The sequence below is a fragment of the Colias eurytheme genome, chromosome 29 (genome assembly GCF_061535395.1).
Source record: "Colias eurytheme isolate Ceu_HAF_F1 chromosome 29, ilColEury1 Martin Lab GWU primary, whole genome shotgun sequence".
NCBI lineage: Eukaryota > Metazoa > Arthropoda > Insecta > Lepidoptera > Pieridae > Colias > Colias eurytheme.
The window spans coordinates 3,741,638-3,885,816 of record NC_143008.1 but is presented as its reverse complement, the minus strand read 5'-3'; the positions used below and the strand labels follow the sequence as shown (position 1 = coordinate 3,885,816).

General features: G+C 34.7%; 4 protein-coding genes and 1 pseudogene across 4 annotated transcripts; 4 read left to right on the top strand and 1 right to left on the bottom strand.

Moving 5' to 3' along the window:
• Window positions 1–1,379: 1,379 nt before the first annotated feature.
• On the top strand, window positions 1,380–3,047 carry LOC149896175 (uncharacterized; the record flags this gene model as incomplete). The annotated part of the gene is made up of 5 exons (XM_090118411.1): window positions 1,380–1,499; window positions 1,590–1,699; window positions 1,971–2,211; window positions 2,389–2,529; window positions 2,868–3,047. Coding segments are annotated over 5 exons (786 nt in total), but the record flags the coding sequence as incomplete, so codon positions are not given.
• Window positions 3,048–47,603: 44,556 nt separating this feature from the next.
• On the top strand, window positions 47,604–57,797 carry LOC149896174 (uncharacterized). The gene is made up of 8 exons (XM_090117967.1): window positions 47,604–48,296; window positions 48,692–48,724; window positions 49,107–49,232; window positions 51,064–51,274; window positions 55,691–55,798; window positions 56,164–56,311; window positions 56,804–56,993; window positions 57,655–57,797. Exons 1-8 carry the CDS (start codon window positions 48,261–48,263, stop codon window positions 57,775–57,777), a joined length of 975 nt encoding a protein of 324 aa, XP_089974093.1. The 5' UTR covers window positions 47,604–48,260; the 3' UTR covers window positions 57,778–57,797.
• Window positions 57,798–61,049: 3,252 nt separating this feature from the next.
• LOC149896172 (stAR-related lipid transfer protein 7, mitochondrial-like) lies at window positions 61,050–104,666 on the bottom strand. Its single transcript, XM_090117935.1, has 10 exons — window positions 104,235–104,666; window positions 103,088–103,203; window positions 102,227–102,348; window positions 98,693–98,859; window positions 97,956–98,117; window positions 97,156–97,275; window positions 86,617–86,781; window positions 84,740–84,823; window positions 84,057–84,263; window positions 61,050–61,436 (listed from the first exon to the last, which is right to left on the bottom strand). Exons 1-10 carry the CDS (start codon window positions 104,487–104,489, stop codon window positions 61,338–61,340), a joined length of 1,497 nt encoding a protein of 498 aa, XP_089974061.1. The 5' UTR covers window positions 104,490–104,666; the 3' UTR covers window positions 61,050–61,337.
• Window positions 92,283–93,074, top strand: LOC149896173 (uncharacterized; annotated as a pseudogene).
• A 1,938-nt stretch (window positions 104,667–106,604) lies between the features above and the next one.
• Window positions 106,605–129,959, top strand: eRF1 (eukaryotic release factor 1). Its single transcript, XM_090117754.1, has 9 exons — window positions 106,605–107,050; window positions 109,554–109,729; window positions 110,193–110,431; window positions 111,306–111,536; window positions 116,007–116,162; window positions 117,030–117,130; window positions 117,933–118,026; window positions 118,953–119,100; window positions 128,827–129,959. The coding sequence occupies exons 1-9, from the start codon at window positions 106,968–106,970 to the stop codon at window positions 128,910–128,912; spliced, it is 1,314 nt and encodes a 437-aa protein (XP_089973880.1). The 5' UTR covers window positions 106,605–106,967; the 3' UTR covers window positions 128,913–129,959.
• Window positions 129,960–144,179: the final 14,220 nt, after the last annotated feature.

Below are 144,179 nucleotides of genomic sequence, written 5' to 3'. Positions count from 1 at the left end.
ATTTTTTTTCACAAAATTCTTTTCAAATGTAAATCTGCTAACATGAGGTTGATTAGTTTCAGTGCAATATTACAGATAAGCTTTGTATAAATCGGTAAGTGATCGATAGACTGGTTCTATGAAGAGTTTACATATTCTTGCGTAAGATTGCGGAGATGGCAAGTTCGGCAAACTAATAAAAAATTTGTTTAAAATTGAAAGTTTCGTTTCTACTTCTGCTCTTGGAGTCTTGGTTTTTGCATCATGGTTTGATGTCATACCAAAATCACTCTTTTTAGCCCATGCTTGAACAGTGAACGATCCCAGTGACACCAGTGTTACAGTAACAAGTAAAAACTCACTACATAAAAAAAAGAAAGGGGGGAAAAAGCCTATTAATTAAATTATTCCATCTATGTAATAATAATAATAACATGTCTGTATTGTACTTTCAAGAAATAGCTCTGTTCAATTGTTGCATGCTGTGTTAACCTTTAATTATTTTATTTAAGCGTGATAAAAAGTTATTTTGGCTATGGAAGTATGGTTGCGACTTCATCTGCGGTTGAAAGCGAGTTCAATGACTTAAAACACCGAACATTGGCACATGAGAGGCGCCCTATGAGAATTGATAAATTTGTAACAACACATCTGACATCGTTTTCCGGACGCACAAAATTGGTCATGGCGGAAAAACATACGCTGCAGCGTTCGAACACTGGAAATTTCAAACAGCGTGCCTCTCATACAAACATCTGAAACAGAATCTCGAGTGGAAATTGACAATGTGTTGTCCGCTGAAAAAAATCACCACCAATATCACCAGACCAAACGGAGGAAAATTCACTACAGGAAAGTCACATAGTTGAATCTGACACCGACAAAGATTATGCTCTTGACAAGAACAATAAAAATGACCCGAAAAAACCGAAAAGAGTGTACTTAGATGCGTGACCTGAGTTGAAAGTGGCAAAATCCAATAAAAAACGGAAAACTGGCATCGAAGTCATTCAAAATGGAACTCTGTGTCCGTCAATCCAGAATGCGGCTTTGATACAATCATCCATATTCTTGCTGGTGCATCTAGCAACGAAAAATTTTACGATGCTATTCAAAAATCAAAATCGCAAATATTCGAATTCGTGAAACTTTTTTCAGAAAGGGGTTGCCATCCTGAAGTATATAAGCAACGTGCAAATATCTTGGGCCAAGTATCGTGCTTCGTTCATGATGGTAGCGCCCCTGGAGTTTCAACCATTGATGCGCTGTCAAACATCACTATTTTATGTGATCTCATTTTTCATGAAGAGCCTAGCCTAGAGGAACGGAGAGTGTGCGAAGTATGCAATACGGTTCTCACGAGGCAACTAGTTAGTAGTAACCGTTTCATTGGACACTAACATCAAATTCGAAAAGCGACTACTGTGTCAAAATTACTACTGTGTGAAAAAGTAAATAATATCCACACTTCTGAACAAAAGAAGAGGAAACGTTCTGCAAATTGGGATTCGTTGGAAAAGGTACGCTTATTTTATTGTTCGTAATTCGTAAATAAAAATAGGTACTGGATCCCTACTACAATTTAATATTTTCTTGTGATTTTTTCCCAGAATTTACTACGGAGTTGTGTCGCCGAGTTTGTGGACGTTATAGAAAATAAAAATACCGACACAAATACGAATAAAGCCAAAAACGCTGCTTGGAAGAAAATAACAGAACGGTATGTATTACAACAACAATTTATATTCTGTTATCTAGGCAATGAATAGTGATTGCTATGTGTTATAAGCAGAAACGAGTCATCGATACAGCAGTCTGAGCGCTGAACTGGGTGTGCAAAATGAACAGAACATAATTGCAAACTGCAATGAATGAAAAGTTTATAACTGTGTTTATTCTTTATTGGCTGATAAGCTTCCTTCACAATAGGGAATGTATAAATAAGCCTATGTGTGTACAATGAAATATTTTAATCACCTGTTTTATTTCAGATTTAATGAACTTAACAACAAGCCTCGTACTATTATAGAAATAAAACAGCAGTGGCAGATAGCGAAATCAGATGCAAAACAAAAGTTTTCAATTTATAAAAATGCACGTAGCGAAACTGGAGGTGGACCGAAACCGCCTAGCCCAGACCCTGTAACTATTCAAATGATTGACATGATACCTAAAGAGTTTGAAGTAGACTTTAATCACTTTGATAGTGATGCAATCATAGTGGAGTTACAAGTATGTAACAATTAACATTACAGTTGCTTATGTGATACTAACCATAATTTTATTTTAGTTGCACTTATTACTTGTGGATAACTTTTTTATATGTAATGATTTGTTTGTAAATTGAAACTTAACATATTTTTAATAAAAGGTTGCACAATCACATAATTAATGTGTATTCGATTGCAGGACAATAATAAAGGTGCATGTGAAGCACCCATCCTTGAAACTGGAGACAGTGTTCCGGGCTGCAGTAAGATAAACAATCAAACCCCCCAACAATCAATCAACAACATCAAGAGAACAGTAAAGAGAAAGTTTCCATCTGTGGTAAGTACTTTGAGCTTTTCTTTCTATGAAATGTAATATAAGATCTACTAGATTTCCGCCCGCGGCTTCGCCCGCGTTTTCAAAGGAAAACCCGCATAGTTCCCGTTCCCGTGGAATTTCCGGGATAAAACCTATCCTATGTGTTATTCTGATGTATAAGCTATATTGTGGTAAAGTTTCATTCAAATCCATTCAGTAGTTTTTACGTGAAAGAGTAACAAACATCCATACAAACTTTCGCCTTTATAATATTAGTAGGATGATAAAATAAAATTCAGTGTAACTACTGCATTTTATCTTGACTTTCAATGAATTCAGACTTGTTTAATTTTTTTCAGGTTAATGAATCTACAAAACAAAGAAACCAAGCGCTGATACAATGTGTGGAAGAAGAACACAAATTAAAGATAGAGCAGATGAGGGAGTCCCACGAATGGGCTAGACAAGAACACGAATTAAAATTAAAAAATTTGGAATTAGAAAATTTAATATTAAAAAATAAATTAAATTAAAAAAAATGAGTGATGAATAAATCTGTTTATTATTTAAATCTTAACATATTATTATGTAATAGGTATTGAGATCAAAAATATGAGTTGATGAATAATTGTCTCGCAGCCTCACCTCTTGCATCACCTCGACCCCTTGTATCTTGAGGTTGATCATTGACAGAAGGATTTCCTAACTCTATTAAATCAACGTTTTCACCCATTTTGATTGCAATATTATGTAATACAGCTAGTATGCTACTATAATGCTACTATAAAGAGTTTCACGTTTTCTAATGACACACTAAATCCATGCAGTAGACAACGGAATCTTTGCTTCCACACACCAAAACACCTTTCCACCGTGTTTCTTGTGTGTATGTGAGCCTTGTTGTAGCCCTCTTCCTTGGGGTTAGTAGGATTTTGTACAGGTGTAAACAAATAATTTGTTAAGCCATAAACGGCATCACCCAATAAACGGCCATGGAATTCTCCATTTTCAAACCTTTGCTTAATCCGGCTTTCTCTGAAAATTCGGGCATCATGCGTACTGCCCCTCCAATGTGCAACAATATCCCGAATTACCAGTCTTGAATCACAAACTACTTGCACGTTTAGTGAGTAGTATCCTTTTCTATTTATATAGTACTGTGCGCTCTCCCCACCATTTTTTTTAATTTTTATATGTGTGCAATCTATTGCACCTACCACATATTCTTCGGAATCCTGCTATAACTTCTTCCTCTTCTTCCAAAGTTCGTGGCATGTAAATAAATAGCGCTGCTTTCCTAGCTAGAGCGGTCGCAACTCTACGGCATATATTCGTGATAGACTGCTGACTCATGCCGTGAATGTCTGCAGCATCATCTTGTACTTCTTGTCGCGCCCATGTCCTCAATGCTGTACAGACTTGAAGCTCTGCACAGAAGCCACCCTTGGTGGCATGTTCAATATCGTCTCGAATTAAATCAATGACTTCTTTCGCGTAAGCTTTACAAAAGCGATATTTATATTTAAATTCATCTTCATCCAAGGAAAAGGGATCATACCTAGGTTTATGTTTTTTTTTTCTTCTTCGTCCAGTTGATCAAAAATATTGAAATAATTTAGATAATCCATAACTAAAACGCCACACTTTTATAGGTTACACAATGGTTAAACAAGATCTCGCGATTGAATAAGGGTTGCACAAGCTGGCATACGAATTACACAGCCTGTATAACAACTGTATAGCAGGGAAGTGTCAAAAAGCGTTTATTAGTAACGTTTCTGTTATAACCTTGTTATACACAGTGCATAAATGTTTATTAGTAAGGCAGTCTTTTAAAAGTTATTACAACTCGCATAGACCCTTTCGCAAGCGCTCAGAGCAGGTAGCTGACCTTATTCGGAGAATAAAAGTTTATTGTGTGAGTAAGAACATCGTGCTCAGCGGGGACTCGGGACGAGGTAAGAGCGTTTAGTCTGTGTTTGTCAGTCTACTGCAACTACTGTGTATTTCGTGAACGCGCGTCGTTACCCTTTCTTGTTATACGTTATTGTTGACTGTTTTTGTTATTACTCGATTGTTAATTGTTTGTTGGACTGTTATTTGTTACTCGTAATGCCGCGAGGAGGCTTCGAATATTCTAGTTCAGAAATTGCGGATATTCACTTTATTTACGGTTTTTGTAACGGCAGCGCACATGCTGCTGTGCAAGAGTATGCAAGACGATTTCCAGAAAGACGCACGCCTCACAGACGTACATTTATTAATGTACACAACCGATTAGCTGAACTAGGTATACGCCAACCACCAGTGGAAGTCCCTGCACGTTTGCGAGACGACAGACTCGACAAACATGAGGCAGTCATGAATGCAATAGAGAGAGCCCACGCTTAAGCGTACGGAGAATCAGCGTACGGCTACAAATACCTAAAAGCACCATGTGGCTAATATTAAAATTAAACGGATTACATCCATACCATTTCAGGAGGGTACAAGACTTACTAGAAGTTGACAATCGTACACGATCTGTATTTTGTGCATGGTTTTTGAGAAAAACAAGGCAAGATCCGTAGTTTTATCAAAGAATACTATGGACTGATTAAGCCAAATTTACACACACGGGGATAACAAATTACCGTAATCTCCACGTATGGGCTGAAGAAAATCCGCATGTTGTTCGGCCATCAACTTTTCAACACGAGTTTGCGGTGAATGTCTGGGCAGGTATGATAGACCTCATCGAGCCGTTTATTATGCCACACACCTTAAATGGTGAAAGATTTCTGCAATTTTTGCAAAATGAATTTACTTCTGCCTTAGAAGAATTGCCGTTACGGTATCGCCGCCACATGTGGCTTCGGCTGGATGGAGCACCAGCTCATTTTGCAAGAAACGTTTGGCGGTTTTTAGAGAGACATCCACGATGGGTGGGTCGTGGTGGCCCCGTGACCTGGCCCCCACGGTCGCCGGACTTGACCCCACTGGATTTTTTCCTTTGGGGTCATATGAAACAGCAAGTTTATTTCGATACAGTAAATACTAGAGACGAACTAATCGCTAGGATTGAATACACAGCACATGCGATTCGCCAGGATCCGTGTATGCTCAGAAAGGCAACAAAACAAGTGGCTGTTAGATCCACAATGTGTTTAATACGGGGTGGTGGTCACTTTGAGCAGTTCATGTAAATTGTAATTCCTTGTTAACCTTATTATTAAAAACAATCATGAAACTTAAATTTTCGTTTCATTTATCTTCTTCGCTATACTTAATTTCTCAGTGCGCTTTCGAAGGGGTCTATGCGAGCTGTAATAACTTTTAAAATACTTGACCAAAGAATATACTACCACAGTATTACCATATTTCCTACAGTAGTGCGACGAATGTACTTGTGCAGAGAAACGGAGGGGAACTGGCGGGGGTCGGGCGACGCGGGCCGCGTAAGGCAAACACGCTTAGTTTGCCTTACCTAGCGCGAAAGGACGACGCAGTCGTATTTTTTTTGTGTACTAATTTTATTATACATAGGTACTTACATATTCTATTATGGCGTCACAAACTGTTCCGTTTACGGATGTAAATCTACATTGAAATCCCAGAAGGAAACAATATTTCAGAAAGATTGTATTAATTGTATCTGTTGAATTAAAATCAAAGCTATGTACATATATGTTGTCCTCATTATTTTCTAATCAGATTGTACATCCCAATGCGAATGCATTACTTAGTTAAATGTTATAATATTATACAATTAAGAACATCCAAAAATAAAGTGTCCACGTAAATATAATAAATAAATATCTGTAATTATATATTTATGAACAAATAATTACATCAGATTTAATAATCGCAATTATTTTGAATGTACATATGAATAAATGATTTCATCATAATATTAATAATCACAATTGTTTTATTTCCCATTTGTTGCAACCCTAGCGTATTTTCGTGTGGCAGCGTAAGTACTTACGCTGGCGGCGGCATCGCGCGACATCAAAGGCGATTCCTTACTGTAGGAAATAATATTGTAATACTGTGATACTACTCTCTAATGAGAGAAGAAATGCATCTCTATAGTAAAAAAAGCAACCACAGCCAATACACCTACGCGACGCTAGCGTTATTGCGGAATAGCAATAAAACCAAAACGCGCGGGAACTTTCAAACGTTATGGCCAGCTAGTTTTTTTACATCAATTTATAAGAATGGTTCACGATCATATTATACTACAGTAAAGGGCAATCATGTAGTGCCGTGCAACCGTCCAGTTTCAAAAATATTTGTACACGACCTTAAGTTCATAAAGTCGACACATAAATTATTTTGGAAACATTGTCACGGCTACATGATTGCCTTTGACTCTAGTATAATATGATCGTAAACCATTCTTATAAATTGATTAAATTAAATATATAATGTTCCTTATTATTGCCTATATTAATATTCACATTGTTATTAGGGAAGTCATTAAAACAATAATATTAGTAGTTTATTTATTCTTTAATATTTTCATTTTGCGTTCAAAACTTTTCTCTTTTTCTTCGTCATCCATAGGCTCTATTAACTAAAACACAATATCTTTTAATTAGAATAAAAAATGTGCTAATTTTTAAATGATTTTCATTTAATTCTAAATGATATATACATTTATTTAAGAAAAGAAAATTTACACATTCTAGAGCTTTAAGGATATTAATTTTAAGTTGTTGCTTATAGGCATTTGTTTTCATGAAATCATTAATTATATTTTCGTTTCCACACACCTCACCATATCTTTATTAACATAATTTAATGAATCATGACTTGAGTCATACTCCTTGAAACTTGTGAACATGTGTATGGTTTCTATATTTTGGGACAAAAATGCCTTTCGGCAATCTAGGCAGTCATTGTGTTTTATTCTTTTAAATATGATACCACACACATCCACAAGCTTGACTTTCAGATGTCTCTTGCTCAACTGCCTCAACTGCATCAGATAATAAATTTGCAATCTCTTCATTGTCGTCAAATTTAAAGGAAGACGAGCTTGGTTCACACGAAGAAGGGATGGTTGCCGTTAAAAAAATTGTTAAATTATTCGCAATTATTGCAGAGTCGTCTTCACAGTTCCTGTTTTGGCCAGCATGTTTTAAATTGGATATTATAGCAGTTTTGATTCCTGCTATAAATTGACTAATCGTTGGATTATTATTGGATCCTATATCTGATGCAGCCGAAACAGTTTTCTAAGGGATCTTGATTTAGGCGACGTGTGGAAAGACTCTTAATGCCTATAGCCTGCAAATTATTCCACAATCTCTCTATTGCATTTATCGAATGAATCCACCCTTCTTGGGATGGAGGGTTCGATTTACTCCCTATATATTGCATATTTGCAATAAACATTTTCATTTTTTTAAATAAATCTAAATCTAAGTCCGCTTCGTTAAATTAGTGGAGTATTTTTTTCCTCTCCTCAAGTCCGGGTTGTCTGCGTTGAAAGCATCAAACAGCTCGTCAAATTTTTGCACAAAAGTGGCTGTCGCATTGGCTTCAGCTGGAAGTTCAACTGAAATATACAAATAATATAACATTTGTTTTCGGCCAAATTACAGAAGACCACAGCAATAACGTACATTTTTACAGAAAGTGCGAGTAACAGATACTAGGCTCGAAACAAAAATCCTTTTACCCCATTGGTTGAAACACAACAGAATTTTTACAGGGCAAACAATACTCAAGAAATGCTTCTGGTGTTTCAAGCGTCCACCTTGCAACAAACATATAGGGGCTCATATTGGGGAATGGCCATAATAAATATACATTTTGTGTGAGAATGATGACAAAATCCTCATTTCTCTTATTTTTTTATCAGCAAATCAGATGCGTATTTTAGTTTTTCTTGTGTGCCTTTGTAATTATGGTGAGCAATAAAGCTTATCTATTAATATTGATACTAGGCAACCAAAGTTGACATTATTATAAGATACTCACTTTGAGCAATTTTCATTAACATGCCACTTGTAACCGAGTGGCTAAAAACTTGTGCTGCTAGCTTCACCCGCATTTGTTGCTGGCAATTAGGATGCAAATGATGATCTGTTAGCTGAGGAGCATATACGAAATTCGGATTGTTCTTGTCCAGGTTATAAAATGCTTCAATATGACTCCATTTTACAGTGCCTAAAAAAGTAAGTTTAATTTAGAGATACTGTACTGCTATTAATTATAATAAGTAAGGTCTATTTATTAAGACGTAACAGTTTTGTGGAACAACTTTATGTATAATTGCAAGTTGCACAAGGTGGTAGAGTACTTCCTTCTATTATGTAGAACTGTATATCTAACAAAACAAAACTATAGTTATATGTGTACCTTTTATAGGCTTTTCGTTGCATTGAACATCTGTAGTTATTTCAATATCATGCTTCATAAGCAGATTTCTTGTGCACTTTAAAAGATGTGGCGGATCAAATATGGTTACAATTTCTTGTACACATAAATTAAAAAATGGAGAAGTTGATGTTGCGCCTAAGGTCTTCAGAGCTTTTACATTAATGGTAGATAAATCACAGACGGTGCAAACTACATTCATATTTGCTGCAATGCATTGTGTAATAATCTGAAATAATTAAAAAATAGTGAGATACAAAGATATTTTTAAACAGTGTAAATTTCACAGAGTACAAATATTTTATTTACCTCTTTAATAATGACTGTCATCCTGTCTGCCCTCAAAATATTTGAAAAATAAAATGCGATGGGTTGCTTCCACTTTTTTCTCAACCCACTGAGCATAAATTCGAGTGCCTTAGAAGCAATATCTTGACTCCTACCGTGGTTGCCATGGTCTTGGAATCCTTGAATTTCATCCAGTTTTTCATTATAAAATAAGTGTTTTCTTATAGACATTTCGTCAAATGACAAATATAATATGCAAAGATTATCTTCTGAATCCTGTTTTTGGCTCATTTTTTCTAAGGAGGTAAATACCTCATGTTTGTTTATGCCTGGTTTTAGAGGTATTTTGTTCAGCAGTTGATTTAAAACTGTTTGAGATGGCAATGCAAATATTCTCCTTAGAAGCCTGTAACAGGCTGGGGACTTTTTATAAATGATCAAAGCCTGAATTTTTTGATTTAGGGAATATCTTCTCCCTTTTGGTTTCTTGGGACAATTTTGTAATTGGCTTTGTAGTAAAGTTATAAAGGAATTGCTGAATATTTAGTCCACATAATTCTTGAACCTGTTGACTTTCCAACACCCTCTTTAAACTCCCTTTCTTATTCTTCATTTTGTTGCGTAATCGCACCTCACGCATTTTATTTCTGCATATTTTGTACAACTTCTTTTTTCTGGGTGACATTTCGTTTACTTTTGAAACACCGAGAGTCGCTAAGATTTTGGTCTGGCGTTTTTTAGTCGATTTTGAATTATTGCAAGTTGCCACACTGATATTTTCAGGAATTGGTGCATTCTGAAAATATTAAAATTCAATATGAATTGTTATTTTATTTCTAAAAATGTTTTATTTTAATAGTTTGAATTTCGGGTCATTAAGCTATTTTTTTCTTCTTACAAACAAGCACACGCCCCGCTTGGTAGTACACATATTATTATGTAATGTTAATAATGTTATAAGCTACGGTATAAGTAGCTACGCCCGAACCTTTAAAAGCTATTTGAAGAACATTGAATCACTACAACTAAGAATATTAAAACAAATAGTATCTCCTAAGATAAAAAAATTATGTAAAAATAGTAATGAAAATCTCTTTCACCATTGTAAAGTTTTGCCAGTAGAATCTTTGTTCCATTACACAATATTAAAAGAACAATTCTTTAATTTTGACTTGCAGAAAAAACTTGATAACGTAATCATTACCCGCCAACAAACTAACCAACGCTTAATCATTCCAAAAATAATTAACATTTATGGTAAAAGAACAACTCGTTATTTAGTTCCTCAATTATTAAATAATCTTGATTTGAACCTAAAAAAAAGCATAAATAATAATAATGTTAAATCTAAATTAAAATTGCATTTTGTAAACAACCTGTATATTGTATAATGTGGTATAATTGTCTTTAACTTGTCGCGAGCACACGAGCGCGCTGTGCATCGTATATTTTGTCGTGGATAGATTGCTTTGCATGCCGGACAAATCTTTGTGGTTTTTGGCATGTTCAATTATGTAAAATGTATTTGTTATTGATAAATAAATAAATAAATAATAAAATGTATGGTAAACATATGATAATGATGATGATAATAGAAGGGTTCCTGTAATAACAGTATAGAGGGCAAAGAGCTATTGTTGTGTTAACTAGCAGATAATTTATTAAATATCCTTAAATTCAGTTTAGCACAATTTTAAAAAGGAACATTTAAAAAAAAATACTAAGTAACATGAATATTTAGAGTACTTTCTCTGCAAGTCTGCTATTTAAATTCCAGACCCTATAGTTAGTGCTCTATTCAGACTGTTAATAAATATTAAAATAAAAGTCTTAAATTAATTGCCTGCATAGGGCTAATGGATTCAAAACAAGACCTATTGCTTATTTTGAAAAATATTTTACTGAGGAAGCATATGATCTGATAGTATCACAAACAAATTTGTATGCTCATCAACAAAACTTCAGATGGTGGACGCCCATTGATACAAACGAACTAAAGGCTTTTTTAGGTATACTCATTATCATGGGTTACCATATTCTACCAAGCATTGATCTGTATTGGTCATCAGATCCAGGTTTTCGAGTGGAAGAAATAGCTGCAACAATGCCTCTCAGAAGGTTCAAAAATATTATGCGTTGTCTACATATTAATGACAACTCGTTGACCCCAGAGAAGTCTAGCCCAGATTACGACAAACTATACAAGATCCGACCCCTTATAAACATTATCAATAACGGTTGCCAAATCAACGCTAAAAACTCATCGTCACAGAGCATCGACGAGTCCATGGTCCTTTTCAAAGGCAGAAGTATCTTGAAACAATACATGCCTTTGAAACCGATCAAACGAGGCTACAAAGTCTGGTGTCGTTGTGACAGTGCGACTGGATACCTATATGAGTTTGATGTATATACCGGCAAGACCAATGATTCAGTTGAAGAAGGATTAGGAACAAAGATTGTAAAAAAGTTGTCTGAGAAATTAATACAACTAGAGGTCAAGAACGTTCACTTGACATTTGATATTTTTTTCTGTGACTATAAACTACTAGATTACCTACACAAAAACGGAATTTATGCGACGGGAACAGTGCGCAGTCACCGGGCGGAAATGCCTCTAATTATCAAAAATAAGACAAAGCTGAAACTGCCAAAAGGACACTTCAAATGGAGAATACAAGAAAACGTCGCATTTGTAGTTTGGCAGGACAGTGAAGAAGTGCTTCTTATGAGTAACGCTTTCCACCCTAAAGTTGCTCGAACACATGTAACACGAACTGAGAAAGATGGCTCAAAAAAGAATGTACCTTGCCCACTTGTTGTTAAAGAATACAATAAGCGAATGGGTGGCGTTGATTATTTTGATCAGCTGAAAGGGACGTATTCAGTGGGCAGGCGAAGTAAGAGATGGTTGCTACGACTTTTCTATTTCAATTTTTTTATGTTTGATAGATGTTCTGGGAGAAACAGCTCAACATTTGTTTGATGCACTGAACTCTGCCCTAGAAGAAAGATGTCTTGATTGGAAATATATGGTAGGGTTCGCAGCTGACACTACCAATGTTATGTTTGGGGAACATGCAGGGATTGTCGCTAAAATGAGAGACTTGAACCCACACTGTTTGTATGTAAAATGCGTCTGTCATTCTGTGGCATTGGCAATCAGCCACGCATGTAAATTACTGCCCCTCGATCCCGACGCAAACATGTTAAAATGCATGTCTGATAAAATTTTGTATAAGGATATAAAAAAATAAAGAAAATTATGTATAATAATGAAATATTGTTTTATTTTATCTCTATTTTATCATGTTACTAAGTAAGGTAGATTTGTGATAGTTTTTGACCAAGGCTGTGGTAGATTTTGGTAGTTTTTTAAAGTTACAGAAGTAGATTTACAAATTAAAATGTGGTCACGCTGTATAAACTATATCGCTGTTTCTGTAATTCTCGAACTCGACAAAATTCTAAATGCTGTGTACAAATCTTTAATTGAATACAAGATCGACAACAGCTATAGAGCACCGATCAACAACACATTTTGAAATGAATGAAATATCTGACGACTCTTCTTCTCCTAAATCAATAAGGAGAAATTTAGAATTTAATTAAATTTCATTATATTGTTATTCCAAATCTTGTCACTTGCATCCAGTTTTATATTTTTATGTGCCTGAGTTTTTATTTCTATGTCTAATATAAATATTAGCTTATATTAATTTCTAAATCTTATTTCTAGATCTATTATTATTGTTTTATTACTATTTCAATTTATTTTATTTTACTAAATCCTAGATTAATGTTATTATAAATCAATTTCTAAATCGTAAATTGTTGTTTTATTTCAATTATTTAATTTTATTACTAAATAATAATAAATAAATTAATACAACCACCAAACAATAGAAAATAGACGTTTGGACGACAAAAATCCTTCAGGGCCGGCATCGTCCTGATCTAACCAACCCCGTCGTTGATAAAATAGCATCGAACGCATGGTTGAAACGAGGTGAACTGTTTCCCGAAACAGAAGGATTTATGTTGGCTATCCAAGACCAGGTAATTGACAAAAAAACATATAGAAAATACATCATACGTGATAGTAGTAGTAGCGATCACTGCCGACACTGTCATAAACAACCTGAAACAATCCAGCACATAACATGCGCATGTTCATCCATCACACAAACAGACTATAAACACAGACACGAGCAGGTAGCAGCTTTAAAATAAAATAAAAATAAAATTGATTTATTTCAGGAGTATTTCCCATACAAGAACACAACTTCAGATAAAAAAAACAATACAAACAAACCAACCAACAAAAATACTTTATTGTGCACCACAGAGAAAAGTACAAATAAGGACACAATACATTAATTAATAAAAGAGCAAAATTAAAAATAAGCTTTACTACACCAGACACTTGCATAAAAACACAAACTAATTCCTTTAGTTACACTTACAGAATATAATCTATTTCATGTCTACGCTCTATCAACTCCTCACGATATCAATAATCCTCACTCTTTTGCAATGATAAAACCTAACGTTGCGTTTGACAATCTAAGCGAGTGTAAAGTGATAACGAGCAAATCGTATTACACACATACGTAACTCCGTAATATTGAGTCCAGTGTTTCAAACCCCACGTGTGAAGTGTCTATCCTTACAGAGTATATTCATGAACTCCCCACTAATTGTGACTATAAGTTAATTTTAGGTAGTATAGATATATGGCAGAAAATTACTGATAATAGATGGGTGTATGTACAATCAGATATTTCTAAGTTAACAATGAATTGTGATGATATTATTAACGATTATGATATAGTTGGATCCGGTATTCTGAGTTTTATCAGGAGTTAGAGAAAAAAATGAAGGAAATTATATCGGCAGATCGAAGAGGGTGTGATGCCCCGAAATCTGATACTATTGACAAAGAATCAGTAGAATTAAATGCAGTAGAAAAACCCAGTAGTCCAGAGATATAATTATGATCTCCGAAGTTTATATAATTATGATAATTTTACGGAATTTTAAAAGCATTTAGTGCCCAAAAAGCATTTCGTAAACTTATTGTAATTCACGCCTTCTAGTGAGTTTGAACTTAAACTCCGCGGAGAAGTAATACCACGGGGAACCCGAGCTGATGAGGTTAGGGCTTGCCTGAACAGCTCTTTATTTGTGGCGTGATAAACAATCGGTGCATTTGACTATAAACATGCGAGTGAGAACTGGAGATAACCCGGATGATAGTCAATTTTCTGATACATTATTAAAGATTGGTGAAGGTACCTATCCTCAACTACACCAAGGAAAACTTATTCTGACGCCTGAATTATGTTGTATAGTGCAATCTCAACCACATCTTATATCGTCGGTTTACGGTGACGTAACAAATATATTAAATAGGGACAATTCTTGGCTATGCAAAAGATCTATTTTAACTCCTGGCAATGACCACGTCGGTTTACGGTGACAAACAAATACTTAAACAAATATATTAAATAGGGACAATTCTTGGCTATGCGAAAGATCTATTTTAACTCCTCGCAATGACCAGGCATCTGAGATTAATAACAAAATACTGTCGAATATACAGGGGGAAAGCAAAGTTTATAGATCAATAAATAGAATGGTCGATGAACAAGAAGCAACTAATTACCCGACAGAATTTTTTCAATTCTTTAAATATGCCCGGACTTCCTTCTCGCGAAATTTGTTTAAAAATTGGCATTCCGATTATTCTACTCCGAAATTTACGACCACCACAACTATGCAATGGAACTCGACTAAAAGTAACCCAGTTGCAACAAAATATAATTATATATTATTTTTATTATTATATCAAAATATTATTATTATTCTTGTACTAATTATGTATCCACTTATGTTTCCAAATATGCAAAATACTTTTCTATGTTTCCTCTTAACTCTTCTTCTCTCCTCTTTAATTCTTGCTCACTATATCTGTCTACATAGAGTTGCTTGGAAGAAATCGCTCATGAGCGATAAAGCCGCTCTTTGTACATATATATATTTTAAGTTTGTTTATATATAATAAGTTAATTTAGTCATAAGTTATCTCAACCATGTAACAAACTGTATTTCTGTGTATGTACAATAAAGAGTATTCATTCATTCATTCATTCATATAATCGAGGCTCAAATTTTAGCAGGTTGCGGTGCAGGAGAAACCGTCTTTATCCCCAGAATACCCTTAATACCAAATAATTTTCCATTCCAATTTAAAAGGACGCAATTCTCAATATCGGTGTGTTATGCAATGACAATTAATAAGGCTCATGGGCAGACTTTTCATGTTGCCGGAGTAGATCTCGGTGTCAGTTGTTTCTCGCATGGTCAGTTATACGTTGCTCTTTCCCGTCTTAGCAGTTCTAGAAATCTTTATGTTCACGTGCCGGACGGGTCAACTTTCAATATAGTTTACCCGGAAGCTTAGCGCTAAAGTATTTTGGTTCTATAGGTACTTAATCCTCATGTGAACGTGATCTAAATAATATTACCAATACATTTTAACTTAATAACACACAAGGAGTTACACGCTGACGGAGTCGCGGGCACAGCTATCTATACTTTTCTGCCGGAAGTCACTATTCTACGCGGACGAAGTCGCGGGCAAAAGCTAGTCTTATATATAAACGTATGGTGGCGGACGGTGACTCGAGTACATATAAATTTTTTTTTAATATTAAAAGATACTTGCTGGAAGGAACAGAAGTTGATTAATTTTTACAACAAATGCCTTTTACCCGAAATAGTCGAGCCCTGGAAATCGCGGTACATTACGATATAAGGCCTGATGCAATACTTCCCTACAACAAAGGTAAAAAAAGGAATTGACGTTGCGGATCAACTAAGTAATTATAACACGCCTGTAAGAAAAACTGTAATCTGCTACAAGAAAATTGCAACTGATGTGCTGGCTATATCAATGGTAAACGCTATGATAATTTATAATGAGTTACATCCTCAAAAAAAGAAAAGTATTCTGTTATCTGCAAGTGAGGCCATTGTCAAGAAACTGTTGCAAATCGAACCTGTTCACGAGGTGTGTTGGATCGCGCGATCCACCTCACCATGGACCCATCTCAGAAAGTCGCCGTCTGATATCGCTTTTTAAAGAATTTAAATGTTTATGGGATCCCAAAGTTAATTACACCAAGGTGTTAGAGATGATGCTTGGCGTCAAATTTCTCGTGAAATGGGAATTAGGTCGATCGAGAACCTAAAGAAAAATACTCTGAGTACAGTTGAGTCCCAGATTCCAAGCGATTTTTGTAAATTTTTTCACCCTAAACCGTCGTTTTCTTTTTTGTGATTTTTTGCGCAAACATTTAAACCAAACGTCTTAGCGTAAGGGATGTGATAGATCTGCGCGGGAAATTCGGGATCGTTAGTCGTAATTCGTATTTCGTGTTTAAAATAATTAGTTAAAGTTATTAAAGCAGTGGTTGTATAAATCCGTAAAATAATGCATTTAAGTAGTTGCAAGATTTTCTAATGTTTCGTAGATCCTTTACCACGGCTAGTCAGGCGTTCTGCAATTTTATGATAAGATGAATAACATCAGCAAAATAAAATTATATCTAATCGATGAAAAAAAAAATCGAGGACCAACATAAAACCGTACCAGTCAACATTCCCAGGCTTTAAGGAACTTTAAAAGTTCATCAAGTATTTTCGAGCTGCTATGGTAAATAAAATTTAGGGACTTAAGTTGTTTCTGTGAGCCTGGTGATCCGGAAGGGAGAGGATTCTGTGTGTCTAGATCCAAAGGCCTACGATATCGGAGCGTCCTGTGTTGCTGAAATAATTGGACCGAATGCTTCCATTCCTGACTTGACGAATGATGAGACTTTGTCGAACAATAATTCAATTTCAAAAGAAATAATTGATTTCATGACATTGAATGCTAATATGCTGCTAGAAGTCAGTCTATGAACTCCCAAAAAGACAACGACCATTCAATCCGCCGATGCAAAACCTGTTCGAAACTGGTTGAAGCAGGAAACGTCGTAAAATAAGCACTTGCCACCTTCAAATCCACGCTAAAAAGGAATCCATCACAGCCTCTTCAGCGAGAGGATTATTGCCATCTATACGGAAAATTATTAGGAAATAAGTTGGGAAAATTATTTGAAAATAATAAATTGCATTTGATGCACGACATTGACGGCCTGTATTTACGATACGGTATCAATTTTTTTCTGGTTCAACCATAAGGTGGCGCATATTAAAAGACCATTTGGATAATGAAAGTGTTTTGAAATCTTTATCGGAAACGAGATGGGAAGCACACGCTAAAGCGACATTAGCTATTTCACAGACATATAATAAAATTATAGATGCATTACAAGTCATTTCTGTGGATGACATGCAAAAAGGAGAAACCAGAAGAGAAGCAGCTAATTTGTCAAATAAACTACAAGAATTGGAGTTCGTACTCATATTGGTCATGTGGGACGAAATTTTGCAAACCTTCCGGAAAGTCAGCAAGGTATTACAAGACCCAGAAGTTACTCTAGAGACTGGCGCTAATCTCTACAAATCACTCGTGAATTTTTTTGAAAAATTGCGGTGCTTCTTTGATTTTTTAGAAGCCCGCGCAAAAGAAAAGCTACCAGATGTGGAATAATAAATAAAAGTGTTATTTTATATAGCTATTTGACCCATCTTGTAGGTACCTACTACGAGAAAATAATTTGGTATGGTACTGACCTGGGGCCTTAGACAAAGTAACAATTAAAAAACGATAACGAAGTTAGAAAAGGCAAAAATGTATGGGATTGACATACGCCGCGTTAGATCACGTGGTCTATCTAATGTCAATCCCATACATTTTTCCTTTTCTAACTTCGTTATCGTTTTTTAATTGTTACTTTGTCTACAGGGCCTGGTTCTGTTTCGGTGAATAGTGGTAATCCACCATCTCCGTTTTCTGTGCTTCTTTTGAATTGTTCATTTTTTCTTTACGGCGTAACTATAAATTGCTAAAGAGCAAAGTTGTTGAATAAAATTGAACATAATCTGTGGTTTGTTATATGGCAATGTAATAGATGAGACAAAAAGTTTTCTCTCTCACTCTTCTCGCTAAAGTAAAACTGTCATGGTGGAATTGTATCTTTGTTACTGCGCATAAACGTGTAAAGCGCGTGACACACGGTGAAGATACTATAAGATTTTATCTTAAGATACTGTTATATTTTATATTACAGTATCTTAAGGTATCCGGTATCAGCGTTCTGACCATCATTTTTATTTTTGTCATTGCGTACTAAGACCCCTGTAGAACCGCCATCCTGTTACAAATGACCCACAAAATTTCGGATACCGGATACCTTAAGATACTGTAATATAAAATATAACAGTATCTTAAGATAAAATCTTATAGTATCTTCACCGTGTGTGACGCGCTTAATATTAAAAATATACCAAGAATATGTTGTTGGTTGATTAATATACTTAATGATTTGAATATTTCTAATGTGTCTCCAGTAACAATATTATGTGACAATCAGTCAGCCATTATGGTAGCTAATACTAATAATGTAAAAAGACTTAAACATACAGATATAAAACATCATTATATAAGAGAGTTAATATTGCGTGGAATAATAAATGTAAAATATGGATCTACCAATGAACAAGTGGCAGACATGTACAGAAAGCCATTCAAAAAAGAGTTGTTGTTAAAAATTTGTTGAAAAATGTGGTATTGTGTAATAACCATATACATTATACATATTGTATCATTAATGCTATGCATAAAAAATTGTTAATTGTATACTAATACTGTGTACTAGTTTTAAGGTAATATGGTAGTTATATATTATGTTATTGTGTTGTCCCATTTATTACATTGAGGTAGGGTGTTGAATATGATGGAACATAATCTGTGGTTTGTTATATAGCAATGTAATAGATGAGACAAAAAGTTTTCTCTCTCACTCTTATCGCTTAAGTAAAACTGTCATGGTGGAATTGTATCTTTGCTACTGCGCATAAACGTGTAATATTAAAACTATATCAAGAATATTGCATATCTTAATTTTAATCCAAATTCCTTCAGGCTATGGGCCCATATGATGATCAGATTGGATTAAAGTAAACGCAAGAAGTTATACTGAAAAAAAGCATCAACTTGAATCAACGTGTCTCGACCACGTGCTTTGAGGTTGAAATTGTCAGGAAGGAAATTACTCGTCGGTTGGAACGAGGCAGGGAGAAGTGAACTCGGTCAGATACAATGGATTCATTATAACACGGACAGGGAGCAATAAAATTGGAAGGCTCCAAGAATTGGATTACATGGCGCTTTCAAACTACGGTCTTGCTGCGAGGCCAGGGCTTGTGACATAGTGAACGGCACTACAATAAAACCCGAAAATGTTGCCGAACGTACTCGGTGGGTAACTTTCGATGCAAAAGCCCAGACAATACTGGTTACACGAATGTCAGAAGATGTCATGGTACATATTTTATCATGTGAAACCTCGGCTGAGATGTGGAGAAAACTACTAAGTGTATATGAACAAAAATCGGAGACAAGCATTCATACACTGAGAGGAAAAATTTAGGCGTAATTAAAAGCAACGTCGTTAAATGGCGTTATTATCAAATTTTATCAATTCCTATGTATTTTAAATGAAAACTACGAAATAATTTTATTTCAAGTACAGTTTATTAATTTCGTAATATAATACCAATAAACGGATTTTATTAAAATATGTCGAAATTAATATGTTTTACTTGGGATTGCAGGATTTTACATGTATTAATAAAGATTTCTCGAATTTGTAGGTAATTTACTAATATCAAGAGGTACAGATTAGTTATGATTATAAAAGAGTTTTACTAAAGTGACCAATTACAATAAACTATAATATCTAATATGGCATTTCTTATTTCTATAAATCGTGAACTTTTAATTAGAACGAGTTTTATTTTTCCCTCAAGAAGTAAACTATTATTTGTCATTACAGTTATGGCTATTAGTGTTTATATGTATATGAAATCAGCAATCAAAATTACCCATCTCGCAACTCGCAAACATACTTTGTCTTTACTTAGGCCCTTCGCTCATGGAGCTACTCAAAAAGAACTAGTCACAAACTCAAATTACTAACGAGTTGCCTGAGCGTCACAGCCCATACATGTTCTATGGAGATTCGCACACGACGCGACTAGTTACTAACTGGTGAGTAACGCGTTAGCAACCAATCACGCGCGACGCGTCGTGCCGGTCTCCACGCTACTGGTTTCCCGAGTTTCTTTGTTTTTTATGATAAAAATGAACGAGCAAACATTGACAAGTGACTGAAACCTTATAACTTGAGTAGCGTTGTATGCGAGATACAATTTGTAACTGGTTTGTAATCGTAATTACTGATTAGTTCAGTCATTTTTGAGTAGCTCCATGAGCGAAGGGCCTTACAGTAGCAGAAAAAGCTTGACAATCGGTTACAATCTTTAACGCTATATTAATCAGATGCACTCTAAATTTCTCTAGCGCTTTTACAATAGCCAATACTTCTAATTCATAACTACTATATCTTGATTCAGCATCCGTCGTTTTTCCACTTGCATAATATAAAGGATGAAATTTGCAGTCGTTACAATCTTTCTGCATTAATATCATACCCTAAACGAGATGCATCTGTGTGCAACTCGGTCTCTGCACCATGACGATACAATTTTAAAACAGGCTCACACACTAATGCAGCTTTTGATTATTCAATAGAGCATAGATCAGGTAAAAATATGCCACATGTTGATGCGCTTAGTAGACATTCCTTACCGGAAGTATTGTATGTTTGTGAAAATGACGATGGGTTGATTGCGCGATTGAGAAGTTCACAAGACAAAGATGAATGTCTTAAACAAATTATAGATGCCGCATCGCGCAATGAAGCCAACGGATATTTATTAAAAAACCAACTATTGTACAAAAGTGTAAATGGTGAGCCATTAGTAGTTGTACCGAAGAGTATGGAAGTGCAGGTAAGTAACAGAGCACACGAGCGAGGACACTTTGGTGTTACCAAAACCGAAGCTATTGTGCTTTATATCGCATATGTAAGAAGCTGCCTCGAGTATAATTGTACTATATGGGACCCCTACGAACATAAATATATTTTAAAGCTCGAAAAAGTCCCAAAGAAATTTTGCAGATTCATTTATAAAAATATGTACGGATTAGTTCCATACATTTATACCTCCTTTTTGTTTTATGGCGTGACAGACTATGTCACTGGAGTCGCGACGCAAATATTATATTATGTTAATACATATGTACCAACTGTTACACGGGGGCGTGGACAACCTAGACGCCCTAGAGCTGATCTGTCTAAATGTTCCGCCTAAGATCATGTACAGCGTGGCGGGTCCTCAGGACGTGGGCCTGCGACGCCTTCGCGATTTGTTCGCCGTCCAGTCGGGAGGGCGAACGAAGAGTGGTAGGAATGCTCCCCTTATACGAGGAATAAAGCTGCTCAATGACATGCTCGCTCACAGCAATGATTGCGATATATTTTGTTTAAGTTTGTGTAAATTTAAAAATATTATTTTGTTCTTTCTTAGTTATAAAAAATGATATAATTTTAGTTAAGTAACTGCCTTGTAATGTTTTGGAATCATGAAATTATAATGTTTTATTTTACATAAACTTTTTGTAAACATATCAGCTGGCATATCTGATGTTTTAAATATTGAATTTTTACTAAATTATTTGCAACTGCTTCTCTAATAACCCGTTCTGTTCTGGTGTATTTGGGTTAGTTTTTTGATGCACTATACCTTCTTTATCCAGGAAACTTTCAAACTCTGTGGAACAAAACTCCCCACCATTGTCAGTTCTTAGTATCTTAATGCTTTTCTCTGTCTGTTTCTCTACTAAAGCTTTGTAAGCCTTGAAGTATTTTAAGGCTTCATTTTTCACTTTTAGAAAATATACAAAGGCCATTCTGCTGTAGTCATCTATGAAAAGGAGAAAATACCTTGACTTTCCTTCTGAAATTGTCTCCATTGGACCGCACACATCCGCGTGCACCACCTCCAACACACTGTCACATCTGAAAGGTTCCAGTTCCAGTTGTGTGTAAATGGCAATCTCGCTAACTTCCCTTCACAACATGTGACACACTGCGACTTGTCAATTTCAGCCTTTTTTTGGAAAGAGACCCCCTCCACAGCGCCATTTTTCATACTGTTCAAATCCTTACTGTTTATATGGCCTAACCGCCTGTGCCGGTTGCTGTTTCTGCTTTTCCTGCTAACAGACAATCCTGTTTTGTGTCTAATCTGTACACTCCATTCACGAGACGCGCTATTGCAACAACCACTTTGTTGTGATTTAATATTTTGCAAATATCTCCTTGGAAAATAACTTGATTTCCATTTCTTATAGGTTCACTCACTGATAAGAGATTTGTAGTAAGTTTAGGAATGCACAAGACGTTTTTAACAGTAATATTGAATTCTGAACCGTCCACCACCGTCGTTATCTGTGTATTTCCAGAACATAGTACCGGTACTGTCGTCTTATTAGCCACAACAATGTTTTTCATAGCATTGTTGTATGACACATCGTGTAAACGTTTTTCATCGGTAATCATATGAACACTGGCACCGTATTTACCTATACTTAAAGTAATTTGGTATATATTACATTGTCTAGATGGAAGAGTGGATTCTGGAACACTCAGAATTTTAACCAACGATGAAATATAAGTCAGTTGAATAAGAGAAAGTTTTCAGTCAATGTGTGGGCAGGAGTAATTGGCAGGACGTTGATCGGGCCTCACTTCTAACCCGAAAATTTAAATGGCGATAATTATTTACATTTTCTTCTAAATGATTTACCGAGGCTGATACAGGAATCTGGTGCCCCGATATTTGAAACAGATCGCGAAATCATTTTTCAGCAAGACGGCTGTCCAGCTCACTGGACGTTAAATGTAAGGGAATATTTAAATAACAGCTTTCCCGATAGCTGGATCGCCAGGGATGGACCAATCCCTTGGCCCGCTCGGTCACCAGATTTGACCCCTTTAGACTTTTTCGTGTGGGCTCGAGCCAAGGAACTGGTGTACACTGAAGTTGAAATAAACACAAGAGAAGACTTAAAAGAGAGAATTAATTCAGCATTTGAAGCAATGAAGGAGCAAATTATGATGAAAGTAACAACAAAAGAAGTGAGAAAACGGGCCCGCACTTGTATAAGAAATAACGGCCAACATTTTGAACACCAACAATAAATAATTCTGTTGAAAATTTGGTTATAATTAATTTGCCCAAACATTCGATTTTTCTCCCTTAAATTGAATTGAAGGTCTTAATTTCAATAATTATTTAGGTATCAAAGTAAATGATACATTAAAATAAAGAGGAATAACTAAGTATATTTTCGAAAAGGTGAACGAAGCAAGCAATCACCCGGTTTTTTAAATGAGGGCAGAAAATGATATTATTCATTCTTTTTTATTTTTTCATAAAGTTCAAACGTTTTAAAAAACATCCTTAAGATACAGAGGGTCAAATCTTATTTTGCGGGATTGCCCACACATTCTTTTGATAAAATAAAATAAATAACAACTTAATTATCATTTAATTTGGCCATAATAGCCGAGAAATGTAAAATAACTGCTATTTTTTGTAAAAAAAGACAAAAAAATTAGTTAAAAAAAACAGTCAGACTTCTTCTAAGACAACCATGGCTTAAAAGGTTCTAAATTGTCTCTACTAGCTTCGCCTTAAAGCTTTGCACCCATCTTCCACATCCTTATGGCTGGTTCACACTTTGATTAGTGTGAGTGCAGGTGATTAGTGCGAGTGCAGGTGTGTAGTGCGAGTAGTGTCCAATTGACTGCGAGTGCAGGTGATTAGTGCGAGTGCAGGTGTGTAGTGCGAGTAGTGTCCAATTGACTGCGAGTGCAGGTGATTAGTGCGAGTGCAGGCACGCTGCGAGTGAGGGGGAAGGGAGGGCGCGCGGGACGTGGCTACTCGCAGTCCACTCGCAAAAAAATAGAACACGCTTCTATTCACTTTACTACACAGCCTACTAAACACTCGCACTAAACAGTCGCTGTCCACACGTAGTACTACTCATCACCTGCACTCGCACTAATCAAAGTGTGAACCAGCCATTAGTTATAATACGTTAACAAAAATTAAAATCAAAACGCTAACGGCTAGTGCGTGCTCTTGACGTGTATGCATACACGTCAAGAGCACGCACTATACTGTGAGCCCGGCGTGAACCCTGCGAATGTGGACTGTTGGGCAATCGGGGCGCGAACCACCCCGCGCTTTGCGGCGCGATTCGCGCCGTGATTCGAGTGCGAGTGCGGATATGCCTTGATAGAGCCATATTTTCTCAGGAAAATATAGACACTATTTTAGACTTTGGTGAAGTTGAAAAATAAGACCACGTAGAGTTGCGCATAATCATCCTCGTTTATACCCTGAAGAATTGCCTTTTGATATAGTGTACCTATGTGGCTTTCATTAAACCGATGACAGACATCGATAGTTGGATCGACAACGGCCATATGTGACGACGATATAGCCGTAACACGTTGCAATAAAAATTTATCGTGAAAAACACTTCACACAACGACTCCACAGATTTTTTTCAGACCTTACTAAAGGAAGAAAATGAAGAGGAAGATAATATGTTTATAAATGGAAAAAATCTGAACTTATCACAAGGATCATCTAAATTGGTTCAAACCATTACAACCACTGAAAATAATAGTATATCAAAGTATATCATTTAAAAGCGGTTACCTATTATATCAATATCATCCCGAGGTACACAGGCAGGCAGTTCAGAAATATAATAATATAAGTCTTAACTGTCGTCAAGCTGTACAGTTTTAAGAACATTTCATTATAAGATAGGGAAGCGTTTTTGAGTAGGCACTGTAATGCTATATTGTTATTGTTAAAGTAGCCGACGATTATTCCGAGAAAACCGGGAGATTTGCGTCCACCCAGTGATATAACTCGAGATGGTGTTGGTCATTTTCCTGCTCATGATGATGGGACTGGAACACGTTGCAAGTTACCGGGGTGTAAAGGAAAATGAAGAAGAAAAAGTGTATATAAAGTGCAAAGTGCATTTATGTCTGACAAAAGACAAAAACTGTTTCTTATGTTTCCATACATAAGTTGGTACCTAAAGTAACAGAAGTTCCTAAGTAAAGTTCCTCAATTTAGAAGTTTGATTTTTAGAAGATATTGTTTGTTTTTATTTTTCGAAGTTTTATTTTTGTTTCTTAGAATTTAAGTTTCATATTTTTATAATAAAAACATTTCAATACAGACAATTTTTAATTAAATTGAAAAATCTCCCATACTTTGCATATTAGCTTAAAATAGATTAAGAATTGAATAATTGATCATTACAAAACGAACAAATATTTTTAATTATGTTTTACAGGAAATATCGTTCTTGTAGTATTCGACGATGGGAAGAACGACAAGCTGAAATTAAATACGCTGCCACGGAATTTGAAAGATCCTCTGAACATGAACTGTATCTACAGACCTGTAGGAGCAGTAGATTTTCGCCCCCTGTTCCCGCTCCTAAAGTTCGAATAACAAACTGATGGACATTTTACGGAGATTTGTTTACGAGGAATGCATTAGAAAGAATATGACGATCGCGTGGGAAGAGAAATTCCCAAAAAACCCATGTATGCAAAAATAAACTAATCGGGTAAAAATGGAAAAAAAACAAATATTGTCAAATATACCCAAGTGACATATCAAATGAAAGGCATGACCTGTCAGTTATAATTTGGCAAATTTTATCAAAATCGGTTCATCCATTTGTTATAATATATAGGGGTAAAAGTAGCAATGAAAAAAACCAACCAAAAAGTCAAGTTCGTGCGTACATAAAATTTTCGGTTTTTATACGATTACTGTTTAATTAAAGCATATTTTATCTTTTACAGGAAATATTAGCGACGACAACATTTTGAACATCTTGGGTATGGAAATGACTCTGATATAGAAGATCTTTTAGAAGAAAACTTCTTGCAAGAGCTCGAACAAGATCAAAAAGAGTTAGCGGAGGCGCAACCGCGTTCCAAGTACTTCGATACAGCCAGTGAGTACTCCCACACCACCAAACAACCAGTAAGGACTTTCACTCAACCAAATGGTCGTGGACAAACCAGGAGCAGAATATGGAGGCAAAAAAGCTACGCCGATAAACCACATGATTTCCCACTACTTCAAGTACATTCCCCAAAAACACCCATGGAATATTTCACAAAATATTTTGACATACAATTTTAAAAATTAGGAGCCGAATGTACCAACAATTACCACATGCGCAAAACGGGTAACATCTTAATGAAATAAGCGCACCCAGCCCGATCCCAGTGGTTCCGGGGCTAAACCAAGAAAACGATATGTTTACTATAAAATATTGTACATAAAATTAAATATTGTATTAAATATTGTACATTCAAACCTTCTACTGAAATAAGAGCGCCAAGTCAATCTACAGATACTGAGGAATACGACACCGAAGCCAGTTTGGAATCTTTTATTATTCCTAAATCAAAGAAGCTTAAAAGAAGTGATGGCGTTGATGTTACTGTTATCAAAGATTTCTTGCAAAGATGCAAGAGTTTTTTGATTGAATTATGCACTCAGCTTAAAAGCAGATTGCCTACAAATGAAAGGATATTTTTCGAATTACATTTCATGGATCCGCAAATAGCTGTTTATGAAAACTTTTCTTCACTTGTAAATGTTACTGAAAGGTTCCCCAACATTGTAACAAACGATACTCAAAAGCAACTAATTGATGAAGAATACCGTCAAATGAAGTATGACCAAGATGTTCAAAATTTGATGTGTGGTAATAGTACCAGTACAGTTAATTGTGAACAATTTTGGAGCAAAGTTAGTAATATTGTAAGCAGCCAAAAATTGCCATAATATAAAAATTTGACCAGTTTTGTAAAATGTTTAATGTGTTTGCCTATATCTAATACTCAGTGTGAACGAATTTTTTTGAACGAAGTATTAACTTGGGAAAAATTCGTTTATGATCATATTAATGATCAAAACTAAATATAGAAACATGTTTACATCAAATCATATTTCTTCAATATTACATGTAAAACAAGGGTTGACTGGCGGTTATACTTCAATTGTTCCGACGACCGACATAATCAAAATAAATTAATTTAGTAATAATGATTATACCATAGATTTAGAATAAACAATTTTGATTAAAAATTGTGTGTTTTATTTGCAATATTTCCATAATAATGAAGTTTGGTAATGAAGCAAACATTTTGGTATAATTGAGTGTTCTATTTAGTATTTTTTAGTAGATTTCAAAGATTCAGTTGGTAGGTTTATAAAATTAAAAACGGTCACACTGAATCTTTTGTTATTCCAAAATCAAAGAAGCTTACAGGAAATGATGGCGTTGATGAAGACGCCGACGCCTTCATCGGTGTCATCGTTGCCTCCTGCATCTCCTATGGGTACGGGTACATTGTCACAAAGAGGACGCAAAAAACCCAACGAGCAGGAACAAAGACAAATATTGATGGAACAAATACATATAAAAAAAACTGAACAGTGCAAAAAGAATTTGATGTTATAGGAAAAAATATTGCCAATAATGTTAATGGCTATGGATGCTGACCAAAGAATTTACACGGAAAAGATAATTAATGACGCTCTTTAGTCTTTATTATGGAACATTAAAACATCTAACATAAATAAATAAATAAATAAATAAATCTAACTTTTGACTCCCGAATTACTACCGAAACTGTTGGCACAACTGTGATGTTTGGAGATAAAGAAGTCAAAGAAATCGAGCGCATACCACTATCCAATAATACTGTTGCGCGAAGAATTGACGAAATGACTGAACGGACAGAAGATGAATTAATTCGGAGATCTGCAACTAGATGAGTAGTATGAGTCTCAAATATTTTTTTTGTTCGTTATATATGGCAAGAAGACGTGCATGAAGATATATTGTTTTGCAAGGCAATTACTCATGGAACGTCTGAGCTTATTTTCAATGTAATTGATTCTCATATAAAAGAAAAAGGTTTTGATTCTCATATAAAAGAAAAAGGTATACAGCGGAAGAACTGCGTCGGTATATGTATTGACGGTGCGCGGGCAATGTGCGGGAAAAATAGCAGTGTAGTTACAAGAATTCTTGAACAAAGTCCCTGTGGACACACTGTAGCCTTCATAGAGAAGCACTGGTTTCCAAAGCATTGCCTGATTATGTCAAAGCATTACTAAATACGGTTGTTAAAATCATAAATAGCCGCGTACCCACCTAGCGCACACGCTTGCGCGGCAGCCTCGCGAGCCAAACGCTCGGCTGGTGTGGACGTACCTCGGCCTGCCTCAGGCGCGCGTTTGCTCGGCCCCGAGCCTTCTGTTGTCGGTAAACTTGACGCGCTCAAAGGTGCCTCAGTGAGCGCTGTGCGTTAGGTGGGGACGGACAATTTTTTCGCCTGCCTGAACAGCGACAGTCCAGACTTAAGAAATTGAAAAAAGTGTTGCACAGATATGAATGACCGAACGCCACATATTCCATTATTTAAAAAAATGAAAGCATTTTTCCAAAATGTAGAATTTGTAGGATGCCGCAGCAAACCACCATCAGTATATAGTTGGATTTGGATGATAAATGTCGTAGGACGGTTATGGCAATTGGCAAAATATAAAACAAGGAAACCAAGTAAGCAGTTTGTGTACCTACAAGAAAGTGACAAGATTCTGTGAAAGTAGTCTGTCGCGGCTAATGACGCGGTCGACCCTGCGCAGGACTCGCTGAACCAAGACATCCTAGATATTTTAGGGGAGGATCCTCTCGATGAAAGTTCTTTCGACGAGGACTTGCATAAAGACATTGCATCAAGATGGACACACATACTTATAAACGGATTAAGCAATAAAGAACTCGTTACTAAAAAAATATTTACCATCACAAAACTAAACACAAATGAAGCTAAATCCCGAAATAAAGGCAGGCTTATCCGAAATTACAATATGGATATATATTATGTCTCGAAACAAAATCAACTTTTCTGGTGCCCAGCTGCCTTATGCCTTAAAATTAGCTTTAACAAAAAACATATGTCCTGAAATTATTAAGCTAATAAGTGATACAGGTAGTCTACCTGTGCGATTACCACCACAGGGAAACTGTTTCTCGTAGGTATTCAGCAATGAATGCACTTTCAAAATAGACTAAAGAAATCATAAAACATAAAGCTGCGTACGGATTTCGCGTAGCCTGGTACGCGTTCCCAGTTTACGCGTATCCGGAACGCCTAGTTCATACCTGCAGCTACGCGTTCACTCCTGGGGTACGCGTACCGCGCAAGCCAACTTGAGCGCGAGCCGATCGTCAGTCGGTTTTTGGTCGCGCGTCAAAGAGAACTCGCGAGGCCGGCTACGCTACATTTGGACGGCAAAATGAATAAACTCGCGTGCTCTTCGAGTTTTAATAATGAAAATATTATCAGATTGATTCAACTTTATGAATTTCACCGGGTCATGTGGGATAGCAGTTATTACACTAAATGATTATCGAAATAACGATTTACGCCAATATGCGTGTCCGCACGCGCGGCGGTCGTGGTTCTCGTGGTGCTGCATGTCTTGGCGGTGGTACTGCTGGTCTTGGTGCTCACAGGCCTTCAGTTTCTGACTCGTAATTGCGTCTTATTTTTACTACATAACAAAATGCTTATTAATATTATTCATAATGAACAAAGTATTTTAAACAATTAATTTATATTTTAGTGTATGTAGTGGATATTTGCATAGTCTGGTCGAGGTCCATGCCATGGAAAGGCCACTGCACGAAAGCAGGAGAAGGGAGCTGCCGCCAGTGAGGACAGTGCCTGAAGGGTAAATTGGACGCCTCTCCCTCCACGAGTAAAAAGCCTCTGATGTGCTCGGCTCCACCACCTTCGGCTCTGTAATTAAACTGTTATTTTTTAAATTTTCAAATGCAATTAGTTATTAACAGTAACAATTAACATCGAATACTTAAATTTGCAGGTATGTTGAATGTGGTGGGAGCGGGCATTCAATTCCGCGAACTGTCGCTCTAAAGAGACCCGCGTAAGTTTTCATTTATTTTATTTGTTACTAAAGTTTTATTTTCTGGGGAAAAAATATTTACAATAACACTGCTCTTTTTGTTGTTACAGAAATAATGACTTTTAAGTTCAAAATGAGCAAAATTATATTTTTAGTTATTGCGATACCGGTACTGATTTTCTTGTTTTCTTAGGATTCCGCCAGTCAGGGCTTCATCTTCATCGTCAGCTGTCAGGGCTCGTCCTTTAAGGGACGACGACATTGCCCAAATTTTGAATAATTATGGTAAGTTAATATTTAAAAATTATGGGCATCATCTATTTACATAGGTAAAACAGACTACAGTATATTATTATTATTTAAACAGGCAGTGAAGAGGATGCTGACAGCGATGTCATTATTAATTTAAATTTTATATTGTGGAGTCAAATAAATGTTTCTTTCTTTCTTTCTTTCTTTCGATGATGAAGATTTAGTTTATCCTATACAGATGCCTAGGAGGGCTGACAGACTTTTTACGTCTGAGGAAGAGACTGAGGTGCCACCGATAAATGCGGACATAGGCTTTGAGTGGCCACCTCAGCCTTCCTCCGGCCTGCAGCCCCAAACTAGTGCCCAGCCCGAGCCCGAACCCAACGCCGAGCCCGAACCTAGCGCCGACCTTGAAGCCATCGCCGAGTCTCACTATAAATTTGACTTTAGTTGGAGAGAGTTTCTAGAATCTCAAATTCCTGCTTTGACTTTTAAAATTACAAAAACAAAAATAAAAAACTTGAGGTCTGTTTACCACAGCGAATAGAGGGCATAAAAAAATGGAGAGTTCCAAGCGATCCGGTTTTGGTACTGTTAATGTGTACAACCCATCCACCTCCTGGTTTCACGAAATGCATTCTTTTCTTGGAGACACTGGCGAGTACAGGGACCTATTTCTATGGAATTGGTGAGTTTAGATTTTTCTTAAATGTTGGTAAAGCATAGTTATGTATTTCAGTTAGACTACAATTCAAATAGTCTAAATAATAGTAGTATAGCGGCGGGTTGAAGCCGAATTAATTACAACGCAAGCATTCAACAAATTATCGGAGATCTTCTTTTTATTAATAGCTCCCACCCAAAAAGCAGGAACTCTGCCAATGTCCAGTATATATGGGAGAGACAGGACTCAAATTTCAGTCAGACAGACGTGTACGGTTTTGACATTTTACATTTGATTATATACTCAGTGAAAAAATTTTGATCAACTTGGAGCGGCTAGAACAAACACGTGACAATATTAGCAATATTGCAAACGCTTTGAAGTCAATTGATAATGCAATTTCTGAAGTTGCACGAAAAATGCCTAATCCATAACTTTCACTTTCACACTTTTAGGTCAATTTTAAGTAATTTTAAATACTAAGTAATGACTTTTATGCACCTTTGGTGACGAATAATCTTTTACTAGAAATTGTTGAATGTACTAATGATTTCGCAATAAATAAAATAACTAACACGGCTGAAGCTTCAAGGAATGCAAGAATCCGCTTTTGGTCTGAAACTAATCTCTCTGAGATGAAAAACTGACTGAAGAAAAGTTGAAGACATGTGAAGTAAATGAATTTGAATTTTACAACAGATATGTAGCTGTATCATTAGATCAAAGTACAGAAATAATCAATGACGAGGCAGGGTACTCCTTCTTGGAATAAAGCTAGAAAAGTAAGACTAACAGCCTCATAAGCGAGAGCCCAGTTTACTTATTATTCTAATAAACATGCTGATTGGGATAAAAGATAATTATCAAGAGGATTTTCACTTATAATACCACAAGAGCTTCAAAATTATCGGGTATTTTCCGATAGGTTCGTTGCAAACAAATGAAGGAGTCAAGTTTTTAGTCAAGGTTAAAAAATCACGAGCGCGAAGCGCGAGTGATTTTTCCTGAAAAACTTGACGACTTTATTTGTTTGCAGGGAACCTTGAGGGAAATGCCAGATAATTTTGAAGCTCATGTGGTATTCCGGGGATTATTTTTCCGTCCCAAATGTCGGCCAATAATTTCACAATTGAATTCAACCTGTCAGTTTGACGTCAACGACCAGAGAAAATATTCAAAAAATTATCAGTATAATACCATGTAGGTTGTACCACGTGACGTCGAATGGTGCAATTCTATTGGTCGATATTTGGGTCGGAAAAATAATCACAGTAATTTCCTTGGGAAGGAAGATACTATCAGAGGCCTTCGCTGTGAAGCAGTCGCAAGAGATTTATATGCAGAGCATTATAGCTGCATGATTTTAGAGTCTGGATTGCTGGTTCGACCAGAATTACCATGGCTTTCTGCAAGTCTAGACGGTACTGCAATGGATAAAGATGGAAATTTTCTTAGAAATATTGAGATTAAGACATTAAAGGAAGGAGCTCGTTTAACTCCAGATGAACTTATAGAAATGAATGCAATTCCTATATTCCTATATGCTTCATATCACAACACACGGGCTGAAAAACTACCAACGTCGGCTACTAAAAAAGCTGATATGCAGCAATGGCTCAAAGATAAGGGTATAGCATTTGAGGAATCTCACCTTAAATTGGAATTATACGACATTATTAAAAAATATAAGGATCAAAACGTGATCTATAAAATCGAAGATTTTATTAAAAGCAAGGGTTTCGATGTGATACGCCTCCCTCCGTATCATCCAGAATTAAATGCCATCGAAAACATTTGGGGCATTTTAAAAAATTTATTGCATCAAATGCAAATGCATGGTTATAAAAAACCTCTAAATATGAAAAATTTTGGGAATATCGATGTGTTTTTAAATTAAATCTTCGATTATTTAAGTAGTCTTAAACTAGAAAATGGCCAAAACGTTGTTCAAAGTAATAGGAAGGTGTGTATAATCGGACTAAGGTGCTGCATTCGTAGTTTGCAATTTTTATATAAAAATTTATCTCCAGCTCAGAATTGATATTCTTACCCTCGTATAAATTGAGTCAGGATCACTTAGAATCGTTTTTTAGTGCAATTCGATCCAAAGGCGGTTTTAATAATAATCCCTCGGCGGTACAGTTTCGAGCCGCGTATAAAAGATTAGTCGTTCATGGAGAACTCAAACACATTGATACAGGAAATTGTACATCTCTCGAAAATATAAACATTTTAACATACACTAACTCGCTTTATGAAAAGTCAATAAATGCTACTTTACCCCTTTTGAAACATTCCACTAGTTTAGAAAGCGAAAGTCCAACTGAAAACGAGTAGTTTAACATTGATACTGATCATGACTACCTTGCCGATCCTTAACGACTTACAGAATTTTCTAAGCAGATAATTATATATATGACGGCGCGCCAATAATTACTGTACTTTTTTTTTTTTTTTTTTTTTTTTTTTATGGTAACACCAACAAAAGAGCGGGCGACTCACTTCCTGGAAGCTCGCCGCCGCCCATGAGCGTTCGCATTGTCAGAGACTTTACGAACGCTTTGTTGGCTTTATAGGAATTTGTAGGCTTTCTTCTTGAAGGTGGCCAAGTCAAAGTGATTAGGAAACACCGAAGCAGGTAACTTATTCCACAACAGCGTGGTTCTCGGTAAGAAGTGTCTCGAGAATCGCACTGTAGACGAGCGCCACGCATCCAGGTGGTGTGGATGGTACTTCAGTTTGTGTCGTGCAGTGCGGTTGTGGAATTGCGCGGATGGTATTAGTCCAAAAAGCTCGTCAGAACACTCTCCATTGTATATCCGATAAAATACGCACAGCGATGCAACATCACGCCGCAGTGCAAGCGGATCCAGCCGATCGGTGAGCTCGGGTCGGTTGACGATTCGAGAGGCTCGACGTTGAAGGCGGTCAAAAGGAAGTAGCTGGTATTGGGGTGCTCCAGCCCAGAGATGAGAACAGTATTCCAGATGTGGCCTAACTTGGGCCTTGTAAAGTTGTAGGCGATGAGCTGGCGTGAAATACTGTCTCGCTCTTGCGAGCACCCCTAGATAAAGTAGTACTAAATAATAATTGTCTAGCATAGTTGATTTCACGTAGTTAAATTGTTTGTTTTGATTGTCAATGTCAAAGTATTATGTTGTGTTGCCAGTAATGAAAATATTGTGAAGTAAGGTTGACACATAGCATGATAAAAATAAGAGCGGGTAGTCCCGAATAGGGTAGTGGGTTGGCACGATGGTGACAGCTGGCATTCTACTGTCAGTTGTGCACAGAGGCGCACGCGTACTAACCTATTGGCTCTTAATCTGTTTCCATCTTGATTGTTACGCAAAATTGTGAAGTACTGTAAACTTTAATAAACTATCTGATCGGCGTTTGAGAAAATAGTGAGTTTATTTCGGTGTTCCCATCACTACTAAACCACCGCTATGTCTGATAACGTAGATCATACCGCCGAGCCTTCCGACGCTCCGTTATATATTTCTGGTTTTATTATAACAAAAGTAGCAAAGATGGTGAAATGTGAAAATTGTTTGATGTCAATGATTAACACTGCCTCTAAAAACAATTACAAATTAATTGTAAAAAAGGATAAAGGCGGTCTGCATTATCCTTCCGCTGATGTAATCGTCGTTTGTGAAATTGCTGAAAAAGTTTTTAGGAACAATCTAACACAATTTGGCAGTAATCTATTTACACAAAATAATCTTTTACTTTTATTAATGAATCAATGTATAGGGAAAGAGTTATTTAAAGAACATGGTATTTCTTACGATCATTCTCCTCTAGATGATCATAGTCATCAAGTTCTTTTAATCAAAGCAATTACCATAAAATACCTTCGAATTCGACATTGTTTCACAATCAATAATAAATCTATTTATATTTTTTTGTATCTACTACATATATACTTCTATACTAATATTATAAAGAGGAAAGGTTTGTAATTATGTAATTATGTATGTATGTATGGTTTTCACGCATAAACTACTGGACCGATTTCAAAAATTCTTTCACCATTTGAAAGCTGCATCTTTACTGAGCAACATAGGCTATATATACTGCATATTGAAAAAAATTAAAGATCCTTACCAAAAATGCAATAATGTAACCCAAGGTGTAAAAAATTCTCAATAAAACTTCTGTCATCGCGTGCGCTGCGGAATCTATTAAAGATAGAACAAAAAAATGTTCTAAGGTATTATAGAATGGATCAATATCTACAAGAAAGTCCGCGATACCATATGTCCATCTTAAGTAGTTATGTTACTACGACAACTTTTTTACGTTTTCAAAGTAAATAGAAGTGCCGACAGTAATCAAACCATAATAATAATATATATACCATATCAATAATCCATATGTCGTGGTCATATCGTAGATTTGATCATTTCATGATATGAGTGGCCATTTCACGAAATGGTCGCATATAGTGAAATGGCCAATTTAGTTTGGCCACATCATGATAAGGTTTGAGCAGATCAATGATAAGAATCGTTTCACGATATGGCCAACTAAACGCGCGGTTTTTTCACGAAATTATCAAAATTATTTGATCATATCGTAAAGTAGTAACATAAATTCTCGAAGAGGCGCTGCAGTCGCTTTGTTTATGTGTGAACATGGCGGCTTTTGGCGAAAATATTGTTTCTCGGAGTAAAAAAATTAATAATTCGATGTTTAAAGATGAAGAAAGTGATAAGTATTTACGACAAAAAGGTTCTCGAGTACTATTCAAATCACGCAAAAACTGAGCATAACGTGAAAAAGCCGTGGAGTTTGGATCGCATTTCACAAGTTAGTATTTACTCTCAAATAACGTAAATTTTATATACTTATTTTATTAAATAATCTATGCCAGCTAACGTATCGCGTTTGTATTTATTACTTATCGCGTTTGTATTCTGCGTTTCTGAATTATGGCATATTAAAGATAATTTTATTTTTTAGGTTATGAAACAAATTAAGGAGTGTAGGGTGACAACGCAAAAGAATTCGAGGGACTATTAAAAAAATATGACATTTTGGAAACTGCGGATGAGGAATATCTTATATTCAAGAAAAAATGCATCGACGATCCTACTATTCGTATTATTGCGATGGAGAAGTATTTTGAAATATTAAATGAAGTTCACAAAACTGTTGGACATGGTGGACGATTAAAAATGATTCAACATATTAAAAATAGGCTTTATATTCCAAGAAAACCCATTGAGCTATTTGTTGAACTGTGCTCTGTTTTATAAGACTGACTTTTTAAATGTTAATTAATTTATTGTACAATTTAAATACTTCAAATTCTTAAAATAATATGGATTTATTTAATATTTTATGGACACCCTATTTATACGATCTGGCCAAACGTGGATGATCAAATCGTGAAACATTGACGATTTAACGATCTGACCAAACTAAATTGGCCATTTCACGATATGCGACCATTTCGTGAAATGGCCACTCATATCATGAAATGATCAAATCTACGATATGACCACGAACCATACACATATATTAATCCTTATCCTATTAAATGATGTTTTATTATAGACTGTTTCAATACCAGCAAAATACTTTATAATGAAAAAAAATGGATATTACATTCAAAAGATATAACGAATTTTTAAAAGTTTCAATCTATACAAAATAGTAGGTATACTGTTCAATACAATGAGCAGGCCGTAGTGCGGGACGGGGTAAAGGTGATTTTCATGTGATTAAAAAAGAAACCTATAGTCCGACCTATAGTAGACTTTTCACTGTCACGATATCGCTACCTTAGTGGGTGATACCGCAGGGCATTGCTAGTTGATTATAAAGACAAATGAAAAATCTCATAACTGGTTTTATTTTATCCTAAAATATAATTTATTTGGTAGGGTGGGTTTATTCAATACACGTAACGAAAATTTGTTGTGTTACGAAAACCCTAATGAACCCAGACCAAATAATTATCAGCACCGATTCAGCGTGAATGTTTGGGGGGGAATAATAAATTCCACGTTACTGGGCCCCATTTTATTAAATAGACTTAATGGTGAAACATATCTAATGTTTCTCACTGAAACGCTGCCAGTGTTGGAATACGAAAGTATACCTCTCGCCTACTTACGAGATATGTATTTTCAACATGACAGCGCACTATTATCGTGAGGTACTACAACATTTAAACACGGTGTATACCGATCGATGGATTGGACTCGGGGACCTTGTGCATGGCCCCCAAGGTTACCGGACATAACACCAATGGACTTTTATTTATGGGGACATATTAAAACAATTGTGTACACTGGTCGCGAAATAAGAACTAAACTAAAAATAAGAACTTTAATGTCTACGAGGAGCTTTTACAGTTATGTAGTTTGAAGGGATTCAAACTACATAACTGTAAAAGCTCCTCGTATGTTATATTTGAAAGTCGCATGGAAAGAAGTAATGGACATCGTGGTATCGACTGTAAACTACATCAGAAAAAATGGGTTGAGACATCGTCAGTGCCAGCAGTTTCTATCAGATATGGAAGCAGATCATAGAGATGTTGTTTTCTATTCTGAAGTGAGATGGTTAAGTAGAGGTGCAGTTTTAAAAAGATTTTTTGATCTCAGAAAAGAAATCAACACTTTCATGAATGAAAAAGGCAAATCTGTTTCAGAGCTAGCAGATACTCAATGGTTAATAGACCTTAGATTTTGACAGATGAAACTCATGAATTAAATACTCTGAATGTAAGGCTTCAAGGTAAGAACAAATCAATATGTGACATGCACACAGATGTTAAGGCATTCCAAATGAAAAACAAACTATTTATAAAACATATTGATGAAAAAAAGTTAGATCATTTTCCGAATTGTATAAAAGCTGTCGAGGAAGCTGGAATAACTTTTCATTGGGAAAATAATAAAATGAGAGATATTTTGATACAAATGCAAACCCAATTCAGTGATAGATTTGATGATTTTGAGAAAGTTTCGAGCAAACTGAAGATTTTTGCAAACGCTTTTTCGTGTAAAATTGAGAATGTACCGAGTCATTTAGGCCCAGCACACATGGTGAAACGCACTGCAACGAATCAAAGTTCAAATTGTTTGGAAAAGAGGCTGATGATAGATTGCCAAATGAACCCTATGTTGGTGTGGTTGGGCAAACAGTTCTGAATCTTCTCAGAATAGTTCTGAGGCAACCAAACCACATTGTCTATTTTGACAATTTTTATACGTCCTTGCCTTTGATGTGCGTATTAGCTAAAGAGGGAATTCACTCCTTGGGAACTATACAAAGAAACCGCTTGGGTAAGTCATGTAAGCTTCCGTCAAAACAGGATGTTATGAAAAAAACAGTAGCCCGAGGTTCATATGATGAATATGTCACAAATTTCGAAGGCGTAGATATAACCACCGTCAGCTGGAAAGATAATAAACAAGTTATATTAGCGTCAACATATGTAGGAGCCGAGCCTGTAGAGAATATTGATAGATTCGATAAAAAAGAGAAACGGCGTATTTCCATTCCATGCCCCAAATTGATCAAAGAATATAATGCTCACTCATTCATGGGCGATTAGCGAACGAGTCGGCTGAGCAAAGGGCTCATAGATTGGAAGTTAGATGAAACCGTTTAGCAACCGAGTCTTCAGTCTGCTCAGCAACGTGAGAATCGGCTAGCGAGCATGTCAGACATCACGGAGACTGCGATCAATGACGGAATGTAATTTTTTAGCTACTATCAATCAATATCAATTAATATGCTGAAATATCATGTGGAGCATGTAAGAAGTTAATTTATCCGAAACAACAGATGTCATTAGTAATTTCCTTTCGGAATAGCTATTAGCCTTGGATAAAATGATCACATGCTCACGTTGCTCAACTAGCATAAAAAAAAGAAAAGTTCCTTCCCAGGCCTATTGGAACAACATGACAGTTATGTCTTTACCTCCTGAACTGGCCGATTTGACGGAGGTAGAACAAAGACTTTTGTCAAGAGTGGTTCCTTTTATAAAAATTTTTAACTTGCAAAATCGATTAAGTCAGAGCTGGTGTCGTGGACAAGTGATTCTGTTTGCGCAAGACGACGTTGAAGTGGCTGAGCAGTTACCGTTACCTTTAAGTGAAGCAGGTATTGTGTTCGTTGTTGAAACACGTGAAAATTTACCAAATCACAGGCAGTTTCAAGTCGATATACCAAAAATTAAATCTGCACTTAATTGGTTACTAAAATACAACCATCGTGACGTAAGGCAGAATTTTACAAATATAATAAATAGTGACTTTTCACAAATAATAGAGGTATCGGAAAATAATCAGACACAAAATGAAGCTGATAATGTACACAGTTTAATTCAAAAGCAGATAACAAGATATTTGAAAACTAATAAAATAATTTAACCAAGAAATGAAAGTTTTAAAAAAACATATATTCAACATGAAAGTTCAGTTTCATAATTTTAGGCAAGCCATCGACAATTTATTTTGTATGTTCTAGTATGTAAGTCTGTTTTAGAAATGCGATATCTGAATGAAATACCTATCTCCTGAAGATCTGCATTTTTGGACTGGTTTAAACCATCAACAATTTAACCAGCTCCTTAATCAAACTCCATCACTACGACGAGCGTCAATGTCACCAAATCTAGATTAAGCAGTCTATTTGTGCAAAATCCGAACGGGTGAACCCAGCACAAGAATTGGTACCACTTTTGGTATATCTGAATCGAGCGTGAATAGAAAAGTTCACGAAGTAAGATAATATTTGCTAGCAGGCTTTGTACCTATTCACATAGGCCTTGATCATATTACGAGGGGTGTAAAGGACGAGTACACGCAGGCGGCAACGGGGCTCCCCGCGCAGCGGCTCCACGTGTATAGGGCGGAGTATCAACGCTGCACGTGGAAGAGAGGCGCACCGCGGTTTCGATAAGGCGCACCGCGGTTTCGCCTATCGCGCTGTACACAGTACGCCACGTGTATTGCGTCTACACGTGGAGGAGGCGTGGCCTAGGCGGCACATGCAAGACAGCCGCCGCCGCTTTTGGATGCCGCCGCCGCTTTGTGCCTCGCCGCCGGGCGGCCGCTTTGAATCTCGCCGCCGGCGACGAATATAAATAGCCCACGTTTTCAAATTGCGTGCAGTTCGAGCAAGTGCTTACTCCAGACCAGTAGTGAATAAGTACTAATAGTGATTAGGTATAAATTATTGTAATAGTGTAAAAAGGGAAAATATATGTATGTATGTCGAAGGAAGGGTTTTTATTTTGACCACGAACCCCAACAAAATTATACAGTCCACAACAAGGGGCGAAATCATACACCGAAACAAAATCCTTCCAAACTACATATTTGGAAATGAAGAGTCTCAAGTAATTTTGATATTCGACGGCACATAAATTATTAAACCATTTCTTTCTGATTGTCTGTGCTGATGGCCATATAGTCGATATTACTGGACCGTACGATGCCACAGTCAGTGATGCTGACATTTTAAAACAAATAATAACAAACCACGGCGAGCCCTTCGAAGATGGCGCTTTTCACTATTTATTGCAAGAAAACGACGTTTTTCTACTTGACCGAGGTTTCCGAGACGCAATAACCATTGCAGAAGAGTGTGGTTATAAAACAGTTGACTACCGAAAAAGCAAATAAATCAAGACTGGTTACGATTTGCAGATGGGTGATTCAAACAATTAATGGAAAATTCAAAAGAGATTTTAAAATATTCAGACATAGGTCTTTTAACAGAGCGTCCCGCAACACATTTCAAGATTTTAAAATCGCTGGAGCGCTGATCAACTGTTTTCAACAACCGTACGCAGATTCAACAACCATTCATGTACTAGCTAGAACACTATTCTTAGACTGCCTATCATTGCGATTTGAATGTCATAAAAATGATCTGCAGTTCGATGAAACGTTCTGTTGCAGAACATAACATTGAAACGTCAGATGCTGAAATGCCGCGGTAAATCGTAGAAGCAAATAATAACATAACAACTGCAGAATGGAAAAAACACTGTGCCCATGTAAAGAACATTGAAAATGAGTATCTGAAGAAAGATGCTTATTTAGATGAACCTTTTATCTTCTTTAGGAAGTGACAGTGAAAGTGAAGTGGCCGAGGATGCTAGTACAACTACAGGAATGCCTGGAACCCAGCCTCTAAATTACACAGATGATTGTCTAACGGATCATAATTATAGCTATAGGTAAACCAGAATCAGTTAGAAATGAAGGTGCAGTTATTCCAGAGGATGTTAAAACTGCATACGAGGATCACAAAGCTAAAGCAAATAAAGCAATACAAAAATATCAAGAAGATGCCTCCCTAGAAAATACTTCATCTGTGAGATACTACTCTATGTTTTGTGGCACTGTATTTATGATTGTGACACAATGCACAGATTAGATACTAGCCCATACTACCTTCATCAAAACATCACTTTACACAGCTTCTGTTCAGACATTTATTCCCACAACACAGGGGATCCTAATGTGGGGACTACTGTATCTCTATTAAGTGCCCGTTATTAAAATATGCAATTTTTTCTGTATTCAAAACTGATTGTACACTGTGTTATGAATCAAATCAAATAAACGATTTATTGATGCGCGTAGGTCCACAATTACTTTAAGCTACTACTACTACTTTTAGTGTTGTAGTTTTTCAAGAAGAATTAAACATCAAATTATGGGTAATCTACATAAGTAACGCTTGCTTACCTTCCTTTTTTTATTACGCCAGGCTAGTCATGATAGTGAAGCGAATGGGAAGAGGAAGCAAACTTATTAAATCTTATCTTTGCATATTTGTATGTGTTGTATATTATAATATATATTTTTTTTCGAGGGTAGGCGTAAAATCGTTAAAACGACTTTCAAGTGTGCTCTAACTTAAAAAGTATTTTAAAAATATTGTCTAGGCATCCTAGGCAGCCTAGCGACAGCGACACAGGGACGGCATCAAGAAACCGGTTACCCGAACGAGCGCCGTCCCCGCGCCCCACTTCTGAGCCGATGCCTCGCTCTCTTCTACCTCGAGCGTCGTACGTGACACACGCCTCCAATAAGCGTGCTATTGTCTTCTTTTATTTTGTACGATTCATTATACTAATTATCAAATATAATTTAAAGAACCTTTAGATGGTTTTCTTTGATACCCCAAGACCCCAGTCTTGCACAAATATATTTACTGGGTAAAACTAGTACCTATAAAATATGTTCTAAAGCCCTAATTTACCTACCGTGTCTTACATCCATTGTGTTTCTCCAAGTTTAAATACGATAAACGCAACAGCTGTTTTTGAAAACTGCACCGCACTTAACAATGGAATCAATTCAGCAGTCAATGATGGATAATATGTCCGAAATGTTTAAAAAAAGATGGCTTATTTTCACTAGCAACTACAAAACGTTTCTGTTTTAGTTGATTTAAGATTTATCTCATTTTTGATCTCTTGTAACTATGTGCCATTAAGATTTGTTATTTTGTACTCAAAACTCTAATAAGTATTATATTTTTCCAAAAATATCTTTAATTTATATCCTGTAGTTTCTAATATAAAGCAATCTCGGATATAATTACATTAAATTTCACTAAAAACATATTTTATATTTGTTCGTCAAAAAGTCGAATGGTTAGCATCTCATGGTATTCTAGTAACGTTAGCTATCTAGGGTTAATTACTGCCGAGAAACTAATCTTGTTTATGAATTCATCAAGCAAAAGCATCAAGAAGGTTTTACGAAAATCGGTGGACCAAGTAACGATTCCAAATTTGGTAAAAGAAAATATAATAGAGGCCGAAATATAATCTTCTTATATATAAAAATGAATCGCAAAATGTGTTGGTAAGCGCATAACTCGAGAACGGCTGAACCGATTTCGATAATTCTTTTTTTATTATATTCCTTGAAGTACGAGGATGGTTTTTATGTAGAGAAAACGTAAATATGTACCACGGGCGAAGCCGGGGCGGACCGCTAGTCTTATATATAAAAATGAATCGCAAAATGTGTTGGTAAGCGCATAACTCGAGAACGGCTGAACCGATTTCGTTAATTCTTTTTTTATTATATTCCTTGAAGTACGAGGATGGTTTTTATGTAGAGAAAACGTAAACATGTACCACGGGCGAAGCCGGGGCGGACCGCTAGTTTAACCTTTTAACCGCCTACGTCGGATTAATCCGACAAATATTTTCGGGCCCATTTCGCCAGAGTCGTATATTTACGACCAAAATATCACTGCTCGTTTAATCAGCTTTTTTATTTAATTACGCTGTATTCTATCAAAAATATGTTTATATTAGGCAAATAGTTAACTAAGTAATCATTTACAGTTTAATACACTTTAGCCTCTTAATTAGGAGTCCTAAAAATAATGTCCAAAGTTAGATGAATTACTAACATTATTTTTAGAAAATTGTATTAATGTACAACGCCCATGACGACAAAATCCGACATGAGGGACGGGACATATGCGATACAAAAATAAACATAAATCAAAATATTTCTCGTTATACTGACTAATTAACTTTAAAACAAATACAGCAATTGTTAATAAAACATTTGTTTACAAATATTTGTGAGTATTTCATTTAATTCCTTTAAAATTAAGTAAATTTACATATGAAATGTCATCGATTCAATTGATGGTTCCCATCCCTAGCCTACATGTTCCGAAACTTACTTTGTTAGTACGCCCTGCGCTACGGTCGGATAAAGACGACCGCTTCTTACGTCATAAACGAGTGCCGACTTCTGGAATTTTCCATCAGTGTTGTGCTTGTGCATGAAGTTTTACGTTCGTATGTCGATAAATTCTCTGGACTGATTTTATTGTGAATAGTTTAAGTAATAAATAATAATTAATAAATCGTTCAAATTTTTAAACACTTTTTGTTTTACTGACTTGCGAAAAATGTCGAATAATTTCGTAAGGTACCTAAGTAGTATTCAAGTAGGTAGGTACCTATATCTCCACCAAGCTAAGTTAACACCTCGCTGGAATGCGGCATGTACCCGTATAATATAATGTTAAAAACAACAAATGCAAAGTAAAATCTAACAAACATTTGTTTACTTTTTTAAAGTCATAGCGAATCCTTTTTTACAGCCCGTACCTACCTAAGCCTCAGTGTGACGTAAACGACGCGAGGTGCAAACTTAGCTTAGTGAGATGTAGTTGTTAGTTAACCACGCTCGCAAATGCAAATGTCGTTATTAAAACGAAATATCGACATCACAAAGTTAAGTATTGCACATCCCTCTTTCTTTTAGGTATTTAATTTTCGATTCACTGTGCCGGGCGCTAGGGACACGCCAACTGTTCTGAAGTCGGGCGGTTAAAAGGTTAATATATAAGCAGATGCGACACACAATATATCGAGTCACTGGAAGGAATAAAACAAAAAGTATTCCGAAAAGAACGAAACAAAAACGATTTCACAGATTGGTTAACAATTATTAAATACGAGCTGATTTTGAAAACTATCAGTGCATAATTTACTGATGAGGCAATTCAACCATTTTGGTTACGACGGGCGGAGAAAAGACACACAATTGAAACAGCGCCGCCTAGCGGCCCCCAGCAGTTATTTGTGAGTGTGAGTTTTTTACATGTGCATAGTCGGCGCAAACGGACGTCTGGCGGGTCTCAGACACAAGTTGATAAAGTTATATAGAATTTATAAAAAAACAATAGAGAAGACGAAGATGATACAGAGCTACTTTTTAAATCTTATGCAAAAAATTAAAAAAAAATGTCTGATCGCTATCAAGCCCTCGAAAAGTTTGAGATAGCCAAAATAATGTTGAAAACTGGTGATGGAAGAAATTCGGAAAATATGGTGATGATAGTAGAGCAACCTCTAAGTTGTGCTGGCTCATGTATAAACGACTCAAACTATATTATTCTCTCTAATTGTCTTTAATTTTTTTTTTGTGCAATTCTATTACATTGCAACTTGCATATGGGAACACAATATTTCCTGAAATAAAACAATTTTATTTTATTTTTTATTTATTATATCTTCACCATGTCCAGCTTCGGAAAGCATCGATTCTTCGTTGGTGGCGGAACCTTTGGGCGCGTCTGTCTGGGACGCGCTTCATGAAAGTGCAAAAAGAATGCCGATAGAGATAGACCAAGCTGATTTCGATATAGAGGGAATTCTTTATGTAATAAAAATAATATGACTTATTCATATTATGTATATTTAATATTTACATCAATTATTATTGTATATTGAAGGATAATGTTTGAAATTAACAAGCCTCCGTTTATCCTGTCCCGGTCTTAAGGCTCTAATGGATTTCTTGGACAACGTGAAAGATTTTCTGCCAGAAATATCCGCAATTTTTCTATCTTCATGTGCATATACTCTTAATATGATATCTGAAAGTGTTGATTTATTTTTAAATTTTTCTTATTGTAAAAGATTGGTTGCCTGGTAGTGATCGCTACCTAGCGATTAGGCTGCCTTTTGCTTATTTTATGTATTGTATGCTTTTATATTTGTGTAGCAATAAAATTAGTTCTTAGTTTTCGTTGTAAATTATAATATGTATGTTAGTCTGTAAGTTATTTATTCTATGGGTCTGTACAATTTATTATCTATTACCTGATTTAAATGTAATAGATAAATAAAATAAAAAAATATATTTTCATTCATTCATTCATTGTTTGAAAAGGAAACTCTTTTTAACAATCTCTTTTAACAATTGATTTTATAATACTTTTCATAATTTATTGCCAGAGGGCCGTCGACCGGGCTCAGTGGCGTGCATTAGAAGAGGCCTTCGTCCAGCAGTGGACGAACAAAGGCTGGTAATGTATGTATTGCCAGCTCTTCTCTGTATAAACTAATTCGTAGCAGTTTTAATAAAAATTACGTTATAGTACGACTAAAAGCAGTTTCAAGAATTTATAAATAAACCTCGGCCTTGTAAATTAAATTATAACAAAAAAAACTCACAGAAAACAAAAAAGAAATATTGATACAACACATGAGGTGCCATCGTTTATCGAAACATTACCTACGTACGCTAGTAAAAACTTTATGGCAAATTTTAATTACACGTGTCATAATGTTTCTAACTCCGTGACGGTTTTTACATTGGATTTATTTTACAGCAAGATTACGTATAAGCGCGAACTGTTATGTCCGTACTCTGTACGCTAACATGCTCACCCTACATCCTTTTCGCTTGTTCTGCATTTCTCAGCATTCCTGGCCTTTTCCATAGCATCCATGTTTAGTCTCTCTCCAAATCCTAATCCCGACGGACGGCTACTAAAACATTCTATTTCGTTTTTTTTTAAAAGCCTTATCCTGAGAGTCTCATAACAGAGCGCAGTGGCTGACGCATAGAAAAATTGGAAACACAAATCCTTCTTCTACTTAAATCCATAGAAATACTGGAAACAATGATTAAACTCGCCAACTCCCTTCCTAATTCAATAGCATAAAAGGCTCAACAACGTTGGACAATGTTTTGCACAAAAACCCAAGTCTTCAAGACCTGAAGAAAATTAATGCCTACATCATCGGGACAGGTCGTGCCCTGCCTGAACAGGTTACTCCAGAAATGGCGCCGAATTTTAATTTCATTGTCCAATGACATCAATTATTGATGTGGAGAGGTCGTTCTCGGCGTACAAATTGATACTGGGTGACACACGTCACAAAGCGCTCGAAAAATTGGAAAAATGCTTAATTGTATATTGGCACAAAAATTATACTTACGAGTAAGAGAATTTCGCTGTTTTCGTACAAACTTATATTAGTATCAGAATTCTGTCCGAAAATTATGAAGCTAATTGAAAATTCAGAAGGTTCAAAGATCAAACTATTCGATTGCACACATTTCGTGGAGTAAATTGGAAGATTTGAAATCCTCCCTTATATAAAATTCAGTATGAAAAAAACTTGAGAGGTGTCAAGGGACACCCGGATGGAACAAATTTCCCTTCTCTATGAGAGAGAGAGAGAGTGAGAGACAGACAGAGATACACGTGCACGCCGCACATCTTTTACAACACAATTTTGAACTTTTGTTACTTTTCGTCTTATTTTTTTTCCGTCTAACCCCATTTCGCAAGGCGCGATAGCATAGGCTACGAATTTCTTAGTTTAGAGATTACTTGATAGTCGTAGATATTTTACAATACAAAATATTTATAATTGATTTATTAAACTGTTACAATCGTAAAACATGAAAACAATTAGCAATAAGTTTTAACAGCGCTCCAACTAGTTTTAACGACGCTTGGAATGTCAATTATTTAAATCAACAGTAGAACGAACCAAACTGTTTCAATGGAAACTTACATAAAAATATTTAAAATATGGCTGGTAAGTTTTTCTTGTCAATGTTAAATTATAATGTAGAAGATAAATTAGTAAAGTGGAAATAATTAAAAGATAATGAAGATATTTTTCTCAGTAAATTGTCAATTCTTCTTTCTTTATATTATGTGATTGTTATTTGTGCCAAATCAAATATATTAATATTATATATCTATGAAATCGTATGTTGTATACTGTACACGATAATATTTTGTTGTCAGTTGGAATTATTAGTAAATTATTAATTTTAGGGCGCTCGCGGACGCTCGCGGCGACGCGACGCCATTATACTTATACAGTGCATATGGCATGTTTTTTGAGACGGGGGTCTCGGATTTTTAAGGCCATAATGCGATCTCGAATCTCAAGTTTTTGGGATAGAATGTGACGCTCCAGTAATGTAATTAATATGACAATCCTTTACTTCTTTACTGGTACAATGTTCATGTATCACATTATGTTAGGGTATAGATCTATGAAGTCAAGGGAATATGAATGATGCTCTAATTGTTTTTAATTTTTATCTTTATTTTGTATACTTCCAGTATATAGTAACTTCCATATGGGAACACATGTCCTGAAATAAAACAATTTTATTTTATTTATTTTTATACATTGTAGTATTTATGTAATTTACATTTTCAGCTAGTGTGTTTATTCCGACCAACGATGGGCAGTAACGGTGATGTTTCTTCTTTTCAACTAGTGAGTATTTTCCCTTTTGATCGACTTAAAGACAACGGACAGGGCCCAATTGAATCAATTTCACAATTTACAAGACAAATTAATATTTTCGCGTATGTTCTCACAAAATTTTCTATTAAAATTTTCAAATTGAATATGATGTTCTTAATACAACCAACTTGACATGCAATAATTATTTTTGCGTGTGTATGTGAGGATCTTTTTAAGCATGTAAAAAATATTAGTAATAACAAGACTAACATTAAAAATATCTAAGGTCACGGTCGAAAATTGTGTACTTTTAACACGATTACCTTTAGGAGGGTGATAATTATGGTCAAATTAATCAGAAATGATGAATAAAATGTCCTTAACGGGAATTAAAAAAATAAAATAATTTCGTTTTTTTTTTCCAGCTTGCCAGACTGTCTTTTCCAACTGTGGAAACTGTAAGTATTCATGAATAAAATAAATATTGACTAATAATGAAATAATAAAAAAGTGCGTGCGCAATGCGCAGAACACATGACAGAGGCGTGTGTGATCGTATTCATACACACACACAGAGTGCGAGAAATAATCAGCCCCCTGCCCCGCACATTTTACTTTAACTTACCTATCAACATCAAAACCTTTTTATTTACCGACCTACGGAGTACGGACGAATCCACACCAAGCCGCAGCCAGCCTCTTCACACTCTCTCTCTCACTCTCTCCCTCTCCTTCGAAAAAAGGCTGCTTCGTGGCGATAATATTATTGTTGCGTTTCATCCGTAAAAAATATACCCTAAAGAAGACCAAATTTTATGTACGTTCACAATTATTCAACAGAAACCATACAACATGCCAAGTACCAAAGAAATAGATCCAAGACAGAGTTATGCAGAGGAGAAATTCGACAATCTTCTGAAGTATACCAGTTTCATGAACGCTCGCCTGAAAGAACCACACAATCCCGTAAGTACAGTTACTATATCGTCTAATCCAAAATAGGGTTAAATTAACCACATCAGTTTCAAAGAAATAGGCTAGGAAAAAATTGCTAATTACCTACACAAAAAGAATATATGAAAGATTCCGTAGCGAGAGGCAGTTATGAGGAACAAGTTGCATACTATGAAGGTGTAGACATATGTGGAAGGACAACAAGCTTGTAACGTTGGCATCTAAGTACGTTGGAGCCGAACCACTAGAATCCGTAAGTAGGTACGACAAAAAATAAAAGCGAAAAATTTCTATCCCCTGGGGGGTGTAGTCCTTATGGACAGTTTTTTGGGCAGATACCGCATAAGAATAAAAAGCAGAAAGTGGTACATTCGCCTATTCTATCAACATGACATGATAGATATGGCGGTTATAAATTCCTGGATAATTTATAAAAAAACAAGTAAGGCAAGGGAAGAAAATTCAATGAGTCTAGCAGACTATAGGTCTGACTTAGCGGAGACATTGTGCAATTATAAAAAACTGCAGAAAATAAGAGAGGGAGACCATCAACCTTTTCTATAAAGAAAGAATTGGAAGCCAAGAAACATCGTGGACCAATGAAACCTGTTTCACCACGTCATGTCAGGACAGATGGAATAGATCATCACGAGAGGAGATGTGCTAACAAAAATCGGTGTAAAATGCCAGGGTGCAAAAGCTTTTCACATACTGAATGTACCAAATGTAAAGTAGCACTATGTCACACAAAAGATCGCAATTGTTTTGCAGCATTTCATTCTTGGTCTTTTTAGTTTCTAAATTTTTTTTTATTTTACTTACGCATTGTAGGGACACACATATGCAATTCGCTGATCGAGCTTTTTGTTTATGTGTGCGTCCACATTGTTTCCCCGACGCTTTCTACATTTATTATAGAATTATTATTCAGTAGTGCATAACGGCTAGCTTAAACAACACATATTGTAAAAAAGGATTAAAAATGATTAAAGTAATGGCTTTATTATTTGGGCAACCTTGGGGGCAGCAGCACTACTCTACATTGGTGACCCCGACGTGATTTTTTTTGTAACAACATGGGTAACTACGCAACACAAGAGAAAACGGGAGGAGTTGCAAACGTGCAAATAGACTCCAGAAGTATAGACGATCACGTCAACACCATGGTCATCGTAATGATAGTATTGGCTGTGATCGTTACGGCCATAGTATTATTGGGCCTGCGTGGTTTTTGCCATCGTCGGATCAGGAGTTGGCTACGTCGCGAGGTGGATAAGGCCAACCAAGGACGAGCGTCCGCGACGCTAGGGCAAGTGACCCAGCCAGCGCCGCCCACTGCGGGATACGCGTAAAATAAATAATATCGTAGTTGTAACATAAGGATAAATTCATATAGTGGCTAGTGAGTGTGTGACCATATCGTAATCTATCTACATATTCCGATCAGTTTTAATTAGGCCAAGCCGTTTAGATGTAAGATTTTTTTATTGTTGTAAAATTAAGAAATATTACGAATTAATATGTGTATTGCATTGTTATCTCATTTTGTATTTTGCGTTAACGTGCAACATTCATGTTTTTTTCAAAATATACATTACTGAAATATAGTTTTCGCTTTTTTTACTGATTTTCGCAATCAAGAAAAACAAAATCCAATTGCTAATGAGAACGACTTTTTCTTAAAGTTATCTCGAACTTTGGTGGTCGGTCAATTCAAACCAATAGCCTCAATTGGAGATTGGTCTTTTGTAACTGTGACCTATTTAACCTTACCCCAGTAAACTTAAAACCAGGACCACATGGCCCAAGCTACGAATGACTAGTCCTTAATTAAATCTTACAGGCAGAACGAAAAGACATCCTTGAAACGGGACAAAAGAAGCTGTTCGCTTTCATAGACACGCACATAAAGGATCTCAAGAGGTTGCTCTTTGCAACGGACATGGCGCTGATGTCGATGGTCTTATTGAAGCTGAACAAGAAGATGGACACGTCAGAAGCGAAAATAAAATCTACGCAAGCGAAGATTCCGTTCGGATTGTACACTAGCCCGGGTAAGATGATTTTCTAATATCGAGATGAATATTGAATACCCTAAAACACAGAAGCGTATATGCTTGGACGGGCATACCGTAGTGAATGGATACGCTTAAGGTAGCCTTTCGAAGCGAGCGTCTATAGCGTCAGTATTTTGCTAATCTACGCGGCCAAAAGTAGAATTTACATACTGTAGATAATGTTGAATAGGATTACTACCTGAGCTAGGTGTCAGTCCCGGGAACAATAACCCGCCCTCCCCGCTCTGCTACCTGCACTAGTCGTGTCATACATTTAGTCGGAATCAGAACGTTCAACTTGTTTGTGTCTGTTCTCGGCGCTCGTACAAAAACATTAAAAGTTAATAAAATAAATTATAAATAAAATATATTAAAAAAACTTAAGAAGTGTTTGTGATGGATCCTGATGAAGCAGGTAATTATGCTGTATTTTATTAAGTTTTTTGTTATTTCCATCATTACAAAGATATAATAATTATTTGAAAGTACCCACATGTTAGGTCGATTTTTCATTGTAAATATTTTATTTCATCATCTATTTGTTGTACTACCAAGTTAGATCCTGCCATAATTCCTTATACAAATGAAAGTTTGAAGCTTTGAATAGTAAAAAATTAAAAAGAACTGCCGCGGATAAGTTATATTTTGATAATTTGGACTTATTTTGAGTAATGTACAAAAAAATTACCACAACTCATAGTACATAGTACTCCAACTCGAGCATCAAAGTATAAAAAGGCTTTTTCTAAGTCAACAAGAGAAAAAACATGTTCACTTACTCCAATACAAGCATTGTCGATGTTTGTCGAAGCCGATCTAACTCGTGGACAATACGAAGTAGTAAGAAATACTAACAAGAAGTTCTTTCCTTGTTATACTCAGCTACAGAAAGCGAAACAAGAATGTGATCCCCCAGAATCATGCAGGTTGACGAGTACTTATGCTGAAACCGATTTACAACCTTTGATTGACCATACAGTTAGGCGTTTATCTATTTTCCTAGAAGAGGTTCCAACAACATTAAAAGTACAAGAACGAGAGAGCTTAAAATTAATTTCTAAATGGGGAATTGACGGCTCACAGTTCAAACAAAAGTTTTTCAAATGATACAGGCTCTGATGCCGACATATTTCAAAGTTTCGTGCCTCTACGATTAGTTTCTGGCTGTGAAGGTGAAAAAATTATATGGGAAAATCCAACACCTTCTTCTCCACGATTTTGCCGCCCAATAAGATTCCGTTTTGTTAAAGAAAATACAGATATAACAGAAGAAGAAATCAACGTCGTGAAAAATTCTGCTAACTCACTTAGCGCCACAGAGGTTAACATGTATGGGAATAAGTACTTGGTCTCTCATGTCTTTGTCATGACAATGGTGGATGGCAAGGTCTGCAACGCGGCCACTGGCACGAAATCTACAAGTCGATGCTACATATGATCTACATACCAAACGAACGATTGAGCATTTGCACTGTTGACCCCACTGACAACACTACACAAGAGTCTCAAAGTAGTCAAACGTCGACCCAAGAAAGATCCCCTTTACAAACGGAAACAAACTTATTTGATGATTCGTCAGAATCCCTAACTAATGTGACGCGGCCACTGGCACGAAATCTACAAGTCGATGCTACATATGATCTACATACCAAACGAACGATCGAGCAGCCTAAGAGAAAACAAGACAATACTACCTTTCGGATAATAATGGAAATGAAGTTATAGTATGTAAGACCATTTTCAAAAATACTTTTTCGGTCTCTGGTAGTAGAATCAGCAGACTATTGAAAAACAAGTCTTCTGTGTTTACACCTCCATTGGATAGACGAGGTCATTCTGCTCCAGCTAATAAAACCCCAGAAAGTAAAATAATAGAAGTAAAAGACTTTATAAGTTGTATTCCTGCTTATGAAGCACATTATTCCATACACAAGTCAACAAACTGAAAATATTTATCGCCGGATTTAAATTTAAGTGTTTTGTATTCCCTTTACACTGAAAAATTTGAAAACCCAGTATCTAAGTTTATGTTTAACAAAGTTTTTAATGAACAATTCAACCTGAGATTCCATCCTCCAGTGACACATCTCCTTCCTGTATATTATATTTTGTAAAAAAATATTGTAAAATGTAAGCATTTGATAATGTACTCTGACCAATGTGGAGGGCAAAATCGCAACATTAAAATGGCTCTTAATCTTTAAAAGCATTCTTATCATCTTAATATAATATATTATCAATCTGGTAATATAATATCAATCTGGTCGGGGCGGCGCGCGGCAAAAGTGTGACACGACTTTGCGTCTGTCATGGGTATCCAATGTTACTAGAGCGTCACTGTCGCGGAGAACGCGGCGTTCGTGGCACTAAAGACGCAGCGTCTGTGACGCTTAGTTCGAAAAGCTACCTTTAAGATTATACATTTTCAAGAATTCGTACATTTTATATACACTGGTCATCAAAAAAATCGACCCACCTGCATTTTTACGGAAAATTGCGGTTTTCTCACAAACTAAAGAAAAAAATTGTTTGGAAACTGAACCGATTAATTCAACATGCATATTTACACGAATATAAACACATAAAATCATTAACATAATAAAAAAAAATGTCAATTTCGAATAAAGTTCAAAATCCTCAATTTTCAGCTTTTTCTTTATTTAATTTCAAATGCAGTTTATTTTGTAATCATGAAACTTATTATCACGATTCCTTCGAATTTATACTCAGTACTTTCTCTTCTTTCTGGAATGATAGCCTGCGTTCACCATTTTAAAGAAATAATCAAGATTTTGATGGTCTCTTGAGGAATTCGTTATCATTCTTCCCTCATGGCGGTTTTCAGGTCTCCTATTGTTGTAGGGGCTGAATTACGAGCTCTAAGCTTTATTTTTTAATTATCCCACATGTGCTCTGTAGGTTTCAAATCGAGACTTTTTGCTAACCAGAGTGTAACTCTAATGCGGACCTCTTCTAAATACTGGATCACGATTCGCTCTACGTGTTTCCGAGCATTATCATGCATAGACTCAAAGTTTTTGCAGATACAGCCGGCATATTACACCATATGATAGTCCAAAACCTCAATAATGTATTGAACAGCATTTAATGAGCATCTTTTTATCGTCAAGCTCCGTGCGCCTTGTCAAAGAAATGCCACTCTAGAACTTTACAGAGCCTCCATCATAATCGACCGTTTCTCCTACCTAGCACTGAACAAATCGTTCATCTGGTCATCGCATGACATAAAGACGTCTATCAGCACCATATAAAGTCATTTGCATCTTGTCACTCAAAAGTACTCACTCCCATTGGCCTATATTCCAGTTTACGTGATTTCGAGTCAATTGAAGTCTGGTTTGTCGATGAGCTGTGGCTGATTGTGGCCATTTTCTGGCTTGTGTGGTCTTAGGTTCTACTCCTTAAGTCTTCTTCTAACAGTTCTGTCATTTATACCCACCTCCTTATCTTCACGCAGGCGTCACTAGAGATCTACACCAGACAGATGTCGATTTTGTAGAGTTGATTTCATTATCTAGGGGTCGTCCCTTTGAGGTGCCGCCCTATTTCTTGCAGATCAATATTTTCATCGATACTGCCCAGTCTCTAGAAACCTTTGGTAAACTCATCGAACTGCAAAACAGCTCAGATTTTAGTTTTTAGCCACAGCAAGTTGACATAACCCCTGTTTTAGTAGAGCCACAGTTTGGGCCCCCTCAGCTACAGTAGTATCCATTATTTTGAGACAAAATTTATCAAAACTACAGCATCAATTATTAAACTTAACGTTATGAATAAGAGATCCCGAAAAAAGTCATTTTTGAACTGGGAACACGGGCATAATTTGTCCCGCCGTAAACCGTCAAATCAACACTGTACAGTATTTCTGTATAAAACTTTGTTAAGAATCATTAAGTGCAGTAAAATTTACGACAAACATAATGATTAGCATGTTATCAGACCCTTACAACAAAATACAACAATATAAGACGACTTATTTGTGAAATAATCGATAAATAGCAAACATAGTGTAGGTGGGTCGATTTTTTTGATGACCAGTGTATATTTTCTAATTACGATACAACATACGATAGCAACAAATCTTCCCACTGCGGCATTTTTTTTATTTTTGTAACTCAAAAGATAATTCTAACATTGTCTCTTTAGATAAATTTATCCAATAATTTCGTAAGTTATAAAACATGGCCTTTATATTAGATCGTTTTTATAATTAGGTGTCGCTGAAAATCAGCTCTGCAATGAAGGCCTATGCTTTTCATTGTAAAATGCTGAGCGGAAATCCTTTTAGCATGTAGGTTGTTAGATTAAGTAGATTGTAAGTGCATAAATTGTTAATTTTTAATATTGCCTACCTGCTAATAAAGAGTTTATTATTATATTTATTATCCACAGAATTCAAATGCCTCGGCACATCATACTACATTGCGTCAGCTCACAACCAGGAAGACGTCCAGATGATACTCTCTAGCGAGAGGAAGCCTCATTGTTACACTTTTAGAGGTGATGTACACTTTTCAACTAAGCTTTTCTATTCGACCTTTAAAAAGTCAAGCAAAATAGGCGCTAGATTTGCGGAAACATACCTGTAACAACATATTTATTTGCTTGCCAAGAGACATTAAATATTTTTTTAATAAAGAGATAAGACCAACTTAAGTTGCCTATCGAATAATCTGGATAACGACTTGAGAAAGAGAATGCGAATCAAACCATGTGCCAATATTATAAGAATAGTTTTAACAAATTATATAACACTGCACTTTAACGATCCAATTGACTGATGTATTTTTCAAAATATATCTCTTCACTGCCTGTCAGAATATGCTGTTCATTTTCCTAATGAGGTTTATGATTATATTTTCCAGGAGCATTCGCTTTCTCCGGCTTCTACCACCGTCACTCAGAGACCACGTATGTTGGCCCACATGCAGAACAGTTCCAGGCGAAGGATCCGAGCCAAGGCTTGTACTGCCATTCCGATGATAACTGGAGCGATGCTCAGTGCATTTATAAGTAAATCTACATCTTACTAGCTTATCACTTACGATATGAACAACAACGACCGATTCTCAGACCTATCGAATAGTTTACTCAATGAATCGGCAGGCTTGCCAGGACACCTTTGTTACTTAGGGTATGAATAATGGATAATAATCGATTCTCAGATCTACTGAATATACATGTAAAATTTTATGTTTAGACGTTTCCTTTGACATAGATTTTAATATGGGGGTGGAATTTATTTATGGACCTTAGAGAGAAGTACTTAATGGTGATAACAAGTTTATTAAACGAAACGTCCGTTCCTTTTAAACAACCAGAACTTCGTTTATAGACTTATACTTGCAAGACCGGGAGTCAAACAAGCAAAAAACATTCGCATTTCATTTGTGATAGTGTATTAATTATATTTTGTATAACCATACGTTGGAACAATTATACAATTTGTTGGTTCACCCGTGATCGAAATATCTGGCCTAATGACAATCGACGTAAATGTTCCAGGATAAACCCTAGAGAGGAGTTTCCAGAGTCCGTAGAATACGAGCCCAAGGTCTCCTACTGGTGTGGCCCGTACCGATACTTTATCCCAGCCACCACAGACATTCGCTGTATCTTCTCCATATTTTCCATGAACTTCATCTTGAGGTTCGGTTACGATGGCGTCACTTATAAGAGCTCCGATTTGTCTTTTGTAAGTATATTTTTTTCTGGACAATATAGCAAAATATAGTCTAGATTTTCAGTTGATAAATTGACATTTAAAGGCCGTATACAAAATGTTGAAATGCAATTTCATTTTTCTCGAAGAAACAATAAAAACTGGACAAAATAAGGTAAGTATGAAACCGTAGATTTTTTAAGACACAGGGAAATATATAGCAAATGTTTTTTCAGCTGTTGAAGGCATGTGCAAACAGATTCCAAGCTGATAGAAGAACTTAAAGTATTAGCGACCTTACAGAATACAATATAACAATTTACATAGACATTAACCCCATTTCACACCCTACCAAACGAGACAAATAGAGAAGACTTCAAATATTATTGTATACTTTTTGGAACGAAGTTAGAAGAAGAAGAAGTAAGAAGGCTAGACAGAAAAAATTAAGACGAAAATTTGTAACAATACTTTTTGCTAGTTGTACGGCGTGCCGAGCTCGTAGAAAGCAAGCCAGTTAATTCAGTAACTTCTTTCAATTCGGTTGTCCCTTGACACCTCTCAAGTTTTATTGTATGGAGTGATTCGTGCCTCACCGTGACTTGTCTGCGGTCCGGACGGAGCACGGCGTTAAAATATCGATGGATATTGTTTCATTTAACCATGTAGTGTGAACCATGCTTAATGCTTTCAGATGTACCAAAACGGACAGGTCTTCTACACGGACGAACCCTGGGCTGGTATGTCGTGTTGGAACTGGGCTTGCAAGTGGCGACACAATCAGAATCAACGGTCTAACGAGTTTTTCGTGAACTAAATAAACATGTTGTACTTGTACTCTTTTTTTATTTATTCCACCAACCACAACATTTGTTACCGAGATTTATTTGCCGATTTAAAAGCTTGATTATAATCAGATAGATACCAATGAAAACCAAGTGATGTACAAATCAAATATTGATAAATTGCTATAAATTCAAAAAAACACATCATCAAAAACATACAGAACTAAACAACCAAAAAAATTATAATTACTCATTATGTTTGGTTGGCAATATCAACTTACCTTATTTAAGGAAAACAGACATCTTAAACAGTCAAAATAAACACATAAATATAACAACAGATTTGTAAAACGATATTTATTCCTGAAAAACCATTAAAAACACTTGAATCCCTTACCTTCAATAGTTGAAACGTTATTAATCGATTTTCATGCTAAAAACCGGTTAATAAAAAATCGATGACGGTAGGTCAAAAAAACACATAAAAAGATAACATTTTTATTCACAACTATTCATATAATTTCGTAACAACTTACAGACCTTTGTACATATTATATAAAGCTATATTTAAATCTAAAACACGTACTCCGTCAAAAATTGCATTCAGAATGAGAACTCAAACATTCTTTTTAGCACGCTATATTAGCTTCACCTGTATGTATGTATGTAACCGACTCCTGACTCGACTTTCAAATTTTATACACTTATCAAGGATCGATGACAATACAATAATTTCATGAGGTTAAGCGTGTTTATTAGGTTTTTTTAGAGATACAGTTAAAATAATAAATATAGATCTTTTTATTATTTTTCTTATTTCAACTGTATCCCGTTGAACCATATTAAAAATAACATCAATATATTTTAAAATTGTATGTATTTGCCTCTATTTCTTATTTTTTTATTTATTAGACACTTGTAATAGACTTATGAGCAGCGGGTAGTTTTAATGAAATATGAACTATTTTATACGTAAGTATGAAATATATCGCAATTAATTTTAAATAGTATTTTAATCTCATTTAATAGTTATGTAAGACAGTCAGACAGTAATATAGTTTTTGTTTCGTGTTTACGAGTTTATAATTCAACAAAGGCCGGCGCGGATATGACGAAGTGCAACGCAGCGCACTTTTCATTATCAAACTATTACCGACGTTGTCCTCATTAAAATAACGTTAAAAAAGCGCAGCGCGCTACCTTTCGCGTGTGACGCTTCGATGTTCCCCGAAATAAATTGCTATTTTATTTTGAACTAGCTTCCGCCCGCGACTCCGTCCGCGCGGATGTCGGTCTTCGCGTGGATGGTTTATTTCTCCATTTTGAGTAACTCTGACAATGACATCTTATAAATATCTATTGGACCCAAATACGGCTAGGCCTATAATAATACGCAACGTGTGTTCGCGGTTCTACAGAACAACGTCTATTGATAAAACTGAAAAATTAAGATTAATTTTTTTTTACGTATTTTTCCAGGATAAAAAGTATCCTATTTTACGCCCAGGATAATAAGGTATAATTATACCAAGTTTCATCGAAATCGAACCGTTAGTTTTTACGTGATGCCTGAACATACAGACAGACAGACAGACAGACAGACAGACAGACAGACAAAAATTTTTTTAATCACATATTTGGGTTTGGTATCGATCCAGTAACACCCCCTGCTATTTATTTTTTCAATATTTTCAATGTACAGAATTGACCCTTCTACAGATTTATTATATGTATAGATTTAATTTTAATGAAGTCAATTTTTAATGAAGTCAATGTCGAAAATAGTTCGACAATTAAAAATGCGCTTCGCCATATCTGCGCCGGACTTAACTATAGTCTTTTCCTGTTTGGAAATTCCTCAATGTTATTTTTGACTAGGTGAGTCGTCGGATATGTTACGGTCTACTTTTTTAAATAAACAGCAGCCAAATAGGTTCATTCGTTTGTTATAAATAAGTTTAACAAAAAGACATTTAATTTATTCCTTCATTATAATGTATAATTATGCTGAGTTAAGCAACTTTTTATTTACATAGTTATCAAGTTTTTTCAAATATTCCACTTGGACTAAGATAATAACTAAAAAAAATTAACGCGAGTCTTTTTTCAAGTGGCAACTCCCGATCCCAGTGAGGACGGATTCTGCCAACGTCAAAATGTTTCAGTTTAAGTAAATACTCATATTAAGAGTCGTGGTTAATCTTCAATAAAGGATTTGACAAATCTATTTTTTAGAGCTACCCTCATTTAGTCCAAAGACATATTGATTATCTGTTTATTAAACTGTTAGTTCAATTAAATATTATAATAATTTAATTGTTATTCTTGTAAGTTATTTACGTCCGTTCATACCGTTATTAGTCATTGTCTTTGGTTTTACTCATAATGTTTTAAAATTTATTTAATTTTAAATTTTGTAGATGAGATGGAATACACTGAATTTAATGTAATTAGCATTGCGACAATTCGCTATATATCACTACATAGTATAAAACAAAGTCGCTTTCTCTGTCCCTATGTTTTTTTAATAGAACGAGTGATTCGAGAGGAAGGTTTGAGTAATTTATTAGGTTTTAATTTAAGCGGGCGAAGTCGCGGGCGGTAAGCTAGTTATACATAAGCATCCATAAAATAGTACACATTTAATACAATATATCTAAGGGCAGATTCGTAGCAATGTTTTAATTATAATTTTCCTTCCATCTATTATACTTCGAATTTTAAATGAAACTGTTTTGAAGAACCTTGAGTTCTAAGTTTATAAAATGGCACCAAACTATTTACGATACAAAAAAACTTCATACCTTTTCAAATAAACTATGAAAAATGCTGACTCAATAGTGCTTACATAAGCACGAATTTGGATTATATACCCTCATATTATTTCCATTCATACCCTTCTATTTTACTATATGTATAAAAAAACTCCGCTGCATATAATATTTTTAGGTATTTTTGTTCATTCTAAAGTTATTATTTTTAATTTCATTGTGATAAACAAAACTACCCTCATATTAAAAAAAATGCTATTTTTTGAGGCAGTTTGTAACCAAAATGAAATTTAAATTACTATGACATTTTGAATGTTATTATTATGCTTTCTTTATTATTATATACCTTTTTTATATACAGACGGAGTTTATAGCTACCCTAATGTCTCAGTCGAGAATCAAACCAACGATCTCTTAATTTAAAACAACCATTTTAACAGTAAATTTATTTAATATTGCCATTAATTTCATTTATTACTAATTAATAACAATAGTATAATCTCCATATTTCGAAACTTCACAAATGTTTACATTTCTTTGTCTACCCTCGAAGTTACTAACCAAAATTTTCATTACTTTTCTAATTTGAAAGTGTAAGAAAAAAAATGTTATCAAGAACATTTTTTATCGGACAAAAAATGCAAATTTTCTTGACATATTTTGATTTATATTACTTACACTTTCAAGCTAATACTCCATACAATCTATAGTTTCACTCGTGCCACTAATTTATGCATATTTGAACCTACCTTTATAACGAATTAATCAATTTGTTGACACTTTACAATAATTAAATAGGACACTGGTTTCAAAGTTATAATTTATACAAAATAATAAAAAGGGTATAAATATCTCCACCAGCTGACGTTATTGCTGTCTCCCTCTTCCTTATTGCTATCTCCTTCTGGCACCGGCGTTTCCTATAATAGAACATTCTTTTATGAAATAATAAAAATAACTACGTTAAAAAAACGCCTTCAAACACGGAAAAGTAACAAATAAAAAAGATTGGATATTATTAATTACTACATATTATTTAGATGTGCTATTACTAATTATGTTTGATGTCGATACCAAAACACAATATTACAATTTTGAGAATATATTATAAGAAATAAAACGCGAGAGGCCGGGTTAAATATTAGTTTGAATGTAATAAGAATGTACTACGATTCTACACAGCTACCGAATTGATGTAAGTAGTTGATAACAAATCGCAGCAAGTCAAAGACTTTTAGCAAAGTGAAGGTAGTTGGGTCGAACGTCGTATAAACAACATCCGAGCCTCTAGGCACAATTCGTACGAATGCGCCACGAGCAAGCAAGTCGGGTCTTCCACGCAGGCCTTCACAGGCCTCGGGGTAACTGTTCGGGGCGACGGCCCCTTTCAGTGGTGGCAACGCCGCCTGCAACTACAGGCGGGGCACTGGGTGGGACCTAATGGTCCGAGGTGTCGAGTCCGGGAGGTGTCCTGCTGCAGTGCGATCGAGCCCGCGTGTATCGCGGGCGATCTGCGAGCTGCAGCAGGGAAGAATGTCCGTGGGTGCTTCACCGCCGCTTAGCGAGGTCGAGCCCGCCGGCAGAGTGCCGGGGGGCGCCCATCAGCCAGCGGCGAAAGCGGTCGTGTCCTAGGAGATTAGGTCACGTGGTAGGCCTCTTATGTCCGGCGGTCGCCGATGGTATGGCGCGATGCCCTGCAAATGCTGGGATCGCGCTCCGTCGGCGCGCGCGAACATAGAGGAACTCAGGCGACGAACGAAGTCGTCCAGGCTCTCCATGCGCAGGTCTCTGGAGATGACCTGATTCCGTACGAAGCGTGGTGCTCCGGAGATGGTGCGGAGCGTTAGCGACTGCTGCGCTCGCAGAGACTTGCGGTCCGTCTCGTTGGTCAGCGCGAACCACGCAGGGGCCGCGTAGGTGAGTCGCGTGCGAACGTACGCCTTGTAGATGCACAGCTTCGTACGGAGAGGCAGGTGAGACGCTAGCATGGGGCGGAGTATGTTCCGCACGGCGCGCGTCTGGGCGACCACGTTTTTCACATGGGGCCGCATCGAGAGGGTCTTGTCTATGGTCACACCGAGGTACTTGGCCTTCGGTGACCACTCGAAGTTCTCGCCCATGAGAGACACCGGGGGTGGCAAAATGCGCGCCCGACCGATGGAAATCGCCTGAGTTTTACCCACGTTGACCTTGAGTCTCCAGTCCTCCAGCCATGAGGGAAGCGCGTCCAGTGCTCGCTGCATCTTAACAGATGCATGTTTGGCGTTCAGCGAGGTGGTGATAAACGCTGCGTCGTCTGCGTACAGCGCCAGAATGGCTCCGCCTGCGACTGGGATGTCGTCCGTATATCTGCTATAGCAGACGGGCGATAGGCAGCTTCCCTGGGGCACACCGCGCCACGAGTCAAAGGAACGCGGCATTTTATAGAATTCGACAGCTAGCATGTTTTGACAGGAAACGGTGACAACTATAATGACAACTATTCATCCACTAAAATATTAAATCAAAAGTTACGTCTAACAATATGTATATCTTCTTTAGATATTTATTTATTCAAAACTACAAACTGATTAAATAATCGATTTAAGGCCTATTCAAACTACAACAGTATAGACTACTAGACTGTTCGCTACCGTACTCGGATCGGTACGCGATTAGAGTCTCTATGCGAGTGCCATCGGGATACCGCTGTCCGCTACCCACGGCGGTAGCGGATACTGCTGCAGTTTGATTAGGCCTTTATTCACTATTAACACAAATGTAACCAGACAATTTCTAAATTTCTAAACTTCGACAAATAGATGCTACATAAGATACTTTCTTTTCCTTAACTAGGAACTGGGATCTACTTCACTAACCACTTTCAATTGAATCAAAATATAAAAACTTTTCTAAAATATTTTTTAAAACTACATCCGTACATAAAAAATCAATAATTCTCACAATCAAAATAGAAAGTCTTGAAAATCGGGCATTTTGTACTGGATAAGGACATGAAAAATAAAATTAATATTAATATTTATCAATTTAAATGTACCAATAACTAGAAAACATTAATTTGATTCTATAAAATGATTACACTTCTCAGTTATTATTTAAACTAAAAAATCGTAAAATGGGGTGAATAGAACAAAATAATTATAATATTATTTCACTACATAGTCGCGGTATAAGCGTTGTATGCGTACCGCGACAAAAATATCAGTATTTGAGCGGATACCGTAAAATTCTGTAACATTGCCTTTATAGCTCAACATTGCCTAAATTAAAAAAAGTTAAATTATTCCCGCTGCGAAATGTTTTTTATTGTCTATGGTATTACTAAAAGCAAGTCGGCAATCTGTATGGCAACATTCGATCATACGTCACTCAAAATTTTATTAAACAAACTGTCAGTGTCAGTTTCATTGTCAGTGCGGATACTCACTTTTTACCGGCTCTCAGGAAAATTTTCATTTTGTGAGTATTTATGCTTTATTTTCTAGCGTAATATGTTATATAGCAAAGAAAATATGCTCTTTTATATATTTTAACTTAATGTAAACCGTTAAATCATGGTCGGCAAAGTTGTGTCAGATTTTCGCAACTTTTTACTCAACATTATCTAGGGATTATACTCATATTCGCAGGCTGCCACATTTAATGTTTTCAACAAACTCTTAATCGACCGTCGTTTTGCTTGTGTAATTGTTTTTTTTTAATTGATCTAAGAACGTTTATAGAAGCTAGAACTATATTTATCATCATCAGAAATTAAGGATGTCGAATGTAATTTTCTTTAAGTCATTTATAATACTTAATAAATGTTATCATATTGTTCGACAGATTTTAAACTTGAGCAACCCACCCAAGAGTAGAAGAAAACCAGGGGCAAGACAGTACTCCGATTATTCGCAGGAGATGGTGAATGTGGCGGTAGATTTAGTCACATGTAAGAGAATATCTTCATACGAGGCGGAGAAGCAATTCGGTATTCCTAGGCGTACTATTCTTAACAAACGTAAGAATCTTCATATAAAATCTGAGGGCCATCCTACAAAATTATCTGCAGAAGAAGAAAAGCATATAGCTGAGGTTGTTAATTTATCAGCAATGTTCGGTTGTCCATTGAGTATGATTGACTTGCGTATTGTTCTGCACGATTATATAATTACACTTCTCTACTAAGCTTTTTCGTGATTTAATAGCAGCATTCTCACGAAATCGTTTAACTTATATATTATTCACTTTTCAGGAAAATGCCGGGTGGAAGAAATGATAAAATTTTACGAATGACAAAAGCAAATGAACACACAAAAAAAACGGATTTGACTAATATTTGGTCTAGACCGCTAGATTTTAACGATCACAATGTCATTTTTAAATACCAACGCCGAAATGAATATGACAATTCCTTCAGATTCATTCAAAGTTATGATCTAACCCCGTTAAAATTAAAAACGTCCAAATTGAAACTGAGTCGTGTCCAGTGAATCTGTATTGCAACGAACAATTACTACATTCAGATGATGAAAATTATGTTACGGCAGAGAACCTCGGTACTTTTTGTTATTCGGATGACAGTGTAAAAGATAAAGATTACATTCCTGATTCAGACGAAAGCTGTTCTGATCAGAGGCGGCTCGTCCTAAGGAGCGCTGGTGCAGTTAACTCCCATAAATAATTATAATAATGTTATACCTGCTCATTCATTTAATAATTAATATCACTATTTAAAATCTATCGTAAAAACTCCAATACTAATATCAATAAAATAAGTACTTTTCAAATAAAATATGTACATCATAACATAAACATGTTCATTTCATAAGTAACGCGCGAAACGGAGCTTACGGAGCGCTCTCGATTACGCTCCTATGAAACAAGATTCAGTACTTTGCCTAAATACGAAATCCAATAAGAGTGACAGAGAAATTTCTTCACAGTCCTGCGCGTGAAATAAAAGATTTACTATGGAAAAATAGCCATTTTCGGAGCGCTGCAAGAAGTTATTGTGGGTTATCCATAAGAGATAGACATATACCATCACGGACTTTTCTGTAGACCTTTTCAATGTGTACTATACTTAGTACATTATTTTGATAAAACTCGTAGGGTTCATGCTTTTTTTTCGATGTGGGTAGGCAGAATAGTATAGACGTTTAATAATTTTATAGTGACTTTCTAAATTGTTTTTAATATAATTGGAGCGTTTTTTTATAATAATAATATATATATCTATTTTAATATTAAAATAGATATATATATTATTATTTTTTATTTTTTAATAACTTTATGCAGTTTTGAGCAAAAATACATCCACTGTCAACAGGGCATTCTAAGGCAACCACTGAAAATCAGTGTATTGCACTGAGTGGCAGGCCTTTTGTGGCATGCATAGATTTCAGTTAGATTTAAGTTTCTTTGTTTTATTTTATTTGTATTTTTTTTATGTATCCACAATAAACATATTTCATTTCATTTCATTTCATTTTTACGTACATGTGCTAAATATACCTGCGTCCTGCACCAACCAGTAACTATTTTCCCATAAAATAAATCATTTCCCACCAATACTTACAATCAAGTTAACCTCTAAGATGGAGTCGATAACTAAGAAGATGGCAGAAATGACCGAAATGTTTAATGTCAAGGTGGATGAGTTCCAGCGTGATTTAAAAAACAGCAATCCCGCAACAAGGATTCCACCTGAGAAGATCGCGTCGGATTTTCATGTTTTTTACCTTTGTCATGTCATCTTTGTCATGCCTCCAGACACAAGTCAATCTTTTGAACCAGCTTTATGACCACCAAGAAATGCGGAGTAGCCGCAAGATGCTCTTAATTCATGGTGTTACAGAGACAAAAGATGAAAATCCTAGTGTATGTGTCTCTAAAATAATAGCGAACCACCTTAATGTAACTAGGCGGTACCTTAATGTAAGGAATCATTGGAACATACTTTTACAGTGGAGCCATAACTGGACAGAGATATTTCACCATTGTACAAAACGATACGCTAAGTCTTTTAGAACTAATTCCAGACGATGAAATGTCGATAATTTTACAACAAGCACCTGCACATAATACAAATGTTGTAGTGATTTTCTAACGAAATAATTTTAATGGCTTAATAGCCAATAATAGTGGAACCCCTTGGCCTACTAGATTCCCGAATCTCATGCCTTGTGATTTCTTCCAATGGGAATTTGTCACAGGCCAAAGTTACAGAATAATCGACGTCGTATAATTGCTTTAGGTCGGCAAAATAGGGCCACTGATGTCTTAAGTATTAAGTTGCTTTCGCAGGCCAACAGTGGCTGTGATCGGTATGTCATTTTTTTATTTCTCGTTTTATTTTAAAAAGATTATTATTCTCATATTACTCATTAGGTAAAGTACTTCCTATATCAGTTTTTTTTTATCTGTAATAGTTGATGCGCAAAACTTTGTCAATAGAGAGTTTATTATATAAAATTGTCATATAGTGCGCCATATTTCGAAAATTAAATGATCTCAACAAGTCCTTGCAGGGAAAAAACACACATATACTGCAACTCGCAGTTAAAATCACGAGTTTCAGAAGAAGTTTCTGATTGAAGAGAAAATTGGAAGAACGTCTCGTAAATACTGACTGTTTTCCCTGCATTAAGAGGTATTTTACAAGAAAAATCATTAGAAATCCTATGCCCTTTAAAAACGAGATCGTGGTCAACCGTTTCCCTATAATGGGCAAAAAAAAGTAACTAACGGCTCACGACATAACTTGGAGGTCGTAAATGTGTTAATCTCAATGCAGGAAATTGTGCCAAAAATTAACAAGTCAGTTAAATCTGTATTTCATATGTTATTCTACTTTCATTGTTTGTTGAGTTCCAGTTAAGTGAGATTGAAAAATTTGCGAATAAATTTTCGAGAAATCGAAATAACTGTTTTCGGGTTGTTGATGATATAACACAAGTCCCAGAAACAAAAGCAACTAACCACACGATTGACGATAAATGACATTCTTTTGACCCAACTTAAAGTAAAATACAAGAAGTAGAAACACTATCTTTAACAGTCATCATAAAGGTCGTTTATATTCGGCGTGTGCGCGAGGGCAAACAAATTAAAGTTTAAATTCAAGCAGTCAATTGGGCATTATTTTGTAGAAGGTACAATATTCTCCCAAAAGCCAGAATTATAAAGACAGTAATAAAAAAAAGACCGAGACAGGCTTTAAAGTAGTCAGAATAATTATTATATGTGACCAAGGCTCAACAAATGTAGGAGCCATCAGTTTATTGAGGAATTTCTGCAATTTGGATCGGGAAAAAAAATATTTCATGAAAGGAGGAGAAAAAATAATATAATATGACATACCTCACTTATTGAAATCCATGCGAAACATTTTTTATCAAGCTGGGTTAATTAAAATTAATGAAAAATTTGGCCAATGTAGTCATATAAAAAAAGCTGAGGAGAGAAATAGAAGTTTTTTTTAAATTTAAATAAATTAACTCCATTGGTCGTGAACCCAAATTTCAAAATAAAAATGAAAGTGAAGTATGCAGCTTCCCCTTTAAGTAATACGATGGCAGCAGTTCTTAAAATGATGGCATGGAGTCGTGAACCCAAAGGACATTGCCAGTGTTCGGACCAAGTGCTGCCCAGGAATGAATGTAATTGCAATGGGATCCTTTAAAGGGTAGAGGTCAAAATAATCGTACATGCTTTGAAAAATATGTGTCCTCGACCGTTTTCAGCTTATTACAAACGTCATAACAATTTGAAACCAATTTTGTTTAAAGGACAATTAATGTACAGTAAAACAAGCCATAATAGTTATGTTTAGAATATAACTATACAGAAAAAAATATTAGCAAACTATAGTCACTAATTTCACGTCCATACAAAATAAAAGTGTCCTATTGCGTAATGAAAATTAACATATCATAAAATAATCAATACTAGGCAATTTTTGCAACAATAAATACTGTTAAGTAAAAACCGGTGACTTAATTTATTGTTTTTATTCATGTAATCGTTAATTTATTACGTCTATAATTATTAAATTACTGTTTACAATAAAATCCCAAACATCATTCCTTTGAATAACTCCAGGTAGATAACGGTGTTTTAAACGCTCCCGAAAAAGAATTCTACCTTAACGCAATTAAATTGTATGCTAGCAACACTGTTACATCACATCACGTGACTTTGAGGACGCCATGTTGTCCCTTCATTTAGTTTTGGTTGAAAAAGTACGCGCACAGAAAAAAATGCTCAAAATATTCCTGTGAAAAACTAGTGAGTGAGATAAATTCTAAAGTGGATTACACGAATCTGGATACACAGTCTGAAATAGTATGTTTTGGTGCTCATCCAACACAAGACATTGTTTTCAAGGTAAGATATTTGTTGTTTTGACGATGCATTTTAGAGGTTATAATCCATATTTTTCTTTCCTGTGGATAACGTTACACGACTTAGGGCCCGTTCATACTGCTCATTGTTACTCACAGGAATTTATAGATTTGTGAGTAACACTTGGTAAAACGAATCAGTTTGTATAGTAACTGTGCGTGCAATCAACAACGAGTGGTTCACTCCGAGCGAAAACCTCATTTCATCTTCCGAACCGCTTGGTTTTTACCCGACTGCCACAGAAAGAGGGTTATGTTTTTCGAGAGTATGTATGTATGTATGTATATAAGTATGTATGTATGTTTGTATGTGGACAAAAAATTATTTTTCACGTGCTACAGCACAAACTGCTTGACCGATTTTGACATGTGAGGTGTCATTAGATTTGTCTGAGCTGGCTGCGCGAGTGACACTAGCTACATTAAAATTTCAAGAAATGAAAATGGCGGATTTTAGACGCAAAATACAATTTTCAAATAACCACAGTCGGGTTTTTGTTTTGAAATACTTCAGCTTGTGTTCGTATTTTAATCGACTGAAAAAAGGGGTAGGTTCTCAATTCATGGGTCGGTTTTTGTTTATTTGTTTTTATACGTTTATATATTTGCATGAAATATACTGGCATGAAAACTGGGCGAGATTTCTGGAATAATCAATTATAATTATTTTTATATTTTATGGAATGGACTTTTTGGGCATATTTGTGCATAAATTGAAACTAATTGACTTTACATACTTACTTTTAGATGGCGCCAATGTCGAATGCTGAGAGACAAAGAAAATACCGTGAAAAATTTAAACAAGATGCAGAAAAATACGAGGAGAAAAAGAAGAAGCATAGAGAATACATGAAAGCTGCTAGAAAACCAATCGCAGAACTGTCTGAAAAAGAAAAGGAAAAAAAGCGACGAGAATGGAGACTTGCCAAAAAAAACAAAAATGTTGTGTGGTTTTATGAAACCACGGTAAAAGTGAAACTGTTCGAACGGTTCCGAACACTGCTTTGTGTAGCGCATGTCGCGTGTCGGTCGGCTGCCGAGTAGGTATACCTACGCGGCAGCCGCGATACACGCGACATGCGCTACACAGACCAAAAAGTTTGAGACGATGTAATAAAAGTTTCACTTTAAAAAGAAGGTGGTGTAACAAAACCAAAAAACAACAAGTGTTGTGCATTAAATGCACGATTATGTGTAAAATTGAAGAAGCGAATAACAGATCAAAAGAAATTTATAGATAATATATTTATCTTGTCTTGTCTAAGTGTATGCTTTTGATTTTTCTTGTCTATTAATAGAACTTGTTAAAAATACATTTATTGATGTTAGCAGTTGTGTCAGTCTAACAATAAATAAAAATATAATAATGTACTATTTGTTGTTTCAATGTGAAAGCATCCTAATATTCCTGTGAGTAACATTTTCTCATCAGGTGAGTAACGTTACTACCCGGACTTCATGTGAGTTGCGGTCGATTATTCTGACCTCTACCCCCTAGCATTAATATACATAAAGAAAAAATATTAAAAAAAAATCCCCCCTGGAAAACATATAAAAAAATCACGAATGTGTACCATATGTCGATGGCCTGTGGAGGTGGTAAACGGCAGATTGAAACGGGATTTCAAGTTATTTCGCCAGGAATACTGCAACATATCCTTGCCTCACTTTTTTTCCGATCTTAAAATCGCCGCTGAGCTCACTAATGCATTTCATGTGGATTTATTAGATAATCCTCATTGCCGTGATTTCATCAATGTAGTTAGAGAGGGGATGGACTCTAATAATGATTTGGCTGATTACGTCGATTCCAAAAGGCTAAACCGAAACAGAGTCGCTTTTGATAACATTAATGTTGTTCAGAACAATGTATTTCCAGTTCTCACCGCTGAGGAATTGACTTTATTCGCAGTTGGTACATACCAAATAAAACTCATACGAACATATACGAAATGTAGAAACATTTGTTATCCAACAATGTCAACCAATACAAGAACAAGTTCATGTTTCATCTAGTATATCATCATATAAATGATTTGTTTCCGGATGCGACATTTTTTGCGTGGAATTATTCAGAACCTGGCCATGGCAAAGGTGCCCCTGATAGCGTAGGTGGCACATTAAAAAGAACAGCTGATAAGGCAGTGGCTGAAGGCAAGGACATCGTAAATTTGAAATCTCTCAAAGAAATTTTGTTGGCTAGATGTTCTTCAATAAAACTATTCGAAGTTACCACTGCTAATATCGCGAAGATATAAGACTTAGTCAAACAGTCAACAATCATTGCTGCACTTCGTGGAACCCAAAAAATTCGTCAATTTGTCTTCAGTAATGATGTCTTGGAATTTAGAAGTCTTTCATGTTGTGAATGCGCAGAAAATTGTATGTAATATATTATAATACGTGTATGTGTGTATATATATTATAGTATATTATTATGTCTATATTTTACATTATACTATTAATATTGTATTTATTTTCTTTTCTTCAATTAAAAATATATTATGACGAATAATTGCTCTCGGGGCTCACTGAAAATCGGTGCTGTGACGTTTTTTTTTTACGTCACAGATGTTCACCGAGTGATTTCCCCTTTTAATGGCATCATGCTTCACAGACTACACACTTCAATGTGTATTTTTAAGTATTGTAGTAGTATTGTAGCATATAAGTATTGTATAAATTGTTTTTCATTATGTACGTGTGAGGCTATGTGTCATTAAATAAACGTTTTTTCTTTTCTTTCTTTCTTTCTTTCTTTCTAAACATTTTCACATGGGATATTACAAATCTTCAAAACTTTGCATCGAAAAACCATCACAGCCAACCACATCCTTTGAATTAAAATCACGAAACAAATCTAATGATGATGGACATTCGTCAAATGATGTTATTTGTACGCACAGTAATATCACTTACAATATTGGTGATAACGTACTTATCAAATGGGACGAAAATATTTACACAGGGGAAATAATATCAGTTTCTGAGGAAGGCGCTTTAGTAAAGTGTATGAAAAGAGGAACTAAATCTTGGAAGTGGCCTAAAATCAAAGATGAACAGTTATATGCCTGGCATGACATTCTGAGGAAGATTGAGCCTCCAAAATTAATCAGTAGGGGATGTTATTTTATAAAAGACTTAAACTAGTCTAAAAGATCTGATTAAGATTAAATTGTAATTTTAAGACTGAATCGTTTAAGATTACAAATTTTAAAAGTAGGTTACCTACTAAATTAGAAGTTAATTTTTGTTTTGTTGAGTTAATACTAAACGTTCATTTTATGTATGAGACTAAAGTTTAAAATAAGAAGTTTTTCTGTTATAAAAAATGCTGTTAGAAGAATCTTTAAGTTAGCAAAGGTTTTGTTATTAAATTAAGTGCTATAACAAATAAAAATAAGTTTAAATTAGAGTTATGCCAAAGTGCTGCAATAATTTTGTGATTCGCTGAAATTACTCATTGATCTTACTTATTGTTTAAGAACAAAATTTCATTCAATAATTAAAGATTATACTTAAAAAAAAACATTTTATTTGAAAAGCTTCTTGACTTGTCTGTAATAATAATAATCATTCCCTCACCTTGATTGTCATTCCCTCACTTTGATTTTTTTTAATGTCCTCATAAGGGCGCGTTCCCACCGTGTCGTGACGACAGATAATCGTGTAGTTTTAAGTGTCGTGGCTTATATGTTTAAATGGAGGTGTTCACATTTAGAACGACACAATTTACTGTCGTCTACGACAGTTTTTGCAGTAACGACACTTTGTCGTGACAGTGGGAACGGCAAGCACGACAGTCGTAAAACGATAAAAAATCGTGGACGGCAACTTTATGACGTCCATTGAACTCAGGAGAGTAAACGCACTAGTAATCACCAAGCGAACGCAGAGGCGACTAGATTTGTAGCTTGCTGATGATGTGTAAACGACAAAGCGACTGCCAGGAAACGATAAAATGTCGTCGCGATCCAATGGGAACAGCTAGATACGACAGTCGCTAAACGATAAAAAATGTTGACGACAAACAATCGTTATAATGGGAACAGGTAGAGACGACAGTCGTCGAACGATAAATTAGTTGTTACGACATAGTGGGAACGCGCCCTTACTTTTATAAAACGCGATAATGTTTGGGACCACTACATAATTAAATTCAAGTAACATTAGTACTATCAAATTCACATACAAGAAATATCAAATAATTTAAATATTTTTTGGAATTTTAAGATTTCGCCATTTCGTGAAAATTTCGCCATTGCGTGAAAATTACCCGGGTACGGATAAAAACCCAATTAGCACAATATGGAAATATACCTATTCAATATAAAATGGCGAAAAAATAGGTGTACGATAAAATTGCCTTGGGGGAAATTCTATCGGATGCTGAATGTCGTACGATTAATGATAACGGGCGTCTTCACCCACCTTCCCATGAAGTATACCGAAAATTTTCGAATTTGATGGCGGACAAAGGGTCGGTTATCACACCCAAACATGTCCATACCATCATCAACAACAACCGTGCTGGGTTTCGAGATACAATCATGCGAGTTTTCGGCATTCGCGAGCGAGAAAGAAGCACCTCCGTGAATGATGCCAATTACAGTGTCGAAAAGTGTACAGACCAGTCCACCGTTACGCTATCCAGTTTGACATCTATGAAGCTAAGCCTAGTGATTTCACAGGAGAAATGGAAAAGCATAAAACCCCAAGAGAAATTATACGGTAAGCGTATTGGAAGTTACGAGAAGGGTGGGCATACGTGGTTGCTGAAGCTTTGTGGGTGCAGCATCATTTAGACTGCGTATTTACGTTAAAAATCAAAATATATACCTGAGTACAACGTCCAAATTTTTTTTACTATAGAAGGGTACTGCCGCGAATGCCACGCAAAGATATGTTGCACATTATTGAAAGAGCCATCGAAAGGAGTCGATGTTATACTCCAATGCAGCATTGACGGCATTAGGCCCGAATCCCATTCCGGAAAGAAAAGAAGGCAGTTGAGAGGAGCTCGTCGCCTCAAAGTTGCAGACAACTTCATCGATGGCCTTTAAGTAATACGATGGCAGCAGTTCTTTAAATGATGGCATGGAGTCGTGAACCCAAATTTCAAAATTAAAATGAAAGTGAAGTATGCAGCTTCCTCTTAAAAAAAATAAAAGAATGTGTATTGACTCAAAGAGCTGCAACAAAACTTTACGGTATCCCAAGGAGCACAATTAAAAATAAATTAAGAGAAAAACACACAAAAGATATGGGGGTAGACCGCCAACTTTAACTGAAGTTGAAGAGAATGCAATCATATGAATGCATTAGCGTAAGCTGACCTAGGGATCCCTGTCGGTATGCGAGATTATGATTATGATATTTATTTAATTTATTTATTTAATTTAAAGACATTTTACCTGGATGGGAATGGGGAAAACTGTTTCTAGAACGTCACCCTAGCATTAAAAGTCAAAGTTGTACACAACATTAGCCGCAAAAGGGCCCAAGTCAATAAAGAAATAATAGAGGAATACTTCAATAACTTGCAACAGGAAAATAGGGATGCTCCACCAGAAAACATATTTAACTTCGATGAAACTGGATTTCATGATAATCCCACGAAAGCAAAAATTCGGTTTGATGAAATTGCGCTAAAGCGTTTAACTTACAATGAATATGAACATAAAGTGGAAGGTTTTGTTGACCATGGCCCTGGAGAGGGCATTGAAGGCCGTTGCTATTCAACTCAACGGATTGCAACTGGTTTGGTGCACATTTATACTTTGTTAACTATATTTATTGGCCTACCCTGTGACTTAATTAATAATGGCGGAATAATCTAAAGAATTCAAATAACTTGAAACATCGCGGTTCATTCAGATGTCGGTTGACAAGTTTTGAAAACTATATTGCGACATTGAAAGCAAATAGAAGAATTACAACTGCGGATCGGGAAAATAGAGTTGTTTACTGATTTTGAAAAATGTCAAACTAGATAAGAAGTTTTGTGTTCTGTTCTTGATACACAAATACAGGAAAGAGACGCTACAGATGGTAAATTCTATTCATGTTTAGCCTTAGCCAGACTTTCATTAAATTTCTTCAAAAAATGATGATTTAAATGTTAAATTACCTGTCTTTAAACTACCTACTTTTGGTGATAATTACTTCATGTGGCTAGAGCGAGAGCGAGAACGAGAAGCGACGGAACGACTCACGTGCAATTTATTTATCTTATTAATAAATTGCACTTAAAAGTAAAAACCTAAGTCTTATTTCAATATCCATTCTTGTACATTATTCGCATACAAGAAGAGGCCAATTCGGCATTATTTTGTAGAAGGTACCCTCCCAAAAGTTAGCCAGCATTATAAAAACAGTAATAAAACAATAACCGAGACAGGCTTTTAAGTAAGCTCCAAAGCCCTACAAATGTAGGAGCCATCAATTTATTAAAGAATTTCTGCAATTTGAATCGGCAAAAAAATATTTCATGGCAGAGGGAGAAAAGAATAATATAATATATTACATACCTCACTTATTCAAATCCATCGGAAACATTATTTATCAAGCTGGGTTAATTAAATTTAATGAAAAATTTGGCCAATCTAGTCATATAAAAAAAGCTGAGGAGAGAAATAGAAGTTTTTTTTTTTATTTAAATAAATTAAATCCAGGTCGTGAACCCAAATTTCAATATTAAAATGAAAGTGAAGTATGCAGCTTCCTCTTTAAATAATACGATGGCAGCAGTTCTTAAAATGATGGCATGGAGTCGTGAACCCAAATTTCAAAATTAAAATGAAAGTGAAGTATACAGCACACGCTTTAAGTAATACGATGGCAACAGTTCTTAAAATGATGGCATGGAGTCGTGAACCCAAATTTCAAAATTAAAATGAAAGTGAAGTATGCAGCTTCATCTTTAAGTAATACGATGGCAACAGTTCTTAAAATGATGGCGTGGAGTCGTCAACCCAAATTTCAAAATTAAAATGAAAGTGAAGTATACAGCACACGCTTTAAGTAATACGATGGCAACAGTTCTTAAAATGATGGCATGACAACGCAGAAGCAATTTGTGAAACTGCATTTGTTGTAGAACAATTAGACAAATTATTTTATTGTACCGTAGAATGGTATGAATAGAAACGTAGAGTTGAATGGAAACAAAATCAAAGAAATTATTCCAAGGGTTATCTTGAGCGTTTTAGAAGAAAAACTACCATAAACTGTATTTTTTTACTAACTGTAGTAGTTTTTTTCCTTAACTGGCAACACTGATTTGCAGTGAAGTTAGTCACAGACTGAAAAAAATCATTTCGAGTCATCGTAGTCGACCAGTGTCTAAAACTTTAGTCATAAACTTTGTGTTTATTCGATACAAAAACGGTTCTGTGTTAATACAGCTGGATAGTATTGTTCCACAGTTATTCTGGATTCTTTCAAATGAGAAGGTAAGTACAATTATACTTGCAACTCCAATAAATATGCAAAATTGTAATCCAAGACAAATTCGTGTCAATTTTGTGGTTAATAGAATCAGGAATACGGTTAATAGAAACGTAATAAGGGGTTAATAGATACGATGTACGGGGCGAATGGAAACGGTAATGGGGTAAATAGAAATGAGGATTGGGTAAATAGAAATGAGGGTGTTAGGGCTGCCACATAATTATCTTTTACAAAAATATTGTTTGTTTGACTCATATGATTTGTTAAACTGCTGACTTGATTGTTATGAAACTAGGTATTTATTGCCTCTGCCTGCCGAGGAAGGTTTTTTATTAGACCACTCATAATTTCTATCGGGGAAATTGCCTTGGTAAAAACCTGTTAGGTATCTACTGATTATGCAACTACCTACTTATCAAACACATTTTATTCCAGGTGTATTCCAACATGCCACGTGTTTGATCCCACCGGTAAAAGATATAAAAAGTATAGTCAGGAGTTCATTACTGAAGCCGTCGAGGCATACAGGACTAGCAATGAATCCTTTAAGGCTATAGCTGAAAAATACAAGATGGTCTGTCTGTTCTGTACAAGAACGTTAAAAAAACAAGGAGGACAAACTGTTTTATCGGATGATAACCTTCATCGAAAGATATTAAACAGGGATTCGGAAGAATTTTCCGAAAAGACGGAACATGTTGCATGGAATTATTATTTAAAAGTAATTCAAACCCTAAAGTTTAAAAATGCAATAACATTTAAAGAATCTAAGAATGAATTCGTTGAATGAAAGGTTTCGAATATCTTTAAGCTCTTTTGGAATATTTTGAATAAAACTAGGTTTCAATATTTAAATTTAAGACAATTAAACCAGAACTCAATTGAAAAATTTGTTTGGCAACATTGGACAGCACAGCGTAACAAATAAAAATCCGACAAGCTCACATTTTACCGCGGCGTTAAAATTCTATAGAAGTGGTTTACCAGGTCCACATAGCCGCGGTTCCAATTGTGAAGGCGATTCGAATGAACTTGTTAAATCATTTAATCGTTTAAATCGAAAACAAGACAAATATAGAGTAAATTGAAATTGGATATTATTCTAATGGCACTTCTGACCCTGTGTTGTCACTTCTCGAAGATCCTACAATAGAGGAATACGAATTGGATGTGTACTCATTTGAAGACCAACCAGTTGTCTATGTCAGTGGTTATTAAGCTGCAAAATTATTAAATAAAAGTACTTGTATTAACTGCAAACAGTTTTTGTCCATAGAAGATCCTAAGGATGACTACTTAATAATTATGTATCCTTTAGAGCAGTGATGCACAGACCGCAACCCGCGGGCCGCGTGCGGCCCGCTGGTCGAATATTGGTGGCCCGCCGACAGCATAATTCATAAATAATACTCTCGTACATTCGAAAAATATTGAATTCTATTCCAGAATAAAACTGAATATTTCTGGCGGAAAAGCAAAGGGATGTACCGGAACTTAAAAATCCTGATTGGTTATGTGATTTTGCCTTTTAGTTGACATAACAAATTATTTGAATGTCTTGAACACACGGCTTCAAGGCAAAAATAAACTGATATCCCAGCTCTACGCTCATGTATCATCCTTTCAATGCAAGCCGACACATTTCAGATATCATATCACAGGAAAATATATTAAATTAGCAATTGCATCGCAATTGAATCATTAGAAATTGCATCGCAATTGATCGCAATTGAATTCTGGAAATAACAACCATTTTCAGAATTATAAGAAAATGGCTGAAAAATTCAACAAAACTGCAATTAATTCCTGTTATGTAGAAAAGCTGGATATTTCGATTCAATCTTTTCAAAACAGATTTTCGGAGTTTAAAAAAGTGAAACCTCTGCTGAACATATTCAGCAATACTTTCACGATTTCAGTTGAAAATGCGTCAGAGTCAATGCAGTTAGAAATTATCGACATTCAAAACGACCAAGATTTACGCAACAAATTCAACGAAGGAGACTTGCTGAACTTTTACCGCTGCATTGATAAAAATATGAACAAAGAGTTGCGCATAAACGCTCTGAAATGTGCCAGCTTATTTGGTTCTACCTATATATGTGAACAAACCTTTTCGATATTAAATAGTAATAAAACAAAAAATCGAAACCGCCTTGCAAACGAAAGTTTGGAAGCAGTTTTACGTGTTGCTACAAGTAAATTTAAGCCAAATATAAAAAAGATTGTAAGCACTATGCGCAGTGCCACGCTTAAAATTAATAAATTCTTTTTCAATTTTAATACATTTTTATGAATTTTTTTTTTATTGTCTTTAATTACCTATACTTCTGGCGGCCCGCTATCAGTTCATAATATGCCCGAGCGGCCCCTAGTCCTAATAAGTCTGTGCATCCCTGCTTTAGAGAGTGGTGGCAAAATAAAAGAACATTGACATATCCGTCAAAAAAATTATGCAAATGTGTAATAAATGATGCAAAAAAATTACGCAGCCACACTTCCTAATAGGATACACAAATTAAATATTGGACAAGAATGGTGTTTACAGTTAAACATTAACTGTGATTTTACATGATTCCGTTGTCATAAACACAGTTACACTGAAGTAATGGAAAATTTTATATGAGCCTCAGTAGTCTTTTTATAAGAAAGAGTTGCAAAATAATAAATGATCGGTATAAATTGACTGAAAGTGAATTAGTAGCTAAAAAAAAAGTAATGCAACAGCAAAGAATGGAACAATAACTAGATGTATTGCAGGTCAGTTAGTATAGTCATACTGTTTGGTCGTCTGAATATTTTACCTAGAAAATTTACCTCTTCGGGTTGAATTTCGGTTTCTTTGCCGAGACATTATTTTATGGCTCCAGCGATACCTTAAAAAAATTAAAGAATATCGATGGTATATTTATTACCAAGATGAAATCTGGATCAAAGAAGGTAATTAAAATTTTCTGTTTTCTTTACATTAAATTGATTATTGTTATTTTTCACTATCTTGAAGGAACAGTGTTATCGGGCCAGGTCTTGCTAGATGGTTTAGCTGGCTTAAAATTGTCTTCAGGTAAGGGCAAATTAACAATTATCGGCAGGAATAACAATTATAGGCGGGGAAGAAGGATCCATAGCAGACAGATTATTAATATTTGAAGACAAAAAAAAAGAAGATTATCATCAAGAGATAAATGCCGATTCCTTTGAAAATTGGTCTTGCCAAAACTAAAACTTAAGTCTGTAGTAGTGATGGATAATGCTCCCAACCACTCCAGGAAACTAGAATTGCTGCCTACAAAACCAGCTGTGTGCGCATAACTGTGCTGAAATATGGAGTAACTGCGTGTCTCATACAATTAAAGAAGAGGACAAAATATATGATCTCGATATAATTCATGTCACCGAAAACGACAGTGATGATTTTTATCTGATGAATAATTAAACAAATTACATGTGTTGTGTTGTTTTTTTCCTTCATTACCTACCTATAATTGTTCGACCTTCGGCCATTAAAAAAGATCCTGTACTGACAAAAAGGCCTGACACCTGAAACTGCTAAAAACCGACAAATATGGAAAAAGAGTGCCAAATAAATGGGACTAAGGCAAGGAAGATGATTACATCTACAATTACAAGATTGAGCAGGACAGTTTCGCTGACCAAAGTTTTTTGTATACACCACTATTTTTTAATCAGGACAAAAAATTTTACAGGGCGTTAAGTATCTTTAACCAATCATATTTGTGTAAGAAATAATTAAAAACACTAACAAACAGAAATGTCCCAATATTGTGCACATAAATATGTAAAAATTGTTAAACCTATAATTTAATCAATGACCTACACTAGGTTGGTTTTTTTCGCCGCGTTTGTTTACGTTTTTCCCGGCACGATGTGGTATCAATTCACATCGCGGGATTATGTGCTTATGCTTTGTGCGTATTTTTTGAGTGGGGAAATCTCAAGTGCAGCAGTACGTATGTACAGAGAAGAGTACCCGAACGCTCGACCGCCGAATTTACGAACCGTGGTAAATGCTTACCAGCGTTTACTTGACTACGGTTCATTTCACGCACCGTCCCACAGGACGAGGAAGACCGGCGTTGTCACAAAACGTTTACGACGATGTACTAGCATATTTTGAAGAAGATCCTCGACGGAGTACGAATGACGCTGCGCGACGGTTTAATATCAGCCAGTCCTGTGCCTGGAATATAGTCAACAAGGCTGGATTACATCCGTATCACTTTAGGAAGTCACAGGAATTAACCGCCGTTGATCAGGGACCGAGAATTTCATTTTGCAACTGGATATTAAATAATACCGAAGCAAACGTGTTATTTTCCGACGAATGTTTATTTACGCGTTGGCCTATTTAACCAACATAACGAACATTTATGGTCGATTCGAAACCCGAAGGGAGAATTCTTTACAACACCGATTTAGTGTGAATGTTTGGGCAACAATACTGAATGATAACATCGTTGGCCCTTACTTCATAGAAGGGCGTCTAAATGGAGAAAATTATTTAAATTTACTTCAGACTATGATCTCATCAATGTTGGAGGATATCCCGATAGCAACTTTATGAGGCCTCTGGTTACAACAAGACGGCGCGCCACCGCACTACCATAGCGCGGTTCGTGAATTTCTCACAGCGGAGTTTGGAAGACATTGGATCGGTCGAGGCGGGCCTGTAGCTTGGCCTCCTCGCTCACCTGACCTCACACCCTTTGACTTTTTTTTGTGGAGTGAAATTAAGAGACGTGTATACAAAAGTGAGCCGATTAGTGTTCAACAATTAAAACAGCGCATATTGGACGCTTTTGACGAAGTGAAAAGACAAAAAAACGTACTTTTCTCTTTAAAAAACAATTTAATTAAACAATGGTGGTGGGAATTTTGAAGGACAATTAAAATACTTAAAAGGTATGTTGATGTTCTTTGTCGGGGCACCAATGATGAGTGCCCCGACAAAGAACATCAACGTATTATTATAATAATGTATACTACATAAAAATATAATTTATTGAAATATTAATTTGAAGAATATAATATTTAATATGACGACGACCTTGGATCGATGCCGTCGGTGGAAGTTTTCGCCATCACCGTTTCTTCACACAAACCAGATTTTTGGGCGGACCAACCGCGGGTATGGTTTTATCAAGTGAAAGACGGTTTGACCTCGTCATATCCAAGTTGCCGAAGGATGCTATAGTGAAAATTACAGACTTTTTCGAAAAGCCGCCGGCCACAAAAAATTAAAAAAAAAAACTGAAAAATAAACTTTTAACCTTATTTGAAGACTCAAAACACCGACAAATTGAAAAATTAATCGGACAGATGTAGTTGGGAGACCAAAAACCCTGCCAGCTATTACATCAAATGCGTGACCTCGCAAGGGATAAAATACCGGACACTACGAGTTTTGTGGCAAGGTCATCTTCCAGCTACAATTAAGGCCGTGCTAGTGGTTACAGAAACGAAAAAAGGGTGTAGCATTACCGTACATAAACAAAATGTAGTTTTGGCTGAAAAAAAGAACAAGACCTTGTCGCTCCGGAACACGCCGTGAACGTGACAATATCGATATGCGTAAATGCTATGGGTATTGATAAACCACCCGTGATTATTGACGTGACAACGACTTATAATTCGATAAAGCCGGCTGCACGCACGAAAAAACATGACTCATGCGGCGTTACCTCGCTCTGAGGCGTTCCATGTAAGGCTTGAAGTGCAAGCGAGAGCGCGGAACGAGCGACAAAGAAGCACAATCGGACGTTGTCACGTTCAACTATCGTCAGTAAACCGACTTTACAGACAATTATTTTTTTTTTTTTAAAGGGGTTAGGCAAAGATCAGAGTTATCGTTAAATTTGCCACCAGAAACAAAGGTAAGCCTGGACAGCATGACCAGTAGCTTATTCGTAGAGTTCATTCAACATTTGGCACAACATAAAGTACCCGGAAAATGTCTGCTTATCTTTGATGGCGCAAAGTTTCATTTATCGTATGAGGCTCTGGAAAAAGCAGATAAAAATAATATAGTACTATACTGCGTACCTTCAAACAAACGAATTTGAATCTTAGTGAAACATTTATCAAAGATAACCGACTCCTAGACTCGATTTTGACCCACCTTAAACGGACAGATTTAATTCACACTTTGTAAAATTATCAAGGATCACTGTGTGTGATTTTTTCTGCTAACAATATTAATTATTTGTAAATTCGAAAGAGTTCAACAAGTTCATTTGTTGGCTGCTGCAACAATTTTAGAGCCTGGATTTAAAAAAAAAATTCTACTAAGGATGTAGCCTGTTTTAAGACAATAAATAAAAAAAATACTTCAATAGAAGACATAAAATCAAAGCATTTTCAACTTTCCACAATTGTTAAGAAGACAGAGCAATGGAAAAGACTAATTATTTCATAATAAGTACCTAGAGATGTGTGAGTTAACCGTTGTATTTAAGAGCCTGTAGTGTGTAACGTATCATGTGTGTTTTGTATGTGTGCGTCATACTATATAGTCCGTTTAAGAGCAGTTGTAATAGCAGTTATATAGCAGTTGTGCACTTGTAACAGCAGTTGAATACATTATTATACACCCTACAGTCTAATAGAGTGTTTCTTTACCACCAAGCCATTGCAAGCCAAATAAATTTTGTTTTATTCATAAAAGACAGTTGTCCACCTGAACTATGATCCTATATTTTACGGGCAAGAACAAAAGATCTCTATTTATGACCACATTCACTCCATACGCCGCATGTATATGAGTATCGTTGGAACATCAATAGGCCTAAAAAGAACACATTCCATCATCTTAGGAATCATTTCGTGAATTACTAGCAGATTCTTAGCAATTTCTCTATTCGTAAGATTGCCATTTTCTCCGCCATTTTAACGACCTTTCAAACAAAAAATAAAGAGCGTGTGTGCCGAGCGTGTGTCAGCAGTGTTTTTTGGCAAGTGTTAAAATATAGAGTTTATCTACAAAATGATATTTTCGAGAGGCAAAGTGTAGCAAAACAACTTGGAGCTCGGAAGAAATTATTTTATTTAAAATTGGAAGAGGTATATGGGCGTAATCGTTATATGTATGTACGCATTTTATGCGGTGCGATTCTTTGACATCCGAGTTAGCATCAGCCGGTGCAACTATCACGGGGGTTGATAAAGTGACTCAACTACTGCTTACTTTTCTACCTTCATACAACGGTGTAATAATCCAATCCATGCAAGGCCATCGAAACTTTATCGGAAGACAAAATCACATTAATTTATTTCTTTTACTTGTTAAACACTTTTTTTATTATTAGGACAAGACCGCGATTCATGGAAGCGCCTTGAAGAGGCCTTTGCCCAGCATTAGGACACGACAGGCTAATACAATAAAATACAATATAAAAAGCATGCTTAACTTTCAACTGAAAAGTTGAAAACCTTTTTCACCCCATTTTACGATATCCATCCATAATAATAAGTTATAGTAATAAATCTACTAGTTAAAAAATTAAAATATCGGTTATGAAATATTTGAATTTATCCACAATGCGAATTATAAATTAAAAATATTTAGATTTTATGCATAATCCAAATAAATATAAAAAAGCTTCATCTTTATTTAACATATTTCTCTCAATAAAAAATGTTTTCTAATTTTTACAACTATATTTAGAGCTATCCCACACTCACCTCTGCCTTCTTCTCCTGCGTCTCTTCCTTCTCTCCCTCTTTCTCCACTATCTCTTCTATCTCTCCTCCCGTGTTCTCTCCGTTCTCTTCTCTATTCTTGAACTTGACGAGAACGACATCGTCCAAAGGCACATCGGACAGTTCTGTCTGTGTGCCCTTGTCTTTTTTGTCGACGCCATTTTCCAAATCGGGACCTTCTTTTGACGACTGCAAAGATAATGTAATTTTAGGTACACTATCGCGCAATTGACTAACGCTTCATGGCGTAACATCCTTCGGGTCAGATAGTAAATATTATAAAAACAACAATTGAAATAATCATAATCTATAAAATTTCGCGGGAAAGAGCAATATTTCTATAGCTTATGTAATATTCTGACATAAAAACCACATTACTACAAAATATCATGAAAATAATTTTAGTGGTTTTCGTGTGAAATACATTTATATTCACAGACTGTCACTTCACTATCACTACATAGTATAAAACAAAGTCGCTTTCTCTGCCCCTATGTCCCTATGTATGCTTAAATCTTTAAAACTACGCAACGGATTTTGATGCGGTGAGTTTTAATAGATAGAGTGATTCAAGAGGAAGGTTTTAGTATATAATTTATTATGTTTTAGACAGAGCGGTCGAAGTCGCCGGCGGAAAGCTAGTCATAATATAAATAACATCTCACCTCCATATCCTGTTCTCTAATCTGTTCAGTCTTCTCTTCGTAGCTGACTTGGTCAGGGCCGAACGGAGTGAAATCTGGTATGTCCTACAAAAACAACATAATCGTTTCATAATAAAACAAAAACGTAATTTTAGGTTAATCGAAATGTCTTCTTAATAAGTGTATACAAAGCGGCAAAATTATATAGCCCGAACATGTGCAGAAGTAAACAACTCAAAGAATTATTATAATCAAACTCAAACTCAAACATTTATTCATTCAATTAGACTTCTTATAGAAGCACTTTTGAAACGTCATTACATATTTTAAAATTTACCACCGATTCGGAAAGCAGTATCTACGGAGAAGAACCGGCAAGAAACTCCATAGTTGCTCTTTTAAATCATGTCAGTTTTACAATTTTACAAAATACATATAACATTATAATATATTATAATAACATGCCAAAGAACTGTCCTGTGGTTTTTTCGCGACAACCCTCCATGGGTTTTTATCGTCCATATATTCCTGAATACTGTAGTACGCTCTCTGAACTAGTACATTTTTTATATAAGTTTTAAATTTAGAACTACTATAGTAGAGCCATTTTAATAGGCAACATTTGACAGTTCAACAAAATTCAACAACGTAACCTAGTAACGATGACATGGAATAACATGATATTTCGTTTTGTTAGAACTGCACATTTGCCTAACTTTTTTCAATTATGATTACATATTTATAATAATAATGACCGATGCAACTAATTTTAGGATTTGATTTTACTGATAAACCATTCTAAACATAATAAACATTTTCTTATTTAAAGAACTGACGTCGCTACAATTTTGTGTCAATAAACCTTTTTTCTTTTTAAATACCAGAGACGTTACTCTAAAAATCGAAATCTGACATCTAGAATCGAATGCATTGATTACTTGGGAATAAAAATCATCATAAATTATTGACATGTGTTTCAAGTTCGATTGACAAATGTTTAAAGTCCGTATCGATTAATTCGCTTTAATCGATGTTTTTAACCACCCTATGAAGATAAAATTGATAGACGTCAAATGTTGCCTATTAAATTGGCTCAACTATAAACTCTTTAATATTATGAGGAATTCTATTGTAAAAGCGTATACCTTGACCCATAAATGAATTTTTAACTTTAGCTAATCGGAAAAATGGCATTTCAATTCTATTTCTGTTCCTTGTGCCATAACAGTGTCTATCTCCTACTCTTGTGTGTAAGTCGGCGTTTTTGTGTACATGCAAAATATTATTAAATATATACTGTGATGGTACAGTAAGGATACCAGTATTCTTAAAGAGATCTCTTAGTGAGTCCCGAGCACGTAAATTATATATAGAACGAATGGCTCTTTTCTGATACTTCAAACTCAAAACTTAAACTCAAACATTTATTCATCTTATTATACTTCTAAAAGAACGTTTAAATCTAACCTGCACCGGTTCGTAAAGCAGTCAGTCTACAAAGAACGTATAAAATCTACACTGCAACGAAGTGAAATTAATTTCGCTTGAATAAAGTCCACTGCAACGAAGTGAAATTAATTTCGCTTGAATAAAGTCCACTGCAACGAAGTGAAATTAATTTCGCTTGAATAAAGTCCACTGCAACGAAGTGAAATTAATTTCGCTTGAATAAAGTCATTTGTAGATAGATAAGTTTGCAGTTTTATTCATTTATCTTGCCAATGCGCTAACACCGCGATGCTTCACCATCTACCAAGGTTCTTAAAACAGTATTTACATAGAAAGAGCCTTCTTCAGTATCCACAAAGTCTCTTCTCACCTTTGAACTGTCTGTAGCCCCATTTTTTGAAGATCGAATGTTCTATTGGTATTTTTTTTACCTATAATATCTTTCTTACCTCTTTACCCCTCTGCATCACCCATTGTTTATACCCCCTGGCCGCACCCCTCATCTTGCCCAGATAATCTGGTGCCGCCCGACTAGAAGCCCACGCGGCTACACCACCCGGCATTCCACCAACTGCTGGCTCGTCGTAATACGTGAGAACGAACTCCATACCCGGCTGCGGAGTTAAACGGTGCATTAACATCAAACGAACATAGAGCTAGAGCAGAGAATATGAGAATATAATATATTCTCTGCTCTAGCTCTATGTTCGTTTGCCGATTGAAAGCCGATCTGAGTTTGGCTTTAGAAAGAGATACTAAGTAGAAACACTTATTTTTGACATGCAAAAAACCCATCCACTTCCAAAAATACCAATAATGTAGCTTATTATAAACGACAGCTAAATTTGTATAATTTGGGGATTTATGTAGGAAGTAGCAAACGCTCAATTTTTAACTTATGGCTTGAGCGTGAAGGCGGAAAGGGTACACAAGAAGTTGGATCCTGCTTGCGAAAGTACATTTTAAATAACATAAAATCTCCAGTAACGGAACTCATTTTATGGGCTGATTCTTGTGGAAGGCAAAATCGTAGCATTAAGGTAGTACTTATGTTGATACATACCATGCAACAACATTCATCATCACAATCGATTACATTGCGATTTCTTTTATCGAGGCATAGCTTCCTACCAAATGATGCGAATTTTGGTGTTATAGAATCACGGTTTAAAACGCAACAAAGGCTTTACACACTAGAAGATTATGCAGAAAGTATAAAGAAGTCAAAAAAGAATAATAAGTTTGAGGTTCCGAGAATGATATCGTCCGATATTCTGTCTATTAAGCCATTAGAACAGTCTATAACAAATAGGAAAGACGACAGTGCTCAAAACAAAGTAAATTGGCTGAAACTGCATGAAATCGTGATGGAAAAACCATTTCCCCATATTTTAAAAGTAAAAAATGAAATTGCACAAGAAGCTGCGCAGATAGTAAGTCTTCAGAAGGCAGGTAAAGGCCGTAAGCCTTTGCTAAAAAATATTTAATTGCCCGAGTGCTGGCCAAAAGGAAAGTCTCTACGTTCAACGTTCATCCGTGTTCAAATAAGACAAGGCAAAGTTGTAACATTACACCATTCGATTGTATCCCCAATGTGGAGCAAAGCAATAAATACTTTGGAAAAATAACTACTTACGTAGTTTAATAGTAAATTGGTCCTTGGGACTCCAAAATCAACTGAACTGAAATCAAACCGATAGGAAACGACGAGTTGTAATCCGATAGTGGTATCGAAAACGGACTGTTTCCCACATGTGACTGCGACATTATTATACACACTTTACAACTAAAATTAATATTGCAATATGGATATTATTATTTACACATTGTTAGGTAAAAAAACCCATTTAAATACAAACACATCCATACTCCATAACCAACAGCTGAATGTTCTCCTAGAACAGATTGAATTTATACACACTAAAATAAAAAAATAAAAAAAATAAACAACGTTGCAAAACCGTGTCTCTTAAAAGGTCGTTTATTTCATTCATAATATTATTGTGCGCTCATTTTCTTTGAAAAATATCATACAGTCCACATCACTTTAATATTCTCTTTCTCCGACACATATCTTGCAAAATGAGCAAGGAAATTGAAAAAAATATGAAGGAATAGTGGAGATGCCATGTTATAATGCCAAGTTACAACGCCATGTTATAATTTTAACAGAAAAAAACAATCCTACTAATATTATAAATGCGAAAGTTTGTGAGGATATGTGTATGTGTGTGTGTATGTTTGTTACTCTTTCACGCAAATACTACTGAACAGATTTGAATAAAATTTAGCACACATGTAGAGGGTAACTTGGATTAACACATAGGATAGGTTTTATCCCGGAAATCCCACGGGAACGGGAACTATGCGGGTTTTTCTTTATAAACGCGGGCGAAGCCGCGGGCGTAAAGCTAGTACTAACTTAACTCAGATTTAACTAACAGTGCTGAATACACAAGAGAAACAATATGATCAAACAAGATTTATATATTCTACAAAATAGATCAGAAAAAAGTATTCACTAAATTACGATCAACAATTTTTTCTAGATGCCTGTTTCTAATTAAATGTCGCTCGACGGCTTGGTATTTCCCAGTGGAAAGTGTGGTACGTAATGCACAGTTCTGGGCAATACCCTTATCATTACACGCCAGTTCAAGTATTTGAAGAAGGGGATCCATTGAGGCGACTAGAGTTTTGCAGATTAATGCTCAATGCCGACATTGAAGATCCAACTTTTTTTTTAAATCTTGTGGACCAACGAGTCATAATTTGATCAAGACGGCATTACCAATTCACAACGCCCATTATTGGGCTCCTAAAGCGCAAGGTAAACCGAACAAAAAAAGGCCAAGAGGGTAACAAAGAAGATTTAGTTTAAATGTGTGGATAGGGCCATACTTTTTGCCGGATAATTTAAATGGCGAGACATATGAAAACTTCTTGAGGGAGGAGTTACCCCTATTAATGCTAGACTTGCCACTTGCATTGAGATGAGGTATGTTGTTTCAACACGATGTTTGCCCAGCCCACTACAGAAGGAGCGTTCGAACTTGGTTGGACGAGAATTATCGAAACAAATGGATCGGAAGAGGCGGCCCCATAGCATGGCCGGCGCGGAACCCCGACTTAACTCCGATGGATTTTTATGTGTGGGGTCATATGAAGTCTCTTGTTTACGACCAAATGACGCCGATCGCGAATATTGAAGTTTTAAAACAAAAAATTATGGATGCGGCTGAGGAGATGACGGAACCTGCGAACTTCTGTAGTAAAAAGTAATTTAAGAAAAAGATTGAGAATTTGAGAACAATAAAGTTTTAAATATTATCAGAGTCATCCCAAGAAGTTTTTAATAGAACTATAAATAACTTCATACTTTTTATTGAAAAGGCTAATTTGTACTTAGAAAAATGGTTCGATTTCAGTCAGACTAACTGGCTTTCTTTAATTAGCTGTTTGTCATTAAAATCTGCAGTCTCGTTTGATCATTTTGAAAAAATTATAGAAAATCTAAATTTGTATAGACTTAATATTGGGATGGACGATTTATATTCTGAAATAACAAATTTTAAAGTAATTTATGAAAAAGTATCTGAAGATAAAGATTTTCTTGAAATGAGTACTAGCCAAAAGTGGAGCCATTTATTAGTAAACACTTCAGAAGAATATAAAAATATAACTAAAATTGTCTCATATCTACTTTCTGTTCCCGCCACCTCAGCATTTACTGAAAGAGTTTTTTCAGTAATGAAAGCTAAGTGGCGGGATGATAGAAATAAAGCATCTATCAATTTAATAAAAAATGATCTCTGATTACAAAGATAAATTTGAAAGAAAAAAATTCGTAGCTTACGCCTCACTTTTTTTGAAACATCATCAGTCTCCAGTTGAGAGGCAAGGAAAAGTTACGTGTACATACTTTCATTCCCACAATTGACACATTTATAACACAATAAAATAAAAAAAAAAGTTCGGCAGCATACCAACAAATTGATAATCGATTTAGTTTTCTTTGTCAATTAACGACAATCGAATCTAACGAATTGAACAAAAAATGCATCAAATTTTCAGAATTTTATCATGAAGACGTGTATGGCAATGAGCTCAAAACAGAATGTTTTCATTTAAGTAAATATTTAAGAGAAAGAGAAAATATAAGATACACAGCGCCAGTAGCGGAATTAAATATCTCAGCCTTACATAACTTAATAAAGTCTGATAAATTAGAAGAAACTTTTCCAAACATTGAAGTTGCTACCAGGATATTTTGCCAAATGGTTACCAATTGTAATGGGAGCGTTCACTTTTCGCACCGAAAAAGAATAAAAAATGAATTGCGTACAACAATGGTACAAGAACGATTAAGTAATTTATCAATTACGAGCATAGAAAGTGAAATTCTGCAGAATATTGACTTTGATGATATAATAGAAGATTTTGCTCAAAAGAAATCACGAAAGAAACCATTTTCGACATTATAATAATAAAACAGATGCATAATAAATAATAATATTTTCACAGCTAGTTAAATATATTATTTATTACCCTCACGCATTGCTCCAATCGGCTACGGTTACGGCAACGGATTCACCCGCATTGTTCCGCTCCTGTTGGTCTTAGCGTGATGATATATAGCCTACTAGATTTCCGCCCGCGGCTTCGCCCGCGTTTTCAAAGGAAAACCCGCGTAGTTCCCGTTCCCGTGGGATTTCCGGGATAAAACCTATCCTATGTGTTAATCCAAGTTACCCTCTATATGTGTGCTAAATTTCATTGTAATCGGTTCAGTAGTTTTTACGTGAAAGAGTAACAAACATCCATACATCCATACATCCATACATCCATACATCCATACAAACTTTCGCCTTTATAATAGTATTAAGATAGCCTTCCTCGATAAATGGGCTATCTAACACCGAACGAATTTTTCAAATCTGACCGCGTTCAAACAAACAAACTCTTCAGCTTTATAATAGAATAAATCAGTTTATAGTGAAAAAAATTGTATAGTTTCATTTGTTTATATTCCAAAAGGGCTCCCAAATTCTTGTGTGCCCATGGGCCCCGGCATAGACCAAGACGGCAACAGAAAGGATAAAACCTTTCGTAGCTTTCTATTGTCTATGATAATTATAATCTGTCTGTAATTGTAATCTGTTTAAAAATGTCAAAGACTGAACAGCGATCAAAGCGCCAAAGACTCGTTCACTTCACCTGTGAATTATATTATAAGTCGTACTGCCTTCATCATTCACAGATGGACCTCGATATTTACACGAAAAATCACAAGACGCCATGACTTACGTCCAATTACCCAATTTAGGCGGAAATCAAACAATATATTAACACAAGTTTAACTCCACAAGACAGATACGATATAATTAGCAGAGTCTTCCATTTAAAAGTACAAAAATTTCTGCACCTCAAAGAAATGTTATTGCACGCTGCAAAGCCATGGGGCTCTTGGCGATTCTCACTGGGAAAGACATGTCACTAGTCTGCAACAAGATTCTCCTTTAAATAGAAATAGGATAAATATGTACAGTTTAACATGCTGAATCTTGATCTACTTTCCTTTTTTTTGTACCACGTATAATTTTTTTTTTATATCTTTGATTTCCATAGTACGTGTGAGCCATTATTGCCCTAAACGCTAGGGCAATAATGGCCAAAATTACTCGATCAATATCTTATTTTTCGACTTTTTATTGATTCATCCAAAATCAACTTAAAGCTGTATTATTTCATAACGGCAATCAATATCCGTCTGTTCCCCTAGCACATGCAGTAAATATGAAAGAAAATTATTGTAATATGAAGCTGTTGTTAGAAAAAATTAAATATTTATCGTACAACTAGCTTTCCGCCCGCGGCTTCCCTTGTTTTTAAAGAAAACCCGTATAGTTCCCGTTCGCGTGGGATTTCCGAGATAAAACCTATCCTATGTGTTAATCGAAGTTACCCTCTATCATCTAGCAGGACAAAGGTCGTCACAACAGTCTATTTAATTGCAATTGTAGTAACTTTATTATGGTGGGTGAGAAAAGGAACGGATTAATATCCCAATTTAAATTCGAATGCACTATGTGCAAAGAAATTTGCATATTTTCGAATGAAAATAAAAAAAGATGCAGATCAGTTGGATCTCAATTTAGCTGCAATCACTGGTGCGAGTGGAATCGAAATCGGATATTCTCAGTTTGAGGAATTATTTTCGGCGATTAATATTCCCGTTGTTTTCTTAAAAATATTATACTTACACAACTTCAAAATGAAGTGTATGCAAAGTGGGAAGACACTGCAGTGGCTTCGATGGAAGTTGCTGCTCAAAAAGAAAAAGATTTCGCACTCGCCGAGGGACGAACTAAAAATGGATATCCCGTAATAGATGTCTATGTTGATGCTGCTTGGTGTGCAAGATCTAATGGGTCAAATTATAAGGCTTCATCAGGCAATGTAGCTATCATTGGCAGAAAAACTGGTCAGATTCTATTTTGGCGTAATAAACAAATATTGCATAATATGTGCTCGAGCTGAAAACAAAAACATTGTGCCTAAGGAACATGTATATTTTAAAAAAATTCAGGGTTCGTCATGTTCCATGGAAGCCGAAATTATTGTTGAAGGCTTCAAATCATCCATATCGATGTATGGCTTGTTATATGGCAGGATGATTGGAGACGGTGATGCCTCAACATATGCGAAAATCTTAAACGCTGATCCATATAAAGAACAGAATGTTACCGTTGAAAAGATTGAGTGCCGTAATCACATACTTCGCAATTTTTGTAAAAAGCTGAGAGCAATCTGTACTGAAACAAAATATAAGCTGATACACCTAAAAACTCTTACGAATGTCAAAATAATGACAATGCGAAAAGCCATAGTAAAATCAATAAAATAACACCTCGGAGACCCCTAAAAATCTGACTATTGGGATTTTATATAAGGATATTATAAATACAGTATCACACGCATGGCAACCACCAAATGTGCCAATCCTATTATTGCCGAAAAGAAAAAAATGACGGTGATGGATTAAAAAATATTAAAACTTCAACTTTCTTGTTCCGAATCAATGCCATCGTTTAAAATGTAGCTGCGAATGCTCGTTGTTTGATTAAAGATGTAGACACAAATAAAGTCGAGTGTTTTAACAATGTCATAGCTAAATTCGTTGGCGGAAAAATAATATTTTTTTTTTTAAATAATAAATTTTTCCGCTACATACTATCTCCAAAGATTTGAAGTCTATGTTGGGGTGCAACCTGATGGACCATTTAAACTGCCCTCTGATACCAAAAGTAAAACGATTGATAGAATCTATTTCCGGGACTGGAAGAAATGTTACCATGGACAACTGGTTCACTAGTGTCCCACTGGCCAAATCGCTTTTAGATGACCATACGCTTACTATGGTGGGCACACTGAGAAAGAACAAGCCCGAAATACCAAAGTGTCTCTTACCGGAAAAAACACGAGAGACGACTTCTAACATATTTGGTTTCCAAAAAGATATGACTTTGTGCTCATATGTGCCGAAACCAAGAAAAGCAGTTCTGCTTTTATCGACAATGCATCACGATGATAATGTTGAGGGTGAGAAAAGAAAGCCCGAAATTATTCATTTTTATAATAAAACGAAAGGGGGAGTTGATACGAACGACCAAATGTGCGCCACTTATAATGTAGGAAGACGTACCAAAAGATGGCCGATGGTGATATTTTTTCATATTTTCAATATCACAGGTAGCAATTCCTATGTAATATACAAATCTAAAATTGACCCCAATATATCCCGAAGACTATTTTTAAAGTTACTGGCTGTTGATTTAGTCAAACCTCACAAAATATCAAGAGCCAGCATACCCACACTACCACGACCGCTGCAAAAACGACTAAAAAGACAGCATGAAATTTCGGACCAAGAATCTATTTCTGAAGCAGTCGGCCTGCAGTCGCAATTATACAAAAGGACAGGAAAACAAAGACTGAATAACCATGTGTGCAATGACCATATGATTGTAGTCTGTAAAAATTGCAACGGTTAAAACTAGGATTTGAAAAAATATTTTTCATATTAAAAAAATAAATTAATTATATTAAAAATGTTTAAAAGTTGATTAATATGTAAGTTCAAATGTTCTAATTAATAAAAGTCTGATTTTGCATGTATTTCGTATTTTATTTTATTTCCTAATTCTGGGGTGCTACATACCCCACGCGACCGCTTATGCAACTTTGTAGGCTCGCCCAATTAAGGGTTAACACTAAGTGCGCAATTCCATCTGTACAAGAATCTTTTCTGAATAAAGCTCCAGGAGGAAAAATTGCAGAAGTAGAAAGAAGAAGAACACTTAAACGAAAATTTAACTCCGAACACCCAGTAAAAAACAGAGAAGATTGAATGAGGTCAATCAAAAGCAACATGACTATGGTCATGGAACAACAGCGCCCGATATGCCCCCAGAGTAACATGGAAACAGCGAAAAAATAATATTTGAATCAGTTAGAATCCCTTACAGCTGATCGCCATGCAATTGAAAGATCAACAGTATTGCAAAGAAAGTCTAGTGATTGGTTAGAAATCAGAAAAAAAATAATCACTGCTTCAAATTTTGGACCAATATGCAGAAGAAAAGAAACTTTAGACACTGCTCCTTCAGTGAAAAATATATTATATAAAAAAAAACTTGGCATTACTTCTTATGAAGCTTTAAAGTGCAAGATGTCACTTAAAATTCATTTTTTAGATTCGTAATTAGATTTTCATTCCCGAAAATCTTGGAGCGGTATCAGCACGGAGAAAGATTTCATCAAGACATATCACTCGCGCTACAATGAAAAACTAGCCAGCCAGCGAATCTTACTAATAATATAAATGCGAAAGTTTGTGAGGATGTGTGCGTGTATGTGTGTTTGTTACTCTTTCACGCAAATACTACCAAACTGATTACAATGAAATTTATAATACATATAGACTCTAACTGTTAGAGTATGCATAGACTATAGACCCAGAGATATAAAACAGTTACATAGTTTCATTGGATTAACTTCCTATTTTCGAAAGTATATTGAAAACTATGCGCTCATTGTGAAGCCGCTTACAGATTTGTTAAGGAAAGAATAAGAATTTACATTTAACAATGAACAGAGAGTAGCATTTCAAACTTTAAAGGAAAAATTAGCAGAAGCCCCTGTGTTAATCTCTTATATATAAAATTCTCGTGTCACAATGTTAGTCTGCATACTCCTCCGAAACGGGTGGACCGATTCTCATGAAATTTTCTGTGCATATCGGGTAAGTCTGAGAATCGGCCAACATCTATTTTTCATATGTATCACGGGCGAAGCCGGGGCGGACCGCTAGTGATTTTATATGTATTGTAATAATGACCGATATGAGTAATTTTAATATTTGCTTTCACTAATAAACCATTTTCAACACAATAAACAATTTCTGAAATAAAGAATTGAACGTCATTACAATGACGCAAACATTTTTTCTTTTAAATACTAAGGAGGTTACTCAATAATCGAAAGCTGATAAATAAAATCGAATACATTGATAAATTGTGAAGAAATATCACCATAAATTAATAAGCCGTTGTTGATTATATCCAAAAAAATATTTTAATTGTGTTGTAAAGTTTCAGGAATCTCTCGTCTTCGTTATAACAAGGAGTTTTAAGGAAATTTTACTGGGATAGTTTCGGAATTAACACCAATGCAAAATTCTTGAACCATCTTAGATTTGCTGACGACATAATACTAATATCAGATAACCCTTTAGAACTTACTGCAAACAATGCTTCTACAAATAAAGGAAAATATGACTGTGGAAGAGCATGATGAAGAGGGACTGTCAATTAACCATGGAAAGACTGAATCACCCTTTAGCACTGCTAAAATGATGACACTGCTACAAACTGCGTGTGCAGAAGTCACTAAAGACTGGAAAAAAGTCGTAGAGAAAACAAAGAAAATAATTTTACACGACTTTGAAAGAGATGTGAGAATAGACAATATTATTGAAAATGAATTAATAATATCACTTCGTGCTCACAGCAGTGATGAAGTTGACGATACCAATAACAGTTCTGGTAGGTCAATTGAATAAATAAAATTTGTTGTTAAATTATGTACATCCTTGACTTATTTTCCTTAGATTTACGAAAAAAATAATAATAATGGTACAGCGATTCGCCTGATGATTTTAACGATTCACTTATGTTTCAAGTCAGAATCGATTTTTTTCGATTTCGATTTCGATCGATTAAAAACATCGATTTCATTTTAATCGATGTTTTTAAGCAGGTTACCGCACTAAGATGATAAAACTGACAAAAGTCAAATGTTGCCTATTTAAAATGGCTCGACTATAACACACGATATTTTATTGTATGTATTTCATCATAATATGTTACTCCAAACTATTACTCCAAACAAGTATTCAAATACTTTATTTCATATTTATATTCAAACATAACACGAAAAAAAAAAAACAAAAAATACAGACATGCATTCCACTCATACTAAATACAGGATGTATAACAGGAGTAACAAACATACACACCTACACATCCATCCTCACAAACTTTCGCATTTATAATATTAGTTAGGATTTATTATACATTGTACCTATACCTGTGTTATAGGATGAATATCTTCTATAACACAGGTTTTTTCCTAGCATATGAAACTTTGTTCAAAATGTCACAATATATGTATCACATAATATAATTATTATATTATGTTAGTTAATACCATGTTTAATCTATACTTTATATTATAAAGCTGAAGTTTGTTTGTTTGAACGCGCTAATCACGGGAACTACTGGTCCGATTTGAAAAATTCTTTCAGTGTTAGAGCACATTTATCGAGGAAGGCTATAGGCTATATATCGTCTCGCTAAGACCAACAGGAGCGGAGCACAGCTAGTTGAAAATAAAATGATTTTAATTAATTTACATAAAAATCTAACCTTATCAACACCATTCAAGCTCTTAACGACCATGTGACTCCAATATTCGGTAACTCGTATCGCATGTTTCGTCTCCGGCACGTCGGGGTGTTCGCACGACTTCGATACTATTATGTATAACTGAAAATAAATTATTATAATTAATAAATAAAATATTTCAAAACTAGCTTCCGCCCACGACTTTGTATGTGCATCCCCGTTTTCCCTGTTCCCGCAAGAATTTCGGGAAATCCTTTCTTAGCGGATGCCTACGTCCTAACATCTACCTGCATGCAAAATTTCAGCCCGATACGTCCAGTGGTTTGGGCTGTGCGTTGATAGATCACTATATCAGTCACCTTCAAGTTTTATATATATAGATAGATGAAAGTGTACTTATAAAAACGTACTTAGTCATGTGTCACTTAGAACATTTGCTTTGAATACACAATGTATGGGAAATTAAATGTATGGGAATGTTTGTAAAAATTTCAAATATTACCCGTTATATTTTTAAATAGTTACTAGCGGTCAGTCAGTAGTACATATTGACGTTTACTCTACATAAGAACCATCCTCGTACATAATATAAAAAGAATTATCGAAATCGGTTCAGCCATTCTCGAGTTATGCGCTTACCAACACATTTTGCGATTCATTTTTATATATAAGAAGAAGATTATTGTCATTTTACGCATTAGGTAAAGGGCTTTCGATATTAGTTTAAAGTTTTTTGATATCTGCGATAGTTACAGAATAATCGCCTGTGCACACTTAACAATTTAATTAAATAAATAAATAAATAACACCCTGTACATTACCTTATTCCCATCCTCAACGGTATCACTCTCACGCGCCCTCCGCTTCGCTTTCGCGTGTACACTCGTGAACGCGGGTTGCGCGTCCGGTTGGTTCTGTTTGAGCGAGATATCGAACTCCTTGTGCCGCCGCACGTACACGTAGTCGCGGTTCGCGAATAGTCTCTGGAGAAGATATTACTATTTATTAAATGGAAATAAAAGTTCAATCTGTTTTTTTAATTAAACACATTAACACATATTTCACTTGTGGTTGCCTGGTTTAGACCACTCCACAGTGATAAGGCCTCTTTTTGTGCTTTATATTTAATTTCATACATAAATATATGCTACAGCGATGTAAGTTATATTTCATGATTTTCATATTATAAAAACAACAAAAAATATAGTTTTTAAACTGTATATTGCATGGTTTGTTTTTTTTTTAGTTTTATATAATAGTTAGGTTTATCAAAAGTATTTTTAGATTAGCTTTGAATTTCTTAATCTCAAAATACTCACCTGATTTTATCGCTAAAATTACCTATTCCAATACCTATTTTGGCTCGCGCCAAAATTACCGAAGTAATCATTTCTGTAGTCTAGCCTATATGAAGCTAATAACACTCACAGGCCACAAAACCTCCCAATGCAGTACCGCCTGATCGGCCAATCCGTGGGCTCCCCGCTGCACTATCGACAATGCTGCCAAAGCACAGTTAACACAGTAATTAGGAATAAATTTGCTAAACTATACTTACAGGCCACAAAACCTCCCAATGCAATACCGCCTGATCAGCCAACCCGTGGGCTCCCCGCTGCACTATAGACAATGCAGCCACTGCACTATCCCAGGCCTTTCGGTAAGCGCCATCCAGTTGGACGGCTGCGAAATCGCTCGCCGAGACATCTGTGTAGCGGCCGTATACTGTAATAAAATTAAAAATAACTTGTTAATACATACTTACATTTTTTAACTAGCTGTTCCCCGCGGTTTCACCCGCATTGCTCCGCTCCTGTTGGTCTTAGCGTGATGATAAATGGGCTATCTAATACCGAAAGAATTTTTCAAATCAGACCAGAAGTTTCTGAGATTAGCGCGTTCAAACAAACAAACAAACTCTTCAGCTTTGTAATATTAGTATCTATAGATTAAATAAAAATTAAACCACCTACGATGTGAAAGAACTTTACCAAATCTAAATGAACCACAAACAATATCAAAATCGGTTGAAGCAATCGAAAGATTCGAGGTAACTAAACAATACATTCTAATAATTGAGACCCGACATCTTAAGTTTGTTGAAAGGAACTAATTTTTAAATCATCCATATTAGTGTAGTAACCGTAATCCTGTGAGGAATTTGAAAGAATCTATCTAGGTATGTGTAAAAACTTCTTGAGTCGTGTTGTTTTTTTTTTTTTTTTGTAAGAGAATCAAAAATCGGGAATCTTACGGGCAGCGTCCAATACGTATACGAAGGTCAGAAACCATTCCAAAGTCCAATAATATTTAAGTGAATCTTCAAAAACACGCAAATTACAATTTATAGCACGAAACTTGAAAACAACGCTCAACGGAATGAATCTGAATTCTGAACTGTCAAACTGTGCAATTTGCAAATTCTGACATTCTGTCAAAATCTACATTATAAATGGCGGTTTGCGTTTCGTTTCACAATGTTTGAATAATACATGTATTCAAATGTTTCAAGAATTTCATAACAAGTAAAGGAGAATGGGCAAATTGGGCCTGAAACTTGGGCTAGGACCAATACACACGAAATATTGTTTTTGTGATAGATCATTGCACATACCTTACGAAAAAAATAAATCAACCGGGTTCTTGTACAGTCAAGGCAAAAAGTTTTATTTATTTGGCTATTATTTTGCGCACAATAACGGTGTTTTTAATTCGAGTGAAGTAAATATGAATCAAAATGTCACTCGAGTGACTGAGTTTAACCACAAAAAACGTCTAACTACGTTGAATTATAATAAACACGGTATAGGTACCTGTTACAAAACATAATATTAGTGTATTTCGTTTATTAGAAGGCTTAAGATTAGTACGTATTTGTAAGTGAAAGTGAATTGGAGTAACATAAAGATATTGTCATTGTCTTATAACAGTTATTTATTGCAAAAAATATTATACACAAAGAAATAAAACTTGATGTGACTGTACAAAAACCCGGTTGATTATTTTTTTATATATATTTTTCCCGTTATGTATGTGTTATGATCTATTATAAAAACAATATCTCATGTGTATTGGTCCAACTCAAGGGTTCAGGCCCAACTTCCATAGTAAAATGCCCATTCTCCTTTGAATTATTTACGAAATAAAACCTAAAACAACGATTACTTATATTACCAATTTTTTTATTACCCGCATAGATATAAAATGTGTTAATCTGAATGGTTCCCTCGAAAGGAAGGCCAAAAGGCCAATATCGAAAATAATGTATTTATTAGTCAGTTCAATAAAGAAACGAATCTTCAATGGCGGCCAAAGCTGACTTTGACAGATGGTAGGATCATCAAGAAGAAAATAAAAATAACGTAAATTGATAATTATTTTATTAATTATTTCAAATTGTTTGTTGACAAACTTTTTTGTTATTGTATTTGTGTATTTATATGAATTATCATATTTACGTATACAGAATGTAATAAAATCCCCATAATACTTGTAATAAGCCCATAAAACTGAACAACTTTTCCCAAAGAACATATTTTGTCAAATTCCAATAAAACATTATTTACTATCGCAAATGCATAATTGTCATTGTAAATTTATGATAAAAACTATTATAGGGAAAATCAAATACATTTTAGTGATTTTATTTTTCCATTTTTTTTTTTGCATACCGTACGGCCGTGTGTGAGCGAGAGGGAATGATAAGCGCCGCCATTGAAGATTCGTTTCTTTATAGAACTAACTAATAGAACCGGATAGGTTTTTATCTAATTATACATGTAGGATTACTATTAAATCGTAAGATAAGAGTATTCATTGAAGATCTACAATTGAACCATGTTCAATTCTTGGTATATTATAATGTGAAAAAAAAATTCAAATTGCGTGTAGATGTAACAAACAAACAAACAAACGCATAAAAAGTCTCATTATAATATTTCTATAGGAATGATAATATTATTCTAGATTTATTTTTATTCAATATTATTTAAAACCAAAGTAAAAATCGAAAAATTGATATAAGTATTTAAATTTCCCTATGAGTTGTGTATCTATAGCGAAAGAGATCATGAAAGATTTTTATGTTTTAATATTTTTATATCACTTTTAATGAATTTGTGAAAAAGAACAGACGACCCACTGCGTTTTATAAACAATCAAAAAACACTTTGACCTATCCAGAAATGTTAGAAAAATATACCATTATCGTTTTATAAACAATCAAAAAACACTTTGACCTATCCAGAAATGTTAGAAAAATATACCATTATAATACTGCAGTCCAAATTTATTTATTTTCCAAATTCATTCGTTTATAACAAACTAGCTTTCCGCCCGCGGCTTCTTCCGCGTTTTCAGAGAACACCCCGCATAGTTCGCGTTCCCGTGGAATTTCCGGGATTAACTCTATCCTATGTGTTAATTCAAGTTACCCTCTATATGTGTGCTTAATTTCATTGTAATCGGTTCAGTAGTATTTGCGTAAAACAAACACACACACACACACATCCTCACAAACTTTCGCATTTATAATATTAGTTGGATAGTAGGACTTACTTATATAATTAATTAATTCCTATTATTATCTCAACAACATTCTACATAAACAAATCTAATTTATATAACTCTAAAACCATTTAATTCTATACTCGTTTTATTGTGTTACATAATGACCTTACTCTTAGTCTAGCCCAAGGTCATTGCATTATCGATATAAGATAAGCTAGTGGAATATTATACAATGACACTGTACTATATTGTTGTTACATTATAATTAACATGCAGGTCGCAATTTCATACATATTTATGACTAGGTTTCCGCCCGCGGCTTCGCCCGCACAGTCAAAAACTACTGGACGGATTTAGATTAAACTTTACAATGGCTATACATCAAAATAACACATGAAACACTAGATTTTGTCCGCGGTTACGTTTTAGTTTATTTTATATAAAAATGAATCGCCAAATACGCGCCTAAGCCTAAAACTCAAGAGTGAGTATTTAACACATAAAAGGAGCAACAGGGCAGAACACCGTTATTACATATTAACTTTAAATAACTAGTTCGAATATAAAACATACATTTACTAACCTTTATATGCATATAGCCCTTGGCCCGGTTTGTACTCTTTCCTCCAAATGATGACGTCGTTAGCTTCGATATACGGAACCCAGCCGTCTGATGAATTTTGAGCCGGTTTTGAGTCCTTACATCTGGTGAAAAACATTGTTTTTAGTTATACTCTACTAGCTTACCGCCCACGGCTTCGCCCGCTTTGTCTAAAACCTAATAAATTATATACTTAAACCTTCCTCTTGAATCACTCTATATATTAAAAAAAAAACCGCATCAAATTCGTATTCGTTGCGTAGTTTTAAAGATATAGCATACAAAGGGACATAGGGAAATAGGGACAGAGAAAGTGACTTTGTTTTATACTATGTAGTGATTTTATCACGCTTAGACCAACAGGAGCTGAGCAATGTGAGTAAAACCGCACAGCACAGCTAGTTTGATATATGCCTTAAGAGTTGCAGTTCGAAGTTAGCCTTCGCGCATAATTTATTTTATTATCTTCTTATATTTAAAATTCTTGGGTTGCGGTGATTCAAGTTAAATACGCTGAAACCGTTTGACCAATTCTCGTGAAATTTTGAGTGCGTAAACGTAAGCTGTGCCCAGTGCTATGGTTTTAACCACATTGTTCTAAGCGTGATAATATAGCTGATAGCATATAGCCTTCCTCAAGAAATGAGCTATCTAACTCAGAAAGATTTTTTCAAACCAGACAGTCGTTCCTGAGATTAGCGCGTTCAAACAAACAAACTCTTCAGCTCAGTATATTAGTATAGATAGTAACTAAGTCAAGATAGTCTGTTGGGTCAGCTATTAATTATAAATAAAAATTCATGTTCATTCAAATTAAAACTAGCTATAACATGAATTACTCACACACAATATGAAACGCCATTTTGTTTCTTGTCTATGAGAAGTCGTTTACCGCAGCTCGTACAATATATTGTCAGCTTTGCCAGTTTCTGTAGATCATCCAACTCTGATAGGAGGCTCTGAAATATTTTATTTGCATTAATATTTTTATTAAAGACTAGCGGTCCGCCCCGGCTTCGCCCGTGGTACATATTTATGTTTTCTCTACATAAGAATCATCTTCGTACTTCAAAGAATATAATAAAAAAAGAATTAACGAAATGGGTCCACCCCTTCACACGTGATGCCGTGACAACGCAAAACGGGTTTCATTTTTATATATTTAGAAGATATTTATGCTAGTTCAAATCAGGTTTTAAGGGATATGGCACTTATTAAAAATCGGAGACTTTTACAGGACACTATTTTTTACTTAAGTAGTCTTGTATTAAATATGAAGGGCCGTATTCACAATGGGCAGCTTTGGGCCAAAACATAATTTTCAATGTTTGCCACCATTACGGCAATTATGAATAAATATCTACAATGATGGCCAATCATAGACATTTAGGCCTTCTAAAATATTGTGATTGCCTCTACTTGTCCAACACTGACCATTGTGAAGAGGACCCATCAAAGATATTTTTAGTTTATAATAGATAGAAAACTTAACAGAAACAATTACCTTGTACAGTAGCAGTGGTAATCATAAAGAAATGAGCAACAAATAATGAATTCATAGAAACAGGAAGGTAAAACAAAGGAATAAAACACTTGACATAACAAAACTGTTTTTGCATCATCAACATGAAATGCAATATAAATTGTAATTTTAAATAACATCAGAATCGCATTTCTGTAAACTAAGCAATTTCCTTGTTATTTTCCATGCTTCTAATGTTATAGTGTGCATTTTTATAAATATTTAAAAAAAACCTCCTGTATAGATTTGTTGTAAAGTTAATTTAGAAGCTAGGTAACAGGATATACAGGCAAATCTGTGGGCTAAAGATAGTTCAAAATTATTTAAATTAAAATTAGATTAGTACTCTCTAAAACTGTACAGAAATAAAACATAAAACATGATTCATAAAAAGGACTGCGTAGTACGATACTAGATTTTACAAAATCTGTAAAAAGGTTCCGATAACATACTATGCATTGAACTTACCTGTAACTCATCATCAGTTATTCCTTGATCACAATTAAACGATCCACGGCCTTTACAAACAGCCGTAGCAGATAGCAATAACGTCCGTCGTGGTTTTAATATCACTTGCTTGAAACACTGTAACACTTCTCTCACCGCTCTGTCACGTTTGAATCTCTTCACAACTGTATTTACGAGGTAATTGCGCGTCCATGCATTCCAAAATCTACGTACTGCAATATCTTTCAGGAAAATTTTAAATCGGAACGCCGACATGCTAGGGTTTCAACAAGAAAGGGATAGGGTAGTTATTAATCTATTTTTACAATTTACAGCCCATCGCAGCGGTGGGTTTTTAATTTTTTTTAACATTAAATGTATTTTTGAATGGAATCTGGAAATGGATTGCGAAACATAACCTCCATTGCATGGAAATTATTTGTGACAGTTCAGGATAATATTGCCATGTGCTTTGTATGCCAAAAAAAATATGACTATTGATATTTTTAAAATTCTTCCATTTAGTAGTTATTGATCTTGTTTCAAGCTTATTGCGGGTAAATTTAAAGATAAAGTGTAGCAATATATTGCCACATAGCCTACAACAAGAAGCTTATATATCTAATACACTGGAGATGGCAATATGAACATTAACTTGTAACAAGAAATATGACCTTGAATGACGTCAGTTATGTTTTTTATCTCTTTCTGTGGGGTAACCACACTGGTTTGTAAATTCAGGATTTTTCGAAATAGAAAAAAAAACTAAAAATCATGGTCTATAATAATTAAATAATAACGACATATATTTTTAACAGTATTTAAATATTATCGAAGCGACGCAATTTTTTTGACACATATGCCATATTGACAAACCGAGAGTTGCTATAATTTTTATTATGGTGACTACCCATTATCAGGTAGTGTGACTTTTTAATGATTGGCTCAGATACTTAATAAATTAATAACAACGTAATTTTGTATAACAACATAATTATTAATTACAAAATAATAATTGTCTCATCCAACAATGCTTCTAAAAGATGTTGTTGGCAATTTATCAATGAACTCATATACAAAATCTAACCTTTTGCACAGAATATTACAGAAGACATAGTAGCCTTGGGAAAACTTCGTATTAACAGTGACAATACCAAGTTAGGTGTGAAAGGGATAAAAATTATAAGTTAGGATCAATGAACTTGTGCTCAGTCGTCAGTCCTAGACGATATCTCCAGTGTACTAGATGAAAGGTTCTTGGTCTATAAATATGGAATATAGATTAAACAAAAACTATAATTATTATAATTTCATATTTAATAACTACTCCATTTAAAAATAATCCAATGTTGTATTCACAGTTTTATCGATAGTTATTGGTTAGTAGATATGTACTTAGGACATAGTAGATATAGTTAATTGATTGGACGGGACCACAGACGGGACTATATGTCCCGCCAACACACAATCGCATGTTTTATACATACCTACATATTGTAACAGTTTTATAAAATATAAACTGTCGTTATCTATCTATCTATCTATCTACACTAATATTATAAAGCTGAAGAGTTTGTTTGTTTGAACGCGCTAATCTCAGGAACTACTGATCCGATTTGAAAAATTATTTCGGTGTTGGATAGCCCATTCATCAAGGAAGGCTATAGGCTATATTATGTCATCACGCTAAGACCAACAGGAGCGGAGCAATGCGGGTGAAACCGCAGGACACAGCTAGTCGTGAATAATTGAACTACTTTTGAAATAAATAAATAATTTTCAAATATCTAAAGAAAAGAAAAACTTTTCTATTCCTTAAAAATTCTTGTATGTGTTTATTAACTACTTTTTATAAGTACATCAAATAAAAGGAAAAATGATTGTTTATTATGCATGGATTTATTGATACCCAATCAAAGAATTAATAAGCGTATTTGAACGAAAAATATAATAGTATGAGACGTAAAATTTCAACATACGCCTCACGTATTTAATGGATGTGAACTTTTCGCTATTTAATTATATTTAAATATGACTAAAACGTCATGTGAATTACCTACATATTTTTTTATTCAGTGAAAGATTCCAGTCTTTGAGCATAACACGCATATACCTTAAATCATTTATGTAGGTAAAGTATGTATATCAACAATAGGAACGTAACAATTAATTTTATTTTAGTAATAATTATTTAATAATTCACAAAGCTTACACCATTCTTATAATATTCTTATTATTTCAGATTCAGAACGACAGAAAATAACGTTAACTTCTACAAAATCTACCAAATTTCGTATATCTTTATGAACTGGCAACTTTTACGTTTTTTTCTTTCATTTCCTCAAATCGAAAACGAGTGGAGGCTACTATATTACTTGCTCTGTGGTGGAGGCGTTCGTTCGGTCGATCGCTTGGTTACGTTCACGTCATCTTTTATCTTCTAATGTCTGATTTTTGCATCCCACATGCTTAGGGGTAACCGAAACAAGAAAAAATCAAAGAATCCCAGAACCAGAAGAAAAGTACGAGTGAGAGTGACGGAATTAAATGTAAAATAGAAAGTGTGTGAACGAAGTTGAGTTGAGGTATCCCGTCCGGTTCGATCTGGTAAAAGTCGGTTCAACTGCAAGTTCGATACCCTTTCCTTTGAATATCTTTGTTTTAACATTTAGTGTTGTGGTATACCTAAACTTTCGTTTCGATACGTTATTGAAAAGTTTTGTGTTTAAAAGTTAACTAGAAACAAAAGCAACAATGTCCGAAGAATCGTCCGCCGATCGCAACGTAGAAATATGGAAGATCAAGAAGTTGATCAAGAGTTTGGAGATGGCGCGAGGGTGAGTAATTCACGATGATTTGTACTTCGATCCAAAATATTTGCATGCAACGTGGACACCTTTGTAATACCCGCGTACCTACTTTTTGGCTGTACGATTGGACAAAATTGCCAACAAGGCTGCGTCATTATCGAAGACATGCGCATATAACATGCGCAAAGTATAACCTAGACATCACGCAATGCATGGAAATATACGCAATACAAAATTTGAATTTACGATGCTTTATAATGCTAAGAGATTTGTATCACGTAAAGAATTTTTGGTCGTAAAAATCTCGATACAGTACAAGCAAATTTAGACATTATGGCCGACGAATACTTAATTGTATAGTATGTCGTGGTCCCTTGCGAAGATCGATATATTTTAATTATTTAAGTCGTTCTACAACTTTCGCATTTCTTTGTCTGGTAATGGAAAAGCTGGATAATTTTTTAGAGAGAAACTTTTTAAACTGACACAATTCATAACCTTGTAGCTGTCAATTGTCATATCCTAGGTTCTTTGGATATTGTTATCAACATTTCTTTTCACTTTCGATAAGATGAGAGAGTCGAGAATTGATTTCTACATCATATACCTAAAACACATTACACACAACGTTAACACAAAAAATTATATAGTTGACCTTCGACCTTTGTATTTTGAAACATTTGTTTTTTTAATTGCCATGTAAGTACCTATTTAAGGTGAAATTACTGTCCTGAACAATAACGAAAATCATATGACTACCTAACTGTATGAGAATTATGAAATTTTAACATATGAAAATATAAATTATGTTTGCCTAATCAATCATTTGGACGTTTGTTTATTTTGTACACAAGAAGTTTGTATTGTATATTTATAGAATGATAATACATTTTCTTTGTCTCTACATTGTACCTGGTATAAACAGGAGTAATTAGTTACTTATTGCATTTAAAGTTACATGAAATAATATTTTTAAGGCATTGTAACTTTTAGAACAATCCTACTAATATTAGAAATGCGAAAGTTTGTGAGGATGTGTGTGTGTTTGTTACTCTTTCACACGAATACTACTGAACAGATTGCAATGAAATTTTGCACACATGTAGAGGGTACCTAAGTTGGATTCACACATAGGATAGGTTTTACCCCTGAAATCTCACGGGAACGGAAATTAAGCAGGTTCTTCTTTGAAAACGCGGCGAAGCCGCGGGCGGAAAGCTAGTTTATCTATATTTTTATTTTACAAGTAAAAATATTCGGACTAGTCTATTACTTTCTTCAATTCTTGGCTGAGTTTGAACCTATTTTGTTAATTATTTTTTATAATACTCCTTGAAGTATGAGGATGGCTCTTTTGGAGAGAAATCCTAAACATGTACCAAGGGTGGTGGACCGCTAGTCTTTTATAAGAATACATATCTTAAATTATTAATTATAAATAAATACACACATGAAAGCAATCACTAGAAATATTTATTATCTATACTAATATTATAAAGCTTAAGAGTTTGTTTGTTTGAACGCGCTAATCTCGGCAACTACTGGTCCGATTCGAAAAATTCTTTCGGTGTTAGATAGCCCATTTATCGAGGAAGGTTATAAGCTATATATTATCACGCTACGACCAATAGAAGTGGAGTCACGGGGGTGAAACCGCGCGGAGCAGCTAGTGTAAATATAAAAAACATGCTAAAAGGATGTGAAATAGTTTAGTATTATTGAGTTTTCTATAAAGGAAGATAAATATTTATTAATTAGAACATAGATGCTAAATAAATTAGTGTAACAATGGAGATTTTTCAGTAGTTTTAATGTCCTTCATTCTTTGTAAAATGATTAGCACACTAACATTACAGTATAGAGGCTGTTTAATATATTATATAATAGTTATATAAACTGATTTTAATTTTAAATATATTATTACCTAATATTTAAAATTAAAATCAGTTATCCGCCCACCCTTTCTCTCCATAAGAACTATCCTCATACTTTAAGGAATAATACAAAACAAGAATTAACAAAATTGGTTCAGCCGTTTTCTAGTTTTACGCTTAGTCAATTTATTTTTATAATATACTAGCGGTCCGCCCCGGCTTCGCCCGTGGTACATATTTACGTTTTCTCTACATAAGAACCATCCTCGTACTTCAAGGAATATAATAAAAAAAGAATTATCGAAATCGTTTCATTTAATATGGGACTACTGATATATATACATGCTACGGAATGTATGTTAACAGGCCTGTAAAGATCTTTGCGGACCATCCCTCCCGTCCGATTCGGGCCCTTCTGGCCTCCTCCACTCAAGCGACAGCCCAAGCCGAGGTTCGAGATCCCTGTCAAGGAGGGACGCCCTTGTGCATGTCGCTACCAGGGTGAACCTTCAGTTCACCCCCGCGTCCGCGTTAAAATGTAGAAGCCCTTCTGGCTAACAGTGAGAGATATCACACAAAAAAAAAAAATAGACCATCCCTATGTCTATATATATTTTAAAGCAATAATTTTCATATGTTTGTATAAATCTTTCCAGGAATGGTACATCCATGATCTCCCTCATTATACCGCCAAAGGATCAGATCTCGCGCGTCTCCAAAATGTTGGCCGACGAGTTTGGTACAGCGTCGAACATTAAGTCGCGCGTGAATAGGCTATCCGTGCTCGGAGCCATCACATCTGTACAGCACAGGCTAAAGCTGTACACTAAAGGTGAGACTAGATCTATTTTTTTTTATGTGAGAAATGGCAAAGGGTTGTTCTGGAATAGGAAAGTGATTTTTGAAGTGAAACTTCTTTCAGTGTCGTCGTGGCAATACCGTCACGTCATGGAGAAAAGCCACCGCCCAATTTTACTCTCAACGCACCTAAAGAAGTACACTTTACAATCCTTACTTAATATTATAAAGCTGAAGAGTTTCTTTGTTTGTTTGAACACACTAATCTCAGCAACTACTGGTCCAATTTGAAATTTTTTTTCGGTGTTAGATATGTATAATATTTATACATTTATCGAGATAGGCTATTATAGGCTATATATCATCACGCTAAGACCAATAGGAGCGGAGCATTGCGGGTGAAACGGCGGAGCATAGCTAGTAATTAATAAATCTCTTTAAAATTGTTTAATATCTGAAAGTTCTCCTTGTATTATACAAATCCTCGTCTTTCATAGTACCACCAAACGGCCTTGTCATCTACTGCGGCACAATAGTGACAGAAGAGGGCAAGGAGAAGAAAGTGAACATTGATTTCGAGCCGTTCAAGCCGATCAACACGTCTCTATATTTGTGCGATAATAAGTTTCACACGGAAGCGTTGACGGCTCTGCTCGCTGATGACAATAAGTTTGGTTTCATCGTGATGGACGGTAATGGGGCGCTGTTTGGTACGCTGCAGGGTAATACCAGAGAGGTGAGTTTCTTTTTTAATAATAGTGATTATTATTTTATATTTAGTTTTATTTATCACTACATAGTATAAAAAACAAAGTCGCTTTCTCTGACCCTATGTCCCTTTGTATGCTTAAATCTTTAAAACTACGCAACTGATTTTGATGCGGTATTTTTTAATAGATAGAGTGATTCAAGAGGAAGGTTTTAATTTATTAGGTTTTAGACAAAGCGGTTCTTATAAATAAGAACGGTTTCTATAAAAAAATCCTCATAATAATTTTTATCATTTATGGTAAGACATGTAATATAATTGAACTAGTATCTGTAGGTTATCATATAAAAATATTGAATTTATTGATTAAAGCTCGGCAGAAAACTTGAAGAATGTATTATTGTTTTTAAAATTTGTCATTAAGTATTTTTCCCCAGAAAAATAGAACTATTATTGTGAATATAAATTTTTTCTACATTCTGCAATAGTTCTATCATCACTACGCATTATAAAACAAAGTCCTCACCAGCGTCTGTCTGCATTCGCGATAATTTCAAAAACTATTGCACTGATTCTGTTTTCACCAATGGATAATGTGGTTCTTGACGAAGGTTTAAGAATACGTTGGCGTAGCCGCGAGCCGGAAGGCTGATATTATCTATAGCCTTTAATTGCGTACTAGCTACCCCGACAGACATTTTCCTGTCTTCACTCAAATTGTCAAACCCTAGTCTTGATTTTTTTATTATAAGATGCTTTAGAGTTTAGACAATTACTAACACAACTAATAAATAATAATTATCGAAATCGGTCAAGCCGTTCACGCGTGATCCCGTGACCAAGGAAATTAGGGATTTTTATATGTATTGATAGATAATCAATTTAACCCCCAAATTTTCAGGTACTACACAAGTTCACGGTCGACCTGCCCAAGAAGCACGGTCGCGGTGGTCAGTCCGCGCTCCGTTTCGCGCGTCTTCGTATGGAGAAGCGGCACAATTACGTGCGCAAAGTGGCAGAAGTTGCCACTCAGCTGTTTATCAGCCAGGATAAGCCAAATGTGGCCGGTCTGATTCTGGCCGGTTCGGCTGACTTCAAGACTGAACTGTCGCAGTCTGATATGTTTGACCCGGTAAGTACAGTATTCTATCGTCTGTACAATGGAGAGTGTTCTGACGAGTTGTTTGAACTGATACCTGCTGCAGAATTCCACCATCGTTCTGCCCAACACAAGGCAAAGTTTCATGCTCACTACTTAGATCTTTGGCGTACGAGTACAGTGCGTTTTTCTCGTAACTTTTTACCACGCACTACCAAATTATGGAATAGCCTCCCCGCAGCGACATTTCCTAATGTCTACAACTTGAGTGTCTTCAAGAAGAGAGTGTACCTCCATCTCAAAAAGTCGGCAACGCAACTACAGAAACCCCTGTAGATGAATATGGGCGGTGGACTCGCTTACGATCAGGCGCTCCACAAGCCCGTTTGCCCACTCTAATATAAAAAAAAAGTATAAGTGTAAAACTTAACTGAGTGTAAGTATGTTAAGGAGTGACAGAAGTGGCCACTCAGCTGTTTTGAAGTCGGGATAAGATAAATGTGGCCAGTCCAATGCTCATTATATTGTAGTATCGCGATTTTCTCCCCCAAAATATGCATTACTTGTTTAATTGCTTGTTAAGGGGCCATTTTTCAATCCGCAGTTAAAATTTGTGTGGAATAAAATATTAGGGTCGACGCAGATATAGCGGAGCGAAGGGCAGCGCATTTTTCATTGTCAAATTATTATCGACATTGTCATCATTAAAATAAAATTCAAAATGAAATAACTACAATTTATTCCTGAGGAGCATCAAAGCATGCAAAATTGTAATTATATTATATGGGGACAGTTTAAATATAAATAATAAGGATATTGATGTAGGATTAAAAAAAATGTTAGATATTAGTAGTAAGACTAAATGTAAATTTATGTTGTGTACCTTGCCATACCTACCTGGTTTGACACAAGAACAAAATAGATTAATTTATAATATGAATTTAAAATTGTATAACCTAACAAATCATCATCGTGATGCATTTATTTACTTTGACATTAACTCATGTATTAAATCTTTTACTTTGACAAAGAATACAGTGTATCTGCCATATAGATATAAGCGTGAACTTGCTATGTTAATAGCATATAATATTAACCAGTCTGGTACATGTTCGGTATCAGACCATCGATCTACTATAATTTTATGTAGTAGTAATTTTATACATCAACCTAGATTAAGTGTAGACAGACAATCTAGCCCTAAGCTAGATTTAAACTAGTATATAAGACAACAGCTAAGCAGTGTTTTTCCATTGTGCATCAAAATATTCAAGGCTTGGCTAGCAAATTGTTAGAAATAGAATTGTTTCTGAATGATAACAATATTAAAATATTTTGTGTAACAGAACATTGGCTTAAACAATGTCAGTCGTTAGTAAATATTGAAAATTACAAATTAAAAAGTATATACTTTAGGACACAGGCTATTCACGGAGGTTCTGTTATTTTTGTACATGATAGTGTAAAATGTAAAGAACGAACTGACATTGTTAGTCTTTCTGTAGAACGGACCATTGAACTGTCCTGTGTGGAGCTGGAGCGTTATATTATTGTTTGCGTTTATAGACCCCCTTCCAGTGACTATAATATGTTTGAGACAGTCATGGAAGAAATATTAAAGCGTCTAAGCAGGAGTAAAAAAAAAGTTATAGTATGTGGTGATTTTAATATTGATTTACTTTTACAAACACAAACGGCTACACGAATTGTTAATTTGTTTCAGTCATTTAATCTATATAAACTTTTTAACGAACCCACACGAATTACACCTACTTCTGCAACTTGTATTGATAATATATACTGTGACTGCATCTGTTTAGAGAAAAATATTCTCAATACATTGACTTCGGATCACTGTGGCCAGAAAGTAGTTTTTGAATGGGATTGCATACCTACATTTAAAAGGATTAATGTTAGGCCTATAACTAAAAAAGGCATTAATAAATTTAGGAATAATATTAATAAAAACCTGCCCGTACTAAATGATCAATCCTATCCTAATAGTCCTTGTGAAATGTTTAAAAATCTTTTTAATTTAGTACATAAAGAATTTGAAAAAATATTTAAAGTTAAATCTTTAAATATTACCAAGGATTTACCATTTAGTAAATGGGCGACAGCTAGTATACATAGGTGCAGGAACATTCTTTATGAATTATATGGTATGAAGCAATATAATAAAGACCCATCTTTTCTTAGTTATGTTAGAAATTACTCAAAAATTTTTAAAAAAGTTTGTTTCACTGCAAAGCGTTTGTATATCAAAGAAAAAATACGCGACTCTGATAATAAAGTTAAAACAGTTTGGTCAATTATTAATGGTGAAATGGGTAAAAGCAAATCAAGTAATACCATAAAACTTGTAAATAATGACAGGGTTATTGACAAAAGTGCTGATGTTGCGCTTGCTTTTGAAGAATTCTTCAGTAGTGTCCCTGCTACTATTACTAATAGTTTAAATTCGTCTTCAGCACTTGCAGAGACCTTTTTGAGGGACCATGTTGCGGAGTGCAGTACATTATTTGAATTACGACACGTAACTGCTAATGATATTGTTACTGCCTTTAAGACGCTTAATCTTAAAAATACTTGTGATCTTTGGGGAATGTCCGTAAATTTAGTTAATAATATAATAGAAAATATTGCGAAAAATTTAGCTTCCATATTTAATAAGTGTTGTGACTATGGTACATTTCCTAATTTACTAAAGCTTAGTAAAGTTATACCTTTATTTAAGAAGGGCGATCAAGAAGACTGTAACAATTATAGACCTATCTCTATTTTACCAACATTAAGTAAGGTATTCGAGAAGTTAATATTAAACCAATTGAGTAGTCATTTTGCAAATAATAATTTACTGCACACCAAACAGTTTGGTTTCACAAAGGGGCGCTCAACCACAGATGCTGGAGTTGCACTTCTAACACATATATATAAGGCATGGGAAAACTCAAAAAATGCTCTAGGGATATTTTGTGACCTCTCCAAGGCATTTGACTGCGTTGAACATTGTACTTTGTTACGTAAACTTAATCACTATGGAATTAAAGGAAAAGCCCAGAACCTCATAGCGTCATACCTGCATGATAGGATACAGACTGTAGTTGTTAATGGAGAACGTTCTAGCGGTGCGTCAATTAACATTGGTGTTCCACAGGGGTCAATTTTAGGTCCCTTCTTGTTCTTGGTATATATCAATGATCTTCCCTATTATTTGCAGGATAGGTGTGAAATAGTTCTGTTTGCAGATGATACCTCATTAATTTTTAATGTGGATAGGCATGACCCAAATGTTGACGAAGTGAACAGTGCTCTTTTACACATATCTGAATGGTTTACTGCCAATAATTTATTATTAAATGCCAAAAAAACCACTTCTGTTGAATTTTTACTTCCTAATGTAAAAAAGTTGAACAGAGATATTACCTTGAACGGGGAGGTATTGCATCCTACTGAGTCTACTGTATTTCTAGGGTTAACATTGGACGAGAAACTACAGTGGGGAGCCCATGTCAACACCGCTGCAGGTAAGCTCAGTTCTGCTGCATATGCAGTCCGAAAAATAAGGCATCTCACCGATGAAGATACGGCCAGATTGGTTTATTTCAGCTACTTTCATAGCATTATGTCCTATGGAATTCTACTGTGGGGCAGGGCTGCAGATATAGAAACTATATTTATCTTACAGAAAAGAGCCATTCGCTCTATATATAATTTACGTGCTCGGGACTCACTAAGAGATCATTTTAAGAATACTGGTATCCTTACTGTACCGTCACAGTATATATTTAATAATATTTTGCATGTACACAAAAGCTCTGACTTACACACAAGAGTAGGAGATAGACACGATTATGGCACAAGGAACAAGAATAGAATTGAAATGCCATTTTTCCGATTAGCTAAAGTTAAAAATTCATTTATGGGTCAAGGTATACGCTTATACAATAGAATTCCTCATAATATTAAAGAGTTTAGTAGTACTAAATTTAAAACTTACATAAAAAATGTACTAGTTCAGAGAGCGTACTACAGTATTCAGGAATATATGGACGATAAAGACCCATGGAGGGTTGTCGCGTAAAAACCACAGGACAGTTCTTTGGCATATTATGTAGTTAGGTAGATATAAGTTACATATTATGTAAATTTATTGACATTATTTAAAAGAGCAACTATGGAGTTTCTTGCCGATTCTTCTCCATAGATACTGCTTTCCGAATCGGTGGTAAATGTTAAAATACTATGTAATGACGATTCGAAAGTGCTACTAAATAGTAGTCTAATTGAATAAATGAATGTTTGAGTTTGAGTTTGAAAAGGTTGCGCGCTGCACTGTTGAATATTATTTTAATAAGGATAACAAACCCTGCAAAACGCTCCGTCATATAAATAACTATATCAAAAATGTGTTCTATTCTCGGTTCTGTTAATTTAATAGGTTACAGATAGATTAAGATATTATTAACATATTAATAACATAATTATTCCCAAATTTTCCAGCGTCTACAATCGAAAATTATCAAACTGGTGGACGTTTCGTACGGCGGTGAGAACGGATTCAACCAAGCGATCGAACTAGCGGCCGAGTCCCTACAGAATGTCAAGTTTATACAGGAGAAGAAGCTTATCGGACGGTACTTTGACGAGATCTCGCAGGTAACTCAAACTCAAAGTCGTACTCAAACTCATACTCAAACTCATACTCAAACATAAACTTAAACTCATAATAATACTCGTACTCGTACTCAAAATCAAGGTCACTCAAACTCATTGTCAAACAGTAGCTAATTCACATCTGCGTAACTCAAACTCAGTCGTACTCAAGCCCATTATGTATAAGTGAAGTCCCATGTCCCCAAGTGGGGTAAGGGACAGATGCATTATACATCTGTTTCACTGATCGATTTTCTTTAGGGACAAGTAGGTGATCAGCCTTCTGCATGACCGAGATTTTTTTTTCTCCATCTCCACCAGGAATCGAACCCAGGACGCGTCAACCACTGTACCAAGGAGGCGGCCATTATGTATACTGACTTAAAATAAAAACAATCCTCTATTGGTCAATATCCCTGAAGAATTGCTACGAAACTATAATTCAAGGAGAGATAATTAATATTAATATTATATATATATACATTTCCACTTAATATCTACAAGTGGTTGAAATTTAAAGACGGTAACCATAAACAAAAGAATATTTATGACAATTTGTGTATGTATGTGTGTCTGTGTCAAATGCATGGCCACTACCATAAGTAATATTTTTTTTGTTGATTTTGTTTTTTTTTTTGCACTGTTTTAAAAATAATACTGGATATCTTCTTATATATAAAAATGAATCGCAAAATGTGTTGGTAAGCGCATAACTCGAGAACGGCTGAACCGATTTCGATAATTCTTTTTTTATTATATTCCTTGAAGTACGAGGGTGGTTCTTATGTAGAGAAAACGTAAATATTATGTACCACGGGCGAAGCCGGGGCGGACCGCTAGTTTATAATAATTTTATCTTTGTTCACACAGGACACCGGAAAATACTGTTTCGGTGTGGATGATACTTTGCGCGCTTTGGAGCTCGGCTCCGTTGAGACTCTTATATGTTGGGAGAATTTGGATATTCAGCGGTGAGTTGATTTGTTGATTTCAATTCAAATTTGATTTGATGGATGTGTTTTGGTTATTTGTCTTATAACGTTAAAATAATTAAAACGAAAAACTAGGTGATGACGTTCATACGTATGGTAGAAAAATACGAAAATTTGACCAGATTAAAAAAATTGCCATGTCTCTATTACTATGAGATTTACAATCATTATAATATACATACATATAATAGTAATAAATTCTTTATGAGTAACAAAGACCCACACAATACACAAAAATCACTAAAATCATTACATTATTAGTCATCACTCATCAAGTATTGTTTTTTAAATCTAAACTAGCACAAAAAAAGTTTATCGTATGAATGACGTCATTTGGCGTTTACGACATTTTAGAATAAGATGATTTTTAAACGCAAAAAGATGAATTAAAACCTTAATATTTTTAAAAGCAAAAAATATAGGTTACTGTTTTTTTTTAATTAAAGAAAAAGAATTTGAAATGTCAATTTAACACATAACCCACTACCTCGTAACTAGCATTGATATGATATTTTTTGACGTGATAACGTTTTTAAAATCGTTTTAGTCGGGTGACATGTTCAGAAACTTGTGTCACACCAAAACCTCACGAGCGCGATCGCAGGTATAACGAGAGAGAGACGGACCGATCTCCCGTCTCATCTCGAGCGCTGCCACCAATAAGACGTTATCACGTAAACATCTCGATCGTAAACCTACTTTACAAACAACCAATTTTTTTTTTTACTGAACATTCTTGTACCTAGCGTTGATAATAATTTTTTGTACCGAACATTTTCAGGTACGTGCTAAAGTCTCACGCGACCAACCAAGAGACGATCCTGCACTTGACGCCCGAACAAGAGAAGGACAAGTCACATTTCACCGATAAAGAGGTGTGTTTGTACAATCTATATATATAAAACTCAAAGGTGACTGATATAGTGATATGATCTATCAACGCACAGCCCAAACCACTGAACGTATCGGGCTGAAATTTGGCATGCAGGTAGATGTTAGGACGTAGGCATCCGCTAAGAAAGGATTTCCCGAAATTCTTGCGGGAACGGGGAAAAACGGGGATGCACGTACATAGTCGTGGGCGGAAGCTAGTTCAATAATTCTAAAACAAAGAACATTTCTAGATTCTAAATAGAGAAAAAAAGAGTGTTTGTGACGAGCACACGTGTCAGAAGTGAAACTTTGGCAAGATTCAGAGATACCAAAATTGTCGCCTTACTCCTGACTGATGTGACAGTATTGCCATGACGCGACCTTGAAATTTTACTCTCAAGGATGAGAGTATCTCTTATCTATCAACACACAGTCCAAAATACTAGATCGATTGGAATGAAATTTGCCACTTAATGGAGTATGCATCTGGAAGAAAGTTTAATAAAGTTATTTATTTACAAATAATATCCTACTTCCTACTACTAATATTATAAATGCGAAAGCTTATGAGGATGGATGTATGTGCATGTATGTTTGTTACTCTTTCACGCAAATACTAATGAACCGATTACAATGAAATTTAGCACACATATAGAGGGTAACTTGGATAAACACATAAGTAAAGTAAGTGAAGTCCCATGTCCCCTAGTGGGGTAAGGGGCAGATGCATTATACATCTGTTTCACTGATCGATTTTCTTTAGGGACAAGTAGGTGATCAGCCTTCTGTGTCCTACCAGACCGAGACATTTTTTTTCGTCGTCTCCACCGGGAATCGAACTCAGGAAGCCTTGGTGTATCACGCGTCGACCACTATACCAAGGAGGCGGTTGACTTACCTACTAACTCACTCATAATTATTTCCACAGAGCGGCGTCGAACTCGAGTTAGTCGAGTGTCAACCATTACTCGAGTGGCTCGCAAACAACTACAAGTCGTTTGGTGCAACGCTCGAGATCATCACGGACAAGAGCCAAGAGGGCAGTCAGTTTGTGCGCGGCTTTGGTGGGATCGGCGGTGAGTTGGATGTGTATTTACTATTTATATGTATATATATATATTTATTTTTTGCTAAAACCTGAGTAAAAAATGTGAAAAAAGACAGTTGAAAAGCCATATTCGGAGTTTTTATAATAGCGGTCTAGATGTTTGATAGTGATTTTTGTGAGTTAGGCTTTGGTGGGATCGGCGGTGAGTTGGATACGTATTTATATTAGTTAATGGTGTTTTAAAGGGTCTAGATAGTATTTAGGACAAGCAGGTTGAGCTAGGTTACATGAGCTAAGAATTTCCTAGGTTTTGAGAGAGAAAAAAGGCAAAAAAGCAACAAATAGCGGTCTAGATATTTTGTGAGTTAGGTTACGCTACGAGTTTGACGGGATCGGCAGTGTGTGTTATATTTTGTGTTTATAAGCGTCGAGATTTGGTCATTATCGTGAGCTTGTGAGATTTATCTTATTTTGGCAACTAGGGGGGAGGGGGGTTTGGATCTGCATTAAGAGGGATTGGAATAGTGGTAAGGCTATAGTGAGCTAGGTTCTATGTTTTTTTTTTATTTTTATAGAAATATGTATGAAGAACGTGGCTATTTAATATTGTGTGGTGAAATTCATAAGTTAGTAGCAAACCGGGCGAACTCCGTTTCTGCACCAGAGACACCTTTTATTGCTATAAACCTCACGGAGCCCGAGACCTTTCCAACGAATGCAAAACCGTGGAAATCGGTTCGTGCGTTCTGGAGTTATAGCGTCAGGAAGGAAAACCCGACTTATTTTTATATAGTAGACTAGCGGTCCGCCCCGGCTTCGCCCGTGGTACATATGAAAAATAGATGTTTGTCGATTCTCAGACTTACCCGATATGCACAGAAAATTTCATGTGAATCGGTCCACCCGTTTCGGAGGAGTATGCAGACTAACATTGTGACACGAGAATTTTATATATAAGATTATATATAAGAAGATTATTAATAATGATGGCTAGTAGGTTTTGTAAGCTACATTTGTATATTGGCTATATGCTAACTTTTATAAGAAATCAAAGCTTAGATTTTTGCCGTTTTGTCATTCTTAGTAGGTACTTTATAATATTATTTTCTTATCTATTATCTATATTATGACTGTGCGGTTGCGAATTTTGGTACATTTGAAGGTTTTTACTATAATAAAAATAGATTAAGGCTGAAGTGTTTAAGTATTACTAAGGTGTTATGTTTAGATTTAATTATTTATCGGCCATACCGCATACATTTACGATATAACATTGCTGTAAAAATATATTTTTATTATAGTCGAATAGTGTTTTTTTTATAAATGTTAAGTATTATGTAATTTAGAACTTAAATGTTGTTTTTTGTGCTAAATGCGCTATTTACATGCTTGCGGTACGGCCGTTTGACAAAAAAAATTGTATTTTCTATACTAATATATTTTTTCACCTCCCTCTTGCTGCCCGCTCGGATTCAAATAAACAAACATACAAACAAATAGGCATATTGCGCTACAAGGTAGACTTTCAGTCGCTGCAACTAGACGAGCCGCTGGACGACGTCGACCTGGACGACTATTGAGCTGTTCCGCGGTGATGCATGGACGGATTGACAGATTTTTTTTTTGAAAAAAAATTTTTTTTTTTCGAATTTTTTTTCTCAAAATTTCGAACCGACTTCAATAAAAGGAGGAGGTTAAACATTTTTTGTTTTTTCACGAATAATTTTTTTTGATGATATGTTTCGTTTTCGTGTAGAATCGTTTATTTTTGAGTTAAATTTTTATTTTGATGGTCTTTTAATGTTTCAGTTTTTTTTTGTAGTAAGCTTTAGGGTGTAGGTCGTTGAGGCTATTTATTGAGAATATTATTTGTTATTTATAGGTTATATTGTTTTATTTTTACTGAATTTTGACTTATGAGGTAAAGTTTTTTTTTTATGCTTGAGAATTTTTGCATCGTTCTTTCCATATACAGGGTTACTTGTAAAACACCGGCAACCTCGCAGGACAAGATAGCTAACATCATAAGTAACAACATTTGTTCTACGACTTTTGATAATTTGTTAGATTTTATTTTCATACAAAAATAAATATTCATTTAATTTTCCGTCTGAATATTATAAACTCTACGCCTCCCAAAAATTACGTAAACAAAAAGCGAACGAGAGGGGGAAGGGAGCGTCGCGTCGTCCATCCGATAATTTAATAGAACATAGACTTACAAATGTAAGGAGAGTACAATAAAAGTTTAAAAAATCATTTAAAAATAATTTATTGCGTTATGCCAAAAGTCGTAGAACAAATGTTGTTACTTATGATGTTAGCTATCTTGTCCTGCGAGGTTGCTGGTGTTTTACAAGTAACCCTGTATAGATTTTTGTAGACACAGATTTATTCCATGACCCATGTATAATATTTGACACTCAATAATGAAAAAAATATATTAAAATATTAATTCTGTATTATGTATAATATATTATAATCGTTCAAAACTTGTATGGATTTCAATGTAATATTGAAATTCGTAGCTCGTAGATGAATACATAGTGTTATTAATTTCTCATAATATTATTGCTATATTGAAAATTTTCAATATTATATCATAGTGGATATGTAGATTGGCATATTTATCCTTTATTAGCGCATATTATAATAGGATTTATTAGATTGTTTTTGTTTTTTTTTTCATTTTATGATTTTTTGAAGCGAGGTTGGGTGTTGTCGTATGGTGTAATATCATCCCAATCTTTTTTTGTATTTTTTTTTCATGATGCCGTAGTTTTCGTTCGAAAACGCTGTCCATGCATTACCATAAAGGACAGTTTTAATAGTAGGATCTTGTGGTAGAGGCACCAGTAGGACGTAATGTAGTTGTAAGGCTAGCGGTTTGTAAGCGGACGGGCGTTCGAAACGCGGCGTTTTATTCCGCTCCTATAAAAATGACAAATTTTCGAAACAAAACTCTTAAGTTCGTGACCTAAGTCAGTGTTTGATGCTAGACGATATATTTTCGATACAACTCTTAACTTTGGAACGTACGTCCGTGTCGAATAGTATGGGAAAAAAACGACGCGTTTGAACCGCCCGTTTGCTCGTATCGATCATCTCCTTCCTGTATGAATGCGTGCGGAAAAAATGGCGTAAATCATTTACTTTGTGAGACCAATTTTTTCATTATTTAACGGTGTAATAAAATGAAAATTACCGTTAATTATGTATAGGGCGTGAACTCGTGATTTTATTAATTGTAATAATATAATTTGGAACGAAATCTGTACAATTAAAAATACCCCTCTGGTGATAAAAAAATATCTCAATTGTGCTGTGTAGGAAGCTGGCGTTTATCATTCTGTATTGTAATTTAAATATTCGTATTATTGTATTCCTTTTATACATTTGTTAGCAACACATTTGAGCAACACGTTGCTGAGTTGCCGTCAACATGTTGCTACCAACACTGCATGTTGCAGAATAAACGCATGTTGAAATGTTCTCGCCTATAGAGTAACATTTAAACAAAGATTACAGCAATATAGTTGATCAACTGTTGCACAACGAATGATTACTATGAACTTGAGGCATAACAGCATAGCTATTTACGTACAGTGGTCCAAAGATGGTACTAATCTAAAGAGATCTTTGAAAGTGATTTGCGATAACTTCTAGGGCTACACACTAAGGGCTACACATACTAAAATGTAACATTCAAAGTGTGTCAGCCCTACTTTGAGAAATTAACTTTTTATGTCTTTACGGAATATCAATCGAGACTAAAATACATTTTAGGCAAAAAACCGTCTTATCACAAAACATGGACTAACTCAGAACCGGGTCTAAAACGTATCAAAAGTATGATCTAAGTAGAAGACTTATTACAATACATGTTTTAGCATTAAACCATAGACAAGAGCCAGTTTAAACCTCTGTTCTTAAAGTTTAGACAAATTTTATTTATAGTCTGTCTTAAACCCAAGTCTATTTAAGTTTTTCTAATAAGACGGATTGAAACTAAAACATTGATGCTATTAAAGTTGGGTCACTGTACGTTTTTACTATGCCATGGATTCCACAAAAAGTCAGCGTATTTGCTATATCATATTTTAATTAAATACACATATACATATAGTTTATACAGCACATACGGATCAGTACGAATGATGAGGTTGCATGCGTCTTGAAGTTTTAGTCTGAACCCAGAAATCTTGGCGGGAAATATATTTGATTAATTCACTTTGTTTGGGAACGTAAAATCTTTAGAAGGAAAGAGGTAAAACGTTTTTTGCTTTGGAATTTTAAATTAATGCTTAAACGCCGCACCGTTTGAAGATATATTATTTTATTAACCGACTTCAAAAAAAGGAGGAGGTTATCAATTCGGCTGGTATGTTTTTTTTTTTTTATGTATGTACACCGATTACTCCGAGGTTTCTGAACCGATTTACGTGATTCTTTTTTTGTTCGATGCGGGATGGTGTCGAATTGGTCCCATAAAAATTTTATTCGGATAGGCCCAGTAGTTTTTATTTTATGAGCATTTTTGTCTGTATTTGTAAATGTTGCAAGTGCAAGTTTGAAGTCGGTTGTTTTTAACGCAGTTATCACTTGTTTATGAATAAGTTTATTAATTAAAAATGAAAGTTGATTGTCAGAGTTATTAAGAAATTGTAAGGGTATTGCTTAAACTATGGGCATGATATAATTTTCTATTTAAAGTACTTTACCTTTGATTGCACCAATACATACAAGATATTATTCTTGTTTTTAAGCATCTGCTATATTGTGCGGGTTTGACATACAATTGATTGCAATAAATGTAACTTCAAAATGTTCGTGCCTATTGTAAAATAACTATTTACACTGATATTGTTAGAAATCTTAGCGTAAGCGTAGTTTTGGAAGCAACACGGATCAAATTTTTGACCAATGATATTTGACACAGAATAACAGAATATCAGTGTTATAAGCCAAAATGTGCCTCAAATCTATTAATGCGTACTAGTTTGTTTAACTGTAATGTAGTTTGTCGAACTTTAGTGTAGTTTGTCGAACTGTATTTTGACAAATCATAGCCAAGTGTAATGTGACACAATGCCGTGCCCATTTTAATCTTAGCGTCTCAGCTTAATCTTAGCTATAGCCCAAGTATAGAGTATTTATTGTGTCAAATGTCAAATGCGTCAAATTAAAGGGTCGATTGTCGAAAAGAAAAGGTTTTGCTAAAACATTGCAATGAATGAATCAGATTGTTGTTAATAAGAATGTTAAGGAAAGTGGATTATTTTCAATAATCTATACTCTTGAAGATGTATTAAAGCAGTATTACTTCTATTAGAAGGACAGCACTATAGGTCGTCTAGTGCCGTCACTTTCCCACACTGGAAACAATACTGCTATAAGACATAATGGTAATGCCTCAGATACTCTTCAATTAGAATAATGTTATTTTGATGGCCGTGTTGCTTCGTTATATAGAATTAGCTTAGTGATTAGAATAAACAACAAAAATGGGACATTCGTATTAGCCTTGGTGACATTTTTGCATTATCGTATACAGAAAAACTTTATAACTCATTTTGTCTATAAAAGTACCTGCAACTCCATACTGAGTGTATATATATTCATAAAACTTTAATAGTGTTAATCGATATAGCTTCATTATTGAACAAAGTGTACAATATTGATTCCTTAAATAAATGTAATATAACTGTCTTAAATATTGACATTGAGTTTGCTATGTATATTGCCATCGTAGAAGGATTCTTGAAACAGTAATCGTTACATCAGTAAAGAGTGTGAATGTAAAATCTTGGAGTTTGAAAAATAAATTGCTAGATTTTTGCCGGGAGATATAAATAAATGATTGAACAGAGGTCCTTCTCGAGATTGAGCGTGATTGAGTGCGGAAAGAAATATATTCTATTTGAATGGTATATAATTAGAATCTAAGTTAGCGGTTTTATCAATATACTCACCAAAAAAAATATTCATATTATTATATTTAAAGTATTTAAAATAGTTAATATCTATTTATGGTTTAACATTTACTTAATATAATATTAGGTAGATGTTAAATTTTTTATCGGCTAATGAATGCCTTTTGTAACTTACCAATAAATTTTTGTGATAAATTTAGAATAAGTGTAAAATTGTTGCAGACAGTTGAAAAATATTTTTTAATAAACGATATTGTATATAAACAGTCCGCGAGGCGTATGCCAAAATATACAGACTGTACAACCAGTATGGACACTTCATACAACACGTTTCAATGTTTGAAATGACTCACGTAAAGTTTCCCTACTGGTTGTATTTGTATATTGTGCGTAAGCTAAGCTTTGCATATGTGTGAGTGACCGCATAAAATACAGTAATTAGGGTTTATTTTGGTCGTTCAGTAACACTGTCAGAGAAGCGTTGTTGTGAAGTGAAATGCCCCTCTGACAGTGTCATCAAACGGTCAAGAAATTTCCGACAGAGCTACAAACAGTGACATCGCACGACGCTGAGAGAAAACTATATAAACCGGAAAAGTCATTCAAGGGATGTACAATTGTAAGCCGTCATCTCATAACTCATATACACTATGTTCACACGCACATAGGCAAAACTCAGCTTAATCCTCTCGGACTGCGCTAGTATAAGTCTTATTAGCCGTAGATCACGAAAGTACAGTAAAAGAATGTTGTATGCACAGCCAGCCTTATATTAAAGTGACTTTTTAAAGCCCAGTTGGATAGAAACAATTGCTTTTATATCTACATTTTTAAGCCACCATTTAGATACCAAATGTAGTGTTAGCCTGTCATATTATTATACATGTTAGTACATAATTTTAAAACATTGTACAAAAATATGATTTTGATTAAAATTTTGGTGGATTCTCGTAATTATAAAGAATGTTTTACATAGCTGTCATTTGGTTATGTCTTAATTCGTCAAATGTTTTGAATGTGGTTTAATATGAGACCGCGAGTATTGACGGTCTAAGAGGAATTTTATCAAAAGTTTAGGAAGACGACTTTAGTCATCAATAATCTTATAAGATTATTAAGATTTGGTGTACCTAAGTACAAAATTGTACGTGCACAGCTACAGTGTGAAATGAAAACACACGGGAAATCTTACGTAAACCGTTTATGCTTTTGCGGCCTCGCCTATATGATCATGCTTATAGTTTAATGCACTCTTTTAATAGAAGTACCTCCTTGTGTTTGATTTTACGCGTGTATTATTACATTTAGAAATTGAAGACATTCTCACGGATTTTATATATTTTAACAATGAATAAATCGCGTTTAAAATCCGTTAAAATGTCTTTATCTTCTAAATGGACAGAAGTGTTTGAAACTACTCGTGATTTTATTGCATATTAATAGATATTTGTCGATAAACGTGCGGCGAATAAGCAATATTATATTTTTTCACTTATTAACTTTTATATTGATTAAATAAACAAAGCAAGAGACGATACGTGAGGATTTCTGGGCAGACTTATACAATATATGTACATGATTGATGATGGGGAAAAGAAGAGAATTAAATGTCGGAATATTATTAACGGAACTTTAAAAATGGCGACGGTAAAAGGTTTTAAGAAACATGAATTCCCTTGGCCATTAAAATCCGAAGAAATACCTGAAATTAACGTATTCCATTCTTTCTTAAAAGCGGTAAATCGGTTTTACAAATGGTATCAAAAAATCGCTTAAAATGACATCATTTTAAGATAATTAATCTGCATAAAATAATTAGCTCGATGCGTTGTCACATCAAAATAAAAAAAATGTATCGATTGCACAATTTAAAACTTTGTAAACTAACTAACGCGTCATATGATTTGACACAAGGCAGAATAAAGCAAACTGTCAAACTTGACATATGACTCAAATTTGACACTTGTCAGAATTCGACCAATGTCTTGCCATTTTTGAAGTTCATTAGATTTAAGTATTGTCGTTTGATGTTTTTTAATTTGACCATAATTTGAAACCTTGTCAAAATGGATTATTTACAAAAAATCTTTTGAGTGCAATTGATTCTACATTATTTTTAATAGTTGTAGATTATTTTTTAAGTCATTTTAATTATACTAAGTACTTATATAAGATCGCATCGGATCGAATAGGGGTTGACATGTTTGGCTTTTCAATTTATTATTATACATTTGCAATCGTCACAATGATGTTTTCTTGGGACCCCTTTTTATTTTTTTACCCCTTTATTGTCATATTCAATCTAAATAAACGATAGAGGTATTATAAATAGAGAAGGACATATACATTTTTAAGTGGAATCGATTAAATAAAAAGAGAGAGGAGATCATGGTATACCAAACGGAAAATTTCGAACCTGCGTTGAAGTAAAAAATAAGATATCTGCGTAATAATTGTCCCCTTTACCCCCCCCCGCAATTCACTCTGCCCTACAGTTACGTACCGCGGTTGACGCATGACTGTAGAACTGAGAGGTCCTAGGTTAGATTCCCCGTGGAGACAATTAAATAGTCTCGGTCTGGTAGGACACAGAAGGCTGATCACCTACTTGTCCCTAAAGAAAATCGATCAGTGAAACAGATGTATGCATAATTCAACTGCCCCTTACCCCAATACACGGGACTTTTTTTATTATACCTATTTCTATTGATCTGTTTAATTGATATTTCGTCGATTATGAATCGTTTTGTGCCTTTGCCAATAGAATAACCCGATTTGCTATTTCTTTTTAAAGAAAAGAATATGTCACGGCTTTCCTTCTATCTGTCTATAATACCTCTTAATTCTTAAAATCATGGGTAATTCTTGATAGATTATACAAATTATCCACGAAGTATGTATTTGATTATTTTTCCAAGTAATATGTAAGAAAATATTTATTATCTGTATTCTAACATTTTTATCTATCTGTCACGCAACACATTGGAGGCTAAGGTAATTCGCTAAGGTATTTAGAGTGTAATAATTCTAATAATGCATGTATTTTTTTTTGGGCGCCGTTAAATTTTGGCGCGCTTTTCACGTAGTTAGTCTGTAATTTTATTAAGGCTATGTTGTTCTTTTTTATGTACGTAGATTGTTTGTGTAGTTTTTTTTATTCAGGTATTGTTTTTAAGTTTGATTTCGATCGATTATTCGAGACATTTCCTGTTTGTATTTTTATTATAATAACGTCGATGTCACGTCTACATTTTAAGCGTCATTTCAAGTCATTGACTTATTTTTTTTTGTTTAATTGCACTCTTGTCAAATTTGATTAGCATATTCTTCGATTTACATTAATATCACGACATCTCATGGATGTTTTTATTTTTATTTTGAGTTTATCAATTTTTTTATTACATTTTTTTTTAAACTACGAAGACTTTAATCTTGCATCCGATTATATGTTTTTTTCTGTTCGTTGTTTTAAAAGTGATTACACATTTTATCAAAATTACACAGGATATTATTTTGTTTTTCCACATTTAGTCGTGTCAATAAACCTACATCTTATTAACGACACCCAAAATAGATGAGAAAACAACATTTTTTATATTCTATTTTTTAGTTAAAATGTCCATTTTATTTATTATTTCATATTTAGCGCAAGCAGTGATTTTATATCAAATTATCAATATTTTTGCATTTTAGTAAAATTATATGCATTTTTTTACATGCATAAAAGCTATACGACTTCGCCTTAAATTGTCTATGGTATGACGTTTATAATCTATATTCTATAGTGTCTATGGTAACTAATGTAAGGCTATGGTCCACAGGTCTCCTCCGCTACAAGGTGGACTTCCAATCTATGCAACTGGACGACGAGGAAATAGACAATCTGTATGATATCGACGATTATTAGACTATATTTTAATTTTAATAACTATTAAATATTGAAAGTCACATCATTAGAGGTGCAGCAACACGTGAGGTTAAAGTTGACCATAGAAATCTAAATAACAAGACACATAGAAGTGCTATAATGTCATAATTCGTATGAAAACCGCTGTCGCCAAAATCAACACATTTAAACCGATAGCTAAACAGTACACACAAGTAAACTATGTTTTTTATTGGACAGCTTGATTTTAGTGAAAACTAACTTAAATATTAAATTAAGCTTTTTAATATGTATCCTAACGCACGAATTTACGGTTTATTTTAGAATAACATCCCTAAGTATATGAGACGTTTTGTTTATTTTTGCTCCAATACGCAAAAATTCGGCTTTTCTACAACAGAGGTTGTCAATTTTCAATAGATATAACTTTGAACATAAACTCATAGAAATAAGGTTGAAATTTGTGTTAAACGTGATAATAAGAATGTTCGACTGTGTCATTCATTGTTATTTCGATTACTATGGTAACATTCGTAATACTTGTAAATATTCTATAATTTTAAGGAAAAACGGCAATATTTATAAACAAAAATACTTACCGGTGAAATTTTATTCCTTTATTAGTATAATTACAATTTATGGAAGAATTTCCGCACTGGGAAATGCTGTAACACACCATGTTTACTCACGCACGTGTCAGGAACAACTGAACAAGCGACCACCAAGCGACGAACAGACTTGTGGCATGGTAACCACCTGAGCGGCGACAATGTCACGCGCGCTTACCACTTCTATTGCCTTGTTATTTAGATTTCTATGAAGTTGACTAACTAAATTGGTAGATGAAGTTTTTTTAATATAATATGGGAAATAATGTTGGATGTTTTCTTCTAGTAATTCCGTCCCATTTTATTGTAATTCATAGAAATTAAAATTAGCGTTAACTAATAGTGTACGGTATACACTAATATTTTATGTGTTACATCATAGACACGTCTTAAACTTATTTCAACAATATGCAATACATACAAGTTATTAAAAGCCCCAAGCTCTCTGCGCGGTGATTGTGGAAAACCATATATATATAAATTTAAAATTATGTTTTAAAACCAATTTTTTAATGTGTTTTTTTTGCTCCTAGGTGATTATTTTAAATGCATTTTAATAACCTGAATATATTTTGGGACACATGAGTGTAAGTAAATCTAAGTATGGAATAATTTCTGCTCATTTTGTCGTGGACCAAAATATAAAAAAAATAATAAAAACTTTTAGTTCACTATTTGCACATAAAAAAGACCGTGCCGAGCACACGTGTCAGAAGTGACACTTCTTTAACAAGATTTAAAAGATACCAAAATCATTGCCTTACTCCATGACGTGACGGTATTGACACGACGCGACCTTGAAATTTTACTCTCAACGCGCCTAAAGAAGTTTCACTTCAAAATAAAACAAATGTTTAATTAACCTCACTCAATTTTATTCAGTTTTCAGTATTTATTATTCATCTATTTAAAATAATTTATGTAATAGTAAAATGTACGACAAATAACTTTGACCGTACTGAAGTTAACAAGTCGAAAGGCAAATACAATTTTACACGTGTTAGACAAGGACAGATAAAGAGCTAACTTCGTGTATGTCAAAGTCATTTTTCAGATATTTATTTATATTTTATATGTTACTTTTTTTTTTCATTTACCGTTTGTCTTCGCCTTAACACCTCTAGTGATGTGACTACGTGAACGTATTATCGATAGGGCGAATGGGCGTATGCTAGTGTTGTATCTTTCCATAAAATATAGCACTTTTTATTATAATCGGTTGTTAAATTTCACATTTGTACTAAATTTATTTCATGAAGGTTTTTATTGTGCTACTTTTGGCTGGAATTCGCGCTCAAATACATATTATACAAAACTGTTATTCGTTGTTTTATTTCCTTACCTTATCCTTTCACTACATAGTATAAAACAAAGTCGCATTCTATGTCCCTATGTATGCTTAAATATTTAAAACTACGCAACGGATTTTGAATGTTTTTTTTTTAATAAAGTGATCATCGACGAAGGTTTTAGTACATAATTTATTAGGTTTTAGACAAAGCGGGCGAAGCCGCGGGCGGAAAGCTAGTCTACTATTATTATGTAGCTGAATTATTTGTCCTTTCCTAAACCTAAGTATAATATTATAAAGCTGAAAAGTTTGCCAGAGGAACTGCATACTGGTCTGATTTGAAAAATTCCTCCATTAACCTATTTATTTAAATTCTAATTTGCAAGAATGTAGTTAAAAATTATAGATGTTTTAATTACAATATTATGTGGCTAATACATTCTACCCATAGATTGGGTGTGCGAATATTATAACAACAAATTAATCTAATTATTAATGTACACAAAATAAAATTAATATAAAAAAGCGCAAAATATTTAACATGCAGTTCGCTGCTATTTACAAAAGTTCACACAAGAACCACTAGAGGGCGCTTTTATCAAAAACTATATACCTGAAACGTTTTACAAGCTTGATTTAGTATGAAAAAAATTAAAAAAAATGTTGTGTGGTTTTATGAAACCACGGTAAAAGTGAAACTTAGGCACAAAATTATCGTATTTGTACGATAATTATCGTACGGTTCGACCGTCACGCGACATGTGCTACACAGACCAAAAAGTTTGAGACGATGAAATAAAAGTTTCACTTTAATAATGGGAACAAGTTCACAATGTACATTCGTTAAAATGTCTGACTATCCGATATGAACACAAAATTTCATGAGAATCGGTCAAGCCATTTATGAGGAGTTTAAGTACAAACACTGCGACACGAGAATTTTATGTTTTAGATAGACGTGTTTCAGAAAGAAATCTGCATTATGTTTGTTAATTTAAGCAAATATTGTCACTTCAATCAATAATTGTATTTCTTTTAACAGTTTACTTTTCATATTAAATATTTGAATTGGTTGTTTTTTTACTGCATAATATAGAAATTTAAAAAACGAAAAAAAATGCGTTTCATTTTTGCATTTAAATTGTATGATACTTTATGTATTTTAATTAAAACACATTTAAGCTGATGTAATACCTACCCGATCTCAATTAGTCAGGAGCTACTATGATTTTACAGTTTTTACCAGACGCTCCCAAAATTTGGATCGCCGTGTTGAGCGCCCTGAAAAAATCAACTGCAGTATTTTGAAATTTTTATATCATACCTCAAAAGTTTGTAAATATGGATGGAAGTAAAAAAACAATATGAATGTTTGCGACCCTTTAACGTAAAAACTACTGGACGGATTTGAATGAAACTTTACAGGAATATATACACTGTACACTAGGGTGGAGTGATAATGTATGAAAGAAATTTTTTTCTGTTTTTTTCAAAAGGCATAGCGACAGAAAGGTGCCTTTTAATGAGTGAATTCAGCATACAAAATATTGTTTATCTGTCTTGATGTTTTGAGGTGCCCCAAACCAATTGAAAATTAGAAAAATTTGATTTTTTCGCATACTTTGATTTATTTTTTAATCACAGTATTTTTATGGCCTTCAAGTCTATTATATAACAAACTTCTTTGTGATACACTAAATAATAGCCTGATTAGTTGTTTTAACGTATTTAATTAATGAAAATGATATTATAGAGGAATGAAAATGTCAGAAATAAGTAATTATTTAGTACTAGCTGCGCTTGCGGTTGCCTCGCGGTTTCACCCGCGTGGCACCGCTCCTGTTAATCTAAGCGTAATGATATACAGCCTATAACCTTCCTCGATAAATGGGCTATCTAACACCGAAAGAACTTTTTAAATCGGACCAGCAGTTCTTGAGATTAGCGCGTTCAAACAAACAATATCTTCAGCTTTATAATATTAGTATAGATTATAATATTAGTATAGATAACGCTGTTTTTTTTTTCAAAATTAGGCATTAGCAGTCGTGATACTGATGCTCTTGCCATTATAAAATCATTTTGTTTACTTTCTCAGCAAACTGCACTTGAAGCTTATGTCACCAATTTGATAATATGCTTTACGGCCTGGGCAAGGCATAGAAAATCTTTGATATTCTGAAACGTAGTCAAACCGCTTTTCACGATGTCTTTTAAGGTTTCTTCAGATAAATTAGAAGTCAGAGGCTCAGTTTTCTTACATTCTTGCCACATAGTTAAGTTGGTATAATCTTTTGAGCAAGTACAAGAGAATTAAAAAAAAATGCATTTGCAACTTCAAATATCAAATAACCTTTGGTACTGAGTGACAAAATACTTCAGTTATCTTTTCTTGTTCTTTTTTGTTAGTTTGTCGGTCTTGATAAGGTTTTAATAAGCGTCTATATTCATCGAATATGGTGTGTCGAATAAGTTGTAGTACTCTATTAAAGCTAATAGTGGGAAGCGATGCATTTCGCCACACATCCAACATTTCCGTAGCTAATCTTTCGGATAAATCATGAATTTTGTTATTTTATCAGGTTTAAATTCATATCTAATAAATAAGTAATAGTTTCTTAGCATCAGTATAAGTTGGTAATTGAGACACTGGGTATTTCTCTGGCAAACAAAATACAGGACAACATGTCGTTTGTCGTATTTTGACTTCCAACACTTTACTGTAACAAAGCGAAATTATAGGTAGAACTCACATAAAAAATATTAAATTATGATCTTAATTGTATTTACGTGTAAAATATAATTAAGAAATATTACTAACATTAGTTTTATATCCTTAACGGCACTGTTCAAAATCAACGTTTCCTACAATAAGATTCGGCGCAAACGGGCCACCGACTAGAGCCACTGGTAGCCAGCGATAGCCACTTTTTTATATATTGAAATATTATGTATTCTGTGTCTTCCCCTTGGCAACCAACGAGATAACACAGAATTTGATTTAGCGTTAATTTGTCAAAATTAAACTTTAATGATTTTCGACTAAATTTTTTGAATTTCTGAAAGTTCATGATGTTGGGGGCACCTCTAAATGTATCATCTGCAAAGTATAATTTTGCATGTGTATTTATGAGCAATAATGACATCTTTTTACAGGTATGCCGAAACGAAAATGAAAAAAAATATTTTTCACTCCACCCTACTGTACACATCAGAATAACACAAGACAGACGGAAAATGGAAATACCTACATACTTGATGTTTATTACGGCATAGCTATTATTATCATAGTTATGTTTGTCAGATGATTTGCAAAAACAAGCGGCAATACATTCAGTCACTATCATAAGCAAGGTGCTAGGAAACATAGTATTTATAAATAGAGATTCCGAACCTCCTCTTCCTTGAGGGTCTCAGGGCGGGAGTTAGGAATAAAAATAATAAACCGAGCTACAGCTCGAGTAGAAAAGTTTTTTCAAAACCATAATATAGCTAAACAACATATTATGTGCACGTTGTGTTACTGGCTGTAGCTAAAATTTTGTTTAATTCATGAAGACAACAACGAACCAAAAATGATTTAAATCGGTGATCGAAAAAGGTAGGTATATATTTTAACGGTTAACGCGATTTAAGTGAAAACTTATGAAATTATTTATGTATTACAAAGCCGAACGTGACAGGTCAATCTTACTCACTAGTCAGAAAATAAAGTGGCATAAAAGCATTCAAAATTGTTCTTTTAATGTAAATTTTAATTTGTATGCCGACTGTAGTGTGTAGTCTAGCCAGGTTAGGTTATAGGTTAGGTTACTAGCTGTGCTCCGCGGTTTTACCCGCAGTGCTCCGCTCCTGTTGGTCTTAGCGTGATGATATATTATAATATAGCTTATAGCCTTCCTCGATGAATGGGCTATCTAACACCGAAAGAATTTTTCAAATCGGATCAGTAGTTCCTGAGATCAGCGCGTTCAAACAAACAAACAAACAAACTTCAGCTTTATAATATTAGTATAGATTATCTGGTTATATGCTAACTAGTAGGTAAGACCGGTATACATTAGTGTTGTATGGCGCCTTTACTACATAATTTCCGTTACATATATTATTATAATATCTACACGTGGCTCACCACGTTTTTAGCTTTCGAAATGACAAAACTATGAGAAAGGAAATGCACTTATTTTTTCATTGATAAACTTTGGTTCTTTATTTCCGTTCATGTTGAGGAGATTTTTGTGATTTTGTTATGGTTCGATAGGCACATTTGTGGAATGTATATATGTCGTGGCCATATCGTAAATTTGCTCATTTCATGAAATGTTCAAAAATCTTAAATCAGTCACATTTTTTAGAGGAGATTAGTTAGGAACACTGAAAAGAGAATATACCTACATTTTGAAATAAACTATTTTGGTAAATAACTGTTCTTTGCCATATTACCATAATATGCAGTTACATTTTGTAAAATTAAATTGTAATACATACTGAAAAGTGCTACTTCCTATGGAGTTTCTTGCCGGTTCTTCTCCATCTCCACAGATACTGCTTTTAAAACGGTGAAAATTTTTAATAATACGTAATATTATTAATTATATTTCAAAAGTGCTCCTAGAAGAAGTCTTATAAATGTTTGAGTTTGAGTCTGTTCGAAAAGTTATTATATGTTTTGATATGTCAGATTTAACTTTTATATTTCATCCCTTTTTTCCCGCCTCTTTTTGTTTTCTATTCTCGATTGAGATTTAACATTATATATTTTTTGTTTGCTACCTGTATCTTAAACTTTAATCTATATTATATATAAAACTCAAAGGTGACTGATATAGTGATCTATCAACGCACAGCCCAAACCACTGGTACAACAGGTAGATGTCATAACGTAGGCGTCCCCTAAGAAAATTCATCCCCCAAGGGGATCAAATAGGGGATGAAAGTTTGTACCATGAAAATTTATCTTTTCCACGCAGGCGAAGCTGCGGGCAACAGCTAGTTAAAACATAAAACTGTGCTTCCTAAATAAAACTTCTTTACATAATATTATGTAAATAGATTAATAACTCCAATAATTGTAAAGTAGAACCTTGGGCGTTAAAAAGGCAATATTATAAACAACTAGCTGCGCCCCGCGGTTTCCACCACTCGGCTCTGCTCCTGTTGCTCTTAGCGTGATGATATATTACTATAGCTGCTTTCCTCGATAAATGGGCTATTTATCACCGAAAAAATTTTTTAAATCGGACCAGTAGTTCAGGAGATTAGCGCGTTCAAAAAAACAAACTCTTCAGCTTTATATGTAATATTACCAGCTGTGCCCTGCGGTTTTACCCGCAGTGCGCCACTCCTGTTGGTCTTAGCGTGATGATATTTGGCCTATAGATTTCCTCGATAAATGGGCTATCTAACACCGAAAAAAATTTTCAAATCGGACCAGTAGTTCCTGAGATTAGCGCGTCCAAACAAACAAACTCTTCTCTAATATTATTAATATAGGTAGATAATTAGTATAGATTATTTATTTAATTTGATTCAAAAATTCCGTGAAACATTATTTTATACGATTGTTAAATATGACACAAAAAAGTTACTGACGCAAGTGGCTTTAGTATCGAAAGTCTGGTTTTTCGGCAGTCAGGGACGCGTACCTATTGTTAGTTTCTGCGCGGTTGGTTACATACTAGATGTGCCCGTGACTTCGTTCATGTTAATTATTTAGGCATATTATTAAGCTAAAGAGTTTGTTTGTTTGTTTGTTTTAACGCGCTAATCTCAGGAACTACTGGTCCGATTTGAAAGATTCTTTCAGTGTTAGATAGCTCATATTCGTTCATGTTTATTTTGATTTATAATTAGGTTGTAACATTGTGTAACATAATATGATGTTGTAGCCCGTAGCCCCAATGATGTTGTAGCATCAAATTTATTTTCATTTTATGTTACACTTCGTCCGTGGTACACGTATACCTAGTACCTACGTTCTCTCTTCATAAGAACCATCTTCGTACTTATTAAAAAAGAATTAACAAAATCGGTTCAGCCATTTTACGCTTACCAACGAATAAATTACGAAATAATCGCTGGAGATTAATCGCCCAAAAAATAAGACTTTAATTTTAATGTATTGGAACCAAATTGTGGAACCCATTTTGTTTTCTATTCTTAAATAATAATTTATTACCAAATTTTATGTAAGTTGTAAGTCGGAGGTACCTACGAAACTAGATGAGCTTAATAAATTGATTTTTCAACTTATTTGTACATGTTTTTCGTCAAACATCGTGTGGAAACCGACATGTCGAATGTCGAAAAAATAAATATCCTATAATAAAAGAAGATACAAAAACCAAATAATAATAAAAAAATGTTGTGTGGTTTTATGAAACCACGGTAAAAGTGAAACCGTTCGAACGGTTCCGAACACTGCTTTGTGTAGCGCATGTCGCGTGACGGTCGGCTGCCGAGTAGGTATACCTACTCGGCAGCCGCGATACACGTAACACGCGACATGCGCTACACAGACCAAAAAGTTTGAGACGATGCGATGTAATAAAAGTTTCACTTTAATAAGTTAAATATTTAAAGAAATAAAAATTGCCATATAAAATTGCCAGTAAATTATTTCACAATTTTACGAAATTTTTATAAACTGCTGTCAATTTCAATGATAAAATCAATGAGGTAAACATAATTGTTATTGCATTTTATATAGGTACATTTTAATATTTATTATTTAACATACATATTACACACCTTTTTTACCAATATTACAATTTAATTTTACATACATAATAATATGTAACTTATATTTAAAACAGCTACACATTAGGTATATGTAATATCCTTGTAATATCATAATATGCCAAAGAACTGTCCTGTGGTTATTACGCGACAACCCTCCATGGATTTTCATCTTCCTCTTTTTTCGGTGAATGATTAACTGCAGGGTAAACGTTTAGGACAACTTATATAGTTTTTAATGTTACTATGAATAAAGGATTAATAAATAAATAAATTTAAACACAAACATGCTTTTTTATTTTCCTACAATACCTTATGGCTTATTTATTTTATTTATTTTTTACATACATAGATTCCTTACAGCTATTTGTATTACAATACTAGCGGTCCGCCCCGGCTTCGCCCGTGGTACATGTTTACGTTTTCTCTACATAAGAACCATCGTCGTACTTCAAGGAATATAATAAAAAAAGAATTATCGAAATCGGTTCAGCCGTTCTCGAGTTATGCGCTTACCAACACATTTTGCGATTCATTTTTATATATTACAATATATTTATAAATTAACTTTAACAAAACAATACGCCAATAAAAAGGAATACCAATAATAAGACAATTAATGTGACAGTAGTTTTACATTAATTATAACAATGACAAAGTGGAAAAAATTAATATATATTTTTTAACATACAAAAAGCATTTTACTTTCATTTACAAGGTCCCCATATTTTGTCACCCTATAAGAATTTATATCTTCATAAGTAAAAAAAGTTAAACCTAACTACGACAAAAAATGGCGCTGAATAAGTATTATTAGTAGATTTTCAGAATACTGAACTGAACAAAGTTGCTAATGTAGTTGCAAGTAAATGGACACAGTAGACTCTACCAAGATGCCTTCGTTGTAAATTGACACTAATGTCATACAATACTATTGAAGTTTGCAAAATTCCACTATGTAGAGATAAATTTTCATGTTTGGAAAACCGCAGTCACACGTTGTCAAAGTGCTACAGATGGTATATGTAACCTGTGAAGCCTGTGACTACGCTTTTCCAAACACGAAAATTTATCTCTACCCTCCTTTTGCTTAGCCGTAGTCGGGTAGAAAATTAAAACAACAATTAAGTATAGATATTTTTTCAACGTCGGTCGCTATGTCTGTATGTCATTATGTTTGTACAAAGATTACACTTAAAACCACTGAATCTAAATGTAAATGTAAATGAATGTACATATTGGTACATAATGTATACAGTAAAAGTTCCTTATTCGCGCTTCCTTCATTCGCGGTTTCACTATTCGCGGATGGAAAAAATGCGACCTAAATCCTGTATTCGCGGCCTAAAATTCATTATTCGCGGATCGAATCGGTACATCGGTACATACATATATGTAATTACCTAAATAAAAACCATTCGTTATCCTTAGTAAACGCTTGAACTACAACTACGCGAATTTATAATGTCGACTAAAAAAAAAATGAAAAACGAGTAAAAAGTGACAAGCCATTGCCTAAACCTGAAGATAATACCTAATTAAATGGTAATTAATAAATATGTTTGAAAAACTTAAATTTAACTGGTTTCTTTATGTATTTGCTTTTTTATTTCGTCACCTAAGAAGTAAGAACGTATTCCCTATAACCCCATACAAATTACCATTCCTTATTCACGGTTTCTCTATTCGCGGCACATTTACAGAACCTATTACCCGCGAATAAGGAACTTTTACTGTATTTGATATTTTTTTAAGGGTCGATTTTTCTATGCTTGGATAAAACTTATCCGTCCAATAAAGTATTACACGATAATATTAAAATGTCACGTAAACTGTCAAATACGGGCAATTAGAATACGTTTTTAAAATGGTAGTTTTATACATTATTCGACGAATACGGAATAAGTTTTAACCAAGGATTGAAAAATCAGCCCTTAATAAATTAAAATTAAAGCTAGAGATTTACGATGCAGATGAAGTCACAGGGACAACTAAGTTGACCATGATATGACTCATTATGAAAATATGAAGATGATTTAGCAAATAAAATATTTGATTGATTTGATAAGATTTTCGTGGCTACGCTCAATATCATTTTGAAATCTAATGTAGGTATGTAAGTATACTAATTATGTATTAAAATATTTTTATTTTATTACTTATTTAAATGTGTAAATTTTTGTGCACACTCCGCCAACTATTAAAAAAAAGTTTTGTTTTTTTTTTTGAAATATTTAACTATATCTAATCATATACCTATTATATTTAATTCATCATCGAGATACACCAAAATACACATATCCACGAAATTAAGTGATATTTTGAATTTTATCTAATATTTAAAAATCTATGAAATAATAGCCCAGGAGATAGTGACAGAAATTATTGGGTCACTTGTACCAGAATGACGGTTCTTCAGGGGTCTTATAGTAGGTCTTTAGTGTTAGATAGGACTTAGCCCATTTATCGAGGAAGGCTATATCACGCTAAGACCGAAGCGGAGCAATGCGGGTAAAACAGTGGGGCACAGCTGTGCTAGAAGTGCCCGTGACTTTGTTCATGTTCATTATCTACTATATAAAAATAAGTCGGGTTTTCTTTCCTGACGCTGTAACTCCAGAACGCACGAACCGATTTCCACGGTTTTGTATTCGTTGGAAAGGTCTCGGGCTCCGTGAGGTAAGTAATGATAAAAAGAAAAATAATGAAAACCATTTCATTTTCTGCTTTATTTTTTATATTCTTTTTCTTGGCTCTAAAATGGCAATTCCCGATCCCAGCAAGGACGGATCTGCCAATATCAAGTTATGAAAAGATCATCAGAAACTTTTAGCTATGGTTTATGTTAGTACATGTGTTAATTTTGAATAATATGTTTGTATATTATGTTCTAATGGTATGTGACATCAGCCAACCCGCACTTGGCCAGCGTGGTGGATTATGGCCCGAACCCTCAGCCGTTTTCCTTCACTGAAAACAAATATAAAAGGTAAAATGGTAATTATATCACAAAAAATCAGGTAACTCAGGTAATCGGAAATGAAACAATAAAGTCAGTTTTTCATTAATACATTTTAATTATTTTTTGTGTTTGTGTTGCGTTTTGTTCAAAACGCATCGCTTATCTACGAGCATAACCTTAAAAAAGCCATAAAATTATTTGCATTAATAATTTTAACACGTTAAAATATATAAATAATTCGTAAACATAAAATAATCAACACAGAAAATCAATAATAATGTATTGACGTCAATTGTGAACTTTTCAAAAAATATTTTACAATATCTGTGCAGAAAGTTCAAGGGCGAGCGTGTTTTGTGAAAAATATTTAATTCAAAATACATAACCGCTAATATTTTTTATAGCTGGCTACTCTGTGACGCAAATCGTACGTCACTCACTAGTCACTATACACGTGCCCTTGCTAAAGTAATCTACATCTAAACCATACTAATATTAAATAGCTACAGTCTGTTTGTTCCGTTTTTGATGAAATTTTGATTGAAAGTACATAGTATATGTACCTTTTTTGTCAAAACACGCCCTAAATTGAAGTTAAGAATAAGTAACAACATTCAATCGGGGAAACAGTGGGGCATGCTAGTCTTGTAGAAATATGTGTAGAAGTTTGTTTCAAAATTCATTTTTATGGATAATAAAAAACGCTTTGTCTAAAACATAATAAATTATATACTAAAACCTTCCTCTTGAATCACTCTATCTATTAAAAAAAACCGCATCAAAATCCGTTGCGTAGTTTTAAAGATTTAAGCATACATAATTACATAGGGACAGAGAAAGCGACTTTGTTTTATACTATGTGTAGTGATGCTGTTAAAATTAAATTATTTATGATCTAGAAAGCTACAGTATTCCTAAATGATATAAACAATATAATACATAATATATTCGTTTTTTTAGCGACTTAAAAAAATATATGGCAAGTCATGTATCGGGCGGAACCAGGCAGCGAGCTATGTATTTAAATTTATACAGTACAATACATTTAACACATTAAAAATCTTAATTGCCTACTTAACTATCATTATTAAATTACATTTTATTAGGATAGAGTGCAGACTTAGCTTAAAACATAATGATATATACCTTAAAAATGTTAGTACCTACCTACTTGTGATAAATGTATATAGAACTAGCGGTCCGCCCCGGCTTCGCCCGTGGTACATATTTACGTTTTGTCTACATAAGAACCATCCTCGTACTTCAAGGAATATAATAAAAAAAGAATTATCGAAATCGGTTCAGCCGTTCTCGAGTTATGCGCTTACCAACACATTTTGCGATTCATTTTTATAAATAAAGAAAGAAGATTATAGGTATACAGGGTGTCCCACTATTGGTATATACTAAGCACGAAGGGACTTGTAGTTTTGCATACACGTATATACGTACGTATTATTACGTATTATTATATATTTACGTATATACGTAAAAAATAATTTAATAACAAAATTACATAAAAAAATTTTTGCAAAATTTTTCCTGAAAATCTATGTTTTCTTCCCTAGCTTCGCGCAGCCGGCATATACCGCCTCGCTAATGTGAGCATTTTGTCTATGAAAACATAATCTTAAATGATAGCTCACGTGCTAGGGGCAAAGTTGGGCGGGTTGCTTGTTATGTGTACACATAGAGTTTTAAGAATTCATCTATTTGAAAAAAACTGCGTCTGGAATTTTATAAGTATTTTAAATTTACATACTCAGCGTATGCAAAACTACAACCTCCTTTGAGCTTAGTATACCAACAGTGGGACACCCTGTATAAGTATGTATATATATATTATATCTATTATTATATCTATGTATTATTTATAGTATTATTTATTAGTAACTAGCTTTCCGCCCGAGGCTTCGCCCGCGTTTTCAAAGAAAAACCCGTTCCCGTAGGATTTCCGGGATAAAACCTATCCTATGTCCTTTCTCGGGTATCAAAATATCTCCATACCAAATTTCATGCAAATTGGTTCAGTAGTTTAAGCGTGATTGAGTAACAGACAGACAGACAGAGTTACTTTCGCATTTATAATATTAGTATGGATTATTGCGTATACTTTTTACCCAACTCCTTTTTCTATTTTGTTATCACATCTTCAGTTGGAAGAAATCACTTGTAACTTAATAAGTGATAAGGCCGCAATCTGTGCTGTGTCTTCTTTTAGCATAACTTTTTGTATCTTTTTTGTGGGCAGTACAATAAAGTATAATTTAAATAAATAAATAAAATAAATAAATAATTTAAATTATTTATCTAAGTATCATTTTAGAACTGCATATTTATAAGGGCTAAAATCTAAATATTTTGTGGTAAGACATGGTAAGACAGAAAATACCTAGTAAAAAAAATTATATGTAACTAGAGGTCCGCCCCGGCTTCGCCCGTGGTACATATTATTATTTCGCAATAAAAGGTAGCCTATGTCCTTTCTCGGGTATCAAAATATCTCCATACCAAATTTCATGCAAATTGGTTCAGTAGTTTAGGCGTGATTGAGTAACAGACAGACAGACAGAGTTACTTTCGAATTTATAATATTAGTATGGATTATTGCGTATACTTTTTACTCAACTCCTTTTTCTATTTAGTATCTTCAGTTGGAAGAAATCACTTATAAGTGATAAGGCCGCAATCTGTGCTGTGTCTTCTTTTAGCATAACTTTTTGTATCTTTTTTGTGGGCAGTAAGTACAATAAAGTATTTAAATAAATAAATAAATAATTTAAATTATTTATCTAAGTATCATTTTAGAACTGCATATTTATAAGGGCTAAAATCTAAATATTTTGTGGTAAGACAGAAAATACCTAGTAAAAGAAATTATATGTAACTAGCGGTCCGCCCCGGCTTCGCCCGTGGTACATATTTACGTTTTCTCTACATAAAAACCATCCTCGTACTTCAAGGAATATAATAAAAAAAGAATTATCGAAATCGGTTCAGCCGTTCTCGAGTTATGCGCTTACCAACACATTTTGCGATTCATTTTTATATATAAGAGATAATCAAAATCTTTGTAACTAGCCCTTATTTATACTTATATGTAGTTACGGAAATACCTACACAAGAAGAAACATTAAAATGTAAATATATTTAAACAGGCTCGGCATCTATTTTTTTATAATAAACAAGTCTATTTTAAGTTTCGTTCCAAAAATAAATATTTTGCCTCTATTATTTTTTTGTAAACATCAAAACAATTTTTTTTATTCATCCTCTAATGTGAAGCAAAGACGAACGTTTAGCTACATAATATTATGTAGATTATGTTTATATCAAACAATATTCTGTCAGAGTTATTAAATAAAGGGGTTTGAAAATTTTTGTATGGAGCCAGAATGTTTAATTTGATACATTCTGAGAGGTATTTCAACGATTAAATATAATAAAAATTGGAATTATTTAGCAAAATTGTTTTCCATATATGTATATACAGGGTGTCCCACTATTGGTATACTAAGCGCGAAGGAAGTTTTGCATACACTGATCACGTAAAAAATACTTTAAAAAAAAGTTGGGTCCAAAATTTTTTGCTAAATTTTTCCTGAAAATCCATGTTTTCTTCTCTAGCTTCGCGCAGCCGGCATATACTGCTTCTCTAATATGAGCATTTTGTCTATGAAAACATAATC

Excerpts from the sequence above, each read along its gene's own strand:
- LOC149896174 (XM_090117967.1), top strand. The coding sequence starts at position 48,261 with ATGGGCAGTAACGGTGATGTTTCTTCTTTTCAACTA. Across the intron at positions 48,297-48,691 it reads ATGTTTCTTCTTTTCAACTA|CTTGCCAGACTGTCTTTTCC; the intron begins GTGAGTATTTTC and ends TTTTTTTTCCAG. Across the intron at positions 56,312-56,803 it reads GATGCTCAGTGCATTTATAA|GATAAACCCTAGAGAGGAGT; the intron begins GTAAATCTACAT and ends TAAATGTTCCAG.
- LOC149896172 (XM_090117935.1), bottom strand. The coding sequence starts at position 104,489 with ATGTCGGCGTTCCGATTTAAAATTTTCCTGAAAGATATTGCAGTACGT. Across the intron at positions 98,860-102,226 it reads AGGGCTATATGCATATAAAG|TATACGGCCGCTACACAGAT; the intron begins GTTAGTAAATGT and ends ATTTTATTACAG. Across the intron at positions 84,824-86,616 it reads TGATGCAGAGGGGTAAAGAG|GACATACCAGATTTCACTCC; the intron begins GTAAGAAAGATA and ends TTGTTTTTGTAG.
- eRF1 (XM_090117754.1), top strand. The coding sequence starts at position 106,968 with ATGTCCGAAGAATCGTCCGCCGATCGCAACGTAGAAATATGGAAGATC. Across the intron at positions 109,730-110,192 it reads GCTAAAGCTGTACACTAAAG|TACCACCAAACGGCCTTGTC; the intron begins GTGAGACTAGAT and ends CGTCTTTCATAG. Across the intron at positions 119,101-128,826 it reads CGGCTTTGGTGGGATCGGCG|GTCTCCTCCGCTACAAGGTG; the intron begins GTGAGTTGGATG and ends TATGGTCCACAG.